Raw genomic sequence first — 144,179 nt, forward strand, 5'->3', positions numbered from 1 at the left:
ACATAACCAGTTAAATAATATGTAAGCTTCCACCTTAACCAGCTAGGACAGAATATATAAAAACACAATACATGCATGTTTATTTCAGCAATTTTCCACTTTTTTTCAATTGTATTTTAAACAGGATTTCGATAAAAATATTTCAAAGATGTTGCTTAAGTTGAAATGCAGTCTTTGAAATGCTGTTGATTAGATACTGAAGGGTATCTAGACCTGAAAAAGCATTAAATTCATGCCCTGTGAGGTCTGAGGAAGAGCAATTCCCAGAGTTTACTTGACCAACAGAAGTGACTTCCCTCTTGTGTCGGGGCTTTGCTGCCATCCGACTCCACAGAAAGGATTTCCCCCATAAAGCCTCTAACAAGCTGCGTTTACCAGAGTAAACACAGAGGTCAAGGTGAGAGGACTTTTCACTTCTAAAAGCAAACAAGGGAGGCACGTGCTGGATAATATTTAAGGGGAAAGTATTTTCTCTGTTTTTGCCGTGCTTGTCTGACATTTCTTTGATGTTTTTTTTTTCCCGTACTTCTGTAAATATCTGTTTCCAGATCTCTGTCCTTATCCCTTTTTAACTCTCTGTTCCTCTTGACTGCACTCTGGGCATGTGTGAAACATTTAACATCACAGAAAAGTCAGAAAAAAAACATGAGTTCCCACTTATTTCCCCCTCCTCTGATAACAGCAGCTGAATCCTGCACTCGATTTACACCCGTCTTTGTGTCTCCAGCAAATATTTTTCTCCATCTCACAGCAAATCTGCCACAGCGAGACACAGAGCAGAAACGCCTCCTCTTTAGAGACGCTGCATTCCACTCTTTTGTCCTTCGAGGCTGCTCCGAGCAGCCGCTTCAAACCCGCCTCCCCCCTTTTTTTTATATCTCACCTTGTTGTTTGGAGACTGACAGCGAGGCCCTCAGTGAGCATCGCACGCATTCCTTCCCCCTCACCCTCCTCTCTTCCCTCTTAATTGCAGCTCTTTTCTAAGGGGACGAGTACATTGTTTAATATCCGCAGTCCCTGGAGACAATGGGCCACTTGACCTTTGAACCCAGTTAGGGCAAAAGCAGGCTTAATCTGATGTTGAGATCCTCCACCACTATTGTCTGTGAAGTAAAGGACTCAATGTGGCTCTAGACTGAAGCGGGGTCAGTTATTGCATCCGCACACCAATTTGTTTGTCACATATTGATCCCATCCATTCTCCCTCCCCATCCGACCTCCAGCACAGAGAAACACAGCCCACCCATGGAAGATGGCACTAGTTCCACATGTCTGCTGACCTTGCTTTCACCCTGCAAACTGTCCAGCAGCAGGTACAGCTCAGCTCTCTGTGCTGGAACTGAAGCTGAATATGCAACAAATGTCCCCCTAAAGGACCGTGTGTACTCTGTATTGTGTCAACCTTGGAGCCTTCTCTTGTGTATAGAATAAAAAATCTGACATATCTAATTATATAATTAGCTGCTTCTCACTCTATTTGAAGTAATTAATGTATAAACTGGACAACCCATCATGGAAGAGTTAAATATTTATCTTTTTATAACAGAGAAGAAGATGTCTAAACTATTTTCTTTAAATTGAAGTTGGGAAACTAGCAAAGGGGTTTCATATTTTTGCTTATAAATTAGGTAAAACAGAGTTATTTGCTGACTATGTGGAAACTTTTCAACCTGGAGAAGTGTACTCAAGCTTTATCAAATAAAATTTAGATGTAAAAAAAGGTTAAAAGGTTGCTGTGAGAGCACTTTATAAAACCTGATAGCACTAAAGCTTACTGGAAAACGTGATCAAACTATTAAACAGGATTACTGATGAAAAGCAGTTTTGGATTTCTCTGGCAAAACACAAACATTTTTAGTCTTTTTATTTTGTCCACTAGATGAAGCCACAATGATGCTAATTTATTTTTATTAGCAAAACACCATAACTGCAAACAATGGACTGTAAATACTGGAAATAGTGGCCACAGCCAAGCTAGAGCATCTTAAAATATAGTTTATTAAGACATTATATATTGTTTGTTTAATGAAAACAAAAACAGCCATTAAAAAAATTATGTTATTACAAAATGTCATATAGTGTAGGCCATATTACTTTTTTTTTAAATACAGCTACCTCTATTGTTACCAGACGTAATCACTTCTTGCCTTCCCTTAACTGTCTTTAACAAAGGATTCAGCTGCTAACTGATTAATTTTAGCAGCAGTTGTACTTTAAGACATTGGTAAGCTAGGCTGCTGTTCAGTCTTTATGCTAAGCTAACCTGCTACTAGATTATTTTATAGACATACATGACAGTTACTTTAATTCAAGCTGAGGTTTTTCCTTTAAGTGTAATCAGATCACACTTTCCTTTACACCTGTTGTACAGTTAGCAGTAGGTGTTTTTAGCATGACAAACCCTGTTTTAATTTAGCTAATCTGCAGTTAGCCCAGTTTGTCCAGTAATTTGAGCTTTTCTGTTTTCCTTTAAAATATATATATTAATTTAATATTGAAAACATTCATGTATTTCCTTTCTTCTTCTTCTTCTTCTTCTTCTTCTTCTTCTTCTTCTTCTTTATTTTTTTTAAGACAATTGCTACATTGATTTAATTAAAATGTTACCAGCGTTTGAGTAGTTAATGCTTCATTTTGAAGATATTGCAAAGTTTGGGGTCAGTAAGAGAATCAACAGCACTCCTGCAGGTGTAGATCAGCTGATATTTGGCTCAATTTGGTTATGCTACTTTTGCATCTTCCAGGTGTCTCAGTGTCCTTCTGTTACAATGTTGTTTAATTTACTGTTTACAGACTCTGGGCCAATAAAGAGCTGGCATTTTTTACAATACAAAAAAAGTCATGTTAAGAGTAATCACTATATGGTACTAGCACTAAAACTGTCAAAAAATAAATAAATACATTCAAAATATCAGCAAGAAAACATTGTAAGTTTTAATGTGCATCTTTATACATTTTATATGTTAATTTGGTTAGACTATTTAATGCTGCAAAAATACATTATTCAGGAATTTCTGCTTCATAGAGTAGCACACTTTTATTATAGAAATGAGAGGTTCCAATAAAACACAGTGTGCCACAACACTGTCTCTATCAGTTGTTGTAATATATTATTTTTGGATGCCTGTAAATATTGCAGAGCATAAAGTATGAAAAGTTAAAATGTGCCGCTAAGATAAACACAACACCAAAAATAATCTTTTTTTCTTTTTTGTCTCAGTGGATAATTATTTCCTGTTTATATATATACATTAAAAACACTGATAGAAATCTGATATTTCACAATCTGTCACATTTCTTTACAAAAACATTACCCATGTGTGTTTATTTGAGCCTGAACCTCCAGATGTGTAACTCGCACCGTCTGGAAGTTGTAACAGAACAAAGCGGCCAAAGTAAATGCAATAATTTACTCACATGACTTAAATTATTATTTCCATACCAAATATTTACACATGGCACCTTTGACCATCAGTGCATTACAGACAAAGTTATTGCATCTATATAATCATCTTAAACATAAAGCGGTGCGAAACCCCACGATGGTTTTGATGAAAAGATGTGAACGTTGGTCGATCGGAAGACGTTCCCTGAGTCATAGGCCATGTCAGGTGCTGAAAATCTGCTATTTTAATCCTGGCAGGGATAAAAATCAAAACTTCCATTATGCGGAACATGTTTACCTGAAGTTAATGATTTGGTTTACAGAAGAAACAGCTGGAAAGAGCGGAATCAGTCAGTTTGTTCAGTCAGCAAAAATTCTATATTAACTAACTGGACATGTTTTATTGTTCTAGTGAAACTGGATGTAAAGTTATTACATATCATATAAACCACTGAGCTAACAGACGAAGAGATCTGGATAGTTTTTTTTTTTTTTACTCCAAGGCCTTCTTTTGAAAATGACCAGAGAAAAATTGTGCCAAAACAATAAAACCACTGACAGCTGATGGGAATAACATAAACCATATACAATGCAGCGATCTGCTGGGAAACCTAAGATTCTGGCTTTCATGTGGATGTTCATTAGACAAGTAAGATAACAGGTAGACTCCTCGATGGCAGTGGGCACAATATGCCCATCTACACCGAAGCAACTACCTAAGAATATGATAAGGAGCTCAGATCATTGACTTAACCTCCAGACTCCCCACTCCCATTCTAATCCAAGCATCCGTGGAAGCCTCACATTTAAAGAACAGAGCTCAAAAGAGCCACTGCCACTGTGTCTGAGCAAAGTGGATGTTATAGATATGAAACAAACTAAGAATGAAGTTACCACACTGATGACATACACCTCTGCTTAATAAACTCAAAGTAGATATTTATTTCATTGTTAATAATCGCTTAAAAGCTGTTTTTTGACTTCTTTAAAATGTTTTAGAACCAGGTCTCTGGTACCAGACATCCTGTCTCCATGCCCTCATGGGTTAGAGCTGTGTCCAAGTTTGGCAGATGGTTTTATTGTTGTGGGTGATTCATTGCTAATATAGTTTCCTTTCGAAATCCTTTAAGTTTTATATAAAGAGTCTAAAAGTTATACAAATTACACATTTAATTTAATCCAATCTTTTGATCTTTTGAAAGGTTCAGTATATTAACTGAAGGTTTATTCTTTGTTGAAGATTCCTGGATTTGTGTATGGAAACCATTCTCACGCTTCTAACTTCCAGAAGGAGCTGAGCTCATCATAAAGTGGAAAGTTTGCATGTCTGAATCATCACCTGTATCAGTCTTGTGACAGGTAATAGACCATCAGCAAATACGCTGATATTTACAGATGGTGGTGGCTTCTGCTTCTTTGCTGTGTTTGACTAACTATGACAACAAATTTGGTTATTAAATGGTTGTGAACAGACAGCCACATAACGTCCACTTTGCGTATACTTAGCTTGTATTACCAGAACCTGTTTTTGTAAAGATAACATAGTAATGCCTTTTCTGAATACATTTACATCCACATTTATTGCAGGGTGGATTTATTTATCTGGACTACCTTTGTGTGGTTGTTTGAATAAATTTTATTTCTTTAGGACACGACCAAGCTGCAGGGTTTAGCATACAGATATGAAATCATCCTTTTCATCAAAATCTTTGCAAGAACATGCTCAACTTTTTGCATTTAGTATTTTATTAATTTGGCGATGAGATGCATATTTATTTGTCCACAAATCTGTGGTAATTGCAGAGTTTCAAGTGACTAGATTGATTTTCTTTAAAAAAACAAAAAAAGGATGAGGAGATGGACAGAAAGAGATGTTTGAGGTATCAAGATGACTGTGTTGGATGCATAATTGAAAGAAAAATGCTTCTCAACTATAGTTGATGTCTCCATCTTGCTAAAGTTCTCTTTATTTCAGATACAGGCTTTCCTCCACGTTGACTGCGATGCAGTTCAATTCCCAGGAGGTCAAGGTAAGCCACGACCCCTGCTGGGCGTACTACCTGCAACCACAAGACTCCACCACCATATCCTCGTACTGCTTGTACACCACATTGTTTCCTGAGTCGATGTAGAGGATGCTGATGGGGCTGAGTTTGGATGGGGCGCAGCAGCTTGGAGGCATGTTGCTAGGGTTCATTGAATTCATCAGAGTCTGGATAATGGCGTGGTTGGTGGGCTCCAGGTGGGAGCGCAGGGGGAAGTCGCACACCCCCTCGCAGTGGTACGCCTCATAGTCCAGCGGGGCGATGATCCAGTCGTCCCAGCCCAGATCTCTGAAGTTCACATGCAGGGGTTTCTTGCTGCACCTGGATTTTGACTTCCTGCCATGTCGCTTCCCATGGCGGGTTTTGGATGCAGCAGTCCTGCGTCTCCTGCTGGCTTTAGTGCCAGGGCCCCTCTCTTTGGGGCTTTTCTCGAGGCCCAGTAAGGCTCTCCCCTCCCTCCTCTCGCTGAAGAGTGTCTGCTTCTTCATTGACCTGGTGAAGACCACTAAGATGGCCTTCTTCTGCTGAGGCCTCCCATGTCGGTGCAGTCCCAGAAGATGCAGATCCAGCTCCCTCTCAGGATTGTCCAGCACGGCCCTGAGCTCCAGGCAGAAGTGCTTCCCCTGGCTCAGGTGTTGTCGCTCCTTGAATATCTCCCACACGTCCAGCACCTCCCACCTCGGCCTGTGGGAACCCTGCAGGTCCAGTGTTTTGGAGTCGAGCAGCTGCTGGTCGTGGCAGGAGAGGAGCTGGATGTCGACAGGCTCTGTTTCCGATATCCTGAAATTCCCAGACGCTTTTGTGTAAATCCTGAGCTCGGCTCCCAGCACCTCCGCTTTTTCTGAGAGGGTTGAGACATCGAACAGATACTGTTGTCTCCTCAGAGGGGAGAGTGGGAGGTCATCTGTGGAAAGCATTAAAACAGCAGGGTCAGATGCCTTCTCACTGAGATGATCTACATACCACAAAGATGTGGAATCTGACAGATAAATATCCCAAATGCAGTCTGCACTGAATTAAACTGGGAGACAGAGTATGAGTCACAGGTGAACCAGCAATACTACGTACAAGCACACACTCACACACGCGGCAGAGCTCCACATACCTTGTCCGCTGTCCACAAAACTTGCAATAGTGTTTGCAGCTTTTGAAGAACGGAAAAAGCTGGCATTGAGACCCAGCTTCTCCGCCGTGGAGAATGTCTTGTAAATAGACAACATGTAGTCATGCGGCTCAATTAAGTCTTTAGGTGCTGCTTTGTTGTATCTGTCCTGTGAGGGTCGAGCGTAAAACTCCTTAAAATATTTAGACGCTTCTTGTGAATTAAAAATCTTCGCCGCTTTGCTGCTTTTCGGCGCAGCTGGAGGGAAAATAACGAGAGTCTGGAAACAGGGCATGCCCCACACGAACACAAGAGCCCCGCAAAGAAAAGAGAAGTGATAGAAATCCATCCTCTGCGCTCGTCCTGAGTCTGAGTCGGAGCCTGAGCTGTGGCCGGGGTGGACCAGAGCTGGACTCTGCATCCGCTCCTCTGTGCAGCAAGTGGCTGCTCCGCAAAGTGCGCACAGCTCAGAGGGACAGGCGGCGCGCAGTTTAAAAAACACAGGAGACGAGGACACGCCTACATTGTTCTAAAGGCTTAAAGGAGAGGGCAAATTAGGCTGTGAAGATAATTGTTCCTCTGACACCCCCCACCCTCCTCACGGAAAGACAGATGTGCGCTCAAAAGACTATGGTGCATGAAACTGCGCTGACTTTTCTCGCTCTCACCAAACCTGCTTAAATGGAATCAGAATTGATTTGATTTTCAGTTTTAAGCCTGAGTTTTGGAAGTTTCTCTGCAGAACGAGTCCTGTAACGTTGCCTCGGTGCATTATTTCTTTAGTGTTTATTGTGGAGTGTAATGCCCTCTAGTGAAGCAAAGAGATACTGCTTTGATACGAAAGACGAAAGGCGCACAGAGGCAACGTCCTTCAGCACCGTGGACAGAGTCTGTGCTCAGCAGATAGAAATAATTATTATAATCCACACATTATTCAGATATCCTCATATTTGAGATTCATGACTAGAATAGACTCTAGAAAGAAAGACATAACTGCGTAACTATACTACACTTTTCTGCATGGTATGAAAAAAAGGCGTCACGATGCTGTTCATTATTTCTTTATTTCATTTTTTAAATTAATTTTGGGACATTAAAATTATTTATTACAGCCCCTTCTAAAATGTTCTTAATGGTGGGAATATTTAAAGTTACATCCTCAGTAAAAACATTTGTAGACACCCGTGGGGCTGAAAACACCTGAATTCGAAGATCAAGAGGCGTGGCCCAACGCTTTTGTCCTTATAATTTGTTTACATTGTATCCATGGCCCAAATCTCAGCTCCATTACCTCACTGCTAAATCTTGGGCTTCACTATGGTTTCATGTTTACTGAAGCAGTTAAAATAATGAATAATCAATAATCCAAAACAATTTCCAAGTGATTTGATTTTGTATTTGTTTTTGGATCTGTTGATTTCCCAAAGGTGCTGCTTGTAACGCTCCACGTAAAGAGTCGTGGCAAAAGCCAATGTTCATGAAAATTTGGACTCCATATACCTTTCTTTCCCCTCCAATCACATTCTCTTTGAGTAGATATAAGCTCCGTTTCAGTATGTTGCCTACAGCGCTGCGGTCTGGGCCTTTAATATTATGTTTTGGTATTTTATTCTTTTAACAGTGAAAAGCCTCTATCCACTTTGCTGCCAGGGCAGACCAACGAGCTTTGTTTTTTAAAGCCCCAAAAACATGAGAAAAAAACAAGTCAAGAGACAGTGACACAGTAAAGATTCACTTAAAGATAAAAAACACAATTTATTGAAAAGAAAGTGTAGTTTCAAACAATCATTAACATGCAGAAAACTGTTGCAAAATTTCTTGTTTTCCTTCAGCTGTTTGCAGTTTCAATTTCACTGCTGCACTTTTTAAAAGTAGAGGTAATCTATTTGGACCTCACACCCATATTAAATCTTACACAAAATACAATGAAAGAACCCAAAAACTAACAGAAATTAACATCTAATGCACAAAAGCATTCAAGAAAAGCTTTACTTTTACCTCATGAAATAGTAAAAATGATTATTTGTTGTTGTATTCTTCATAAATCCCTTTTACCTGAGAAGATTTTTGTTCTAATGGATATTGATCTGAAGGCTATAAGCAATGGAAAAATATACCACTCACAATAAACTTTAAACAAGAGGTTAGTTTTCGTCCTTCATGTTAACGTGACTTTACATTATCCTTCATAAAGCGGGCTGAGCTCTTCTAACCTATGGGGACAGCATCGGAGCAGCAGGCCACGGTGTAGATAACGCTAGCCAGGCACAGAGCGCCAGCAGAAGCAGTGGTGCCAGAGCCGAAGATGCTGTCGTCGGTGACCTGACCAGTGGTCGTGGTAGGTGTCGGCTCTGTAATGTTGCTGCTGGTCGTCGGGATCTGGGTGGTGGGAGTGTTCTTAATGGAGAAGGCTCTGGATGTGGTGCCCCAGTCCTTCAAAGTGAAGACCATTGTCAGGTTCTCACCTGCAGATGAAGAACAGATACTTATACGCCTAATAGGATCAGTTTCTGCTTTCATAAATAATGCTTGATATTTATTTTATGCACATATTGGTTTTGCAATTTTTTTTATCATGCATGAACTGCACCAGCTGTTTTCAATCTGCCAGTTTTCAAACGTTATTTAGGTTCAGGTGAGGATGTGTGAACGCACCGCTGTTAACAATGGACAGGTCGCTGAAGTTGGCCCAGCAGGTTCTGAACAGGATGGTTGTGTTTCCTTCAAGCCCACCAACGCTGTTTCCATCAGAGTCCTTCAGGCTGGCTGTAACCATGAGAGTCGTCACTCCCACGGAGACGCAGTTTCCCTGCAGACATTAACAAAGGTCAGTGTGAATGGACACACACACACACAATGGACGAATATAGAAAACAGACTTAATCCTTGATTATATTCCATTGTGGACACAAACAGCTCGAGACCCAATGGCTAAGAGGGTCATTCCTGTTATACGTATTCAACTTATTCAAAGTCTGCTGGAAATGTGCCACCTGGGGTGCAGGGGTAGCTAGTGCACCGTGACGTAAACTTCCCCCAAACAAGGCAGTGTGGTCATAAAAACATGCAGGCACATCGACGTTCGCATAGACCGTTGTGCTCACTGTCTGGTGAAATTTATAAATAATGCCTGCCATCTAAGAAAGTCCAGATTATCCACTCAGGTAAAATTGTTGATTTTCACGCATAAATGTCCCAAAAATGTTCCTTATTTTTACTCTAATTATTCATTCGAGTCCACTCCACATTTACAGTGAAACTGCCTTCTGTGTGAATGATAGCTAAGTCTAGACAACAAATTTTATATTGGATTGAGGAAAAACAAAAGAATCATGGTAACTTTGAGAAATGTACATTTCTAGAATACCAGATGAGTCATACTCAGTCCTACTAAAACGATCCTAAATATAAAATAATCCAACCCTGATCCAGGCAAGGTGTGAGAAATTTGCAGTGTTTATATGGATTGGGTCACTGAGTTAGTAATGAATGAATTAAATAAAAGGTAGAAGGGGATGAACTGTTTGAAATGAAAGATCATCTAATAATACAAAAATTAGATAAACCAACCTCACATCCTTCCCAAAACATCAGCTTTAACACTGGCTGTGCAGTAAAACATCTCGAGCTGCCTCACCTCTGCATCCACAGCCATCAGACTGGGCTGCTGGTAAAGAGGGCCCACAAACTCCCCGGCTATCGGCTCCTCGATCAGCAGCAGGCGGTCCACGCCGGACACGTAATTCACGGTAGGTTCCTCTCTCGTTACTTCCTCTGTCGCCACCTGAGGTTAAAAGGAGGAAATCACCATGTAAATATGAGACATTTCATCACACACGTAATGTATTTTTATCATCTTAATATCAAAACAGCTGTTATAGTGTCTACAGAGCAGATGTTATTCTGCTTCACCTCATTCCAGCTGGGGTCAGAGGATGGAGGAGGAGGTGGGACCATGCCAATGGAGGAGACGTTAAAACCGATGGACTGACTGAGGTTTCCAGTCACTGCTGCCTGACCCAGTTCATCAGCGATGTTCTTCAGCAGTGTAAAGTCCTCGTCATCTGAGAAGACACAGGCAGCAAACATGATGATTAACTGAACAGATTAGACCCTAATGAGCAATAAAGTGGCACTTTTCCTTCTTCCTAACCATTGGTGCTGTTTGTGGTTTGCTGGACAGGAGGCTTTTTGATCTCCACCTCCACCGTCAGGCCCGTGGATCTCTTCCTGCGACGCGCGCCTCCGTTCTCCCTGATGATCTTGGAGATGCGGATCATGTTGGGAGGAACTTTGAGGAACACGGCGAGGTTCTGGACCAGGCTGTTGCCATAGAACTCCTCGTCGGTCATTGCGGGGAACCCAAAGGCGATGACGAGAACCGGGGCAGTACGGATCTCCACTGGTTGAGAGCCTCTCAGCACGACCTTCAGCATCTTATAGTCCTGGTCAAAGTAGTTGGTGCCCACAGTGGCATTTAGCTCGGGGACGTACTGACCTGGAGTGATTAAACACAGAAAATCTTAGATCATCATCTTCAGATATAATTCATACATGACAAACACAGATCCTTGTAACATTTCCTGTTGATTTGATTAATATTTGTGGTGATTATTTGCACAAGACGAGAAATTAAGAATGCAGATACTTTAAACTAAGACAAAAGGTAAAAAAATATGTATTCATCTAAAGCATAAAAGGGTGGAAAAACACATTTAACAGAACAAACAAAGGGCTACGTGACATTAGCCCGCCATCTTTTATAAAAATGGCTGGCGTCCACTAGATTCTGAAAGACGTCTTAGAGTCGGTTGATGAACCTGATGTACTTTTCTCTCCGCTGGACATTGTTGGGGAAAACATGTTAGAATACTCACGTTACTTCTTTGTTGTAGAGAATCAAGCTATTTAGTTACTTTAGTTACCAAGTCAAACCTTGATCAGGGTTTGGGATCATAGTTTGTTTTTTTGTTGTTGTTGTTGTTTGTTGCATTAATATTTGGGTTCTCAGATGGGTTTCATTGTTTTCATTTTCACTTTTATTTTGGTTCCTGTCTTATAGTTATTTTCTTTATTCTTTTATGAAGCAGGTATTTCCTGGTCGCTTTTTTAACAAATATATTCTCAGTTTTAGTTATTGCTACTTTTTCAAGTCTAGTTTTAGCTTGTGTGCACCTTATATTTACTTCCATCCTCCCTCCCCCGTGTTCCTTGTATGTTGTGAAGTCTCCACATCTGTGTCCTGTGTTTCGCTGTCACACAATTTTCTGTTTTATTTTGGTAATCATTTTTTTCCTGTGTCTTGCATTTTGTGTTTGCCTTTGTTGATACCTTTAGATTCCACTGTTAATTTATGTTTTGGAATTTGTTGGACTTTTACCTTCTGCTTAGTAAAGGTTGCTTTGTGAGTCCAGCATTTGAGTCCTTTTGATCAGCCGTGATGCTAGTCGGCACATGATATCTTTGTGTAAACCATTAGTACCTGCAAGGATCGGTTTCTTCAAGATGTAGTTAGTGTTATCAGCATTCCACTCAGCATTAGTGGGAGCGATCAGTTGATTATTTACATACACATCCAGACGCTGAGGGTTGGAATAAAACACTGACACCACGATGCTCTGCACAAATGTAACAACAAAAAGACACTTAGTTACTGAATGTAGATTGATCTGAAGACTTAGACATCTGGTTTGTATTTGTGGGCATTTTTTTTAATGATTTATCTCAGGAGTGCCTTTTAAAAGTTTTACTCCTTAAAAACAATTAATACATTCAGAACAGCATTTTTGAAAATGTGGCCTGACCTCAGATGGATTAGAGTTGAGCATCATGAGGCGAAGCTTTTGCGGGCTGACGCTCGTGAAGTAGACGTCAAAGGAGTGACCAGTGGCTACGATACTGTGGAAGAGGGAAAGTCTCCTCTGGCAGGTGTAGCCAGAACACCAACCGTGATCCTGAGGACCTGGACACAAACACACAAAACAGAGTTTTAAACTCATTCTGCTGTTTTTAAACAGACCGTCAACACCCAAGATCTTAAGCATACGATGGAAAACGTTTCCTTATCCTACCGTTGATCAGATCCACGTAGCCGTCTCCAACCACAGCGACGGGGGACAGACGTCTGGTCTCCGTGTCAGCGTCGAGACTTTCAATCACCAACATCCTGTAGTTCAGGCCGAAGCACTTGTAGCTCTGCCAGGAACTCATGTAGGTGCATGTTCTCCTGATCACACCTACGCACAGATTTTTAACTAGATATATAACACTTTCCAGTAAAACTCATGACCACCACAGAACACTAAATTTACCCATTAAGCAATAAACCAATGTAAGAAATAAGACATGAAATATCAGACACTAAGGTATCTGGCTGGAAAAATGTATTCATTAACTGATAAGATATCATTTTAAACTGAGTTCAGTAGCTTGAACTTAAAGAAATAGAGCCTGATGATTGTAAATCAACGGAAATAATAAACATTTACCAGACACACTATTGTATCTCTTCCACCAAGCTCTAGTTACCTTTGTTTGGAGCAATCTGGTTCACCGGGATTCGGCTGCCATTGAGGGCTGTCAGCATAACTTTGGGGATGTGATAGTCGCCCAGCCCCCTCCTGGGATCTCCTCCCCACTCATACTCGGATTGCGGCACCACGGCGCCCACTGCCCCTAGGAACGACCCATCCAAGTCATTCAACAAGCTCTTCTTCTTCGCGTCACAGTCCATGTCCACACAGTCAGCAGGGTTTACTTTACTGGGGCACAAAAACATTAGATTTTACTTGATCACATTTTCCATAAAATACATCAACAAATACCCAGCTTCAAAGGTCAAAGCTTTTCATGCATTTTGTTGCGTAAAATCTGCATCATTATGTCAAAGAGTGGAGGTTATTGGTGGTGATGTCCCAGTCATGTGATTGTAGTTTTGTTTAACATTAGCACTTCACTTCTACACTTTCAAAACCATACAAGCGGTGTCAGTTTGTGAAGATTACTTTGTTGAATAAAAGGTTCATTTTTGCCAGCTGACTTACAAAACATGTCATGTCTTCACCATGTGAAAAACACATTTTTACAAGTTATTGCCTTTTATTTATTTAGGTTTCTGTTATAAACAGATTTCTAATCAAAGCCTTAGCACCGGACATCTGTTAGCATGGAGTGACCTACCCCAAATCAGGTCTGTGGATAAACACTTTGGCCTCGTCTGTGCTGTTGATCATCTGAATGCCTGAAATCTGCACAGGGTGCTGCAGGTCTTCATTCAGTGGGTTTGTGATGAACATGACGTTTGCCTCAGAAGAGCAGACATTTCTGAAGTTGACAAATGTTGTGTCTACAAAGAAAGCCAGTGCAATCAGGAGTTAGAAGCATGTTTACTGGGAAAAAGCTCCCAAGCATCATTTCAAAAAGTCAGTTTGATTCCAAATCGCAGAGGCTGAACCAACCTTTGACTGTCATCAGCCCTTTAATAGAGTTGTAGTTCATGTTTACATGATGAGCCTTAGCTGGTGCACTGTTGTGGGCAGACTGGAAATTTGGCCAGCAGATTCCAGATCTGCCACCTGTACACAATGAAAACAGAAACATCAGTTAAAGAGGTTTATTAGCATTTGCATGTATACGTGGTTCAGGTTTTACTTTTTTATTCTTAAATTGACAAAATCTGTATCTAAGAGTTTCAGTTTAACTCTACCTTGGATAGGTCTGGGAGCCCGATGGCCTGAAGTGGTGGCCAAATTAAAGTCGATGTTTGGCAAAGTGTCTGAGCAGTTGAAGCTCGGGCTGCTGCCAACAATTAATGAATTCTGGGGGAACAGGGATTTGAGTTAAATCCTTTGGCAAAGACAAAGCTCCCACAGAAGAACAACAATCAGTTAATCAAAATAAAGCATCTCACCTGAATTAGCACTGTTTTATTGGCAAATTCATGGGAGAGAGAAGGGGGACCATAGATCATAGGCATGATTCCCATGCCGTTGTCCACCAGGGTCACGTTGGAAACCATGACATTCATGATGGTCTGTGACAGGGAGAGGAAGAGGAAAGGGTATCATTGTATCTACTATATCTTTATTTTCAGACAAAGCATGGACCCTTTTAAAGCAAACACATATTAAGTTTGTTACATATTGCTTGAACAAATTCCTCAAACAGGCTTTTGTCAGCTTATACTTCTAATGCTAAAGCTGCTTTCTGGAAAGGCAACTGGAACGTTGTGAAAATTATGGCAAAAAGTTATTTGATGCAGTAAAATATGACCAAATGTACGTGCATGATCCAACATAGCCTGTTTTTCCTGTTTTTCTTCTCATTAAATGCCCAGATTTTTTCTTTCCTTTTGTTACCCTCAGGTTATTTGCCCTGTTTTGGGTGAACCTGGCTGATTATTCAAGTGTAGGAAGCAGAGACTTGGTTTTTAATACCTGGAAGTAGATGCCGTAGTCAAAGCTCCTCCAGACAAAGAAACCCTGGATGTGGGCGCAACCAGGCAAACCGTCATTGTTCAGATAGACCCCGAACAGACCGCCGTGAGCCTCGTTATGAATCCAAGCCTCATTATCATTTATATAACCTGCACAAGAAGAAGTTCTGTAATTTACTGTTCTGGAAGAGGAAGAAATTTGCACCAGCACCGGACATAAAGCCTGTCACTGTTGATTAAAGTCATCTATGTCACCTGGGCATGGTTCGCCATCAATGCGATACGCCACTCTCTCATAACCCGCCACAATGTTGTGCTGCAGCACGATGTTTGTCCCCTCGCTAACCTGAAATATGTTTAAAAAAAAAAAGAAGAGACCAGATGATTATTATAAACAAACATTACTTACGTTTAAGTGGTTGATATATATTCCTATTCCTTGGATATTCCTAGAAAACAAACCTCAATGGCAGCATTCCAGTCAAAGTTGAAAGGCTCCTCTCTGCCTTGGTACGATCCAGGCCACAGTGTCATCATCACCAAGTTCCTCCTCAGTTTCACCTTATTTCCCCAAATTCTGATGCCTGAAAACACAAAAAGAAACACAGAAGAAGAGAAATTGAAATCAAATTTATAACCATTTTGCCTTCATGAGATACAAAAACAGAGCCACGGACAGCACAGTGTTTACCTTCTCCGACAGTGTGGTGGATGATGTTATCATCAACATTAAGGCCGTCTGTTCCAAAAACGCCGACTGCCGGAGAGAAGCCGTCGTGGAAAGCGCAGCCCTGAATGTATGACTCTTTTTCTGTCACCTTTCACCACAGAAAAAAAACCCCCAACAAATTTAACAGACACTTTCTTCTCATTAAACAACAAAAGCAGCAGTTTTGTTTAAATAAACTTCTGCTACAAGATATAAAAAATCATATTTGCAGTTGTTAATCCTCCTCTATGATCAGGCAGTTGCTGGGAAAGATGCTGTGTGTGCGTGCGTGTGGGCTGCACCTCTCCCAGATTGAGGAAGGTCACAGAGTAGCGTGGGTCGCTGTAGTCAGTCCAGCCTTCCTGGCCAGAGTGGTAGAACTCCACGTTCCTGATCTGAGCTTTGCCTTCAGAACAAAATTGCAAATTATGATGACAGAAAGTCTGAGAGTCATCCTCACGACTGATATCCATTCAGTCTATTTATACTGAAACATTTCCCCTCCCTCCCTCTGTCAGTGTCACTACTACACTCCATCACTGACTGCTGTTTCAACCCCTTCTCCACCACAGCATCCACGTCTTCAGGGCGATGTCTTTTTTTTTACCTTTATAGTTGATTCCCTCCCAGGAGTAGGTGCCGACGAGCAGCCTGGCTCCAAACGAGTCTTGCATCATAGTTGGATAATCCTGACCGATGATCTTGATGTTTCTGGTCAGGAGACCAACATCAGCTGCCAGAGTGTAGGAGAAAGTCGTACCTGACACAGAGTCAGTCCCACCTGTGGACAGAAGATGACGCAGACATTTCAGTGTTTGATGGCGTGTTGCTTTGGAAACATCAGTTAATAACTGAGGTGGTTCCTTAATAGTAAGAAGGCAGCCAGCGGATCTATATTACAGGTTTGCTTATAATGTTTTTTTCCCCTCATTAATACACCTTAAAGTTAAATTCTTACAGCTTCAACACATACACATAAAGGCTTTTTATTGAGACTCATATAACCAGACCGAACAAATCCTTTCAGCTGATGTAAAAGAAACACCAGAACAATAACTCCAAGTCCTGAGCTACGACTCACCAATATGAGTGTGGGTCAAAGGCTGGTTCAGGGTCAGGACGAAGCCATCCGCTGACACGGCAGCGATCTGACGTTTTTCCGTCTCCCATGTGGTGTAGCTGCTGGTGGATATTACAACCTCGTCTCCAACCTGAAGCAGGCGTGTCAAAAAGTGAACACTTCCAATGAGAAGTAATTAGAGTAAAGGTACTCGACAATCTGGTAGAAGGAGAATAAATTGATTTTGTTGCTCAAGGAATAAAAATTCAGGACTGTAGTTGGATGTTATACAATCAGCTTTCAACACCCAACACGTGAATGCAGTACGTAGTATAAAAAAATGGAATAACACATTCTAGAGGAAACTATACAGACCTGCCAGTCGACCGACTGCGACAGGGTCAGTGTGTTGGATCCAGCGTTAGCAGTAGCGGCGAGTTTGGTGCGGTAAACATTGCGAGGAAGTCCATAGAGCTCCAGTGTGCCGAACACGCCTGTTGGACAAGAAAATATATTATTTCTGCTGTTTTAGATGATAAATTTCTTATGTTAAATTGAATTATTCATTTAAATAAAATTAGAATAACTGTCACTATTGATTATTATCGAATTTAAAATTCATAGAAAATGAACAAAGACATAAATTTGCATTTTGAATACTGCATATTAAGCCTTTCAGGCACAGTGGTCACTACAGCTATTCAAAGACTGTTTTCTTGTATTTGTGTCAGTGTTGATGGTATACTTGCATATAAACCACTACATTGGACACTGATGTGTCAGTCGATACTCCATTCATAAGTCTAAACGTATGTTGTCCACCTAATTGGCCATGTAAAAAACTCTTTGAAAAGTACATGTTTAAAAAAATGAAGTTCAAACACCTTTTTGTCATGCCTAAAGATAAATAAAAATATTTAAGAAAAAATCCTGATTGAGGTTGTCAAAATTCAGGTATGGAAGGGTTAAGTTAAAAGTTCTGAGATTTTAGGAAACAACAACAACAACAACAAAAAAATGTTCATTTTGTACTTTAGCCTGGTTTTTGAATTATGCATCACAAATAATAAGGATCTGAGCAGGAGTATGGACAGTAAAAAGGGCACATTTGCTTTATGGCTCATGCAAGACAAATCTGAATACTGTTGGGAATGATGGACTGAGAATGTCACACAGATTTAAAGCCATGTGGTAAAAGCAGTGCATCGATTGCTTCCTTAGCTTTTTCAGTTATATATTAGCTTTTAGTTATGTGATGTTTATCATGTAACTGCAAGGTTCGTCTTGTTGCACTTACAGGCTTTTAGAAACGTCACCAGTCTCTTCAGTTGGAGCTATCTTTGCAGTACATACACGGAAACTTTTTTACTACAGTCGAAAAAAAGGTTAGGCAAGTACACGAGTCGGTAGCAGTTTTCTTACCCAAGACTTTGGATCCCTGGTTGGGTCCGTTTGGCAGAGGCCAGTCCGGAGTACGGTGGTTCCCTCTCAGCTTGATGTACAGCTGACCTCTGAACGGCTCGTCGTTCCATCCCGCAATCAGTCGGCCGCCCTGAAAGAGTCACAGATGTTAACATCACCTAACTCATCGTGCTCAGTCAAACAGTACCTGTGACTTCCACATTATCATGTTATGTAGTAGGCAAATACACACTCAGAGCTGCTGTCATAATGAAATATATGCTGGAGATAAATGCTGATAAATTTATGTTAAAGTGATATTCTGGATGAGGATCTTGGAGAGATTACTGATCACACTGACCTGGATGGAGATGTAGACAGCATCTATAGCCACAGTGTTGTACGCGGGTACAGACCGAGCCTGTCTGGTAGATGAGCTGTTCATGGTGTCGGGGATCTCAAGGACTCCGATAACTGTGAGCTTGTTGAGAAGAGGAGTGTCGGTGTCCAAAACGACCCACTGCCCTGTGGTTTAGCAAGGATAAAGAGGCATTTTTAGTCACAATATACTTATAATAGATGTTTTATTTTCAGAAATTAACTTTTTTGACAATTAATTTTTAAACTTGCTCCTAAAAAAACAAAAATCTTTTTGTGTTCAAATGTTGTCAAAAAAAACTCCTAGTTTTAAGCTTCTTACCTGATGGGATGACCACGTCGGCACCCTCTGTTGGCTCGGTGAAGTTGTTTTCTGCTGAGCCTTTCCAGAAAGAAGCATTGGACCATCGGCTACAGAAAAACAGACATTTTGATGATAGACCAAGGCCACACCAGAAAAAGTTAAATGCATAAAACGTCTGATAGAAAGATAATAAACAACTTACATGAAGTTACCAGGTCGGCGGCTAGGTAATGGCGCGAGAGTGGCTGGAGGCGGTGGTGTTGGAGGGATGCAGTTGGGGTAGAAACAGCGGAAGACCGCAAAGTTTGTCTGAACGTCAATCATAGATCGGTCAACGCTGGACCTCCGCCTGCGCTGGCTTGTCTTCCCAGACACTGCAAAGAGAACAGAACAGTGTTACTGAATGCTTTATTCAAGCAAGAGTAGCACGCACCCAATGAAGGTAAGATGTACAAAAACAGCAAAGTTGATAAAAAGAAGGATGATGATAAAGCAGGCCTCCCTGAGTTTAACGCTTATTTATATTTTATCACAGCAAACATACTGCATGCTGCACAACCTATTTAACAAATGCAACAATTTCATTAAAAACGCAATTTTCTCTCTTTAAAAACATTCTGCTCCTATTCTAGCAGCGTAATGAAAAAGCTTTTTAACATATAAGACTGAGCGAGAGTTAGGAAAATCCACTTTGTATAATCTCGTTTTATCTAACGCCTCTGTCAACTTATGGACCGCTTTCTTGTGATTTCATCAACTGGGCACATCAGGAATTTCGGGCACATCTAGAGCTGCGCACCTGAGATTACCACATTAATGACATCTGCTCTCTTTGACATCATGGGTAGAGAATCATCAGAAAGTGAGTGTCTCGAGACACTTTGGGCATTTTTACATTGTAGTATTTACACATTATAGTGACATTATATATAGGAAATGCATAAGATCTTTTCCTTTAATAAAATAATACAGGATAAATCAAATAGTACAATATATCCATATTAAGGTGCGTCTAACCGATGTAGTAGAGGTTGTTGGAGCTTTTATTGAAGTACCAATCTCCGTTCCTGTTGTTGCTGAAGCTCAGTGGCGTCAATGAGCCGTTTCTCGTGTCGATGATCTGGAAACTGTCTGGACTCTGCGTGAAGTTGTGGTTGACGATGACGTACTGATCCCGCTGCATGCAAAGAAACGTGCGACAAACATCAGTGTTTGCGAAGCCCTATATCGAATTTAACATACTTTACTCACGTGTTCTTTGACGTGATTACCTTAAAGCTGTAGAATTTTCCGCTGTAAGTGATGTTGGTCACGTGATCCACATTTTCAAAATACCAGTTGTACGTCTGTCCAGAGGGCAGCAAGGCCATCCATCCAAATGGATGAGTTAGTCTCTTCTTCAAAAAGGGGACCCTGGAGCTCCCTGAGTTTAATTTAAGAGACAGAGCACACATATTTATATGTTTGTTTACATGTTAGGTTTGCATTTATTAATGCACAATAATTATCTAACATTTCCTATAAAGATTAAATATTATTCTCTGCAGTTTGTTCCTGATGGCATTTTCAGTTGTTGTAAAATCTCTACTGCAGTTCCTTCTAAACACCAGTAGATGTCAACACAGGTAAGAAAACAAAAACAAATTACAGCTTCTTCTACAACTATATGAGATCTGAAAGTAGCGAATACAGTTTTTTATACCATGTGAGTTGGTTAGAATGACATTCTTGGCCACCAGAGAGCTCGGGGAGGGGTTGTTAAATGCCAGACGGTGGAAGTTAACAGTTTCGTCGCACACAGCGGCGGGGAAACCCACGCTCCACTCGGCACTCTGGGAGCAGTGAGCAGGATCCAGCAGGTCGCTCATAGGCACAACTACATGATTTATGTTTCCTGAAAATAAGCAGAAAACCGACTGAAGAGCCAAAACATGTGAAGAACATACACATTTACGTTTACTTTAAAACAATCAGAAAGAGTCTTGCTACAAAACATTCTTAATAGAGGAGCAGAAGTGTATTAAGCATTAAGGTGATGTTTAAAATTTCCTTAAACAAGTACACTACTTAGCTTTGGCTGATTATTTAATGCATAATGAAAAAGTAGCAGAATGTTTGAATAAATAGAATTTCTGAAAAGATTAATTCAACATGATTCTTGGAAGGCTTGTATTACTCTTACATAACAAACTGAACCTTTATACACGTATAAGAGAGAAAATGGTGAGAAAATAAAATCACTAAAGATTACCTGTGAGGGAGCCATCAGTGTCCACCAGCTGCACTTCATGCTCCCACCTGAAGCCGGCCTTGTTGGGTGAGTTCATGTACTGGATGCCACTGAACCTGGCAGCCCAGCCACCACAGAGCTCCACACACACCCCGTCGATCGAGGTTACCCCGACGGTTGCGCAGGAGCTGCGGTTGAAGTTGATGAACTTGCTGTTAATGACGCTCATGCCGTCGTCGAAAGGCAGGATGACGCCGCGGTGCGTGCAGAAGTCGCTGCCTAGTCCGAGCTCGTCCACGTGACCCACAAAGGTGCTATTGGACACCGTCGCCCCGCCGTCTTCTCCAAAGCCCTTCACAGCCCATTGAACGATACGCTTGGCTTCGATGCCTGCTTTCTCATTGTTTACCATGAGAAAGTTGTTGAACTGCACGGCGCCTACATTGACCCACTCAGCACCCTTTTCGCAGTTCCAGGTGGTGAGAGAACGGAAGACAGCGGGCTCGGGGATCGAGGACTGGCACCCTCCGTTCTTCATGGGGAAAAAATCTTGGAAGATCCACAGTCCAAACCAGCCCTGAGAGTGCACAGTGTTGTTATAAAACTCACCAAGGGGAACTCTCTTCTGGCAGATGTTTGGGTTGTAGGAAGGGCCATCAGGGCGGTCATGCATGCGGTACCAGAAGCCAAAATGCGTTCCCCCTGCAGCGGCATTGTGGCGAATGATGTTATTGGGATTTGTGACCCAGTAGCCGGCGGGAGTGACGTCATCATTTAGCAGGCTGGTGCTTTGTTTGACAAACACAGCCAAGTTGTACTGCAGGATGTTCTGCGTCTCAATGCCGTCCTCAATGAAGAAAGCCCCACCCATGATGTTGTAGATCACATTGTGCTCCACCAGAAGCCGGTGGGTGTTGTGGATTGTTACGGCCCTGTTGAAGGTCTGATGAATCGCACAGCCCCTCACGTACGACTTGTAATTGATGTCTCCCATCAGATGCCAGTGGATGGGATAACGTCCCAACCTGAAGGCCTGTCCGGCGTGAAAAACCTGCAGAACAACAGCACAAAGACTTCAAACTTTTAACACACTAATAATAATTTTAAAAGATACTATAGTATAGAAATGTTTAGAGAATGAAAATACATTTTACCTCAACATATTCCAATCGGCCAATCGCAAGATTCTCGTTTGGTCTGGGGGCGTGGAACATGATGCAACCTCCAAACTGATCGCTGCCAGCCTCCTCTCCAAACCGTCCTTGGAAACATGTCTGGGTGGTAAACTCACCTGAAGGACACAGAAGTGCAAAAATGTATTAAATACAGTGTTGCTCTTGTCTCAGAATTAGTATGCAGATACAGCAGAGGAGGGTTCAAGCTATATATACAGAAAAATATTTTACTTTAAGGCTGACAATAACAAAAAAAACCCATCTGATGTGTCTGAAGAAAATCCTCATCCACCATTATCACTAAGTACCTGTGTTGAAGCCGCCCGGGCAGGCTTCAACCTTGTCATTCCATTCTTGATTCTGTGAACCTCGCACGACGATGTTCCTGGTGAGGAGCCCCACCTCAGCTCTGCCCTCAAACACCGTACCATCAGGCAGCGTCACGGACACCCCGAGGTGAGTGTAGTTCAGCGGTTCGGTCAGGGTGAGAGTCATTCCATCAGCCGACACAGCGGCAATCCTCCTCACCTCATTCTCTCCTTGACTGTGCCTGGAATATAAATAAATATATTTTTACCCCTTCTGCAGATTTATTAAAACCTTTTTTTTGGAATGCATAAAACAGCATTTCAGTGACGTTTTGTAATCTTTAACCCTCCATTCTTTTGATTGTCAGCAGTTCCTGGCACACATTTCCCCGCTATCCAGGTTAGCAAAACCAGAGAATCGGAGCGGCGGTAGCTACTGCTACTCAGCTAAACCATAAGATTGAGCTTTCAGCAGGGCTAGTTTATTCTGTTCTTTGCTTACTACATAATCTTATTTCACATATTCATTATTACAGTAATAAAGTGAACAACATGTTCTGTTTTTTAAATATAGGGAACTAGAGATGTTAATTCAATTAGCTGCTAACTAGCATCCTGCAACAAAAATGCTAATTGCTGCAATTTATTTAATATACTGTTATGTTGCACATTTTTCTCCACATTCCACATCTTTAGGTAACTAAATAAGCACATTTATTTGAAATATTTGACCAATTTAATAGACAAGTATATTAAAGTCCAGTTTTCTTTCCAACTGGATCTTTTTTTAATTGTAAAAATAATTTTAAGATTATTAACACAAATTTTTAAAAAGTTGAAAATTTGGCTTGAGATAATATCAGCTGCTAATCACTGTAATTTTACATTTTGTTGTCCATTTCTTTTCGCAGTAAATTAAACATTTCAATTAAATGCATGTAGTTCCCATGTTTTGGCTTTATAGCTCAGATGAATAACTTGGATTTATGCTTTTATGAATCAGTCCTCAGCTGTACCTGTGTCCAGTGGTGGCAATAACGATCTCATCTCCTACTTTCCACGTCACCGCCTTCATCAGGTTCAATGTTTTTGAGCCACTGTTTGCTGTTTGGGCCAAGTGGGTCCAGGGGATCGGCACAGGAATACCTGATTTTATAAAAAAGGTCATTTTAAACTTGAGCAACTATTACAAAACTGGTCCACTTTGGGGCTTATTGTTTGATTATTATCCTGGTTCCTTAGAAACAGATGAGGTGACAATAATCACCTTGAGCACCAAGACCTAAAAATGCTGTCAGCTCACTATTACATGATATTATTACATGACATGCAATGCGTGTTTTTGAAATAATTGGGTCAAAGCTATTTGAGGTTTCTGTTGCTGAACGCCTTCTGTTTCTGACTCTACATGATACGATCGTGCACCTCAAGGGTGAAAGAAGTATTTATTTCAATATTTACTTCAGAAAAATGTAGGAAAACAACAATATTAAAATGCAACTTGGTTATTCATTTTAATGAGTGACAAAATCTGTGGAATTACAAACAAAATGTAACATCTGTATTAACTCATAATGAGTGTTTTGTTGCATTTAAACGGAACAATCTTAAAAGAGATCCTAAAAAAATGTAAGAACTACAAATTAGGATGTGGAACTTGATTTATACCTGATCTATACCTTATGTGTGTTTATGAATATAAATTTGTGTGTGCATACCATGGAGGTCCAACACGCCCTCTCTGACAGCCAGTGTTTTGGCTCCATAAACAGGAAGTTCAGGTGAACGCAGTTGACCGTGGAGCGTGATGATGGCTTTGTGTTGGAACGGCGCCCCCTCCTGTCCGATCTGGAGCCGACCGCCGTCGGTGATCAGGATGTTTTCTGCCTGCAGCTCGATGTCGGCTTCATCGAACACTAACGTCCCTCCTGAACGCAAAAAGAACTTGAGTTTCTCTGACAGTTTGAATTTCGTTCAATTTTTTTATTTTAATATTTTATCTTATTCTGCAACAGTTCTCCAAATTTTGCATTTTCACAAACACTGCATAAGAAGTAATTTTTGCACCTTGAATAAGCAGCATTTTGAGCACAGGTGTGTTGGTGTCCAGCAGGATGGTCTGGCCTTTAGTAATAACAGCGAATGTGCCCTCCTCTGGTGGAGACAGACCTCCCCACGTGAACTTGGACGACCACACGTCAATGTAAAAGAAATCTGCGTTGTCCTAAAGAACAACAAAAAACACTGGATGAAAATATGTAATCAGAAACAATAAAATCAGTCAGACAGCACTGTTTCCGTCCTTTGAAGCAGCGTAACTTTACTAAACACAAACAAATCAACCTCACCATCTTGGCGATGCCTTGGTTTCCGATGCTGACTCTGACTTTGGTTTCCTGAGATTGCCCCTGAGCGCTGGTCACGCAGATGATGTGCGTGCTGTTGGCGGACTGCACGTCACACACGGACTCTGCGATCGTCACGTTGATCTCGTTAATGTCAGTGCTGTAATATGGGAGGGGGAGTGAACGCAAGCAAGAGAGACAGACTGAAGAAAACCTATTATGGGTTTGTAACTCTCTTTTTATTCAGTGATCTCCTCAGTAATCTTTCTTTAAGATCAACTCCCAGTTTGCCCAGTTATCCAAATGGGAAACTTCTGGAAGCCAGCCGAGGGGCAGCACCTAGTTTTTGTGAGTTTTACATTGTTTAAAAAGAGCTGATGGCAGATGACTGTGTAAAAAAACAAAATTATGGCCCTTAGTGGTAATGAATATGTGTGCAGACACTAATACAGTTCATTATGTGTCAAACATGCTCAACAAAAAGCAGTATTTGTAATCTATTAGTCAGGATTGTAATCCCCGTGTTCCCAAGCAGAGAAAGTGAAAGCAAAAACAGATATCTTTTGTCGGCTGAGCACTTATTCTTGATCAGTGATCCATGCACTCTCAATTGAGTGAAATGTTTTCTTCCTTTGCTGTACCTGAAACCAGAGCCGGTGATTGTGAGCCGGGTGCCTCCAGCAGTGCCGCCTCTGCGAGGAGAAACCTGAGTGATCACTGGAGTCAGCTGAGATCTATAGGTGAAGCCGTTTGACACGTTGACCGCATCATGTGGGTTAATGACGGCAACAACGCAGCTGACCTCTGACTGAGTGCCTGCAAGGATACAGGACACACACGGAGTCACACACACAGACAGACAAATCACGCAACAACAAAATCTTCTCATCATCCATATCAAGTTATCTTCTTATCAAATGTGACCGTTTTCTGCCCTGTGACAAGGCTGACAGCATTCCTCGTAAGCACAGTCTGTCTCCTTTAGGGCCTTTAGGGAATTCAGTTGGTGTCTTAAACCAGCTACTGACAACTACTGATGTGATAATAAGTATTTTTTTTTTGTCCCTAAAAACACATATGGTACTTTAAAAGGTAAAATAAATTAAATCTTGCTTGTCACGGACATATTTTTTAACTAGTTTGCATTTAGCAGCTATTAATATTATTAAAGCTGTGGATCTGGATTTTAGAAGTGAAGGTGTTGTGAACTTTTTTGTTTGGTAATGTAACAGTGCTGCTCAGACTTTTCACACTGCACAATCTCTAATTTGTAACAATCTTAGTTTAATTTTTTGTGAAGCAGGATACCATCAGCAATCAGTTTTCCTGTAAAAATCATGTTCATTTTCATTTTTGGAGCAACAGACCAGAGTTTAAATTGTGACCAGGGCACGCATCCAGCAAGGATTCACAGGCTAGCCCAGATCAGTCATCGGTTAAGCAGAGTTAAGCGTCACCCCCAATGTGTTCTAGATGAGAAAGGTACATTAAAGCTAATGAATCCCTCTCTATGCAGCTCACAGAGAGGTGGAACATGGGCAAAGCAGCACCATGCGACGTAGAAATGACCTCTTCCCAATGTGCAAACCCACATCTCTGCTACATAATGCCTAACACTAGCCACAGAGTGTGATACACTACTGTGCTGTCGGGGTAATGTGTCTTCTTTCCAACTAATGGAAAGAAATGTTCAAAATACACTGCAGTGCATTACTTAGCAGTAATAATAGCAACGTTTATAACCCTAGAAATCAATCGCTGTGCATGCCATGGCTGCATTTCACAGCATGCACATTTTCAAAACTCACATTTTATTAGTGATATTAGTGATTGAGATTTTTTCATCTGCATGATCATCTGCTTTAGGTAAAACTTACTGTTGTGAGGTGGAGACTGGCAGTACAGATGGGTGGATGTGGATGTTTCTCTGTGAACCTGGCATTTCTCCCCACAGATCTGCACAGTGGAGTTGAGTGGATCAAACCCAGAGCCCTGGATGGATAGCAGCGCACCGCCACCGAAACTACCTGAACGGCAGATTAAAGTGAAACAACTAATTTAGTAGGCTAATAAAAAACTGATTAGAGGATCAAAAGAAATGAAAGAATAAAAGAAAAAGACAAAAGCTGCACAGTTTATTTCACTGTGAAGTATTTTGAGACAAGATTTTTAAATGATCAGTTCTTCTTTTATTTGATTCCTTTTTATAAACAACTTAAAAATAATAAAAATTATCAGAAAAATATAATTATTTCTTCCTTTTTTATGTAATTAACTCTATACTGTCAGACAGATGCGACTCTCACAAAAATTTTGAATGCATCCAACATTGTTATTCCCGACAGCAGGTTTTCTCCCTGGAGACATCATTTGTTCTGTTTTCTTAATTCTGTTTACTTGATTGCTTTATATTCAATACAAAAAAAGTTTAAGAGGAATGTTAGATATTCTTCAAATTAAGTAGCCCCAGTAAATATGGATTTATGCATCTACAGAAAAAAAAAAGATCTGGTTTTATTTTATTATTTAACGATTAGGTCTGTCTGTGTTTTCTTGTTTTTCTTTCCCTCAGTAAGCATGATTTAATAAAATGCAGATAAACAGAGAGTTTTAATATTGCTTACCTTCACTGGGCTGCACACTGCTGAGCGTCAGTTCATACGTGAACACGACTCCTGACTGGGCATAACCTTTGACCTGGTGATGCAGCATGACTGGGTATGTCGCCCCTGGATTGCTTCCTGCGGCGAACTGGACCTGTGTGTCAGAGACCGTGGAAACATTGCAAGGGATGCCATTTATGGTGATGGTGATGAGCTGAGAGTCATTGCCGAAGCCTGAACCTGTCAGGGTGATGACGGACCCGCTCGGTCCTGCAGGAAATAAACAGAGAAGATGAAGAAACTGTATAAATAAAGAATCTGAGATATGACTTGTTGCTTTATACATATATTACGGTACCGAATGACACATAAATCTGTAAATGTCATGAGCTGGAATAATATTTTATCTGTTCAGTAATAATAATGATAAATTAAGGTAAATGAGACTGAACCAATTTCCAAATTTCAGTGACTTTTTTCTGTGTTCTTCTGTTTTGCTTAATTTCACTGAATCATCTTGCAAAAACTGCATTAGCCTCTGCTTGTTATCTTTCTGTCATCATAGTTACCTGTGGTGGGGCTGATGGAGCTGATGACAGGAGTGTGGGCGGTGGAGTAGGTGAAGCTGAGAGGAGGATACTGCACAGAGAAGACCTGCAAAATGACGGTCACCAGCCCCACAGTGTTAGGAGGCGTCAGGCAGATAAGACGACCCGGCGTCACCTCCTGAATCTTGCAGGGTTTCCTACCGACCGTCACGCTTGTGTTCCCTCGAGCGAAGCCATTTCCTGTGAAGATAAGTGGCGTTCCTCCCGCCAGACTGCCCACGTTGGGGTTCAGGGTTGCTTGTGCCTTACTGCTCAGGGTGACCTGACCAGAAGCGAGGCCTTTGCTTCTCACAATCACTTTGACTGAGTGGTCACCTGCAGGCAGAGCGCTGACTCTTGCGCTGATTTTGCCGTCGGTCACAGCGGTTACTTCTAGCTCTGTCAACCCAGCAAAAACTGCCACATCATCCACGCTGCTGCCAAACCCTGAGCCAGAGATGGTCACAGTAGTGACATCATCAATGCTGTCCGGGGAAATGCCGGTAACTGTGGTAGTGACGGACGAGGAGTAGCGGAAGGAGCAGTTTGAGTGGCAGGCGCTTTGGATTTGGCCCATGTAAAAGATGACATCACCGATGTGTGGCTGAGAAGGCGCCGTGTCGCAGATGATCGAAGTGTAATTAAGAGACTGGATGCGACAGAGCTCGCTGGCTACAATTACGAGTCCCTCTGAGAAGCCAGAACCGCGGATGAGGAGCCTAGTGTGGCCAGTGGGGCTTCCAATAGGAGGCGAGACTGAGTCAACCACTGGGAGAACCACAAAGCGACGCTCAAGCTCATTTGGCACAGCGATGACGGCGCTGCCTAGGTTGTTGACTCTGACGGCCACAGGGAGAGCAAGGCCAATGGGAAGTTCACTGCTGGGACTGAGCTGGCAGTTAATCTCAGATTGGGAGCTGTTGATCACCTGACAGGGTTGATCTCCCACCATCACCTGCAGCACACAGAGCACACCACTGTGGGTAACAAGTCTGAACAAGAGTTATATCAAGGCTAATCGAGTCAGTTAATGACAACACATTTATTGGTCAAAGAACTGAGATTTAGGATTAAAATGACTTTTCTAAATGGTATAATGAAATTAGCTATGTGTTAATTGAAGTTTAGGACTAAGCATGTGTGCTTGAATGCTTTCATTATAGTGACACAAGTGTTTTATTAATTTAAGTACATTGCATTAAGGTCTTACAGCCACAAAATCCTTACAACTTCATTTAAACCACTACTGTTTTTAATATACAATTAGCTAATGTTAGTGTTCATTTGTTTAATCTTTAATTACTACTTTCTTCAAAATCTTAGCTAACTACCGAGCTTTCCAGCATGCTTTAATGAAGCAATGTTATTTGTGCAAATGCTTAAGTGTCTTGTGTCTGTATTCTATCTTATGGTGTCGAGAGGGGTTGGGGCGAGAGCTCTGGTTGCAAAATTACTTTTGGATATATAGAAGTCTAATCCCCCCAATACTTCCCTGATGAGTTGCTGATTGAAGTTCAATGTTTTTCGTTTGCATCAGAAACCTGGGCAAACTCATTAACTAATGGCTTTTTCTGCACACGACAATGGTGAAACAACATGCTCTCACTCCCAAAATGTAACATTTTATGCTAAATATCGATGACAAATCATCGATATATTACACTTCCGGGTGCCCAACACGTTCCTATATTACGAGATTGGAAAAATGAGGAAACATGAGAACCGTTGGAATGAATCTACACATGTACATTTGTTTTACTTAAATCGCTTTGGAAAACACTATCTAACGTCATTAAAGTGCTGGTTAAGGTTAGGGTTAGGGCTGGAATACATGGCTGGGACATGTATTACCGCGGGAGCGTCATTCTACTGGATTTCATCCGTAACCCGGCGCGTAGCTTCGCGTTCCTCAGGAACACCTCGGGTCTGTATAAATTGTCTGTATATTATGCTGCGGGGGTGAGAACGGGCTGGGTGAAAACACTCAGTATCCCAAGCAATATGTGAAGTCACAGTGGCCAAGTCCATTGTTTATGTACAGTCTATGTTTTATTGGTACACTTAGCTAACAATGTCAACTGCATGCTTTTCTAAACAGCCTATTAGGTAAGAATTTATTAGCTAGCAATTTATTTCCATTTTTTGACCACTGTTTATCTTTTTAAGTCACATCCATGGCTGTCTATTTCTACTGTTTATCCATTAGTTTTAGTTCTCAACTTTTAGATCTCAACTGTCAAATCAAACTGATTCAGATCAACAAATCATTTAATTTAATTGTAGTTTCTTTTCCTCAGAATGCTTGATCCAGTCTGTCTCTGAATAGCACAAAATATCCCATGGAAATGACTGAATAGAACTGCCACTCTAATGTTCCAGACATTTTATTAAATAAAGGCTGAATGATTTAATCAGGCCATTCAAAAGATTCTGGGAGTGCCACAGCCTGTACTGTTGTTTTTTTATTGACCTATATTATATATCAAACATTTACGTCATACTGAATATTCTCTCCGGCATCCTAAAACGAAGTTATGTAGCAATGTTGTATTTTGATGTATAACATGGGTCTTTAAGAAGGGATATGCAAGACAATCACTGACCAAAGAAGATATTTTACATTTAATTCATTCAATGATGCAGTCTTAAAAAGTTCTGCTAACCTCGTTAGCACAGGCCACGTCACTGAAGCTTTTGCCCTTGATCTGGATCGCTTTGTGGTATGAGCCCTGGTTGGGAGAAATGGAGTAAACCATGGGAGTGGAGCAGGCGGAGGTACTGAGGGAAAGCATATCAGTCTGATTGGACTGTTGGCACTGCGGGGAGGCAATGCACTGTGGCGCTGCTCTGGAGACACGACGTGAACCTGTAGTAAGTAGAGATCATTACCTTTTATTCTACCTTAGAACTGGATAAATCAATCATAACTTCTTATCCACTTATATTAACTTACTTCCAGCCACATGTCTGGCCTCAATGCCCTTCACTCGGACAGAGACCTCGCTGCTCTTTTCCTCCCGACTCTGGACTCTCACGACTCCCTGCAGGAGTCTGAGGTTGGCATTGTCTATGTAGCCACTGCTGTAGTAATAAACCCCGGGCGCGGTGAAACGGTAGCTGAAAAATCCTGAGGGACACGAGACCCAGATTGTAAAGACGTCACATCAAGTCATGATGCTGTGCGCTTATCTAGTTCAGTATGGCTCAAGCATGTTGAAAGGTGTAACACAGCACACTCATTCATGCACAACACGTGTAGCTTATCATGACATCTCTATACATACACTAAATGAAAGGTGTCCAGTCATTCTCATATACAACTCATGAAATCTAGACGTAATGAGGTCATGTTTTACAAGCGGCTACAGTGTGCAGCACAGCAACAATAAACCAGAGTTTAATATCATCAACATGGAGTAAGTACAAATCAGAGTTTATTACTTTTTTATAATGATTTCTGAAAATGAAACTGTTTTATTTGTTTATAATACTGTTTCCTTTTTGGGCGGGAATATTCCATTCAAAGTTTTGAACTTCCTAAATCCAGTAAATAAAACAATTTCAGTTGTCCAGTGTACACAGGGTGAAGCACAGCAATCAATGTGGGATAAAATAAAACTTTAAATGAGAGTCCGGAGGATTATATCTGAATATTTAAAGGGAAACAAAGAAGAACCATAGCAACACAAACTTAATTAACAAAATCACACACTGAAGTTATGGTGGATTGTTTTGGTGATTGGAGATAAAGAAGGGAAAAGCTTTTCATAAATCTGTGCACAGCTGACTCTAGCTCTACCTTGGGCAGTTTTGGTCTCTCCACTGGTGAAAGGTCCTCCTTCATAAGAGGTACCACTTGGGCTGGAAACACTGAAGACCCGGTACCCAACTTCCTGAAAGGCTGGTGCCTCCCAACGCCACATTACCGTGTCGCCAATGAATACGGTGAGTGAGGCTGGACTCCACGCATTTCCCTGCCCATAAACTGGAAAACGCATGGTTACGTTGAATAAGACTTACACAAAGAACCAACAAACACACACACGGATTAAAGTGTCTGATATCTAACACAATCTGAGACATTTCTTTGTGAATCAGTTGCATTTTAGTTGCATAGAGACTACAGGCAACAACTTCCTCGCAGGTGTATGTTTTCTGTAAGTTAATCCTCTTTCTGTTGTACACAACTTCAGCTTCTCAGATTTAGTTTGACAGCTGCACAAAGCACAGAAACATAAAACTACCGCGATCAAATCCCTGGTTGGTAACGATGTGGGTCTTCTCCTCTGATTGCACAACACACTGCAGCTCATTCTCTGAGGCGGCCGTCACTTCACAAGCAGCGTTTCCTGTCACAACGCAAACAGAAAACATAAAGGAGATCAGTGATGCAGCTCTGTTACACCGTTTTTAAATATTTGCAAGCTTTTGCACCATCATTAACTTCCATTCATATAAATTGCTTAAATATATTTGCTAGTAAAACACACGGTTGGCATAATTACGACTGGATCACATGTTGCTTACCAACAGACACAGTGTTGTCAGATACGTTGCTGCTGAACCCAGAGCCAGAAACGGTCAGCTTGGTTCCTCCCATCAAAGAACCGAACAACGGCGAGACGCTGTAGACTTCCAGGATGTACTCAATGGTCGTGTTTACACCATTGCTGTAAAACAAAAAAACAGACCAGCTAAGGTAAAGGCATTAATAATAGACTTATGAGAATTAATCTTAAACTGTGTCATTTGTTTTGGTATCTATGGCATCTTATTAAAACCTAACTTTAGAATAATTTCGACCAAATTTTTAATCACTTTTCGACAAATGATTCTGTACATGCAGTTTGTATGCCCCGGTGACCACTGAAATCAAAGATCATTCAGATAAAGCTTTGAAATAAGATGGCAGCATTTGCTCCAAGAAGTTCTTTGGAATGATTTGGGTCAAAAAATCATTCCAAAGAAAAAATGTACAACAAATGATGTTTTCTACATCATTTGTTGTACATTTTAACTGAAAAAAAAAATACCCTTAAGAATTTCCTTTATTGTCCTCATGAATAATGGTGGGAATACAAATACATGGCACCATTTCATGGAGAGAAGATCTTTTGGGCAGGTAGAGAAAGAAATTACTCATCTTTATTAAATATTCCAAGAAAGTCGAGTCTATTTTTGAGTAGCAAAAGCTTTTCACTGGGAAGATGCACTTAACAGAACTTGATATCTGCTTTTAGATAAATTCATCTATCTGTCTATGATCTATGTACAGTGGTCTCTCGCTATAACGCGGTTCACCTTTTGCGGACTCGCTGTTTTGCGGATTTATTTATTTTTGCGCAATTTTGCATACTTTTTTATATGTTGTATTTTTATTTTTATTTTTTACAGCGCATTGTGTTCTGCGTCCTGATTGGCTGTAGACCATTTTTAGTCAATCTCGTGCCATATCTCCTGTACAGTACAGAATGCGTTAAGCTTCGTAAATAATTGCGTTAAGCAAATTTACATAAATCTTGGATTGCCCGCAGTGTGACTCTGAAGTGCTGTACTGCATGTTTTTAAGTCTTCTCCCCAACAAACACAACACTGAAACGTTTTGCACCGTCAAAGGCAACCGCGGGTGCCTTTGGTTTCATTCTATAACACTGGAGTGTGTAGTGGGGGGTTTTACAGCCTTAAAACATCTACAATAATTGTAAAAAATAAAGTTGGCTACTTCGCAGATTTCACCTATCGCAGGTTTATTTTTTAGAACGTAACTCCCGTGAGTCCCACTGTATATACATAGATAGATATAGATACATCTAGAGAGCGATATTTATTTATTTAATTCGATTTTAATCACATTTTCAAATCAACCCCAAATCCTGTCTCTGTCTGCAATAAACCATGCTCCACTTTTTGTGTATTTATTATCATATTATTTGTTTATTGTTGTCCTACTTATTTTCTACTCCTTTGAAGGGATCAAACTCTAGTGTCAGGAACCTTGGCGCAGTCTATACAGTGTATATTGACTGAAAAAAACAAATATAAAACAATGTTTGTATCTGACCCTCACAGAATGCGCCTGGGCCCATCTGACACGTGAGAAAACAATTCAGCAGTCTTTCATTTTTGCACGCGAAAGATGAACCCGTGATAGTACTTCCAAATCACTCAGTGTATCTTTGACAGACGCTGTACCTCGTCTGGGGGTAGCCATTGTTCCCAACCTGTACGTCCACCTCATGCATGCCAGGTGGCAGCACAGGGAGAAGACAGGTGATGTTTGCTTCCGTCCAAAGCACAGTGACACATTCCCTCCTTCCTACAAGCACGATGCTGTCATTGTCTTGCTGCCCGAGGTTCAAACCTTGGATGGTGAGAACTCGGTGGCCTGCACAAAGAAAGACAAACAAGTATGCCAACTCATTTTTCCAACGTAGCAGCCTCTGTCATTAAAGTGCCAAGATGACTGGCACTTGTCACCTCGTTGGCTCTCATTGTATGTCATGAATGTCACGGGTTGTTCTGCAGATTAATAGAAATTCTTTTAGCGTCATTTCTTCCTAGTTGTTTAGTATAATTAGACGGTAAGCCTCGCTAGCCCCCTGAGCCAAGATTCTCAAGCTTAAGAAAGCTTTAAAAGGCTAAAACTGGGTAAACCTGCAAATCAGCATTACACAACTCAAGACTATAACAATTGAGGTTTCTACACACGCTTTCAGCTGCTGTTGACAGGTCAGAAACATGCCAGCTCTGAGCAACAAAGCCCAGACAGCACACACAGCACACGTCAACATTTTGGCTCTCTCTGCCATTAAAATACATTGTGTTCATATATTCAAGGACACATTTCATGTGATGTAACCTGTCCTGTGTAAAAGTTACTGACAAAAATACATAAGCCTTCAATATTTTCTGGATTCACTGTTTTCATAGCACTAACTGAATAATAGCAAATGCACTGTGCCTATATGTGGTTTACTTTGTGTATGAAGAGGCTTGAAATTCAATGAAGAAACACTGAATCCTTTTCTTTTCAAGCACAAAGGGGAAGCAGACAGTTAGAACTGAAAGTAACCTTTAAAGGACAAAACCCACCTTCATCCTCATTAAACTCATTAATCTTTACTTAAATGAATCATACAATCTCTATAGTTGTGTTAAAGGTTATTTGATGCATAAACACAACAGCTCCATTCAGCATAAAAAAGGAGCTGCTTACCAATCACAGTGGTGGTCAGGGGATTCAGGCCTGTGATCTGTGGGGTGAGGTTATTATCGTAGGTGAAGGAGCTGATGGCCGTCTGACTCATGTTTCCCATCAACACCGTGACCGTCTGTGATCCCACAGCTCCCTGAAATAAGCATTTTAATAAAAGTAAGTACCTTATTCAGAGCTAAAGACGGGAAATAATATAATGTTACATAACATTAAGTTATGTAAGTTTTATTATGACAAGACTATATAACTAACTATGTCATTTCTGGGCATACTCTGTCTGATATGACCAATGGCCTGGTGGTGAACGTAGTATGAACTTATTTCTTTATAACAAATGTTACTCAAATATTCTGTTGTGTTAATGCATTTAACAGTTTTGTCAGTACGCTACATCACAAGAAAGGACTGCAGTAGTTAGTGACGTCTGACTGACTACAAAAATTAACACAATGATACATATGCTATATATATTATAGTAGCCACGCAAAGTGTCATTTGAAATAGTTTTAATAGGAAAATTAGTGAAAAGAACAAGTTAATAGCGACTCCAATGCATTTACTTGACCGTAAAGAAATTTTGTAAGTCACTTAATACGTCAGTGGCTAAAGCCCGAGTTTAAATTTCAGTTCTCATTGCTGGATTAACTTCAACAAAAAAAAAAAAAAAAAATCACTGATATATAAACATTTTTAAAACATCCTAAGAAAGCTTCAAGCTTTTTATATTTGTTTTTATTTTATTATGTCTTGTAATTACTATGCATGATCCAGCAAGTACTCACATTAAATTTAGATTCTTAGTGTACCTAAAAAAGTGTTACAGTCTTTTTTAAATAATGCAATGTAACTACAGATCTGGATGTTGGATTGGATAATTAAATATGAAATTATATGAAATTATTTGACTAATTTCTACCAACTCTGGATATTCCAGTTTGCGTCTTCTTGTTTTCTGCTCATGTACTTTTTACTCCGTTCTCAGCACACTACACGACAGCTATTTTATTTGCATGCTATTGCAGGTAAACACTGTGTATAAAAATGAGTTTGCAGTGTGGGGACTTACTGCTGGTGTTCTGCATTTCAGTTCAGTGTCAGTTGAATCAATCAGTGTGCACTCTGCACTGCCAACAGTAACTGTAGCGTTCTGGCTGAAGCCAAAGCCTCTCACTGTCAGCAGAGTCCCTCCTGAGGAAAAAATAAAACAATAATTGTCTCGCAGAATTAGGTGTTTCATGGCTCACATAGAGGATCGTGGTTGTACCTGCAACGCTTCCAGAGAGCGGGACGAAAGAAGACACGATGAGCTGGTAGGTAAAGAGGAAGTTGCTGTCTGAAAAGCGTGAATCGCCCAGAGAGGGGAAGCTTACTAACACTGGGTAGGTGCCGGCACTGGTGCTGCCAAGTCTGCATACTTGAGTGGTAGCTGAAATATATTTCCCACGTTATAGTTAGTCTCCTGGAGACAAGTATCATCTGAGTTATCTTAACGAGAACCTAGAGTAAAATGTTCACTTCTCAAAAATAACTTTACTCACCTGTGGTTGCTTCAACGTGGCACCTGGCCTTTCCCACCATAATGGAAGCATTTTCACTGCTGAAGCCAGTCCCAGTGACAGTTAAGAGAGTCCCCAGACCATTAGAACCTGAAACATTATATTAAATTATATAAGCTGCCTTCACCATACAGTACGGCATAAAAACACACGGCATAATTTACAAAACTTCCAGGACTTGATCAAATAATATGAGACTGACAACAGGCTTTATACGAATACTGTCAAAAACTGGTGTTGATTGACAAGTTTTGGATAACAAACCCTTCACTAGTGGGTGTTTTGTTCAAAGCTGGAGCTCCTAAACTCCACAACTGTCTCCATTTTCAGATAAGTTCAACTGCATCACAAACAGCATTTAAATCCAGACTCACCAGCTTTTTAAGCTTCACATTAGTTCTGACTCACTGTGTCATTTCTGTGCATCTATTCTATAATTCATTTATTCTTTATTAATCATAACTATCATTTTTATTTTATTACTTTAAAACAAAATTTATTTTTTTTAAAGTTAAATGTGCAAAGAGATCAGAGTCAAAGGAACTAAAGTTACAAAGTACAGCAGGTAACAGTAACTTGGTGATGAACTGAACACCTTGCGAAGGGCTGATTCCTGTCACGACTGGAGTTTTCTTTTCGGACCATATAAAGCCGCAGTCACCAGAACACTTTGATGGGATGCCGTTGATTTGAACCTCCACCTGCAAGCGGTCATAACGAGACAGTTATTAAAGACTGCTGTCAAACATGCTGCCTGCAGTCACGGAATATAACAATACATCAGCTTTATGCAAACAGAAAAAACAAAACTTGCTCTACAGGATGCACGCTAACAAAAACACATTAACAGATTAGCTGTAGCTATAGCAGACGGTTGGACACACATAACTTGAAACTTAAAACCACCTGGCCTGGAGGCTTTTTGATTCGCAGACGTACCTGTGGTTTGTTTTCCCACACTCGGAAAAAGTCTCCTGTCAGGCTTCGAATCCACAGACCTCCCTTTCGTGTTTCCGTGGCCGAAATAATGACATTTTCCCCGACAACTGACGAGTAATCGAACTGTAGCGAGTGAAAATCACAATGTATGATGTATGTTTATACCTTTTATGTACATGTTGTTATGACGGATTCATGTCATTGAAGCTTTTGTTACTAATATGGATATTTCCAGGTATCTAATGTTGTATCACAATAGTAATTTTAAGCAACATTTATAGAAAAGTGCCAAAATCAAAAAGTCACGTCAGTGAATGCACCAGAAAATATAAAATGTAATAATGAAATATACTAAGTTTAAAATTTTAAAACTGTGACATAAATTAATATTTATTAACATTTTATCATTCATTAATTTTTACTTCTATTAGCGCCTCATTTAGCTAATATGGTGTTCATTTCTTTTTATTTAATTTTCTGTAGCATATTCCACAAATTGTATTTATTTATGCATTTTCTGCTTTAAAAAATGCAAATGAGCAGACTGTAATTCAGTGTTTTGGGGTCACAGAGCACATGACTGCTTTGAGTCAGGAGATCATTACAGAAATGAAGCTGTTAGCTAATCTAGCAGAAAAAAGTCACTATACACAAAGTCTACATTCATTTTTAATACTATGTTATTGATGGAGATCTTCATTTATTTCTATTTATTCTCGATTTTGGCAGTTTTGGTCTTTCATGCGGTTTTCTTTATTAGAGAAAAAGTAGCCTTTCCTATCAAACGTATACATTTGATGGGAAATGAAATTTACATTTTAATAGAGAAACGGTAAAAGAGCAAAGACATAAAGGAACACAAACACAACAGGAAGCGGTGCAGTCAGACCTGGATCAGAGGTTGGTCTCCTGGCTTTGTGAGCCACTTAACGCTCCACTGGGGACGTCTGCAGGTTCCAGACTTTTGGACGGTGACCTGGCCCATCCCTGCAATTCCCTCTAGGGCATACTTCAGGTCCTCCTCACTGATGTCCACAGATAAACCTAAAAACAAGGACTTGTTTTGTCATTTTTAATGATAGCCGTGTAAAGATATCCCAAAATGAATGATATTTGTACCACATCTATTAGGTTTCCCCTCATGAAGCTGTAGTACTTCACTATTTTATATATCACAGAAACACTCAAAGCAGAATTCAAAGTGGAAAAGTGGTAAAGTAATAACTGAAGCTATAGCAGATGTATTGATTCTAGAGTGCTATGTTTTTAATCTAACGTTAATCTAAGAATAAACACCATAAGTCATTAGTTTTTCATCTGTGAACCTCAGAGACGCAGGCATAACGTTACAGAGCTAACACTACCTGAAGCTTCAGCTCCCTGTTTCTTTCTCTTTGAGCCTTCAGAAGCTTTGTAAACTTTTAAAAAGAGCTTTTGTGCATTTACTTTGGATTAATGTCAACCTGTCATCCTTCACAATGGCAACAATGGCATACGAGTAGCGTGGAAGTCAGTAATTAGTTATAGGTCACACAGAATTGAACCATTTGGATAATCCTATCTGTGGAACACCGCAGATGCAGGCAAGGCAGCTGTTACAATGCAAATTCTACTAATGTCTGTCAGCGCTACCTTCAGCTCGACCACCGTAAATCATCGCATCAAAAGTGCCGTTCAGAGGAGGGGAGGCTCGGTGAGGGCGGGCGATGGTCACTGTGGTAGCTCCTTCTTTAAACTCAGCCGCGTCCTCACTGTTGTTGGACATCTTCAAAAGACAGTGGAGAGAAAAAATATCAACACATTTCAATTTGTGTTGATATCACAGGATTACAACCTTAATCCTGGTTGTAAAGTGTGTGCCAGGTTTAAGGCCTTTTTTATCAACATAAAATGGATCATTAGTGAACTCACTTTAAGCTCATTGTGGGACAGTGGGACAGTGTTTAAAGGACTCTCTGGATGTTGTGCTCATTATATTGTATGTTTGGTTCAAATGCCAATATGATGTATGCTGTTTTTTAACTTTTCTGCATTTACTTTACTTATGTTAATGAGCAGCGTAAACTAGCTTTATTCTGTAAATACATCCTGTCACAAGAATTTCACTCACTGTTTTCAAAGGAAATAAGATAGTAAGTAGCATCCAGATGCTGCTAATCAAATCCATTGATTAACTGATCATCAACAAGTGTGACCTCCTCTGTATATTTATGACGAAAGAATTTCCCTCAGGATAAATAAAGTTCTTCTTATCTTATCTTATCTCATCTTAAAGGTTTTGTCAGTCTGTGGCATTCAGGTACGTGTTAACACAATTCCAAAATCTTCCCAAATTCAAATTGGATTCGGGAGACAGACACTATCTCTACTTTCAAGATTAGGCTTAAAACTTTCCTTTTTGCTAAAGCATATAGTTAGGACTGGACCAGGTAACCCTGAATCCTCCCTTAGTTATGCTGCAATAGATGTAGGCTGCGGGGATTCCCATGATGCATTGAGTTTTTCCATTCCAGTCACCTTTCTCACTCACTATGTGTTAACAGACCTCTCTGCATTGAATCATATCTGTTATTAACCTCTGTCTCTCTTCCACAGCATGTCTTTATCCTGTTTTCCTTCTCTCACCCCAACCGGTCGCAGCAGATGGCCCCGCCCCTCTTTTCTCTGTATCTATGAAGCGCCTTGAGGCGAGTTTTGTTGTGATTTGGCGCTATATAAATAAAATTGAATTGAATTGAAATTCAAACCACAGTTCGACTGTGCAGTGCTAAGAAAAGTATTAAAAAAAGTAAAACCAAGAAGTACACCTCAGTTGGCATGGTAAATATTAAATGTCATGGCAGTACTATTAAAAAAAGACTGAACAAGTATGGCTTCTTTGGATGGGTACAAACACCCCATACCAATTCTCAAGCACACTGGTGGAGGGGTGATGATTTGGGATCATGTTTTGCAGCCACAGGACTGGGCGCCATGCAGTCTTTGAGGTAATCATGAACTATTCTGTATAACAGTCAAATGTGAACCCTTCATCTTATTGCTACTAAATGTGGTTCTACAAGCTGGATTTTAAATGGGAAAAGAACACCTGTTAAAACAACATGAAGCAGAAAACCCACATAAACTGCGCAAAGATTAATGTCAGCTTTAACTGAAATAGCTGACATTATGCTTTGGTGCTGCTTCTGCTTTAATTTGTTAGCCAAATAATGACTGTAGAGCAGGTGGAGGCATGACACGCATACAGGATCATTAAGGTGCCTCTCTGTACTGTAACTTATATCGCACGCGTGGCTGCAGGTCACTGTACATTTCTACTGCTTTCATTCACATTGCTGAGGCAACACTGATCTCTTAAGCAGGACATCTGGTTTCAAAATACTGTTACTGAGGCAATTTTGAAACTTTATATCTACTCACTCTTCCTTTATCATCTTTTGGTTTGTTTTATTGAGACAATCCGTAGACACCGTAACACAATAGCACAGGAATGCAGGCTTAACTTTTAGCCTCTGTCCTTTCTTTGTGTGGATTTGTTTTCCAAGAAACACAAGCCAACAAGCCTAAACTCATACGGTTACTCCAATAAGATCCCACAGTACTGGCGTGACTGGGAAAGCCCCTTCTTCTCCCGTTTAATTTTAGCAACACAATATATATATATATATTTTTTTTTTTAACAAAAAGTTAGGATTTCAACGGCCAAAAATTGTTCTCATTATTTGCAGACCAAGAAAACAAATTCAGATTCTGCACTTGGATATGTACAGCATTGTAGGACAGGGACAAGACATGATGTATATAACCTGTGCTTTTTGGTTTTCTGTTTGTAGCATAGTTTCTATTAAGCAATCACATCTTAACAGGCATTGTTTGGATGCAGGTAAAAAGTCTAAGCGCAGAGTCAAAAAGACATTTGCCAAAGTGCATCAGATAACTAATACTTGGTGAAAATGTAGTTTAGATTTATCTCCTTTTTTGAACAATAACAAGAAGTCAGAAATCAAAATCTTTGCCTTGATAGCCACAATAAAAGGCCTGAAAATTTCCCAGTTGCATTAAGAATATAGGTTAGCTTGCTAAACCTAAGCTTCTAGTCTTCTAGTCTAGTCTGCTGACTTTTAACAACGAAGCCAACCTGAACTGAACCGACGTTACATTTGTGATTTCCAGAAATCTAATGACTTCTTATTCAATATTTCTATTTTACACATCTAAATTAACACATCTAAATCCTACCTGCAGGAAGCCAACGCCTAGCAGTGGAAAATCAAATGCACAGTCTAGAGGTGTGGCTTTGATCTCATAGCTGATCCGTGAAGCAGATGATGCATGTTTGCTGACGGAGATCAACTTGAAGGACCGACCAGAATCCTCAAAAGGAGCGGGCCTCCTCTTGTTAGGAACAGCTGTGCAATAAAAAATGAGGAAAATTAAGTTTATCAATATTTAATTAGGGAGAAAACAAGTGTTTAAGACTCCCTGTACAGGCATCAAAGTTATACATTTAAAGGTATTCTGCAAAACGGTAGGATAGAAATATGTAACAACATAAAGCAGAATATTAAGATATTTGAACACTGTCTGTACAATTAAACAATAAGTACTATCCAACTCTGTACCATTTTCATCAATTGCAGTGGCCATCTTTCCAATATGAACGACATCTATGTAGAAATCTTCACCAGAAGTATCCTTGTACAGGTAGAACTCCAGCAGACTGTATCTGCTCCCAATGTATTGTGTCTGCAGAGATCTTTGCAGATTCATGCATTTGTAACTCCATCTGTGAAGAAAATATCTTATTTACACGCTGCACCGATATGTAATTAGTATCTTTGCACATTTTGGATAAATCAAAAGCACTTTTAGGACTTAGCACTGACTTGGAGCCCTTGTTGAAGATAGTGTTGATCTTTGTTGTGAGTGTTAGCGTTTTGCCTTTGCTGTCCTGGTAAGTGAACCTCATTCCAACTTCATCTTTCAACATTCCCTTGTATGCAAAGCAAAGCTGGAAGAAAATTAAATGAATATTTGTGAAAAAGGTAGCTACACAATGCCATTAACAATAAATACATAAATGATTGATTTTACCATTGGGTGCTTGTCCAATGAAACCGGTCCATATGTATCTCCAGACTCTGTTGTGTAGCTGTCCTTGAAAAGGATCTCGGCGTTCTTCAGCGACCACCGGCCACAGAATCCAGAGTGATCTACAGGCGTCCCTTCGTTTGCAATATTGAACTGATGAATGGAAAAAAGCAGAAAACTGAGAATCCACAATCAAATTCTCTAAAAATTTAAGAAATCATTTCTCACAGTTTTCTGTTTCAGACTTACAGACATTTCTTTTCTGTTTTAGTATTTTTATTTGTCCCCACAAACCTGCGAATTGTCATTTTCAAAGTCTTTGAAGTATTTCACATCAGTGCCTTCAAAACTCAAGATCTCCCCCGGACACTCTGCTTTCATCAGGTCTTCCAGAGCCGACTGAACCTGTTCACACAAGCTGGGCATTAGTTACCTCAAGACATCACACCTTTAACAAAACTGTAAAAATTCAGTTTTTGCAGGATCTTTGATAGTTATTTTCAGCAACAATCTTCATCCTAATCAGTCTGTGAATAATATGACAAGAAAAAAAAAAAAAGCTAAACTTGAGACGGTCACTGGACTCTTTTTTTTTTTTTTTTTTACAATACAGACCTCAGATTTGGATGCATTGAAGGGGATGGGCTTTGTAGGGATTCCTCCCCAGAGCAGAGTGAAGGTTTTCATGTTGCCCCTCCCCTTGGTAACCTCAGCAACAGTGATGTTGGTGTCCGAACCAAAAACCTCAAAGTGAAGAGGTTCAAAGTCACCTACAAGCCAAGAGAGAAAAATGCACAAATTTAACACCCAACAGAAAGTCAGTTGCAAAGCTCAACACAAGCTTACTCTTTTTAATTATTTTATGCATCCGCCTCACTTTGGTTCTTCATACCTCTGTCAGAATTGAAAGTGACTATAAAGTGAGACCCTTCGCTGCTTTGTTGTTTGGTGACCATGACTGTGTCGGGTTTGATGGACCACAGGCCGTTCAAGGCTGTTTCTACCTCAGCTGCTGAAGCGCTGACTGCGATCGGTGCTAAACGAGGCAAAGATGAAGAAACAACGTGTATTTTGGGGTTCCATCAAATTGGACCAAGATATGCAAGTTTTTTTGTGGCTACCAAATCCAAGTTTACTCAGTGTTTTTCACATTACCAGTCATGGCACGTCCATAGCCGAGGCTGAAGAAGGCGCTACTACAGAGTGCGTCAGAACAGCTGCTGCTCACAGTCACGTTCTGGACTTCCTTGACTCCAGCCACATTGGCGGGCCACATGTCAAAGGTAACCACCTGGTTAACAGTGAAAATGTGCAGAAATGAGGCACAAAGCTATGAAAAACATCATTCCATCCATTTTCTTCAGCTTATCCAATTCAAGATCAGAGGTGTTCCCATGCACTTTGCAACTTTTGCAAAACAGGAGCAAACCTAGCCTAGCTCTGTCCAACAGAGGGGGATATAGTAACACTATTTAATGCTCAAACCTGTAGCATGTTACTGTATCTCATCTTTCTATTTTTTTTATTTCTAAGCTAACTAACCAAACATGCTCCTGTTTATGAAAGAGTATATTTACCCAAACGTCCGAATACATCTTTTGGAGGACTTGCAGATATTTTTGGATGAGTTGTACATTCACAGCATTTCTGCCATTAGAGGTCTTCCAGGCAAATAAAATACCAAAACATATAGTTTGAAGACATTTTGAAGCATTCTGAGTGGTCTTCATCACACCCATGAAAATATATTGGACTCAGCAGAACTTTATTATATTTAGCTGTGTGAATATATTGGTCATTTGATTTATTTCTAATAAAATAGCTGGAAGTAGCTTAGACTAGGCTTCCATTAGACAACTATTGATATAGCTAGAACAACAAATAATGAGCAACCTTCACTGTCACCTGTAACTTTAAAGCATTACAAACAGTGTTGCAACGTCATACCTACAGTACATTACTATATACACTAGTCTGATATCAGGCTTAGGTAAGGGCGTATGACACCTCTGAAAGGTGTAGCTACCACGTGCTGTACCTGCTCCTCATCAAACACGTCGTAATCAGCACCAATGTCCTGGACTTCATTGACAGCATCATCCGTCTGGTCTTCTGTGTAGGAACTCTCCCCTTGGAACAATCCCAAGTTTATGGTAGCTGCACCGCCATATTCCTGTTGAAGAATTTCCATGTAATACCTAAAACAAAACATTTATAGTTATTTTAGGTATGCCTATAAAATCTTTGGCATACTTTGGATGAATGATTTGGGGTAAATAAAGCTGCAGGCTGCCAGGCTTACGGTTTGTCTTTCTCCAAGGCCAGTACTTGTGACTTTTGTGACGCCAGTTGTGTGTAGTCAATGACATAATATGGCTGATATGCAACTTTAACCTGAAGTAAAGGATTTAGGAAATTATTATCACTTAAGAACAGTAAACTGTACTGTGATTTGAAAAAAATAAATCTTGTCACACCTTATTTTCAGGGCGGCTCGAGTTGCTGAGATAGAGATCACATCGATCATCACAGTTCAAGTATATCGTGTAGTTGCCGGTGGCAGGAGGGACAAAGAAGCCTGTAAATCGTGTGGTGAAGTAATCCATTTCTCTGGGGAAGACGTAGGGCATGGAGTCGATCCACTGAGACCAGTAGCCAGTTGTGTTCTTGTTGTAGCTCCAAATATTGCTGAGAGAAGAGGGCCGCGAGTTGTTCCACACCTCCATTTTCAAGCCTCTTCCGCCTTCACATAAAAAGTAAAAATGAGGTATGCAAAAACAGTTAGTCACTTAATCAAGGAAAGAAAATGAAATGCCAAAGAGATGGCATATTAGCATAATAATCTATAATAAAAGCAATCAATAGACTAATATCAGCAACAATGTTAATGTATTTCAGGGCCACACTGCTTTTGTCCCTGAGCTAAATACTAAAATCAGTCAAGATGAACAACAGTAAGATAAAAGGCTTACAAGTGTGAGAAAAGCTACAAACGAAGTAAATAATGAAAAACATGAACTCATTTCAAATACTGAAAAGTCAACAGAGTGTTACAAAATAAAATCCCAGTGGCGACAGATGAAAACCAGACTGGCCTGAATCAGACAAACACGGAAAACGCAAAGCAAATAAAAACAGAAAAGGCAAGCATGCAGCGAGCCGGTACGGCTGCCTTTTGACCCCGTTTTAACACAAAGGACAGGTGAGTTATTTTTTATCATCAGATCTCACCAATCTCTGGTGAAAGGATTTTTTTTTTTTGGACAACAGTATCTCCTCATAGCCCAGATCTGATTAATCTGTCAAGAGCATTTTTTTGAAATACATATTTGGTAAATGCAGAAGCTGGTAATCCATTTAAATAAGTTTTGTGCATCTTGAAGCAAATTTTACAGCAAAGGAACAATAAATAACAAGTCGTTAAAGATTAAGATGGTATATGGGTCATAACAGATCACCCGAATTCCTAACCGACCCCCTCAGACTCAACATGGACTTTGTACAAATAACTTTAATACAATATTTAACCTTCATTCTATGAATATTTAAGTGAAGTACACAGCTGTGGATCAGGATCTGGTCTTCACTGATAGAACTTGGAGACCTTTCATATGCTACAATGTGTTTGTGTCAGCCACCTCTTCGATACGGTGATGTCACCACCAGAGCTTTCAGTTTTGGGACTTTCAAGTTGTATTTATTATTAAATATTTTTATGTTTGGTTATTAGTTGTCTTACTGTGTAGATTTTCATCTTGATGTTATTCCTTGGCCTCAGTTTTGAGTGTTTACTTCCAGCTTCTGTTATTTTAATTTATTCCCTCAGTGTTTCATCCTCCTGTGTCTCTTCTGCTACAGAAAGTTATTTTATGTTTCTGTATTTCCCCATTTAGTTATGGCTTTCACTATTTGTTTACTAGTTACTTGTCATTTATGTCTTATATTTGGTTTCCTCTTGTTTAATCACCTGAATTACTTGGATATGTGTGTTTTCACAGCTCTGTCTTCTTTCCCGAATTAGCCCTTTGTGCAAACATAGCATGGATTTGTTATTCTTCTCTCACTTTTTGTAGTTTCTATTGCTTCCTATCCACCAGTAAAGGGTGTGCTTTATATTTAAGCCTGCCTGTACAGTCAGTTTTTAGGTCTGTTTGTGTATGCTGAAATATGACAAAGATAAAACATCCAGGGAACCAATGTGTATTTAAAGAAAAGTTAAAGGTGATTATGTTCCTGATAGAAACAGTGGTAGAAATTGAAAAACATTAAAAGGCATGTGTGTGTTTTTTTCCATTCACGTCATCGTGACTGAGAACTTTTCTGTGATGCACGATTAAAGTGATTGTTTGTGCTGGAATGATTATCTCATTCCAGCACACAGCACATCAAAGTCATAGTCTTGATAAAAGGTGACAAGAACAAGATGAAATCTCTAAGACAGCAGATTTGTTGACAAATAGATACTTTAAATTCTTCCACTCTTCAAGTTGTCCACAGATTCCCATGTGTTACTTAGATAATTACACGGTATGACAGCGGCAGGATGGATCAAAACAAGTGCCGGTTAAAAGACAAACACATCAGAGGAGACGGCACGTTCTCACCCGGGTAGACTGCTGCGTTCTTGTTCATCTGGCGTTCTGCAGTCTTGCATGTGATTCTGTCATCGTCCACACTCTGGACTTCACAAGGCAGGCCTGTGGAAAAATATCAAACGTCAGCGGCTAAAGGTACATTTTAGCTCACATCAACTTTACACACACATGCAGAAAAAAACAGCAGAGCTGAATAAAGCATGTTTTCATGTGGGGGGTTTATTTACCTAACATGTAGAATTTTGAAACATTTTACAACCACTCGACGGTGGTAGAAAGCACAATTAATACAAAGTATTGTATGTAAGTACATCAATGAGTATCAAGGTACTTCAATGACATTTAAGTCCATGTAACCGCCACCTATAATCCAGCTTTAACTTTAAAAGTCTACCTTTAAAACAAAAACACAATAATATAATCTATTATAAAATTCACGTGTGTTGTAGGTTTTCTTTACTTATTTTTCAGCTGGTTTAATATATTTTTTATTTCTTCCCGTTAGTCATTTTGTAACTTATTTAAAAATAAATATAAATCTAATTTATTACGATGTATGAATATATTTTTCTGCAAATATGTTTTTTTTCCATCACCACTTAGATTTTATTTCTTTGTTTCTTTCTACCATCATACATTTGTACAATTTTCTAACTGGTAATGTTTTGTAGCTGACAATTCAATGGCTATTTCTGCATTTAACATCTTTAAAATCATCTATAACTTCAAATATGCAAATATATAAATACTTAGAGAATAAATTACTGTTTGGTTTCATATTTTCTAACTGTAAAGCTCATAAAAAAAATTATTCGTCTCCACATTACACTCTCCAGTCTGTTACTGATCATTTGTGTGTCACATCACAGCTGACATACATTTCCAATGCATTGCAAACACCTGAATTTAGTGATCTGTATCGTTATCTTTGTGGAGAGGAATGCCTTTAAATGGTGATTCCATATCTGTTGTCTACATATTGGGTCTTACAGTTCAGTTACAGTCTCACATCTATTATTATTGCATATGTACCATAACTGAAAGTCAGCAGCATACTACATGACTCACAAAGCCCTTGGAAAAGCAGCATTTTTGTCATGGTGTGCTGTGCTTCTGTGCTTTGGAAAGTTATTTCCTCTGCTGTCTGACAAGTCAGTGGTTTTGTTTTCAACGCATGCTGACATGCTGCTGTGTTGACAAGGATAATCACCTTTGCGTGCCTTGTAGTTTGAACAACACATAGAAATTTGTTTAGTGGAAACGCGTGTATCATTCATCCATTCATACTGAACACTTTGTGCTGAAAACAAGTTGACACGGCTGTTGCTGGTTAGTGTTTTTATGCGTTTCTGTTCCGATGGTGACGATTACCTCCAACGAGAACGCGTGCTGGTTGATCAGTTTCGTCAAAAAAACGACCCTGAACGGTCAACAGAGTTCCACCCATGATGCTACCCTCTGAAGGAAAGACCCCTGTCACCTCTAAGAAAAAGACAAAAACGAGGAATAAATACTAAATGTAAGAACTGAATCATCGTGAACAACAAATATCTGCTCTCCTAAGTACCTGCAAAGGTCTGAAACATGGACAGCTTGCCCAAAGCTGAAACCCTGTAGAGCTTCTTCACTGCCTGACTCCTACAGATTATAAAGAAAAAAGAATGGCTTCTTCTCAGCACAATTTTCAGTTTATCATCTGCAACAGCTAAAAATGTTCAGAAGCCACAAATTTTACATTAAACAATTGAAGTGTTTTACCTCCCAAAGTCTGCATCAAGAATGTAACTCAGGTTTTGATGACCTGTTGGATACACAATATATTACTAAAGGGTTGTTTGGAAAACTTGAAAGTGACATATATTAAGAAGAGCTGTAATTTCAGTGTGAAGAAAGCCAGCCTACCAACAAACGTCCCCGTCATTTTGCAGCTCATGTATCCCATTTGTGAAGATTGAGAAACCAGTTGGAGGTTATACCTTAAGATATATTGTGCAAAAAATGAAATAACTTTTCTTTTCTTTTATAGTGCTCTGAATATATTCAATGTAGAAAGCACGCAGGTGAACAACTTACCGTTCATCTGAGTTGGGTTTAAGCAGATCACAAGGCATTCCTCCCATGTAGGATCTGCAATAAAAAGAAGATTACAGAGGTGTACAAATAAAGTTTAAGAAAACTGATGGATGAGGCTGGATCTGTTACAGAATATTAACAGATTATCTTCAAATCGTGACCTTTTTTCATTTTATAAAATTGCTTTTTGCTGCTTTGGTAAGATTAATTGGTTTACAGAAATACAATTTCAGTTATTTTAACATTTTCTACCTCAGAAATCTGGCGTTGATTCCATTTGAGCTCAAGTCTGTGTTGCTTCCATATACATCGGTAAAGATACGTCCATACACGGTCACCAATGTGCCTGCCATGTCATTAGAGTGGGTTTAACAAAAGTTCAAAGTGAACTCAGTAAAATAACTGAATGCAGCACACACGTTACCTGGAGGACCACTGACTGGACTCAGAGATTCAATAGTAGGCGTGCGATACCAAACAGTCTGAAAAGAGTTAAAGTAAAGGTGATAAAAAAACCAATGACCACAACAAATCCAAAACACAGATAAATGAAAGTATGTGTTGCACACAGACTTACTGTAAAGATGCAGAGCGAACTATAACGGCACATGCTGTTGTCTGGAACACCATCCACGCTGACATGGATTTCATAATAATCATATGGCATGGGTCTGTGAGAGACAAAGAAATGATTTTAGATGGCAATGACATGCAGGAAGTAGCTTTAAAAAAGAGCCATCATTATAATATTCAGTATATTGAACATCAACAGCCAGTTGATATAGATTCTATACAATTACACATACATACATTATGTATACAGTACAAAGTTTTGGTAAAAATGAGCCAATATGCCAAAATTAACCAGAATTAAACAACAGCTATTATAGCTAAGTTATCTAGAAAGTTAATTAATCTTTTATTCACAAGGACGACTAGGGGCGCTCAGAGGGGAATTTATTTTAGGCAAAGTGTTTTATTTCCTGTCTCCCTTCCCTCACCCCCAACCACTTGCAGCAGATGACTGCGCCTCCCCTGAGCCTGGCTTTGCCGTAGGTTTCTTCCTGTTAAAATGGAGTTTTTTATCCTGCTGTTGCCAAGTATTTGCTCATAGCTTTTCGTCCGATTGTTGGGTTTTTTTCTGTATTATTGTAGGGTCTTTAAGTGACAATATAAAGTGCCTGTGAAATAATTAAGTAACTTGTGAAATAAGTAAATACAGACGTGCTGCTAAAGTATGCCTGGACTGTACCTGGTGTAGCACATAATCTGGTTGCGGTGTGTGGAGTCTCTCTCCACATCACAGGGGACTGACAGGGTGTTTGACACCAGGGTCACACGGTTTCCAAACATGTCGTCTACTGGATTCAGCTGGAACTGCCGCTCCTGTGCAAAACCTGGAAGGGAAAAAAGGGGGCAACAAAATCTCAGAAGGTAATTGTTTTTGAGGCTTAGAGTCACATCTTTCAGCATCATCCCACCAGGCCAGCAGGCACAAGGACTCTCAGGACAGTTACAACTGCATTAACAAATCTTCTTCAGCTGCATCTTTTAGCTACAGAATAGCTTAAAATTGACTTATATCTAAGAATCCATCATAACTTGTTTTACAAAGTAAAATAATGCCCACACTACTTTTTAAATTTACTTCTAAACCTCATTACGGATCTCCTACCATCTCCTTGAATGGTGAGTCGTGTGGCTCCATTGACGCTTCCTATGCGTGGGGACACGGAGGTTATGCGCTGAGCATCTGCAAAATTGAATTAAAACCGCATGAGAAATCTTTTTTCCTCGAGTGTGAACAGCGAGCTAAAACAACTGAGTTTAGAATAGAAGTTGACTTAACTTACCGCAGCAACACCAAAGAGCGAAGAGGAGAGCTGCGGCCTTCCACTTGACCTCCATCCTGAAGAGCTCCCAGGTTACTTTGCTGCCTCACCTGCGCCCCTCTCTCGACCGATTGTGAATCACGTGACACAAAAGTACTATTTATAACAAAAATATCATTGAAATTTATTGACAGCCATAGAATAAATATATGTGGTAAAATGTACAATTATTAAAACAAATATTATTTAAAAAATTGTATTTTCCATTTTCCAGTGTGACATTTAAGTGAACAAAACTCACCTGCTGTGAGAAAATTTTGTTTACCTGTTGATTGGGAAACTGTCAGTTCAGGGACGCGCACTACCTTTTTATAACGTGCTCAGGGTCCCGCCCCTCACCTGAAACTGGGAGGAGACTGGAAGAAGTTTTTGCTGCATTTATCAGATTTTCAAGATGTCTGCATTTAAAAACAAAAGCGAAAGTGAGTCAAAAACCGTGATAAATAATGGCTCCATGAACACGGGACGTAATTAGCGATGAACATGTGGAGGAAGAAGTGGAGCTATAAAAAGCTAAAGTATGCAAAGTTATACACGTTTTGCATTTGTTCAGTCCTTCAGTAAATATGGTCTTTGTGTAGCCTTTGACTTTTTCACACCGTTTCATGACCGTTGGATTAAATTTGCATTAAAGTGCAATCATTCTCCACTTGCACAATGTGCTCTTGAAGTGGTCTTCATGTTATTCTGTTATTGTCATGTTATTCCACGTTTCATTTATAAAACATATCGTACAGTAGTGCTTCGCATTTCAGTCTTTGAGTGTTTGCAAAACTGTCTGTGATCATAACAATGATAAATAAAACTCCTTATGATGCTTGCAACCTTATATTAATTGTAGATTTCCTATTCAACTAATTTGTGCCTTGAACCATAAAAAGAAAACAGATCTAAAACTGGCAAACAGTAAATAATAATAATAATAATAATAATAATAATAATAATAATAATGTCAAACATAGTTCACTGACAGATTACAGACCAGTCTCTTGGTGGCCCGTTTTCCTTTAGACTATGTCTATTTAAAAAATCCAAACAATGCATAGAAAGATTGCTTAAATTCACCAAAGTGGGTGTAATATTCATAAATATGAAATAATTCGAAGGGTGTCCTCATGACTTTACAGATGGAATCACGAATGCCAAACCGCTGTTTACCTTCAGAAGCCTGACATCATAGAAATATTTCAGCATGATAATCATCCAAAGCACATTGTCAAAAATCACACGAGTGTTTCAAGAACAAAAAGACAAAAGTTGTTTTAACTATTTCACCTGACTTGAATCCAACAAAACACCTTCAAGGTATTTAAAAGAAATGTAAAGTAACAAACCCCTTCCAGGAAAGAGATTGTTATCAAAATGTCTTTGAGCAATGACATGACGTTGTTCTTCAACACAGGTACTCTCCATGTACTTATAATAAGCAAACCCCCACCTCACCCACTCTGATCACCTTTCTGTTACGCTTGAGCCTGCTTACAAACCATTCTGGAAGTGCAGCAGACCAGTGAGAAAACAGACCAGGATCTGGCAGCCTCAGGACAGCCTCGGCACTAAAGACTGCTTTAGGAACACCGAATGGGGGGTGTTCAAGACAGCAGCCTCGCAGGGAGACCAGATAAACATAGAGCACGCAGAGGCAGTAAACAGCTACATTGCTAAGAGGATGTCACTGTAGTTAAGGCCTTCACTGCACGTGGCAACCAGAGACCCTGGTGGAGCATGAGACTGCTCTACCTGTGGCCAGGTCTGCGAGAGACACCTCTGCGAGACAGGAAACACCAGATGAACATGGCAGGGAGTACAGGCACTGATGAATTGCAAGGGGTCAATAAAGATGATGCTTCTCTTCCGGACAGGTTCAATAACTTCTTTGCATGCTTCCAGGCATCAAACCGAACATACAGAGGGAAAGTGGGTTCTCCTCCATTATCTACAGGGCCAGCTGTTATTATAAGTGCAGCAGATACCAGAGGACCCTAGCCAGGGTCAACCCACGGAAAGCTGCAGGTCCAGATAACATCCCAGGACATGTGCTCAGGGACTGCACTGGTGAGCTGACACATGTCCTAAATGATATTTTTAACGTCTCCCTCAGTCACGCCACCACACCGAGATGCTTCAAAATATCCACCATAGTGCCAATAGCAGAGAAACCAGTTTTATCTTGTCTAAATGGCTACAGTTCCGTCGCATTGACGCCAACTGTGATGAAGTGTTTTGAACAGCTTATCAAACCACACATCACAGCCACCCTTCCTGCATCAATTGACCTGCTCCAGTTTGCTTATCATCCTAACCACTCCACAGAGGATGCATTAACCACCACCTTGCACTCAGACATCCCCCATCTGGACCTATGCCATACTCCTATATATTGATTTTAGCTCAGTGTTTAACACCACCATTCCACAGAGACTACTAGAGAAACTCCACTTACTGGGGCTGAACACCACACATGTCTTGGGAGAAACATCTCCAAACCCACCATGCTGAGCGCTGGATCTCCTCAAGGATGTGTTCTCAGGCCACTGTTGTTCATGCTGTTAACACATGACTGTGTATCCAGATATGAGGGGAACCTAGTTATTAAGTATGAAGATGATATCACAGTGGTGGGACTGATTTGCAGAAATGATGAATCAATGTACAGGAAAGAAGTTGAACGTCTTGTGGGCTGGTGTAGAGTGAATAATCTGGAAGATACGGATCCAGCACGCTCCTCTCAGTATCAGCGACTGCCCAGTGGAGAGAGTAGAAGACATCAGGTTCTTAGGTGTTCAGATCTCGAAGCACCTGAGCTGGGACAAGAGCATCTCAGTGATCAGAAAATGGGCCCAGCAGGGACTGGGTGAAACAAGCCTCTGTCCCCTCCAGCATCCTCAGGACTTTTTGACAGAGGCATGTTCTGACATACGGTACATGTATATCAGCGTGGTATTCCAACTGCAGTATGTCAGACAAAACAGCACTGCAGAGGATAGTTAGAGCAGCTCAGAAGGCCCTTGGAGTTTCCCTCCCCTCTGTCCAAGAGCTTTTCGAGAGCCACAGCAGGAGCAGTGCACTGAAAATGGTGAATGACTCCTCACACTCCCTCAATTCTTTGAACTGTTGCCATCAGGCAAACGGTTATAGCTGTTGGAGGAAGCCTCCAACAGCTTCCTCCCACAAGCTGTTAGAATGCTGAACTGTTGATTTGGTTATGTACAGTACTATACCCAGAAGTCTTTAGAATTAGTTTTAATTAGTTATCTTTCTTACTCAGTTCTTTATTTATATAGTTATCTTTTTTTTTCTTTTAAAGAGACTATTTTACAGTGATGCATCTGGGATGCATGTGTGTCTGATTGTGCAGAGTGGGGTGTTTCCATGATGTTTGTGTGTGTGTGCGTGTGTTCTAATATTTTTAAGACCCTGAACAAACACCCTTTCATTTTGCCTGCACTACGGCGGTATGAACAGCAAATTGAGAATTTAACATTTAACAAGCTAAATGAGGCCTGTAGAGTCTGAGCTGTAGCTCATATATCAAAGTTTCTCTAAGCATTACTCCTTGGGGAAAATTTGCTGGGATGTCCTCTCATAGTAACGCTATGACGTATTTTCCACTTGTGACTGACTAATCTTTCTCAGCGTAGAATGATGAGCTTCAAAATGTTTAGAAATATCCTTTACAAACTTCCAAGACTGTTGGAACAAGTGCTTCTTCGAGATCATTGCTGATGTCCTTCCACCATGGCACTGCATTAACACACACCTGAAAGCTCCAGAGCAGGGAACGGCCAAAACTTCTACTTTTATAGAGGTGCTCACACTTGCTGATGATCAGCTATTCAAGTGCATTTGATTAGCAGCTGCTTAGCCTCTTAATTCCTATGGAGGCAGTAATGATGTACTTTTTTTCACACTCTTTTTGTATTTTTTGTGTAGCAAGTTATGTTTTGTTATTTATCTGAGATAATATTTATCTAATTTCAAGATGTGTTTAAGACCAGATCATTTTTTATTAACTCCTGATCCATAAAACCTACTGCCAATCAACATTATTATTTCTGGGGTGTATTTTCTCAACAACTGTAAATAAATAACATTTCAAAGTTTATGATGAAATTATAAGTTTTTGTTTTTTCGACATGGGCAACAGATTGAGGACCGGTCGAGGGTGTCCACTGCCTTTTGCACTAAGACTTAATTTGTCTGCACTTTTGGGTTTTGATCAACCAGACAGGTAGCAATTACAACAAGAATGACCAAAATAGGCATGACTTTATTTTTCTTCTCCAAAACTGCAGCATAAACTAAAAATCAATATGAAAACACACAATAAAAAATAAAATTAGCACTAAAATGAACACAATAAACAACAGTTTGGATTTCACTCGTGGATCAACTGTGAGTAAAAACAAACAAACAAACAAACAAAAAAAAAAGGGAAGTGTGTCATTCACAAGGTTGCATGTTGAGCTAAAAAAGCTCTGATTCTCTGGAGGAGTTCTTTCTTCACACTGTCTGGTACAAGTGCTGCAGAGGAAAGAGATGAAGAGAGGTAAGTCAGAACACAAAATAGAAACTTACATACTCACACAACACGATACTTTTATTGTCAGAAGTTGTCATCCTGTCAGCTGTTTCTAATATTTTTTCTATGTATGTTATAGTGTTGGCCTGGTAGATAAAATATGACTTTTAAGAGGCACCAGCTCCCTCTAAAACTTCCTACGAAGCTCAGAAACATTTCCAGAAATCACCATGCCATGCACGAATAATGGTTAATATCCAATATGCACAAATAATGGAAAATGATCCAGAAACACTGCCATCTTCTCTAGGCTAAAGCTCATTTAAAATGACTGAGGCATCTTCAAATGGGCAGTCAATGTCCAAAGACAAACTCTGAAAGACCTTCAGAAAGTCTGAAGAACTACTACTGAAGACCAGTTCAAAACAGTTTAGAGAAAATACAGCGTCTGGCTCTTTGGAAGAAAAATATAAAGGAGTGAGGGGTGGTTCAAGACTGTATATCAGGGAAACCTGAAATTGTAAGAGCTGTAATCAATAAGTAGTGCTGACCTACAACATTAGCAGTTTGTTAGTTAGCATGCACAAAGATGTATTAAAGATTATGTGCAGTGCTAAATAAATAAATTGACATGTACATCTAAACCAACGATGCAAATGAGTATGCTCATCACTTCTAACAGTCTTCCTCCCCCTGCTGTTGCGTTTGAACATCTGTACTGTACCTCTGCCTTTTGGTGTGACCTCTGTGACCAGGTCCTCCACTGTGACATGCTCCAGGCCCTTTTCTCTGATCACATCTGGCTCAAACGGGAGGTAATGACTTTAGTGACTTTTGTTTTTATAGCACCACGACAGCATCACCGGACACAAACATAAGAACAAGTCAAATACCTTTGCAGTGTGCTTTCAGCTGATCCTTCCACCCACACTCCACCAGCTTCGCTCTGAGCAACTCTTTCAACCTGCGGCCACACATTTAATTCACATTATGTGGCTTAATCTGTGCAATTCAAAACCACGCCAAACCATCCAGCATCAAATCACTGCAGCGAAAGACTCGCTTACCGCTCCCGTTCCCCCATCTCTATCAGCTTCTGATTTATTGCAGCCCTCATCTGGGAATCTTTGCTCATGATCCGCCTGAAATTAAACACACACACCGACACAGTCAGCTCGGAAGAAAGAGAGTAATAAAAACATATATTATAATGTCTAATTTAGCTCCCTATCAGGTAGCCGCTACCGTTATCGAGAAGGATCAGCTGGGGAACATAAGGTCCCTTTACGCAACTGAACCGTCTAAAAACGTTCAACGCTTAAAAGTTCCGGCTTTGGAGCGGTTAATCTTTCAACGTCAACCTGAATAACCAATGATAGTCTCATTAGTGTTCAAAATACCTGTTTAATAACAACAAATATAATACAATACATTTAAACTGAAAACACTACATTAAAACAGTTACTTAAGCATTTCAAGAGAAATTAGCTCAGGACTCAACTTCCCCTGCGCCCTGGGAGGTATTGTCCGCCGTAAAATAGCTCCGTGTGAGAAAACAATGACGAAAACACAGGAAATGTGTATCACGCTGGCTACACCTCACCCTCCTCCTCTTGCTGCATACAGGCTGTCATCAACTTGTCAATAAGCCAGTCTCATTGAAAAAGACATGACTGCGTCTAACTACTCATTAAAGGTCAACAGAGACCTGCTGGACCCAAACTTTGAGAGTTACAGGTTATCCTTGGACGCCATACCGACGTACAACATAGAGCTGGATGCTGGTGAGAAAAACTTAATGCAGTGCAGTTAGCAAGTGTGCTAGCCTAGCCCTGATAAAGGTCCAGTATAACTTCTGTCCAGTATAACATTAAATAGGAATAGCAATGTAAGTTATTTGACATTATCTCAGACATTTTATTAGCTGCCACTACGTGACGACGTCAGCTGTTGATGCTACATAATATTTTGGCAGCTGTATCTGTAGCTCAGTGGCTCAGAATGAGATCTTAAGGCCCACCACTGTAACCTAATGAGCTTTCACATGATCACTAAGAAAAATCTGAACAATAGCATTGTTTAAACCACTGAAAATTAACAGATTAACGCTGAAGTGACTAATTACTACAGTTTGAACTGCATACACATACATAACTCATTTATATTGCCAGGACAAGTCAAGTGCACCAATTTTAAATAACTTAAAAACAATCATAGGGAGCTTGCACCTACTTTACGTTATAAGGTTAGTTTTGTAATACGTGTTTTAACTTCAAGATCTTAACTCAAGTTTGAACAATACTAAATTGGTGGGGCTGCTGATCCAGAAATGTACTTTAGTGATTAAAACGATATTTTGCATAATCATATACCAAAGCTTGCTAATTCCTTTTAATCGAAACAGGCCAGCTGAGCTCACCTGAGTTGCATCCAGGTGTTTTCTACTACGTCTCTTATCCAGATTATAAAACAGCTAGTGTGGGCCAAAAATCAAGAATCTATGAAGTGTGTGCCTAACAGGAGAATTCATTATAACATTGGTTTGGATACAGTCTTACTTATATAAAAAGGTGCTTACACTTTGCACAGACATCCACTCACAGTAGATGCAGGTATGCATATTACAAGGTGATTAATGTGCTTTAAAAAAAAACAACAATACTTTATTTAGTGGGAATAATTCAGACAAATAGTAGCTGTAAAAATAGTTAATTGCAGTTTTTTTGTCACCAATAGTTCATCTTAGAGTAAAATGTTGAAATATTAAGATATGTTAAGACATATGTAACACTTTCCACAAAGCAACTGTAGGAAAGGCAGAAGGTTAACCTGCTTTTTAAGTAAAAACATAAATAACAGAAATTTGATTACTGCCATATTTAATCTTTTCTTTTTCATATCTGCCGCAGCCGTGGAGGAGGTCAAGCTGAAGGATACTCAGTACACCCTGGAACACATGCGTGCCTTTGGCATGTATAATTACCTGCATTTAGACCCCTGGTATGAGGACAGTGTTTACTTTGTGGACTGCAAAGGACGGGTCCTTAATCTCACCGTTACGCTGGTGAGTTTGCAAATCCTCTTGTTTTTTGGCCTATTTATGATTGTTGCCCCTCCATTGACGTCTAAGGTGTATTCACAACTGCACTATTTTTACGTGATGCTGCTCATTGTTCCACACATGAACATGGTAAGTGTGCTCAGTTTGCTTGGAGTTTTTCCTACGCAAAAAGAAACCAAACAAACAAAAACACAAGTATGTAATGTCATCGTGGCTCAAGAGTTGGGAGTTCGCCTGTAATCGGAAGGTTGCCGGTTTGAGCCCCGGCTTGGACAGTCTCGGTCGTTTTGTCCTTGGGCAAGACACTTCACCCGTTGCCTACTGGTGGTGGTCAGAGGGCCCGGTGGCGCCAGTGTCCGGCAGCCTCGCCTCTGTCAGTGCGCCCCAGGGTGGCTGTGGCTACAATGTAGCTTGCCATCACCAGTGTGTGTGAATGGGTGGATGACTGGATGTGTAAAAGGTCTAGTAAAGTGCTATACAAATACAGGCACCTTGAAAACAAACAAACATATAAACATTAATGTTTACGCTCTGTTCGCATCATTTGGTTGGTTTGTTTGTGGCGTTCCAAACACGTGTTGCCCTCAGGTTGACAAAACTTTACAACACTCATGGTTGAAAGGGCCTTTCTTCTGTCTCTTCCGTACTTTTTAAATGTACGTTTATTGGTTTTTATAATTACAGATACTGATATATTGGTAAATAGCTAATACATAATATATCAGCCCTGACAGCGTATTAATCAGGGTCTACTTAGGAGTTCCCTAAGCAGAGGAGAAACTGGCAGAAAGAAGAAGCTTTGCCACTTTTTTTTCATCCTGGTGATTAAATAAAGTCTTTGCGCTTTGCATAATAAGGTTAATTTATCTTTTTAGGCGTTAGAGGAATAAAATTTAATGTAACACTTAAGACAAACTGAGTAGTTAAAGCATTACACTGTGTGGTTAATTACAGCTGACTAATGGTAGTTAACTTGCCAGCATAATAACAGTTTGGTTTGGCAGCTGTAGAAAAAACGAGCCACAGGTCAATCATGTGCATACATTAGTGCCATTAGTATGTGCTCCAAATTCAGAATAACAGTGAGGTAATTAAAGCTGCTGGTTACATGTTTCATGGGTAAAGATTCTAGTCAGTATTCTGTTACATCTTATAATAAACCCAGCATTGACAAAGTCATCATAGCTAAAGTGTTTCGGAGCTGGAAAAATGCAAGTTGGGTCTACTCGACCGTCATCAGCAGAGCAACACGCTGATAGCTTTCACAGCCTCATGCTGTGAAGCAGTTTATTTTATTTTTCACATCGTAGAGCATTCACAGACATGATGAGCTCCCATGTATTATAACAGTAAATCGTAGAAGCTGAAGAATTTTATTTATTATAATAATTTAGATCAAGGATTAAATTTACCATCATGACAAATGGATTTAACCTGAAATCTAACTCTCACCATGTGAATTTATGTAATCGAGAGTTTTCCTAAATCACTTCTAAGTTTGGAGTCTTTGCAAATGATTTTAGGCAAATTTAGGTCTTTGTTTTATAGTATTGTTTTATGTTTCCATTATATAATGTTTCATATTATGGACCTGATGTTGTGATGGTGTATTCAGTGAAGGATTTTTATGCGCCTGATGTGCCAGTAGGTGGTGACCAAACACTTGAGCATCAGCAGGTTGTGGGAAGAGAAAGGATGTCTGTGAAACACAAGAGTTTTAAAAGTTATGTTAAATTATATAACATTATTTCTAACCTCTTTTTATTCTTGGTCAAGATGCAAAATAATAAATGTCAGAATAAACGTGGCTCTTAGTATTTAGTGTGAACCACAACTTTCTGTGCAGTCTTTTGTCTGTCGTATGAATCACCCGAGCACATAAAGTTTGGATGAGCCCTTGTAGGTCTCCAGTTAATCACAGGAGCGATTATATAATTGACTCAAGGTTCTGATTGGTATTGTTACCCCGTACCAAGATGTTGAGATGAGGAGCAAAATCGTTCTCATGACCTTTTCCACCGAGCCTTCTTTTATGTCTTAGTCATCATTGACCATAATTAGACATAATTGGTGTCTCACTGGAGTTTTTTTCTTTGATGATCATCACACTGTAATCCTGCGAGACAGTGTTTCTGGTTTTCAGTGGCACCATTAAATGAAATTTATGGAAAAGTGTTGCTCAAATTCTAATTACAGTGATCACATGATAATTATCATCCTTCAGCCTTTTGTGCTCGGTTGCTCGGCACATTGCACATAGACGTTTCACACTCCGTTTCAGGGCATTAACGGCACGGATGCTGGAGAAAGTGATACCAAAGGTGTAGCGATATAATGTGCCGTGCCACGCTCCATGGCAACAACGGGGTAGCTTCTCCACAGTCCTTTTGAAAAACTCTGTCTTCACGCAATTTGTGATGCTCATGTGGTGGCATATCTATCTATTACTAATAAGGCTTTCAGATTGTTGAATCACATGAGTGGCCACATGACAGCTGCTAACTGTATCTGTCCCTGATGGGTACATGTTTTCTCTTACTCATTGTACCATTCTTTAGATTATAAGACTTTAGACAGTAAGAAATTAATGCAAAATCATTTGGACTTTATGTCTTCGACCCAGATGCTTATTGTAAAACTCTTATGGGATGGAAGCAGCAACCTTTTTCATCTTCTGGAGTTGAGCCGCCTATTCAATGTCTTGAGTCTTTGTGATTCATGACTGGACTTCTTATTGTTTGATTGGATGTTAGCTGTAAGAGTGCATGCATCACATATTTCCCAGTATCCTACAATATTTTCTAATGCTAAACTGAAGTGGTGACAAAATCAGTTTTGCCATGTTGTTCTCCATCTAGAGCACTGAAATGAGCTTACTTGAAATCCGGTCTTTATTCCATTCATCCATCCATCCCTCCTCCCCTTAACAGTCAAGCAGTACAGTAATTGGTGTTAACATATTATAAATGTATTTTTTTAGTGTTAACTGGACAGAACATGCACTTTGAGATATTAAAATAGGCATTTTTCTGTTGTTTCTGAAATTTGATGCACTGACTTAATCAAGTAATCAAATACACAATGACTTTGTTTCATTCTCATACACCAGCACACTGAGATTTCCTCTGCAGATAGGAATGAATCTAAATGGCCTAATCTTTTTTTATGAATGCAGTACTGGCTTACGGGTCTGTTGTGTTCTGAATTCAGGACACCGCCCTGGGGAAGCCGAGAGAGGTCTACCGTGTAGACGTCGAGTCCAGCCAGTGTGAGGATCGTCTTTGCGCCTCCCTCAGCCTGACCTCGGCGACCTGGGCAGCTCTGTCGGATGGTAGCGGTCGACTGTACCTCCTCCGCACAGGCAAGAGGGGAGACAGCTCCCATATGAAGTGGGAAGTAAGTATGGACGTGGTGTTTACTGCTGTAAGTGACGCACAGACGTGTTTGAAATATTTTTTGCCGCTGAAGTGAAGGTAAAAAGACACAAACCTGAATTCCCTCTGTGTACTATTGTAATACCGGTGCTGCTTTTTCTTCTGCTTTCTTGGCTTAGCACAATTAATTATTAGCATTTGCAACTGACAGTTGTTAAGTCAGTTAGTCACTAGCTCATTGGCGTGTTCACAGCTGTCATAAATTAGGTCAAAACTGGGCAAAATTGGAGGTGTTTTGAATGTCCAAATGTCTCTGATGATGTAATTTTGAGTCACTAAATATCTTTGTCAGTACTGCACAAGAGAAGCTGGGTTAGTAGTCAGTCAAAAGATAATTAGACATTAATTATTGGGCATAACTTGACCTGTTCATGGGCTCTAATGTACCTGTGGTCCTAGTGAGACACTTCTGCTGGTGACGGTAATAAACTATATATGAGAAATGGACGTAGCTTCTTGGTCTAAAAGGAAAGCCAACTTGGTCAGCAGATGGTGGCCTTTCAAAAAGGATTGCAATTAAATAAAGTATTAGTTGAAATACTGCTTGATTAAATGTGTTATTCTTAGCTTTGTCAGAATAAACTGGAATACAGTATACCCAAGCAACCGAAGGAAAGAAACCCTAATTTGGTAAGCTTAGCCATCCTTCGCAAACTAATCTGACACTGTGTATGTTTGCAACATTATGGTGACTCTTAAATACTGATTTGAGGACTGTGATTAATAGTTTCATGCACTATGAAACTATATGTTTGCAAGAGTGGACTTCAGTGGGAAGCGAAAGGATTTGGGTGAAAATCAGAGCGAGATGGGCAAGTCGGAGAGTATTCAGACATGGTCACACTTTGTAAGGCTCCATCTTTTCACTCGATTTGTTCATAATAGAAATGTCTTTTTTTGTGAGCATGGCAGATGGTGCTCTAAAAATTTCACATTCAGTAAGTAGTAACTCAAAGGCCAAAAAGGACAGCCTTGGGCTCCATGACGAACAGACACCTGGGATAATATTTAAATGAAAAAAAATCCTCCTTTGGCCAGAGTGACATTTGAAAAACCAAGTCAAAACTGTAACAGTACATAACAGCTTTATAATGGTGGATCAGCTACACTGATGTTATTGAACCGCTTTGAAAAATTCTGCATCCATTGTGAACATACTCTGTTATCTCTTTATGGGCTCTACATCCAGGACCACTGAAAAATACAGGTAGATGTACTTTGAGAGCAGATTTTAAAGGGTCAGTACTCTTTAAAGTTAAAATATTTACATTTATCACATTTCATTAAACTGAATATCCAAGTTAAGAAGTTTATTAATAAGATAATAGCCAATAATTGTATTTTTTTGATTATGGAATGTCTAATTATTCCCCAGAGGATATTGTCGGAGCAATTCAAGCGTTCTGTGTTTAAAAAGCTTGGTCGGGCTTTGGAAATTGAAATTGTAGTTGTAAGGAAGCAAGTCTTTGTGCGCTTTATGCTGAATTCAGTGGGGAATGGTTACAAATGAGAGTTCCCTCTCTGAACAGGGACACTTGATGCATTTGTGAAGGCAAAGTTCAAGACTGGAATTTATAATGAAGATTTAAACCCTCGAGTTACCGACGTCCAGAGTTCTATTTTTAAGATTCAGCACTTAGGGACACCAGCCAAAGCACGCTGCATCACTCAGTCTATGTTAGTGTGTGTGTGTTTCATGTGTACAATAATAAAGTGTCTCATAAGCCAGATATTTATGCATTCAATTTGGGCTTCTTGGGATCGCATCATCTTCTTCAACCAGACAGCTGAAGACCCTGATTTAGAAATACTAGCTTGAATTAGCATTTTATTGGAAGAATAAAGAGAAATGTCTCAGTTTTCGAGTGCAGAGTAGACCATTTAAAGCCATTTAGCAACACTTGATGCTCCATTAAAACATCTCACAGCTATATTCATGTGCCTATAGCTACTAATATGTATAACTATTTACGTTTTATCATTTCTTCCATTTTAAAAGATAATGCAAGGATAAATCTCTGCTTGGTCAATTCATTCAAAAGCTATTCTAGTCTTATTTTTAGTAGACAATACAGCTCTGCTTAGACTGTGTCACATTTCCAGCTGCATTTTAACTTGTTTCAAATGATTAACAAGAATTGCGAAGAAGATTTAAATGTACATGGCAAATATTCAGACTGTCTGGGACAGCAATTGATTATATAAAGCAGAGGTAACAGAGGCTTGAGCTGAATAACGAAATAAATCTCAATGAAAGCAGGGTGGCAGATTAAATAGTTTGTTCACTTGTAGCTGCACGACTGATTTCTTTAACTTGCAGTCCAGTGGTTGCTGGCTGTCACTAGATGAAATTGGTTGTAAAGACCTCTACAACTCCAAATGTCATTGGGATTGCTTTGATTGCTAACAGACTGCTTTGATCGCCTGTGGTTCGAAGGTGATTTGATGTTTTGACAAACAACTTGGTATCTTCCATTAAATTATGGGCGACTGTGGCAGTCTACTAGCAATCAGAGCTATCATGAGAAGGTTTTTGGTGCAGCACCCTATAATCTCTTAGCCACCAATTTCACATAATGACTGCCAGCAACCTTCAGCAACCACTCGCCAATCATCTGGGATTGGTGGTCTTGAAGATTGTGTGACTGACTAAAGACTAACCTTGAACAATGATCACAAACTTTAGATCATCTGTGCTGCCGTTCGTATGGTATACTTACAAGGCAGTGTAGGAGCTTCAAATTGATGCCATAGGTGTGTTTACTAAAAATCCACGACAAGTTTGAATTTCAATTACCTAGATCTCAAAGTCAAGGTCAGAGGTCAAGTTTTCTGAATAAATGCAATAACTTGAGCAGGAAGACCCCTAGGATTTTGGTCCCATAGGTGTATCTACTAAAAACCTTGTACGAGCTTGAATTCCTTTAACTTTGACCTCAAGCTCATAGGTCGGAGTTAAAGTTACCTGAAATTCTTGTGAATACGATAACTTGAGAACAACTTGATGTAGGATTTTGAGGCTTTGTGTTGGTAGCACTACAGATCATTTACTTTAAATCACTCGTTTTATCTTAGCATATCTGTACATGAGGATCTTTACATTTGCAAAATTCTGGTGACAGTTTTTTCTCCCATACTGGCAGCAGTACCCTGTTAGATTCCTAAAAATCATCTTGTTACTGTGCCTGCAGCCACTGTTCAATGAAGACCTGGGGGAACCTTTCACCATCCTCCACAGCGTCTCACACGTCCAGGCTGGCGTTCACAGCATGGAGGTTCTGCTGCTCCGTGTCCAGAAAGACCCGGAGGAAACCAAAGGAAGTGGATACTCAGTGTCTCTCGAGTGGATCACAGTCGCCAACACTGCAGGACAAGGTGGGTGGTGCGATGATTGACTGAGTATGATAATCGAGCATGAAGTAAGATAAGACCAGTGTGTCATAAATGATTAGTATATCAGTTTCAAGCCTGTGATTTAATTTTAATTTCCTTGCCTCCTTTTTTTCTGTTAACAGTGTTTCAGTAGAAAACTGAAACCCTTCTTAATTAAACCGTAATAGCGTATTAGTCATGTTCTTCCTTTAATGGACTTTAAATATTATGTCCCAGATGAGATTAGTGCACTCTGAAGCAAACATTGGCAAGAAAGATTTTCATTAAAGTCCTCGGTGCTTGCCGAGAAAGAATACCACCGTGACTGATGAGTCAAATATTGTGTAGAAAAAAAACGACAGCCTTTCGAGAGTCCCTTCTTCATTTTGTTGGATTTAAAGATGCATCCCTTTGATATTTGCTTAATATTTTACTAATGCTAATCAAGGCTATTTGGTCTGGGCTAGGAACATGGCCAAATGGGGACTTGGAGTGGCACCAGCCCCTCAAACATATGACTGGTGGCCACCTTTTGTGAAGTGTCACTTTTCATGTAATAAAACAGTCGTTCCCAAAGTGAAGAGTGTTGCTGTCCACTTAAAACCAGAAAATCCCACGGTGCCCACCCAAGCTTAACTCTTCCCTCTAATCAGTATACAAGAGAAACTGATGGATTTCCGTGAAAATTTAAAAAAAAAACATAAACCCCATACACTGTTGGCTATTAAATTGCTAATGCTACCCAGTCATTTGCAAAGTGTTAAGGCCAATGTGTGACTGACCTGCCACCGGGACACAAACATCAATACAAGAGCATTGAGAGTAATATCACAAACTAACCACCTCCTATTACCACTTTTTAATTCATTTTAGATACATAAATACATTTATATAAATATGTAACTTTACGTACTTGTGTGTAGTTCCCAGGTGAATTTCTTTTGTTACAGCGGTCCACTTGCAGTACCCTCACGGCCCACCAGGTGGCCACGTCCCACACTTTGGGAATCACTGTAATAAAACATGTGTAAGGGCACAAAATCATATCATCAAACTCATGCCCAGGTTTTTCTGAGCCAAACTTTTAACGCTGTCTTTATGATTTATAAATAAGAGATTATAAAACTGTTTATTGATACCTCATTTTTGATGTTTTAGCATTTCCCCTCTCATCTTAAACTAATTTTAGGCTAAAATATAATAGTGCTAAATGCATAGTTTAAAACATTGCTTATTTTGTAGAAATGTAAAAGATTCATGAATTAAAATCAAGAGGTAATACTGATAAAGCCTTCTCACTATGACAGTTACTTTATTAACATATATATGCATATATTAATAAAAATGCCACCAGATGTAAATATTAAAATACTAAAGTGAGTATATGTTTTTCATTTATTACTTATTCATGATTTCTTCACTGAGTGATAATCTGTGCTGCTCACATTCACAAACCCAAGCCTGGAAGCTGCCCAGTAGAATCACTGGAGCAGTAGAAGGGTCTTACTGAAGGGCAGTGTGGCGGATGATGTTAATGTAGAATAGCCAGGAGCTGCTTTTTCACTTTTCACACAGATTTATTTTTCCTGTTGGCTTAGCAAATGGTCTGCCTTCTTGTCACAAGGTCTCCTTTTTATATTCTGCAGATAAACAGCTGCAGGTTCCAGCTTTTTGAATCTGAAGCTCAGTCAGTTGTCCATGAAAGAGAGATTTCAATTTAGTCATTCAAACTGGTAATTTTGAGATGATATAGAATAAACGCTACTTTTGAAATGAACTTTTAACTTAAAAAATATAAGTATAAACTTACAGACTGATCATAAAGCTTACACTTAAAAGTTTCAACACATCCTTGTATCCTCGCACCAAGATGCAGTTACTGAGTAAATGGGGAAAAAAATGCATTATCCTTAAGATGACATCATTATCCATTAAAACAAATCACCAATAGGGAAAGGAACCATGATACAGTTGCTTTGCTTGACTATCAGGTTGCAGGCACATTCTTTATCTTTTGAAAAGCTAATACCTTGCACAAAATACCTACAGAAGTAAACAATCCCCTCTAATATAAGTGGCTTGAGCACGCTCTGTAATGACTGCTGGGAGTTCTGTACATGCAGTGCTTCTTGACATGAGATGTTTTTCTACTCCTCCTGGTCTCCGTCTGAGTTTAGAAAAGATTACTTTACACAGGGATCACTGTGTCCTTTGATTTCCACACGCAGGTCAGGAGAAAAAGTATGAGGTGAAGAAGAGGAGGGTCCTCAGGGGGAAGTCGGTGCCTCACTATGCAGCGTTGGAGCCCAAAGGGAAGGGACTGATGCTGGCATCAGAGAAGCCATTCGTTTTTACACATGTGGATGGTAGACCTGTGGAACAGCCCGAGCCAGAGCCCATGGAGGTGGAGAAGACAGGTGGGTAAAAGGTGCCGCTGGGAAGTCTGCCAGCGAGCAGCTTGAGTAATGTTACTCAGCGCCTGCTGTTATAACATTAAATGCACAAGTAGTAGCCTTTGTTTCAGGCTCTAAGGGTGCTTATTTAACCCCTGTAATGTCCTCGGGATTTCCATACACCTGTTGCCCTACATCCTGGCAAAAATGACCCCAGGACAACACAAGGGTTATTAAAATCAAGTAAAGTAGCTTTGACTGTCATTTCAACAATATCATAGCAATAATCATCTTTGTTGCAAGTATGTGTACACACACAAGGAATTAGGCCCTTTTTTCTCCATTGTTTTCAATGTACTTAACACAACAGACTAATAAATATGGATGGATACCACAAAAACAGTATATACATGGGAACTTCACAGTTGTACATGTATGCACAACAAAGACTATATACAGCAGCTTTAGTTTAGCAGCAGGTATACTGGATGTTTTAGTAAAGGCAATATATGAGTGATATAAGTGTTCATCAGAGCGACGGCCTGTGGAAAAAGAATCCAATCGAGGTTTATTATATAGGTAACATACAGATAATACAGTACATCTTGAAATTAAAAAACATTCCTCCAGGAGCACACGATGCGATATATAAGGCAATATATAATTAAAATATAATACAGAGTACAAATACTTAGTGGAGTCTATGTGTGTGTGTGTGTGTCTGTGCAGTTTTGTTGCCAGTCCCTTTCCTGAGTATTGAGCTGTCTGATGACTTGAGGGAACAAACCGTTACACAGTCTGGCAGTGAGGGCCTGAATATTTTGGTACCTCTTGCCACATAGCAGGAGGGTAAAAGTTTGTGTGAGGGGTACGTGGGGTCATCCACAATGCTGGTGGGTTTTTCAAATGCAGTTTGTGTGGAAAAATAAACGTGTGTGATGAAGGGAAGAGAGCCTCGGATGATCTTCTCAGCTGTTCTCACTGTGCACTGCAGGGTGCTTTGAGATCTGTTACTGTGCAGTTTCCATACTAGTGATGCAGCTGCTCAGGAACCTCTCGACAGGCCTGGGGGCGCAGGAGATGGACTTTGCTCAGCCTTTGCAGGAGAGACGCTCTTGGTCCTTCTTGGCTATTAAGCTGGTGTTTTTGACAGGTGAACACTGTGGAATTTTGTGGCCTTTACAATATTTCCAGCAGAGAGTGGATACCCCTGATCTTCTAAAGTCAACAATCGTCTCTTCTGTTTTGTTCAGCAGTCCGTTCGCTGTCGTACCTCGTCTCTGTACACTGATTCGTCATTATTATCGATAAGACTCACCACGGCCTGAGAGCTGATCAGAATGGACTTACATTTGCAGCCAGCTTAATTGGCCATTCAAAGAAGTGTAATTCAATACTGCAGTAGTTGGCTCCTGCCGTATTGGCTTCATTTCATATTCATCTTTTTTATTCCTCAGAGGTTTCTGCTTTAGACTGCATTCTTATAGCTATGTGTATCTAATAAAGCTAAGTGTAATGCTCCTTTTTAGTTTTTTAGTGTTTGCATTTGAGCTGTCAGAATGAGAAAAATACAAACTTTATCTCATGAAGTTAACTTTCCAAAATAAATCCTAATTAATAAAAACAAGTTCATCTTCTTCAAGGAGTGTTGAGATGCAAGAAACCCAAATCAGCAGTAATAGTACATAACTGTTGAGCTGTTGTTTAATATACAATGCTTTAGAAGTGCATGTAATTTTAACTCTTGGCAAGGAACAGAAGTCCTGTTTCATTTTTTTTCTGTCCTTACCACAGTGCCGCCGCTCATTTCTGACCCTGCTGATCTCTGTCAACAGAATTTGTGCAGAGTGCAGACCTAATATAGGAAAAGTCACGTTGTCCTCATCAGAATCTTTGACTCGGTGCTGCTCAGGCTTGAGACTGTGAGAAAACACTTAAAAATAATGTGACACGGCTTGTCATTTATCCTATTTATAGTGATGTATTTTTATTATGATTATTTTTTGTCTCAAAAATTCTGTCTGAAACTGACCTGAAAGTCAAGCTGTCTGCGAATCTGTTAAAACGGTGACAGAAAGTGAAATAAAAGATCCGAGTGGCATTCCCGCCTTCCACCATGAGACGTGCGACTGCCACCCCTCCCACCTTTTCTGTAATTGGACTGTTTCTGGTTAAGATTCATTACGCGGTTGCTTTTGCTTGTCACGTCGACTTCTTTCGCTCATTACCTTTCCGAGCTGCTGGTTGAATGCGCACACCGACTCGTTCACTTGTCGCCATAGAAACGTCTGAGCGGGCGGCAGAATATTCCCAATCAGACTGAGGTCTCTGTCAGGTCAGGTGATCTATGTCTGTGTACACAGATGTGTTTCCAGGCCATTTATTCCTGTTGCACAGGACCTGTGAGACGCCTTCAGCATATTCTCTCAGTTTCGCTGACGAGCTTTGACTAAAATGTTCAGTTAATTCAGCAGTGAGAGGAATTTTTTTTCTTCCCTTTTTTGGATGACTTGCTGTAGGCCTGCAGCATACTAGTCATGAATTATTTTATTAGATAGTTAAGTAATGGAATGACTTAATTAATAATGCCGAAAATAAACCCTGTCTGCACACTGCTCCACAGTTAGAGACTCTTTAACTCTGACTCAGGGGCTGCATGTTCTCACATTTTAGACAGTGGGAAAAAAGTTATTTGGTATACAGAATCCACTCACTTTTAAATTATTATAAAAATTACCTGTTTGTTATTTCTAATTTAATTTAATTTTTAATCCTGGTTACTAAAGTAACATTGGAGTCGTGATTTTTGCCTCATATCAGTGCTCAATTCAGCTCAAACTGGTTTCTTGACAATGAATTTGATGTACTCGAATAGCGTCCACAGTCACCAGATCTCAATCCAGTACAAGCACCTTTGAGATGTGATGGAACATGAGGATCACATCATGGATGCGCAGCCAGATCTGAAGTAACTTTATGACGCTATCATGTCAGTGTTGCTCCAAATCTCTGAGGAATCTTTCCAGTACCTTGTTGAATCTGTGCCATCACAAATTAAAAGAGTTCAGAAGGGAAAACAGGGTCCAAGCCAAGGTGTACCTAATAAAGTGTCCGTGACTGTGGAATTTCTGCATTTTGCATAATGTGGCTTAAATTCAATCATCACTAAAATATTTTCTTTTTCTATATTTCATGTGAGGGAGCCAATTAAGACAAGTTGAGTGGTCAAAGGTGTCATATTGATATTTAAAGTGTTTTGATTGATTCTCGACGTCGGCTCAGGAACATAAAGGCGTAAATTAAACAAGTAAAGATGAAAAGGCAGCGAAATGTTCTTTTAATGTTATTAGAAAAGCTTGAATGGTCATGAAAAGTAGGAACATTTCCTGTATCGGTTTGAAAGCCCTCTAACATTTGCTGGAATGTCGTGGAAAACTCGGGCTGGTTTCAAGAAGAACAGTAGGCTACGTAAACGTATCTGTGTCTTTAGAAAGACAGAGGACAACGGTCGTACAGGTGAGAAATGGGGAGAGAGACAAAGACAGGTTCAAGGAGAGCAGTGAGATTATTGAATATGTAACGTCTGATGTCACACAGGCTGATATGGAGGTGAGCCTGGACTTTACGATGATGGATAAAGTCAGCCTAACATTTGATCCCTTCAACATGACATCATACAGAGTCAAGAATAGAGAAAACTTTGAAACTAAGTATTTACAGCGGTTTGAAGCTTTTGGTTGACAGGGCTTATTTGTGCACATTATTTGAAATTTTGACCATCTTTTGTATGAGAATCCATCATATATAGACAGAAAATAAGGAAGCTCATAATAGATCCACTTTACAGCAAAAAAACATTGAACTAAACATTCGCATCCATCTTGGCCCTTTTCTTGTTTTTAAACTCTGTTATACTCACAACCTCTAAACAAGCAGACAAACAGCTACCTTCTCCTTCAAAAGATATATTAAAAAACCCCACAACATGACCCAGAGAGGCCAAAGTGCATGTTGATGGTGCCGAAGCAGAGTAATGGCAGCTTTTCAGGCAATCCTTTTATCAGCACTCTTACTTTCTCCTTTCGAAGAAAAGGTAATGGATTAGATGTCAAGAGAGGAGACATGTTCAAAGAGGCTTGTAAGTGACGAGAGAGGGAGCAGAAAAGATAGAAGTGACTTGGTGCTGTGTTAAGGAGACGAGATGTGGGTATAGAAAAAGTATATAGATGACAGAGAATATGTCCAAAACAAGTGGGTGGAAATGATTATTCCGATACAAGGACACCAAAAACCTTGAGTTCAGTCATTTATAGTGATGCATAGGCGTACAAAACTGGATTATTTTAAACTTCAGCTGACTGAGTTCCAACACAGATAAACAAAAAAGATCAACACTGAGCAAAGAAGATTGGGAAAATGAAATGGAAGATTTGGCAACCCTCCTCCTGCCTTGTTAGTTTCTTTGTTGACAACAAAAGGTGATAATGAACAACTCTTAGTTTCTCACATCTACACCAAATATGGAGCAGGTCTGTTGGTTTGATGCTGCATAGTTGGAACAATTTAATTGCTCAGGCTTTGGCAATAATCAGCGTATGTTGTTTATGATGGCTGTTATAGATGAAAAGGTTGGTACAGAGATGTTTGCGCATCAATTACATGATTTCGCTCATGCTAATCTTGCTTTTTTGTTTCATTTAAACATGTTTATTGTTATTTGGTAGTTCTAAGAGTTGCTTACAGGAAAGAATATTTTAATTTAATTGTTATGATAATAAAACACTTACACCTCATGTTTTAGAAACTGCAGCTTGAGAAAAATCATGCGGTTCTAATCGTAATTAAATTAAGGACAAAGTGGGGTTAAAGGGAATAGTCGAAAACCTCACCTTCAAGATCTTCTTCCAGTGCACCTCTGGACTTTTAGATCGCTGCCTGGAAGTCTTGTTCTGTCCCTTTTACATTTATGCCTCTGTGATGCAGACTGGATCTCCTTCAGCTTGTCAAACTAATGATTCTTTAACTTGATTTTCAGTTTTGGAAATTAGGTAAAATGTCTTGGAGGCAAATTTGTTGATATTTTGTGGATCTGATTGAACTCCACCAGCCATTATAGACAGCTCTGCATTGACAGTCTCATTGTGGGGGATAGATTCACAGTGTACATCACTGTAAATGACTCGCATAACCCTGGACTTAGTTCTCAACTTCAGGCTTAAAAAGCAGGCTTCAAATGAAAACTTCTGGTCGTGGGTGTGTACCCAACCCTCATTATTAGAGATGGTCCCCCACTTGAAATTGTGCTCATTTTGAAGCAAAAGCTATTTTTTATCTTCTGTTTAAGTTTATAAAAGTCTAAAGTTAGAACAGCACCAAGAAAAAAATAAATACAAACACTATACAGGCAAAAGTGTGAGGCTTCAAATTTTTTATTATTAACAGTACTAGGGAAAATATAACAGTATGACATCGTTAAAACTAACTCTCTGAAGCATTTGTTTGTGGTAGCTAGATGTCAGGTGCCAAGGAGTCAGTTTACTGGAAAGGAGAGATGAAAAAATTATGTTCTGCTTCATATATTTTCATTCATTTCTTTGTACTTTAATCTTTACTTTTGTGTAAATATCGGATCATTTAATTTTTTCCAGTCAGTCAAACAGATTAATTACATGGTTGAATGAGGTCCGTAATGAATGAAACTCCCAACAATTCATTTGAAACGTGGCGAGAGACACCAAGTACACTATGCTTGTTTGTAAGCTTAACTCAGAATTATTAAGAGTGTTGTATGTTTTTCAAGTGAAGTCTTTAATATTAAATGTAACTAGCAAGTGTAGCTTCAAATTTAGTGGATTAAAAACTGCATTATTTCTCGCCCACAGCGAGGGGAGATAAAATAGATGCAGGAAAGAAAGTGAAGATAAAATAATAAAATAAAATAATTTGGTTGGAAACAAAATGATCTGCATGAAATGATGAGAGAGATAGAAGAGCACAGATAGAGGACTGTTAGGGATTCAGAAGGGCAGAGCATGAGTAAGGAGGAAGTGAGAGCACCTGTGAAGAGGATGAAGAGTGGAAAGGTGATTGGTGCTGATGAGGTTGGGGGATGTCTAATTGAGAGGGCAGTGGAGCTTTTAACCTGATTGTTATACCATGATGCTATGGGGAAGAAGCTATTGTTATAGGGTGAAATGGAGGCAGATGATGGGCTGTGGTGATCCCTGAAGAAGACAAAGAAGTTAGAAAGACAAGAGCGAGTTTATCAACCTTTTTTTGGGTTGCATTCAAAATCATAGCAAGATAGCAAGGGCGAGATTTACTAAAGGGAACCAATAAGTATGTGTGTGCAGTCCCCAAATAGTGCTGATAGGTGTGAATTACAAAACTTGCATGGTTTTCTAAACTCATGCAGTCAGTTCATTTCAATGTGACATGCTCAGTCTGCTAAGAGCTGTGCAAACCACAGAGTAAGACATGATATTCAGCTGCAGGTGATTACTAATAGGACAGGCGTGGCTTGTTTATTTTAATCAGAAAAGCATAAAAATGTCTTTCATACACGTGCATGTTAAATGTAGGCCTGGCAAAGAAAATCATTATAATGGAAACGACCTTCAGTAGCTGACAGGTGCCGATGTAGGACTGTAAACAGTGCAGCAATATGTGTCTGTAGCATTCTTGTTTTGAGACGACCCCTGAAGGGATACAACAAACTGGAAATGCCTTATTTACAAATGTTTTTTTTCTATATTCTGCGAGTTTTCTAAGCTAGATTTCTATAATTTAAAAAATTGATCTACAAATTTGTGTGTGTGTGTGTGTGTGTGTGTGTGTGTGTGTGTGTGTGTGTGTGTGTGTGTGTGTGTGTGTGTGTGTGTGTGTGTGTGTGTGTGTGTGCAATTAGCAGTACTTTGCTGCTTGTCAATTTGAAATGGTATGAAGTGGTATTATTCCTTAACACTGGTTAAGGATGTTCTCTGCATATAAAAGTTATGTAAGTAGTAGGAGGAGAGATCAGAGGGAGACTCTCGACCTTGGAAATAGATTCGTTTAAGGATAGGAGGTTAACCTTAACCTCAACCTCATTTGTCAAACCAGAGACAAAACATACATCAAAGTGAAGGAGTCAGGCTTTTGACAATATTTAGCATTTTTCCCTCTGATTTTATTTGACCTGTCGAGGCCGCCTGTACTTTCAGAAATCAAACGTTTTCCTGAGCACGCTGAAAGTATTTTAAAGCATCAAACCTTCTTATATTTCTGAACCAGGACCACTCAGCTGCTCTTAAATGTCCCACCATCCAGGTTCAGTACTAGAGGGCTTTTACTGTTTTAGCTCCTGTGCTCAGTAACTCTAATGCCCATTACCGTCAGGTCAGCTTTGCCTGTCCCATATTTTAAAAAATATTTTTAAGAACCTGCCTTTATAGACTTATATTTCTTTCCTCGTCTTTTGCAGAGCATGTGGTTTCTGTAAAGACTTTTGAGGTGCTGTTTTAAGAAGCGCTCTAAAAAGACCTGCGATAAACAATGATCAGTTTGACTAGAAGCAGTATTTCCTTTAGTTTTCTCACTTTTATTCATATTTTGCCAAACTAATGTGGTGATAGCCACAAAATTAAATTGGATGTGGGTAATTTCTTAGTTTTCTCAGTAAGTGAAATGAGGCGGGCTGTGTGAGTGATCAGGTTGCTGTACTTTGCTGCTTTTTAAATACCTGGCAGCTGCATTACAGAAAAGTGGAAACCTTTCACCTGAGGTAACAGACAAAACAGGATAAAAGCTGCAGCCTGAAAGAAAATATTGCGTAAATCTCCTGTTGGATCAGCAACAGATGAAAAGGAGTCAAAGGGACTTTATTTTAGAAATAAAGTCTTGAAAACACCATTCAAGGACAAGGCTGCAAACAGATTTATGACGGGATTGTTTGTGCCATTTATGATTATGTTCTCAGAAGCCAAAGTCATTTTATCAAGCATCTGTGAACTTTTAGAGGAGAATCTAAAGAACAACATGATGCCTGCTGCTCATCTATTCTCCAACAAGGCTTTTAACAAACATTGCCTCTTTATGACTTACACTTTATTCAGAGTACATCTGTTCTGAGCATTACTGCCGATGCTGGTTACGCTCCCCGTGACGACTCGTGTTATGTTTCATTATAGCATACCACACAGCACAGGCGTCGTCATAGCTGAAGGAAAGGAAAGATTTGATGTGTGCTGAGTCAGAGGCAGCAGAAAGTTGGCTCGTGGGGAATGGTGAGAACAGGCTGGAGCGGAAACGTGGTCGTCATGGTTGTGAAAAAAGCCTTCAAAGAAAGCAGTTCGGTGCCTCAGCTTCCTCATATTACCATAATGTACATTACGCTCTAATTATAATTGACTCCTTTTACTTGTTGCGTAAATACTCTAATTGAAATTGAAAAATAAATCTGGATCTGTATTAAAATACGCTATTAGTGCTAATGGATAATCATTTGATTTATGTGGCAGGCTCTTTCATTCGAGTAAGAGCAGCGCTTCATTGATAAAAGCTTGTATTAGCATAGCAATACTGAGGCATTGAAGAAATCATGAGTCAGCATCTGGCTTGAAACCATATCAAAGCTGCTAGCTTGGCAAGTGAACGTTGCACTAAATTTAAGTGAATTACTTTATTGCATTTTATTGTCACTGGAAAACAAATGCTTCCAACATAGAAGGAGTAACGCTCGTAGAATCCAGGCTTAAAGAAGTCGGTTCCTTTGGTTACAAGCAGGGAGGAACAGACACGGATGTAAAAGTGAGAATGGGCAAACCAAGAGCTGCATTCTTACAGCTGGAGAACATCTGGAACTCAATAATTCCACTGTGGAATCAGTGTTTCTCTACAGTGCAAAATTTTGGAGGGTATGTAAAGATAAGATACATACCTTTATCAACAGCTGCCTAAGGAAAATTTTAACCTTCTAGGACCTGGGTCCACATATGTGGACATCACATTTTGGGTTGTCTAGACCAAAATACTAAATTTTGCTCTATAAGGGCCTGATATCCACTTGTTCTTATTTTTCTCAGAAAGAAAAATCAGGTAAAAAAACAAAACGTAATTCTTTGTTTTTACATTCATCAGGTTCCAAACAGCCCAAATAGCAAAGAGAAATTAAAAATGCATGCCATGAAAGAGTTTGGGTCTTAGGAGGTTAAAGATCTACTGGCATAACAACATCTTCAGTTAAGACTAGGGGGGAAAAGTGAAGCAACTATCTGTAGAAGAAGAGATAAGAAGATGGAGATGGATAAGAGATACGGTGAGGAAACCAGGCCACTGGACCACCAGATGTGGTTTTGTGGAATCTGCAAGGGAGGAGGAGCAAAAGAAGCAGGCCAAAGATTACACTGCAAAGAGATAAATATGAGGCCTGTTTTACGGATGACAGTCGCAAGAATGTCGCTGTAATTTAGTTCTTCCTCCATCATTTATGATAAATATGGTAAAATTCTTTCCTTCATGTGATCCATTTATATAAAATCACTCTGAGGCTGTTGAGGGTAGCTGTTCTGTTAAAACACTACACATACAGAGGACAGAAAACTATGTTTTCTGTGTTGATTCTCCAAAGCCACATACTGGTTTATACTCTTACTTTGTAATTTTAGGGGCAATAGGGTAATTTGGCAAAATTGAACTGTAACACAGGAGTGTGGACTTCTGTGTAACTGATTCTGTCTTGTTAATTATAACTTGTTATTTAAAGAGGCTCCTTTTGAATTTCTGCTAGATCATGATGTTAAAATAATGCCAAAAACATCTGCTTTTATAAGTAAAGAATCTAATAAGGGATGCATACAGTCATGTGAAAACTCTTAACAGCTCTGTAATAAACTGAGTGTGCCCCACTGTTCAGTAGTTAGGGCTGCTAAAGGGAGTCAGTTAGTGCTTCTACTACCTTAAAGTAATTGTTCCAGTAAGCTTTGTTGATGAGGAATTTTGGTCCACTCTTCTTTACAACATTGCTTCAGTTCATTGAGGTTTTCGGAGTCACGGTTCAGCCACAGCAGTCGCATGGACGCCAGCCAGTTCAGCGGCTTCATTCTTTTGTTTTTTAGCCATCATGGTGTGAATTTGCTGTTGTGCTTGAGCTCATTGTCATGTTGCATGACCCATTTTAGACCAAATTATATCTTTTCTATTTTATTAATCTAAACAATTATAGAATACTTACGTATATCGGTCCATATATACTCTGTCTCCTCCTTAACAGGTGGATCAGTCTAAACAAAAAACAATGATGGACAGCAATTATTAAAATCTATATGTTTTTAAAAAGATTTATTATTTTAAAAAATTGCCCAACTATCAATAGCCCACTAGTTCATTATAAAAAATGATCGTTTAAAACTTTCTGTTGATCCACCAGTTGATTCATTTACATTTTTTGTTTGTGGCCGATGTTTTGTCCCAATATAGCAGAACGTAACATGCAAAACAACTTTTTTGTTGTAGTATAATTTAGTTTTCCTGTTAATAATGCAAAAGTTGAAGGGTTTTTTGTTGTTGTTGCATAAACTAAACGTTGAAATAATTAGAAAATAAATAGATGCTTGTTTGGTTTACTCATCTCACTTGAAATTTGTAGGTTTTAATAATTCAATACATTAAAATTCAGCATACGAATTGCCTTAATAGCTTCGCTGTGAGCTCATTCGTGGTCATCCCCACTTGCGCTATGATGATCCATTTATTTTAATGGTCTCCTATCTGCAGTTGACTGAATATTCAAAAGTAATTTCCTTCAATGTCTGCACTCTATCAGATCTTTTATGTATGACTCAGAGACAGCTGGCTCAGGACGATCATTAACTTCAGCACCACACATTTCTTTCCCCTTTGAATTCAGATCCCATTTACTTTTGGCAGCAGACGACCGAGGACGTCACGCTGTGTGTGCGCATGCCCGAGGGTATCACCAAAGAGGGGGTGCAGTTCAGGCTGACGGCAGACAACATGACCATTGGAGTTCAGGGTTTCCCTCCACTGCTGGAAGGCCAGCTGTTTGCATCTGTAGACCCCGAGGCCAGCGCCTGGATCATCAAAAATGACAAAAGGTTTGCAGTCTGAAATGTGGAGTGTTGATGAAGTTGGATTCTTTTTTTTCTTCATTATATTTTGGAGTTGAAATCGTAGGATAAAAACAGTACCGTAACACGGCGCTATTTCCATCGTTGTTCCTCTGCTCGCCATTTCCCCGCCTCTCTACAACATATTAGTTAACTTCTGTTCACTTCACCATCATTCAATTAAAAACTGCCACAGACTCATGAAGGTGTCACTTGGCAATGAAAAATGTTAGAATACGTACATGCTCTAATAAAAATAAAATGATAAGTAATACAATATATAGTGGCATCAATACTTTTTCCCACCTCTGCAGTAGATTACAGAAATATCTCACATACTATATATAAACCTGCACACAATAAATCTCTGCACAGTCGTCATCTTCATGAATGAAATATTGAATGTGTACAAGATTAATGCAGCACTCTGGGGATTTGAGAAGCCTGAAACATGTTATGAGTTTGGATGTTGAGTCAGAAACTCTAACCATCCGGGGATCGGTGAATTAAGAATTAATGAATTAAGCTTTTAAAAATTGATTGATTTAATTTTTTTTGCTTTAGAAAGAAAGAATTAAATTCCTTAAATTGTTCCTGCCACTTATTTAATATTAAACGTGTTAATGGTGTTTTAAATCAAATGTGTTTATGTGCCAATACAAACATCAGAGAGAGAGAGGCAGCATTTCATTGGTGAATTTTGTCTTGAGAGTCAATATATTTATAAACATTATTAACAGGATTGATTCATTATAGATTTTTATAGTTAGCGCCTCAGCACGTGTATATGCTTTTAAAGCACACTAATACCATATGCTTACCAACTACTTTATTAGGTATACCTGTTCAACTGCTCATTAATGCAAATGTCTTATCAGCCAATCAAATGACAGCACTCATTACATTTAGGCTTGCAGAAATCGTCAAGACGATTTACTGAAGTTGAAACTGAGCATCAGGGTGGGGAAGAAAGGTGAGTTAAGTGACTTTGAGCAGGGCATGGTGCCAGAGGGGCTTGACTGCATATTTCACACACTGCTGAGATGGGTTTTTGCTGCACGACCATTTCCAGGGTTTACAGAGAATAGTGTGCAAAATAAAAAATAGCCAGTGAGCAGCAGTGCTCTGGGAGAAAATGCCTTATTTATGCCAGAGGTCAGAGGGAAATGGCTAATCTGCCTCAAGTTGACAGGAAAGCAACAGTAACTCATATAACTGCTCGTTACAACCAAAGTGTGCAGAGAACATGGAGGAACTGACAGCGCATTGCGCCTTGAAGCAGATGGGCTACAACAGCAGAAGACCACACCAGGTGCCACAACTGTCTCATAAGAACAAAGAACTGAGGCTACATTTCACATTGACTCACCAAAATTTTATAGAAGACAATTTTTTTAATGCTAGGGTCAGGCCCAGCATGCATATTATATATTGTGATTTTAGCTATTGGTGGAGAATATGCTTAATCTACTGAGCAGCATGGTGTAGCACAGCGGTCCCCAACCTTTTTTGCGCCATGGACCGGTTTAATGTGAGACAATATTTTCACAGATTGGCCTTTAAGGTGTCGCGGATAATTACAACAAAATAAAATGATACGACCAAGACAAAAACTGTGGTGTTTTGTAAATATAATAATGAACATGAATTCACTGGGTAATTGTGTAAATTTATTAGCAGCGTCCATTGAGAGTAACATCCTCCTCTCTGCCCCTTAATATTCTCTGGTCGCTATGGTAACGCGTAAATATTTCTTTCAAAATAAGACACACAACTACAACACGGGAAAAGATCCAACGATAAAAACCCTGAAAACCATAAATTTCACACCCAAGCCTCAACTCGGCGCAGCTCTGATGACATCAACATGTTTACGGAAGCGGTTGTGGGATTTATCGGGAAACTAGCGGACGACACAGCAGAAAGAACTATCATCCGAACGTTTCCCAACCAGAAGCCGTGGGTGGATAAAAACATCCGCGACGCTCTGAGATCACGCACCGCTGCCTACAATGAAGGGCTTGTCTCCGGTAATATGGACCTATACAACGCTGCGTCCTACAACGTGCGCAGCGCGGTCCGAAAGGCAAAGCGGAGCTACGGGGAAAAACTAGAGTCACAGCTACGACAGTGCGACTCTAGGAGCCTGTGGAAAGGACTGCGGACTATAACGGAATATAAACGACCAGCTTCTTCAATGATGAATGCAGATGCTTCACTGGCTGATGAGCTGAACACGTTTTATGCTCGCTTCGACGCCGCAGCAATTAAAACAACAAACGGCTGTGCGCGCTCGGAGTGCACCAGTGAAGAAAATGCATTCGTCATCACAGAGCAGGAGGGTGAACACCAGGAAGGCAGCAGGACCAGATGCAATCCCTGGCCGGGTCCTTAGAGCCTGCGCTGATCAACTAGCACCGGTGTTCACGGAGATCTTCAACCTCTCCCTGGCCCAAGCTGTGGTTCCCACGTGCTTCAAACGGTCCATTATTGTCCCTGTTCCAAAGAAACAACAGCCCGCTTGCCACAATGACTACCGTCCAGTAGCACTGACTTCAATTGTGATGAAGTGTTTTGAAAGACTGATGAGAGATCACATCACTTCTTCACTTCCTCCCACCATCGACTCACTTCAGTTTGCTTACCGGACTAATCGTTCCACAGACGATGCCATATCTCACCTGCTCCACACATCCCTGAGTCACCTGGACACTGGCAGAGGGAATTATGTTAGGATGCTGTTCGTGGACTACAGTTCAGCATTCAACACAATAATTCCCTCTAAGCTTTTCACCAAGTTGACGGATCTAGGACTCAGCTCATCACTGTGTCAGTGGATCCTCAACTTCCTCACAGACAGACCCCAATCAGTGAGGGTAGGAAAACAAGTCTCCCCCTCCATCTCACTCAGCACTGGAGTGCCTCAGGGCTGTGTTTTAAGCCCCCTGCTGTACTCACTGTACACTTATGACTGTGTAGCCACATCCGACACCACCTCCATTGTCAAGTTTGCTGACGACACTGCTGTTGTGGGCCTGATCTCCGACAACATCGAGACGGCCTACCTGGAGGAGATTAGGAACCTGGAGACCTGGTGCCAGGAGAATAACCTCCTCCTAAACATCAGCAAGACTAAGGAGCTGATCGTGGACTTCACTACAAAGCAGGCGAGGAATTACAAACCCCTCATCATCAGTGGCACGCCAGTGGAGAGAGTGGACAGTTTCCGATACCTGGGTGTCCACATCACTCAGGATCTGTCATGGTCCTGTCACATCAACACCCTGGTTAAGAAAGCCCGTCAGCGTCTCTTCTTCCTCAGAAGACTTAGAGACTTCCATCTGCCACTGAAGGTGCTCAAGAACTTCTACTCCTGCACCATCGAGAGCGTCCTGACGTCAAACATCTGCACCTGGTTTGGGAACAGCACCAAGCAGGACAGACGAGATCTGCAAAGGGTGGTGCGCTCGGCAGAACGCATCATTCAATCAGAGCTCCCTGACCTGCTGTCCATCTACACCAAGCGGTGCAAGTCCAAAGCTAGGAAGATTATGATGGACCTCTCCCATCCCAACAATGGACTCTTCTCACTGTTGAGGTCTGGGAAGCGCTTCCGCTCCCTTAAGGCCAAAACAGAGAGAATGAAGAGGAGCTTCTTCCCCCAGGCTATTCGGGGCCTGAACCAGGTGTAGGACTGGACTCTCCCAACACATCACTATAAGACTGGACTCTCACACACGTCACCACACGCACCACCACACATTTCCTATAATCCTATAATTCCTATAATTTATAATCCTTATCTTTATAATCTCTTCTGCTATTTGCACATTCTTTACTGTAAATTCCTAAGTTAATTTGTAAATTTTTGTAGTAAATTGTAAATATTGTAAAACTTTTCTTCTGTCATTTAATGGTCGGGCATTGTACAGCTACAAGCATTTCACCCCCATGTTATACTGTGTATGGTTGTGTGTGTGTGACAAATAAAATTTGAATTTGAATTTGAATTTGAACTCTCGCGGTCTGGTACCAAAGCGGTCTGTGGCCTGGGAGTTGGGGACCGCTGGTGTAGTACACAATAAAGAAATTCAGGACTGGAAAAGTTATTTGTCATGATGATGTCTGGAAACATAATATATTTTGTTTATTATGGTTATAAGTCTCAATTCAGTGTATGATGTTTCATTTTTGCGCTGTTTTATATATATTTTAAAGAAGAATAAGATGTTAAATGTTATGAAACCAACTGAAACTTTCAGTGTTACATAAGTTCAGTCTGCTTTGAAGGCTACAAGTGAACAGATGAAACCAAAGAGAAAAACTCCCTTTGTCATAAACTGCTCTGCAGTATCATAGTGTGACACCAGCATAGATGAGTGAAATGTACAGTAATGCAATTTTCTTCTTTCTCACACTTCTGGGGTTGCCATTGGCCCAAAAGCACCACTTTGAGATCCTGGGGTATAACATATATAACAAATGTAACATAAACATGATCTAATCCATGTATTGCATAGAAAATTGTCTTTCAGTTGCTTTTTGGGCTTTATTTTCAGTTTTCTTTATACAACACTGAATCACATTATGTGGGATTTTTTTGACAGTGTTTAGCAGACTCACTGAGTGTTATTATATCTTCGGTGACCCCGCTAGCTGTGCTTTCAGGGTCAGTAGCTCCTGCTTATGTGTTTCAAGGCAAATTGAATTAAATTGAATTGAAATTGCTTCTAGGTAATGAGCCTGGCTTTGAGTTATTCAAGAATATTTATTTATTAATAAATTGGGGCCGCTGGGAAAGAGGCACCTTGAATTGGACAAACTTCTGCATGCAGACCTGTAAGCAGAGCTTTCACAAAAGTGTCGGATAAGGAAAGCAGGACTAAACTCAGGCAGGAAGTAGTGAAACGCTGACACTCACTTAAAATATTCTTGGTCAGTGAAGACCTGGGGCCAAGCCTTCCAATCTCTCTTGCGGCAAAATATTCTTCCACCCGCGTGTTACTGTTTGAGTTATGACTGACAGTAAAAAAAGAAAAGAAAAGAAAAGTGACTCCTATCAGTGCAGGAGTACACGATGTCCACATGTTGTCTAGTTTCCCAATTGTCATCCTCAACAAGCGAGCTGGATCACATTTGTTATCTTGAAGCCACAAAAGGCTTTACGGAGCTTTTCTCAGAAATCAGACTTCCCATCCATCCATCCATCTTCATCCGCTTTATCCGAGGCCGGATCGCGGGGGCAGCAGCTTAAGCAAAGAGGCCCAGACCTCCCTCTCCCCAGCCACCTCCTCCAGCTTATCCGGGCGAACACCAAGGCGTTCCCAGGCCAGCCGAGAGATATAATCTCTCCAGCGTGTCCTGGGTCTGCCCCGGGGCCTCCTCCCGGTGGGACATGCCCGGAACACCTCACCCAGGAGGCGCCCAGGGGGCATCCTTGTCAGATGCCCGAACCACCTCAGCTGGCTCCTTTCGATGTGGAGGAGCAGCGGCTCTACTCTGAGCCCCTCCCGGATGGCCGAACTTCTCACCCTATCTCAAAGGGAGAGGCCAGCCACCCTTCGGAGGAAGCTCATTTCCACCGCTTGTATCTGCGATCTCGTTCTTTCAGTCACTACCCACAGCTTGTGGCCATAGGTGAGGGTAGGGGCGTAGATCGACCGGTAAATTGAGAGCTTCGCTTTTACACTCAGCTCCCTCTTCACCACGACGGAATGGTGCAGCGTCTGCATTACTGCAGCTGCAGCCCCAATCCGTCTGTCGATCTCCGGCTCCCTTCTCCCATCACTCGCGAACAAGACCCCGAGATACTTGAACTCCTCCACTTGGGGCAGGAACTCATCCTTGACCCGGAGTGGGCACTCCACCCTTTTCCGGCTGAGAACCATGGTCTCAGATTTGGAGGTGCTGATCCTCATTCCCGTTCCCGTTTAAATTAAACTAATTCAAACTTGACTAAGGGTATTGTAATATCTTCCGTCCATCATTTGACAAACACAAACTTCATCCACTATGATTCAGTCAGTGCTGAATACTTTTCATATAAATTGGCTCTGCTGATCCAGTACTCAATATGAGTTGAGTCACATCCTCTGGTATAAAACCTTTTATTTTTATTACCATCTTTGCTTCCTGTTCCTTCAATACAAGTCCTCCAGTGCTCCATTCAGTGTGAAACCACGTTACACAGTCTATTTCTGATAATCCTTGATAACTTTAAAGGCTCTTGTATCTGAGAGGCAGGGAGTATGAATGCATTTGTCTGTCTGTCTTTGTTGTGTCCAGAGAAAAAAAACAAAACTAAATCATGGAGGTGAATGTGAGAAGCTATCATTTTATTTTGTATTCTCTAAGCCTGATTATCTCTCAGAGATACATTTTACCATCAGTGTCACTTTCTTTTATTCTGTGTGTGTGAGGTTGGGATGAAGTTCATATCCGGAAGTTCTTCTGAGCTCGGAATATCTTACAGAAATCGCACCTCTGTCGGCAGTGCTGACTGTTGTCCGTAACAGTTTATGGTAGACAACAAAATACACAGTTTATTTGTTTCCTGTTTTAAAAAAATGTGAAATTGTATTTTTGTTTCTTTGCAGACTGAATTTTAATTATTGTATTTAATGCAAATACCTGAAAACACCCCCCCAATTGTTCTTCCATTGTTTCGATTGAACATTTTCTCAGTACTAGTGTGTTATACGCTTCATAGACAGACAGCTGAGCACCATTTTTCTTCCATGTGCCCTGAAGTGAATTAAGAAGCTGCCTTTTTTGTCTCTTTTATATCTTCTCATTGTTGCCCAAATATAGACTGATTTCATAACGTTCAGCAATACAATAGAGTAAGAATGAGACCGGAGTCTGAAGGCCAGAGAGAAGCTGCAGTGTGCGCACACAGATGAACGCTGTAGAAAGTTCACTATTTTTATCAGTAAAATCAGAATAGAGGGAGTGATGTCATTCAGAAAACCGAGGCAGATCTCTTCATGAGGTACATTGTGCTATATTACGCTTGGATTCAGTGAGTGAGCAATGATAAAGTGGACCATGGTTAGCAATATCTTACTGAAACCTAGGTCTCTTATATACAGAAAGCATTTAGTTTGCAGGCTTTTCATGTATTGTTGGTAGAAGGCAAATTGTTGTTGGTCCACACTTTTGAGTTATGCGGACATTCATGGGTTTTCTTGTTTTGATTATCTTTGCATTATAGTTCTGTATTGTTGAGATTCTGGTCTTTTGTTTTCTTTATGTTCTGGTTGTCTGTGCGTTAAATTACTGGGACGTTGTTTATACCCTTTTTGCATCCCCATTCTCTTCCCTCTGCGTCCATGTTTTGCCTTCTGTCTCTGGTTTCTGCCTTGCCTGCCTCACAGCAGAACCTATCAGATTAAAATTAACCTTCACTTGGCTGAGGTGACAGCAGTGGTGACATCAGCTGTGAGCAGAAGGTCTTCTTGCTTTTCAACTAAACAGCTTCAAACTTGTCTTTAGAGATGCTTGTATCCATGTGCAGCCCCCTGCTGGCTGTACCCAGGCAGTGCAAGTCTTTGGGCCGTGCATTGGGATAATTTTGTTAACACAAAGTTTCATGTTGCCTTTGCTGTCCTTGAGCGTGGGGCCATTTGCCAAAAGTAATGTCATGGCTGCTTTGGTGTAGTGTCAGATTGTATGACACCTCCTGACTTTCTATAACGTGGTGCGCACAGCAAGACCATTGTGGAGGCAGTATGCCAGCACAGGGATGCACATAGGTGGTCCACAGGTGCGCATTCGCTGTCAAAATAAAAGACGGGCACCAGATAAGAAGTTGCAAGTTTGCGTACATAAGATTTTCTGGAGGGGGATAGACATTTGTTTAGAACTCTTAAAGATGTCGAAGAAGCTACTTTAAGCAATTACTTTGGCCTGCCTGGCCTGCATTTGTATAGCGCTTTTCTAGTCCATAGGACCCCAAAGCGCTTTACACTACATTCAGTCATCCACCCATTCACACACACATTCACACACTGGCGATAGCAAGCTACATTGTAGCCACAGCTGCCCTGGGGCGCACTTTGGTGTTCCTCCACCTCCAAAGAAATGTCAGAAGGAGTCTGAACCGCAAAAAGAAGTGCCTATTCTCGGAAAAGTGGTTGCAGGAGGTGAGCTGGCTTCAAACAGATGATGACCGCACAGAGATGTGGTGCAGAATATGCCACAAAATCCCACTCTAGCGGACAAAAACAGTGCCTTTTATATGTACGCAAACGCACGTTGCAACTTCTTATCTGCTGCACGCCTCGAATGCGCACCTGCGGACCACTTATGTGCACCCCGGTGCCAGCAGTTCGGCCTCTCTATGACATATCGCCCCGGGATCATCCCCAAATGACGCAGTGAGAGATAACTGCAACAAGAGGAAAACATTTTACTGAAAACCATTAGACTGCAGAAGGAGAATAAATGGTTATAGGCCCAGTCTGGGAAACCGTAATCACAGCTTCCCCACCCGCCACCCCTCTGTAGTCAAATGACTGAAAGTTTATTTAGATAAAACTCTTATTTTGTAAACTCTGCTGTCAGTCGGCCTTTTATATTGCTGCTCACAAAGTGGGCTGTAACAACTGACTGTAACAGATTCAATTTATTTGAATCAGTCAGCTAAACTTATGTGAATGTCATAATATCGCATGCTTACAGCCTAATTGCCAGCTTCTGTTACTTCACTGTCTCTGATATATTTAATTAACATTGCATAATGTTGCTGCTGACTGAAAACGATTTGGTTGACATGCTCATTGAACTGATGATCATCACTGTGTTTTGACACTGTTAAGCTGCATGTTGTGAAATGTGAAACTTTACAATCACTCTGTGCACCATTTATACCAGTGACCGGCGGTAATTTCATTACAAGGAAACACGATTACACACCAACGTAGTTCATTATGCTGCATTTGCTTAAAAGAAAAAAGCACGTAGTACTTTGCAGTGACTGTGGAGCCTCGGTGCTGTGAAAAAGCATTTGCCCCCTTCATTATTATTATTATTATTATTATTATTATTATTATTTCATATTTTTCATACTTTAGAAAAATGTAAATATTAGGCAGAGATAAATGGTAAATGGACTGATTCCTATATAGCACTTTTCTACTCTCCCGGAGTACTCAAAGCGCCCTATACAACATACCACATTCACCCAATCATCGATTAGGGTTTAGGATTAGGGTTAGTATCTTGCCCAAGGATACTTGACATGCAGACTGGAGGAGCCAGGGATAGAACCACAAACCTCCGACCAGTAGATGATCTGCTCTACCTCCTGAGCTACAGCCACCCCAGATAACACAAGTAAATATAAAATGCAGTTTTGAAAAGAGCCATCCGTCTATTATCGCCCGCAGGGTATCACAGGGCTAACACATAGAGACCGACAACCATTCACACCTATGGGCAATTTAGAATGATCAGTTAACCTCAACCCACGCATGTGCATGTCACTGGACTGTGGGAGGAAGCCGGAGTACCCAGAGAGAACCAACGCAAATATGGGGAGAACATGCAAACTCCATACAGAAAGGCTCCGGCCAGGTGGTGAAGTCGAACTCAGGACCTTCTTGCTGTTAGGCAACAGTGCTAATCACCGCTCCACGATGCTGCCCGATTTTTAAATAATAATTTCCTTTATTAAGGTGTTTATTATAGATTTTAAGTGTAAATGGACAAAATTGAAACCGAAATGTTTATTTTATTCTTAGTAATAAATAAGTATGCAGAAACAATTTGTGCTGCATTTGATTTTAATACATTAGCTGCTAGAGTTACAAGCTTTTTGTTTGAATTTGATAGTAAACATTAAAGCTTTGTCAAACATATTGGAGAAGTGGCCCAGCTATTGTTTATTATTGATCCTGATCAATCTGCCACTCATTTTCTCTTTCTTTATTATCTAGTCTTGTCAAAAGTTTGAAATAAATCTCTAAAATATTCAGCTTGAAATCGTGTAAGAAAAGTAGCAAATGAGAGCAGCCGGACAACTCACCCAAAGCTGGAAATTCCCACCACATGAATTAAATTGCATTAATTGAGTTCCTGGATTAATTATTTCAAAAAACTCAAAATACACCTCAAACTAAGGCTTTATGATGTTGCAGTTATTTTGATTTATTGTAAATTTAGTCTTAATTTCAGTCATTCCATTGAAAGGACAGAGACGATCTTTTTACGAGAAGTAATACTGCAGCTTCTTAATGATATTAGGATAGGAGTTGGTAACATTCCAGTTTTTCTCCTTGATGTATTCTGCAGCACAGCCTCAGACACTTCTTGCTTCAGAGAAAGACGATTCATGTCAAAACTGTTTCTGCCCGTCTCAATCTTTCCAAGCCTTTCTATGACCTTTGTCATCATCACTGGAAATTAGCCTATTAAGCTGCTACTGATTGGATGTTTACTCATTGATTGCATCATTTTCATCCAAAGTACTATACATACTCTGCAGGCTCTCAGATAGTTTCTTAAATTGTGGAAGAAGAACTTGCAGCTTAAACCATCTTGTGTAATTTAGAAAATCGCTTAGTGAGCTTTCTGAAGCTGCCTGTTTGCACATTATGTGCTTAAATGTAATGCTATTTCATCGACAGCCCTTTTGCTAATGAGTAATACATGTATGATTTGTAATTTTGTATTCTCCGACTCTGTCCCCAGCCTGGAGGTGACCCTGCAGAAGCGTGGTGAGGGGCCCATGTGGCCGGAGCTGGTGATGGGCGACAAGAGAGGGGAGTATGTGATGAGTGATGAGCAGGCCGCCCTCATTCATGAAAGACTGACTCACCTTACCTCTGAAGACTTGGTGAGGCTCACTCTTCACATTACACTGATTAAATCCAGTGCTAAATATAATGAGAAACATCTTTTATCTGTACAACCAATATTCTAATTTAGAATATTGGGATGGGGCAGGGTTAGGGTTAGGGGGGGGATGGGGCTAGTCATTTAGAATTTCTAAATGACTAGCCCCATCCTGTCCAGTTTCTGTATATTTTTATTATGTATATTTTTTAATGACAGCAAATTAAAATTAAAGACGGGAGTGGTGGTATGAAACACATACATATGAAAATGAATGAATGAACTGAAGAAGCTTCTCTGATGAGAGGTGAAACATCCTCAAAAAATGTAAAGAAGTCCAGTCATTTTTCTTTCCAAGCTCCTTAGAATACAAAGTATGAAAGAAACTTTGTATTTTTATATACTTTTAATTCAAAGTTGACATTGCAGGATTGCATTGAAGTAAAACAAAATCCCTCCATCCCACGAGCAAGAAGAATTAGACTTAAAATATCTGTGACATAGAACTTATTGGATATGATGTTATTAAAGAGCCATAGATTTATTAAGCTGCTGGAAATATTCTTTAGAGATCTTGGTTCATGTTGACATGGGTATACCACAGGCCAACAGGCACCATGATGAAGATTCAGCCAAATACCTTTCAGAAGTTAAAACAGGCGCTGAAAAGCCAGTTGGCAGGAATAAGATCCAAACTATCAGTACATGCACACTATTGGTCATCAGAAACCCAGCTGGAGTAATACTGATGTTAAGACAGGAAAATTCCTCACAATGCCTGGACGTCTCCAGTGTTGAGTGAGTGAGTGTTAGAGATGATTTACCATCCACAGGTGGAGGAGGTGGGTGACATGAAATGGTAAATGGCCTGTATTTATATAGCGCTTTACTAGTCCCTAAGGACCCCAAAGCGCTTTACATATCCAGTCATCCACCCATTCACACACCCATTCACACACTGGTGATGGCAAGCTACATTGTAGCCACAGCCACCCTGGGGCGCACTGACAGAGGCGAGGCTGCCAGACACTGGCGCCACCGGGCCCTCTGACCACCACCAGTAGGCAACGGGTGAAGTGTCTTGCCCAAGGACACAACGACCGAGACTGTCCAAGCTGGGGCTCGAACCGGCAACCTTCCGATTACAAGGCGAACTCCCAACTCTTGAGCCCCGATCGAACATTCTACCAGTGGCTAGAAAAGGCCAGGTTAAAAGACAGCAAAGAGGCTCCAATCATGGCAGCACATTTACCAGATCCATAGAGGCAGAAGTTTACCACAGCTAGCATGATCCAAGATGGAGGCTGTGCAAAATGTAATTATTAATTACATTATTATATTTTAGGCATTAAAAATATAATTTCAACTGAAGAGTTTGCATGTACTATACTGGCAGATTACAGAAATACAAAAATGGTTTTACTGCTATACTATATGATTGAAATATAAAGATATTATAGGTTTTTTTAAACCATCGTAATGGTAAAAGTGGAGTTTCATGACAACTTAAACTTATTCAAGGATAACTGGGAAGTTATCAATGAGATGTGTTTTTTTTAATGTTCCTGATAAGTAAGTTATTCCTCATGTTACAACAATACTCTTGTAAACATCAATTTCCTTTAAAGCTGTCTTTTTCTCTGATTTGTCACACTGCCACATATTATATACTTGTGTTTTATATATATAGTGCATACGTATTAAAATAGATGGGTAGAGAGGGTTTCTTGGTATAGAAGGTGTGGGAAAATCTTTAAGCAGTTTATATTCACCCGACCCTCTGTGTGGTTAAATCACTCAGCAGTATGTGTTTGAAATATTGGCTTTGCTTTCTTTGGAGGTTTTCTCATGACCTCTCTTACATTTCTTCTTTCTTTTAACATCCCCTCCTCCCCTAAGGTCTCCCATCTCTGCTCCCTTCCTCTTCAGCTGCTCTGAGCCCTCTTCCTCTGGACGACTTGTACACATCGTAGCTCTCTAGTTTTCAAGAGTCGCTCACAGTTGCCTGTTCATCAGCATTTTTAGGCAGCTCCTCTCTAATCCTCGCCCTTCGTTAGTATCGTCTGGGTCCACTTGAGACTCTTGGTGCTAGCTCTGCCTTTTACATGTTAATAAATGCAAAGCAAGTGTAACCATGGCCTCTGTCTTGCTTTCTTTTTTTGTCCAGAATGGAAACCCTGACAGGGACAAGCCCCCTTGTAACTCTCAGGAGCTGGAGGACTGCGATGGGTTTCCTGAAGACAGCTTTAGCCTCACACACTTTGATGAGCAGTCACTCAAGCCCACTCAGGTGGTGAGTATCCTTTCTCTTCTTCACCGGTAAACACTTTGAGTCTCCAGCTCTTCAATTCTGAGCCCTCAGATTTAACATTTCCAGACAGCTGTCACCTCTGTCCATCCGTTATTTCCTTCAAGCACACTGTTAGCTACCTGATGCTTTGTGTGAGCATGTTTGTATTCAGCGTCTGCCCCGGTGAATGAGCTGTTGTTGGCATTGCCCTTTAACAAGGCACTTGATCAGAGAGCACCACAAAGGCCCACTGAAGAAGAACAGGCACACCTACTTCATCACTCATCCTCGTGATATGAATAGTAAGAAGGTGAAACGTTGTACCTGATGGCTATTCTTATAAACCTGTGTGTGCACAATATATTCATCAAGGAGCAACATGGCTCCACGTTGGGTGGTCAAGTGGTTAGAGGCACTGTGCATCGCTGACAAATGGATCTGATCTCATGTGCTGCATCAAAGTGCAGATTTGCTTTCTGATGTCTGAGATCTTTGCTTTCATTTTCCTGTCATTTTTTTCTGGTTGTTTCAGGGGATTTTATATTGTTGTTCAGATCACAGCTGAGTCATATATTGACTTTTTCCTTTTGTATGGACAACGATGTGGACTTGTCACCAGAGAGATTGATGGTATCTGTCCACTGAATATAAAACACTTTGGATCACTAGGGCGCCTTTTGTCAAAACCCAGACAGTCTTTAGGGAGAATCAATTTTAGCATTAGCATTTTGAGCAAAAAGCCAGACTGGATGTATAATGTTAGTTACAAGAATTACACTTTCATATAATCACCAAGCTGCAAAATGCAGTCTCGCTGTTGGCTGTACTTAAGCGCACTGAGTTAAAGGCTAAAATCTGTATACTTAGCAGGTGCAGTGTTTACCATGCTCACTGTGGTATGTTGATGTGTTGACTAATTAGCACTTAGTACCAATTTAGGGAGCGAGCATATGGGACCCACATAGGAAAATGCATATTAGTAAGGCGTTTTTTAAGGATAATGGTGTATGCCAGAAAAGTCTTTCTTTTCTTGCTGTCTCATGTTTTTTAACCTTGAGTGAGGCAGCTGCTATGTGTCTTCATATCAGTTCTATTTGGAAAGTTAGAAAGTGTGATTGTGTATATAATAGTTAAACAAAAGAGATGAAATTCTTTTCATTTATCTATAGAAAGCTTGAAGTATGGAGTGCTTTGAGTGCTCAGGCAGAGTAGAAGGTAAGAAAGATCCAGTCCATTTAAAATTTGAAGTGTAAAACAAACCAGAAACCAAATGTTGATCTTAAAATTAAAAGTTGAGCCTCGCTGACCGCAGTCATCATATTTTGAAATGCACAGTTTTTACTTTGAAAGTGAACGGTCACCCTTCACAGTTTGCATCGCATTTTTGAAGTTCACCAGCACTCTGAGAGTAGATGGAGACTAGATGTTTCTAGATGAGTCGATGTCTTTCATGCAAACTATTGTCATCCGTGGGAATCTGCTAGCAACCAAAACAATTGTAAGGAGGTTTTCGGTGCAGGACTACATCCTTTTTAGGACTAATTTCGCCTCGGGACTACCAGCAACCAGTTGCAAATCAGTCACATGGGTCACCGAGTTTTGTGGCTACTTTTTATCCTTTTTAAACATTTGTAACATTTGTTACATTTTAAACAAATGTAACAAATAAGTGACTTTTTATTTCCTCTCACACCAAACAAGCAAAAATAAAAAGTGTTAAATAATGTTTTTACTGCACTCTTCCAACAGAAGGTTTGTAAAGCTGCACACTGAAATATCATCCCTATATTATTTGCATTTTTTTTTGCTTCTTGAATGCATTCAGTTTGCATGACGAGAAATTAGCAACTTTGTCTTTGTTGTCCATTATTCGCCCCAAGGTGAAAAACGGACGTCACAGTTTGCAGTTTCTTTAGAACAACATCTATTTTAGTTGATTCACAGTTGATAAGGAAAGAAAGGATTTAATGGGTTTTGCATTTGTATTTTAAGGACATGCCAAGTATGCTTTCACATTTATAAAAAAAAACCCAACAACATCCTATTGCACACTCCACTCAATGACGTGTTTGTAAAAGCAGCAGTTTCAACCTCACTTCTGAAGGAGCATAACTGGATGTTTGTCTTCCACCAGCCCGGATACTGTATATAGCCAATTGCAAAAGCTCTATTCATGTGTGAATATTAGACCACAGTACATCCGCCACTGATGTTCCCTTTTCACTTTTCTGTGTTTCGTTTGGGCAAAATAATTCCTGTGTTCATAATGAAAAATTCCCCGTCACAAAAACTCTGTAAAATTGAAGCCTTTCATTATTTAATGAAAGCCTAATAACAACTAGTGAGTGTCCAGTACAGTGTTTCTGCTCAGACTGTGATGAAGGGCTAAATAGGAATAAAAGCCCTTTAATGTTTCTCCCTTCATTTACTCTGCAAATAGTACAACCAGGCAACCTGCAGCTCTTAAATAAGTTTGATTGTAGTTGTTTCTGTTCCATCAGTCTTTTGAAGGAAGGCTAAATCTGTGTGTTTGTGTGTGTGTGTGTGTGTACATGGATGCGTGAGCGTGTCTGTGTACAGGATTTCATCCAGGAAGCCTTACTTTTCCATTCTTTGGCTCCGTACCTCATTTTATCCACCTTAATGCTTCAGCCGCCTGCCTGCCCACTAGGATACCTGACCTTTTTCAGAAAGCCTTTTAGCTTAAAATTTGGGCTCCTCCTATTAATTTGCCACCTTTGACTGTGTGTTTGTCTGCGGTTCTGATCCCACCTGAAAAAGATGAAGAATGGTTTTTGTGTGCTTTCCTCAGATGGAGGCTGAGTCACATCTACTTTGGACACCTGTAATGGATTTTGCAGCCGTGCTTATCTCAGCATCATGTAAGCTGTGCAGCAGGATCAGAAAGTATTTTATGATATCATTTGTTACCATAAAATGATAATTGGATTGAAACGTTTTCAGACATTTAAGTTATAAGATATATTTGAATGTTCTGAGAATGGGTGTTTTGCTTTTTCTTGTGAAAAAGTTTTCTGTTTGTTGATGGCAGTCTGTCAGCGCTTCGTCTGTTCAGAGCTCTTCTACGCTCTTTGTTGCTGTTAAATTTGCCAGCAATTTCCTGCTTGGATGAGGTAGAGTTATTACGAACAGTCCGACCTTTGAATGTCATACTGTTATGACTTTATGTCTGGAAGGGAACTCAGTTTAACCCTGTTGGGGTTAGTATAAGATTGCTAAAATGTTCAGAAACGAGCAAATTTCTGCAAATTTCTATATGTTAACATCCTGGCCATGACTGCCTGTGAACCCTTCCTAATGCAGTCAACATCACAGTCACTAAGTGCAAATATGGGCTTTTAAGGAGCGACAGAAGCCAGTTCTCATTAGAAAGCGAGTGCACTGCATTTATGATGAGACAAAACAATGATGACATTGTGAAACAGACTACCGCACTGTTATTTATTATATTTTATCTTGGTTCCTCAGCTATTACATCAAAGGCAACTTAAATTTAATAATTTTAAGCAAATTCTGCCAGAACCGTTATGACTTATAATTTACAAACAATAAATAAATAATTAAAGGAGAGATCTGTCTTATCTAAGACACAATGGGAAATTCACATTGTTCTGACCTTCTAATCCTTTCATTTAGACTGGTACTGGTCGTGCAGTTTAATTTATAATTTGTTAGACTTGTAAAAATTCTTTCTTCCAAACACTATCACATTTTTTATTTGTTACAAATTCAGCAAATATCTTCAGCTGATTCCAAGTATTGAACTTGTATATAGTAGGTGTTCACTGGAATAGTTTACAAAGACACCTTCACAACATCTAATCAAGTTAGGAACACTCTCAGAAAGACAGGTGTGTCATTCTCAAGGTTTACAATCAAGATTGGACGACTGTGTACCTTGTATTTTCGTGTATTTCATTACAGCAACGAGGAAATCACTGTGAAACAGCTACAAAACGTAACTTTTTTTTATTTCAATTGGCCCGAGAGGCAGTGTAGAGGTGCTTAATTTCAGTGTGAAGATACAAATGTGGTGTGAAGCTGGCATCTGTTCAGGTGTTGCATTGTCGACCAGGACAGGTGTGATTCTACAAACTAGTCATCTGACAATTGCAGAGCACAAAGAGCTTCCCTGAACTGCAGTTTGTTTTTGGGGGGGTTTGATCAATGGGTATTACAACACAAACACGCACAATCACTGGGAGAGACATCCCAGCCTCCTCAGGTGGAGGTAGAGTCACACATTTATGATATGCAATTTCCTAAAAAAAGGCTTTGATTTTACACTCTGGTTATAACTGAAGGTCATATTTGACTGCCCTTTGGTGCAGCTGGCTCCCTTGCTGTCAAACAAAACACTTGGATGGTTTTTAAAAGATAAAATTGAGCGTCTCGGGCTGATTAGAGTGTAAGTAAACAACGCTTTGTCCTCTCTCTGTAAAGGCGAGTGAGCAGCAGCCTTCTAAGAGCGTGACGGCAGCAGTGATGAGAGGGAGTTGGCATTTCAGCTGTTATAACAGACATCTGGCCCCTGCATACAGATGCATTTTTTCCCCTTTTCTGCAATACCAAGTTCCCACTTCCTGTCATCATCTATAAACCATTTGATTAAAAATAAAACAGCTTTTACTGACAGGTTTTTTTTGCTTTTTTTTTTGAAAATGTTAGCAGGTATGAGTAATTATTAAGTACTTTTCTGTACAGGCTTCAGTGGCAGTACCTTGCATTGTGCATATATTATGCAACCGCTATATAATATACCTAAAAATGTCTTAACTCACAGACTGGCTTATTTACGCAGCTTTTTAACCATGTCATGGTCTTTCTCTTGAAGTTAAAAGCAGTGATTGAGCACTGAGATACAGATCAAAGGTCTCTGAACTGGATGTTTTCAACCTTAAGAATAACCAAAACTTGGGAGAGCAATTAAATTAAAGCTAAAATTATATATTTTGATTGCCTATGTTTAGGGTTGATGTCATCACGGTGACAATTGAGACCTCAAAGGGTTAAGGAAGCAGCAGTATGTGTGAGGAAAAAGGCTTGGATTGGTTTCTGGATGAAATCTCTGACAGAACCAACCACAGGGTGGGTGGCTGTCGACTATTTGGAGTGAAAAGAGAGCAGAATGAATAGATGAGTATTGTGCAATGACAAACCCACACTGGGCAGGTTGTAGGCGCGAGTGACTGCAGAACAAAAACATGTTGCTCTGCATCCAAAAGATACAGTACCTGCACTACCTCTATGTACAGTTATGGTTCAGGTAAAAAAGAACAAAGAGGAAAAAGTATGAGGTGCTGTAAAGAGAAGACCAAATGTTAATGCCAAATAGTGCTTCCACCAACATGTTCTAATCCTGGTACATAATATAATGTGATGTTTTCAGATGCCACCTGCATCTCCCCAGTATGCATAAGGTTTCCTTTGGGATCAGTGCCTTTGATGCACTGGCATCAGCGGTATTTGCTTATAAGAGATAACATTTTAGTCTTAAGTAGCATGTATATCGAGCAGGAGACCGTGGTTTGCTTTTTTGCTTCTTTTTCATTTGTTTTGTTTCACACTAAATGTAGGCAATAAATACTTGGATCATGATTTGGAGTAAAATCATCTCTCTTGATGGGAAGTTGGGATTGACAGTCAAGAATTGGGAGTGACACAAAAGGAGGCCTGCTGTGTAACTGAGTTATGCTTGCAGATGTGACAAAAATGGCATTTGTTGACATTGCAGGAAGGCGAACTAGCTGATTCTACAGAGGAGGAGCCCGATAGTTGAAGGCTAAGTTCTGCTCTGTTGCCATAATATGGTGCTATGAGATATTTAAGATATGATGGAGCTTGGTCATTAAGGGAGAAGGGTTTTATTTTGTATTCTGGATTTTACAAAAAGTTAGTGAAGAGATGCTTAAATGGAGAAATATGATTTTGTAGTCCCAGTGTTTTGGATCAACTGAAGGCTTTTCACAGAGCTATGGTGACATCATGATGAAATGAAAGGGTAATACCTCAGCCTAGAAATAAAGAATAATTAAACAAGTCATCCGTTTTTTTTTATTAATTTATTTTATTGAAGACACATTTTTCATTGTGTTTTCATTCATAAGATCCTGATTGGTGCATACATGCATGACATCAGCTGAACCCTGCTCACTTCGAACTGATCAGAACAATAAAAATGGAGAGTGTGTCTTTTTGAGGAATTTCCACTGTAGCAATACACAGGCCATTTTTTTTAAAGTTATGTTTAACTTAAAAAATGCCAAGTTCAGTTTATAAGCCTTCATCAGGGAGGTTGTTTCTTTTAGATTACACATGAAAACTAATGCATTTTAAATGTCGTTTGAAAGTAAGTGCCTTGGAATACTTGTATATATTCTATATAAACTTCTCCTTTCCAAAGAGCATCTCAAACAAAAACGATCTGAATGCATAAAGCACTTCTCTTTAGGTCCATTTAAGCAGTATGTATTGTGGCAACTTAACCACCCCCGGTTCTTAATCATATTCAGTGGCCTTAATGCCTTTTTTTAATGCATTTTCTTATGTGCACGTTCTGTGGAGATGCAGGAAAACTGACGTAAGATGAAGGAAGAAAAGATGAGACAGTGAGACATTCACCTTATTCTTTCCTATACTGTTGCTGCATTAGATTGAACCTTTCCTACTGACAGACAAAAGTCCTCTGTTTCTTTAAGAGCTCCGCCTGTTCTTTTACATTTTTTTTTTTATCACTCTCAGTTGTGAATATTGTATCTCCGTGTTGAAGCTAATACAGGAATTAGCAGGAATTCTGGATTCAGAAGGATAATCCACTGCTCCCTTCAGTTAAATCCTTCTTATTCAATAAAGGCTTTGTGAAGAAGCTAAAGTAGAATACAATACAAAATACAATACAATACTAATACAATCACTATTTCTATAATCTTTTTAGTGTCACTCTGTTTACTTTTTGTCTGGGTTTAAATTGCCACAGCTTGTAAGGTGAGACCTGAACCCCCTGCAGAGAAAGGTGTTTGTGAAAATAATGCAATAAAAGGCTTAAGATTGTTTTTCTGTTTTTTGTTTTTTTCCTTTCCTGGAAACAAGCAGCAGAATATTAGTATTCTGAAAATAGTTTTATTTACCTCATCCACACGTAGGTAGTTTTATGTACAATAATCATGCTAAGAACAGGCAAAAACAGGTTCGCCTACAGTGCTTAACAAATATATGAGACCACATGTAATAAAAAACAAGAAAACAGATTTTTAAAAATCTTTTAAAAAAAAATGATGCTATTTATTAGGCAAATAGCAAACTGAGTTCACATTTTTAAACCCAAATTTTATTCGGGTCCCTAGAAATCAGTCAAGCATGTTAAACCACTGGGACTAATTTTTATGTTCTGGGATGCAAGTAAATGTCTGTAATTTGGCATCTGAATGAAAAAATAATGTGCTATTTGAAATTCATGGATAATAACAATAATTATATTTTAGTTACAAAAAAGTAATTTCAATCAAAGAGCTACAGAAACAGAACTTAATTTTTGATAATTACCAGTACTGTTAATTTATGGCAGCTGTTGCATAAACCTTACAGTGTGTGGTTATGTGATTAATTTTTTAAGGACTTACCATTAGCTAACTTCTAACTCTGGTCTAAAAAATGTTTCTTTGATTCATATATTAAAAGCCACAGGTGGTAGTGATCCTACCAGGCATGTAATTTGTATGCAGAAACCCTGGATGTTGGTATGTCAGTATTAGTCAGCAGAGCCAGTATTGAGCCAATGTAGTGCTAATTGTCACTTTTATAGTTTAATACAGCTGAAACTGCGTTTAACGGTGATGTTTTCAAATGTGTAGCATGTATTGGTATGCAGTGGTACTGTTTTATAGCAGAGATTACTCAGTATCTTATCACAGGCTTTCTTTTTTATATGTCTAGGCCTGAATAGGTCATTGTTCCTCTGACTCCCTGTTGAAGTCTTTCATCAGATGTAGTCACGCTGACTGCTTACTTACTACAAGATCCATGGTAGTAACATTAAATGGTTTATAGGGAGAGGGAGAACTAATCAATGAGATCACATGCAGTAACCTTCAAATTAATGAAACCTGCACTCGTCCTCCTCTGGCAGCTCACAAACTTGTGATTTAAGTCAATTTAATTTGGTACACTTATTTGTATTTCCACTGTTTGTTTCGTATTCACTAGTCATGTCACAGGGCAGGCAGTGGCATCGTTATCAGTCACCTCCCCCACATAAACACACACAGAGGCTGTACCAAAGCCTCACACTCCAAGTCAACCACAACTGGCAAGAAAATGAGTTTTAGAGAGGAGAGATGACGGCTTCCTAAATGGCTCTTCATTGTTTGCTACAATCATCCACCAGCTTATGAGCTGGTTTATGCAGCGTTTTGAATGCTTGTCAAAAGTGTATTGAGATGGGGAGGACAACGCCGCCTGACAGCCTCTGAGACAAGTTGGCAGTTTTCATCAAGTGAGGAATCAGTGTGAACAGTCAGATGCCGAAAAGGAGTTATGTCATAACAACAGTCGTTTTCTCTCCAGAACAAATGGAGTTGGAACAGAATAGCAGCAAACCACACAGAGTTAGGACAAGCACATTAATCAGAATTTAGTATGAGGCAAATACAAACAAACCTGCTGAACTCAGGTTAAGATGCAAAATACAGGGAATAGCATTTCATGTTTTGTTTTATCTGCATCGTGCAGTGGAGGAGATCAGAAAGAAATCACCTCGTACAACTAAAAAATCACAGTACTTCACGAGTCCATCACCACCTTTGTCTTTGCTGCTGAACCTCTACAACCTCGGGACATCAACATAAAACCCTCATGTTTGTGTGTCTCCAGGTGAATCTAGGGAGTCACCAGTACCTGTTCACGGTTGACGCGAACCCATCCGAAATGCCGTGCCTCTGCCTCCGACATGACGTGGACGCTCTCGTTTGGCAGCCTCGTCCTGATCAACCCGGTAACATGTGGGAGCACATCGCCACATTCAATGCTTTGGGTAAGAGTTTAAAGTTGCAACACTTACTCTGTGAATTTCCCTCAATTATAGACCCACTAAACCCAAACACATAAGGAACACCTGTACAATTATCCTATGAGGCTACAGTGTAATGCATAAAATGCAGATGAAGGTCAGGGGTTAATGTTCACATCAGACATCTGAATGAAGGTAAATCTCATCTGTTCTCTCATGGTTGTTGGTAGTAGACAGGCTGGTCTGATCCAAAATGCTCATTTGTTGTTTGCCACAACAGTCTGTAGAGCTAACGTGGGATTATATAAGGGGCAGTTCTGCTGAAAGGAATGCTTTGTTGATGAGAAGATGAGAGGAAAGCTCTTCATCTGTGCCGATCTGAAGTCTGGAGACAGATGGGCCAAGCAAGCAGAAGAAGACCTCAATTCTTGTTGGCAAACAATAGAAATTTGTGGCCACAGGAAGCACAGACTCATAGAAACTGTACAAATACTGGAGAGAACGCATCCTGATCTGGTAATTCTGAATTTCTGTCCCAGACTGCAGATGGTAGTCACTTCCCCTCGACAGCATGAATCCTTTCTGAACCAGCCTTCCTTGTCTCAGCAGTCCAGACTGCTGGTGTCAGTAGGTCTGTGATGGCGTGGAAACTTTTCTTGTCACACTGAACACCAGCCACAGCCTATCTGAGTGCTGTCGCTAACCAGCTGCATCCCTTTATGGCCTCAGTCTGGGGGCTTCCAGCATGACTATAAACAATGTCATAAAGCGAATTGGCTAAAAATGAGTTCTGAGATCTGTCATTGATTCCCCAGTCACTGTAAAGGAATCCAATAAGATGTGGTAGGATTTGAGGCTTTTAGCTGCCAGTGTACAAATCTGCAGTCTCAGTCAAAAGTGAAACCTAATTTATGCCCCCCTGGACTCAGGTCTGTTACATTGCCTCTGCTACAAAGTTTCCTGTTAACCTTTTTTTTTATTATTTTAATTTTGGGCAAAGAGAGCAGTTAAAGACATGCAGCAAGGGACAGCAGGTCGGACTCGAACTTCAGCCACTGCTTTTGGGCCGTAAGGCATACGGGCACCTGGTCAATCAGTAAACTGTACTGGTGCCCATCCTTTTTAGCCATTTAAAAGTGTTTGTAGTTTGAGAATTGACTGGATATTCAAAGCTTTTTCCTCTGTTTGACTTTCTGCCTGCCTCATCTGCTCAAAAAAGAAAAATAAGGCTCGGAACATATTGTTAGAGGAGCAAAGATCTGCCTCTGAAATGTGCTGTAGTCACAGTTTGGTCCAGCGGCTTCCCCCAGTGGGCTTCCAGCATTAGTGAAGATGGTTGAAACCCTGAGATCATCTCCAGGATCAAAACTGGTCACAAAGGCAGATTTTTGCAAATATCTATTTTTCATTTTGTAGCAGCATAGTGCTTTTTTTCCAATTATTTTTTTTAAAAGTCAGGTCAAGGCTCCAAAAGCCCAAAGGCGATATAAGGATGGCGGCGCACAACAGTTTTTGTTGCTACATGGATCCTTTTAGTTCAGCTGGGTGTTTTTCCTTTTGTTATATTTCTTTAAGAGTTCAACATGTGTTAATTACATAAATAAAATAGCACTTCATGGATTTCATAAGCAACACACCTTAGTTGTTCACACAAAGCATAAAGGTAAAAAACAATATATACAGTGTTATCTTCATTTTAGATGTCAAAAAGTATTTGCGGCTCCCAGTGTTTTCTTTTGCGTGGAAACCGGGTCCAAATGGCTCTTTGGGTGTTAAAGGTTGCTGACCCCTGCATTAGACTGTTAAAGCCATCCCCTCCTATTCCTCGGTGTCAGCATCTTAAACCAAGTCAGCTCTATAGGAAAAGTATGGGCCCGAAAGCTGGACATCACCAGTTTGAGTCACCACTGAAGTGTTTTTTTTTTTTCTTTTATGAAGGTTTGGTTCATTAAATTTTTTTCAAATCGATAAAGAGATAACAGAAACAAGTTTTAAACTCAGACTTTCTCTTACTAGGAAGTCTAACAACAGTGCCCTGGCTACATTTAAGAAGTGAAACCTTGAACTGTTGTCTTGGAACTATTTTTCTACCTTGATCAGACACTGAAAAAAAACAACAACTGATAAGTTATTCAAAATAAAATTCTTTGCTGGGTCCTAATAAATTGTTTACTATTCAGTTTACACAAAGTGGTGTTGATGACAGGAAGTACAAATTGAACCTGGTTTTACAAATATTAGGTTCAAAGCAGAAAAAAGACAAATTCTTTGAAACTGAAGGCAAACAGGTCCCAGCATTTGTAGTTTTATACTAAATCTTCATACAATAGCGCTGCAGTGAATCTTTAACAGTTGCTGAGTTTCCGGTTTTCAGCACATCTTTCATGATAACACACTACAGCGCCTTTTAAGCCTAACAAATATGGTTATGTTGTCAAACCAACACTGTTTGCAGCCATTTGCCACTCGAGAGGAATAAATGTTGCTTCCCAGGCGCTTCTCGGGCCTGTTAACATTAAAACAACCTCCAGCTGTGTGTGAGAGGCAGAAACTGGGACGATGGCTAGCCAGTAGCTTCGGCTTTATATTTAATAAAGGAAATGATACTACAGTCAGGGCTTAGAGGAAATATTATTGTTTCAAATCCAAACAGAAATATCGTTTTGCAGAAAGAGTTGCTTTTATTCTGTAAAAAATCACCTGTATTAGCAGAGAAGCTACGCCACTATGTCTGTAGTGCAAAGTTTATCCCAAGATGTATGAGTCACAGTAAATGTCAAACTGATGTAAAACTCTATCTTTATGATCTAAAAAAAAAAAAAGACAGCATAAGATGAATAATTAATTTCACGCGCTGATAACTTTACATTTAAGTCCAGTATCACGCTGCTGCTGCTCCTGCTGCTGCTGCTCCTGCTGCTGCTGCTCCTGCTGCTTCACAACTTCAGAGGATAGACAACTAAATGACTGCTTTAAAAGTGTAGTTAATGATAACGGGGACGGCTTTGCATATAAACATTTTAAACTGCTCTGGATAATATACCTGAGTGTGAGGACTGCATCGTAACGTGTCTGTTAGCTCAGACACTCACCGATGTGCTGAGATTGCGCCTGTTTCCAGAGCCGCGTCTCTTTCAGTCTCCTGGTCTGTGTAATTTATCTCCTCACTTGTCTCTTCTCATCTTAAAACAACAGACACCTGAAGCACTTTGACAGCCGTGACTTCTTCATTTCTCTTTTGTTAAGAAGGCGCACTTACCAAACAGCACATTTCTGTTTGGAGTATATCATCCAGTTTTGGACTGCAGATGGATCCCTGGTGATATTTTCGGAAATTACCTCGATGAGTCGGAACAAGGCACAGAGAGAAACAGGACTCAAAATGTGGATGCTTGAGTACCAGAGATCATCCTTGTAACGTACTAGAAACGACTATGCCACACCACCATTAAATGTATTTACGTGAAAGAGTCCTTAAAAAGTTTGTTAATGTCTTAAACACTTCAGTTTGCAGAGGTAGGGGTTTTCCTGCAAAGAAAAGAGATAATTTGACTGTCAAATCCCAAAAATAAGAGAAGAAAAGAACTATGAAGTAAGGTGGCACAGTCTCTTTTACTATAACCATAACTACTATAATTATAGTAGCTATAACTATGTGGTCTTATAGTCTTTATAAATGAAAACCCCACAAGAATTTCCAGCATGCAGTGATGGAGTTTATGGCCCCTCTATTCATGTAAATGAGGCAGTACCACTGCGTTGTTATGGCCTTGCTTTGTAGTGTGGCCCACCTGCACAGGCTGTTTTTCTTTGGGCAGATGGATAATGGTTTTGTCAAATAGCTTGAAAATAACAGACACTCCTGTTGGTTTAAAGCTGGTGTCCCTAAATGCTTATTGGTCAGATAGAAGGTGATTTAAACTTGGGACAGTGGTATATATGTGAGGGCAACGGTGCTGTTTTTGTTTTTATTTTCACAATAATGAAACCACAGCGTGGTTAATGTGTGCTTCCATTCCATGATTGGTGTTTTGAAGCTCTTAAAACCTCTTATATTTAACTTGCATATATCTGTGTGTGTTTGATATGTTTCCTTAGATAATACTTTTCAGAGATTTGAAATCTATAAACTGTCACGGTCCTGGGTCTCCTGACCCAGCGTTTTTAGTTCTTTGTGATTTTTGTATTATTGTACTTGTGTGTGATTTATTCTATGGCTTCTAGTTTTGATCCCTTGCCCTTCATGTCTCTCTGTGTCCCCTCTGTTCTGTGTAATTGTGTCTTTGCATTTTTGAGTTTCTTGTTTTCTGTCACTCTGCATTGTGCATTATGTTCTCATGGTTGGTTTTTTGTTACTCTCTCTAGTCTAGTCTCTTGTGTTCCCAGCTGAGTATTTCCCTGTGTATTTTGGTTCTTAGACCTCTGCCTTATGGTTTATGTCTCTGTATTTCTTAGTTGCTGTCTCCACTGTGTCAAGTTCGCGTCTCTGTGTGATACTTCCTGTTTTACTTTGATGGTCCGTGTCTCATGTGAATGCGTCCTGCTTTGCTTGTCTCGTCAGTCCTGATTTCTCCCAGCTGTGCCCTCCTTCTGTGTCTCATTCCCCTCGTTACTTCCCAGTGTATTTAAACCCTGTGTTTCTCTGAGTCAGTGTCGCGTCGTCCCTCTTGCTGTGTGGATCTCCCTGTGTGTCTCTCTGTGAGTTTTCAAAGTTCCCAGTTTAGATTAGTTTGTATGTTTTTTCCCTGCCAGCAAATAAAGCTGAGTTTTGAGTTCACCTCCCTGAGTCTGTGAGTCCTGCACTTTGGGTCCAACTCCTGCCTGCCGCACAGCGATTCATGACAGTACGACGCGACCAGACATGGACCCAGCAGGCTCCTCCCGGGAAAGCGATTTGGCCCGCATCTTCAGCCTGTGGGAGCGAGTTTCCCATGCCTCGGACATTAAAGCAATGTCCATTGGGATAAACGCCATCGAGGCAATTCTCAAGGGGAATCCCCATCTTCGCGAGCTCTCAGGATTTTCGGGCCTACTGTCCAATCTGCAGAAAGCCAAGGAGACAGTACAAGCTCGCGAGCTCGTCATACCGCAACAGCGACCGCCACAATCGGGAAACGTTTCCACGCTGCTGCCACTGGACTCCTCTCCATCCACCCTCCACTCTGACTGTCACTCACCCGCTGCTTTTCTCGCAGCAATGTGGTCGGAGGATGAGGAGCCGGCCGTGATCTCTCCGTCGTTGCCAGTTTCCTCCATCACCGCACCTCCGGCTTCCCGAAGAAAACGGCATTCACGCCGCCGACACCCACCGCCACAGCCGGACCCCGAGACGTCTGAGTTGCCAGCTGTGGTGAGTGGAAGGGACAATCAAGGGTTTCCTGACTTTGGGACCGTTTATTCCGAGGCTGTGTTTTTTCACTTAGCTGCCCAGCCAGAAGCGCTAGCTCCATCTCCTGTGTCCCCGCTAGCACAGCCATTAACTCCACCACACGCTCCATTTTCACCTCTACCATCGCTTCAGTCATCAGTTCGGTCTGCCACTCAGTCGCCCTTAGTTCCGTCATCCACACTACCACCTGTTTCCCTTCCACCACCACCATCACTACACCCAGCCATTCAGGCTGCTACTCAGTCAGACATTCAACCCATAGCCCTGCCGTTAATATGCTCTATAGCTGAGCCACTAGCCGCCCGACCCGCAGCCACTTCAGCCACTCCTCCACCCGTCACACCTCCACTACAACCATCACTGCAATCCCCAGTGCAGTCTCCAGTGTCCCCAGTGCAGCCTCCTGCAGCCCTGCTTTCCCCAGTGCAGTCTCCAGTGTCCCCAGTGCAGTCTCCAGTGTCCCCAGTGCAGTCTCCAGTGTCCCCAGTGCAGCATCCCTTAGCACAGTCATCCACTCAATCACCAGCTCCACTTTCCCCTCAACTATCACTACCACCTCTAGCTCAGTCTCTTGTGCACTCACCTCTGGTTCATTCTCCTGTGAAGTCATCAACTCCCCTGCCTACTCCGCTCTCACCACCTCCGTTACAACAGACATCAGTTCAGTCCCCTGTGCCAGTGCAGACGCCCTCAGTTCAGTCTCCCGTGCAGTTATCTACTTCACCAACATCAGTAGCTCAGCTCCCACTCTCACCCGTGTCTCCAGTAGCTCAGCTCCCACTCTCACCCGTGTCTCCAGTAGCTCAGCTCCCACTCTCACCCGTGTCTCCAGTAGCTCAGTTAGCTGCCCAGCAGCCTCTCTCTGCTCAGTCTCCTGTGTCGCCAGTTTTGCTCATTCACTCCATGCAGAGAGGTAACTTGATTTCTACTCAGGGTACTTTTCATGGTTTAGCCGCCGTTGGCACAGTTGGCCACTCCAGGGCTTCCCCAGAGGCTAGGTCTCAGTCCCCAGCTGATTCTGGACCCCTGAAGTTTAAGCAGCCCCCTAAGAACTGCACCATGTTCGCATTGCCTGGGCAGAGTCAGTGCTCAGTGCAGCGCCAGTTGTCCTCATGTCCGCCAGAGGACTTCATGCCTGTTGGCTTTGTTTTAGCCTCCGCTGGAGGGTCCGAGGGGCCCGTTCAGCCGCCCGTCTCCGCTGGAGGGTCCGAGGGGCCCGTCCAGCCTCACGTCTCGTCAGCTGGAGGGTCCGAGGGGCCCGTTCAGCCTCACGCCTCGTCAGCTGGAGGGTCCGAGGGGCCCGTTCAGCCTCCTGTCTCCGCTGGAGGGTCCGAGGGGCCCGTCCAGCCTCACGCCTCGTCAGCTGGAGGGTCCGAGGGGCCCGTTCAGCCTCCTGTCTCCGCTGGAGGGTCCGAGGGGCCCGTTCAGCCTCCTGTCTCCGCTGGAGGGTCCGAGGGGCCCGTTCAGCCTCACGCCGCATCAGCTGGAGGGCCCGAGGAGCCTGTCCAGCCGCCACCTGCGACCGCCTCGTCGTCGCCTGGTCCGGCTGCATCTGCCTGTGCTTCTGCTACGCCTGGGCCAGCCTCTGCCTGTGCTTCTGCTACGCCTGGGCCAGCCTCTGCCTGTGCTTCTGCTACGCCTGGGCCAGCCTCTGCCTGTGCTTCTGCTACGCCTGGTCCGGTCTCAGCCTCTGCTTCTGCTACGCCTGGTCCGGTCTCAGCCTCTGCTTCTGCTACGCCTGGTCCGGTCTCAGCCTCTGCTTCTGGCCCAGCTTCGACTTCAGCCTGTGCTCCCCCTGGTCCAGCCTCAGCCTCTGCAGCTCCGCCTGGTCCAGCCTCAGCCTCTGCAGCTCCGCCTGGTCCAGCCTCAGCCTCTGCAACCTCGTCTGGTCCAGCCTCCGAGTCTTCGTCCTCGTCTGGTCCAGCCTCAGCCTGTGCTTCGCCTGGTCCGGCCCCCGCATCGCCACCGTCTGGTCCTGCCTCGTCTGGTCCTGCCTCGACTGGTCCTGTGCCCACCAGGCCATGGCCAGCACGCCTGAGACTGGGGGGCCGCCGCTGCCTTCCGCGCGGTCGGCCCCCTGAACTACTCCGTCGTCTCCTTCGCCGCCGCCGCTGCCTTCCGCGCGGTCGGCCCCCTGAACTGCTCCGTCTCCTTCGCCGCCGCCGCTGCCTTCCGCGCGGTCGGCCTCCTGAACTGCTCCGTTGTCTCCTTCGCCGCCGTCGTTGCCTTGCGCATGGCCGGCCTCCTGAACTGTTTCCACGTCGCCGCCGTTGCCTTCCGCACGGCCGGCCTCCTGAACTGTTTCCGCATCGCCGCCGTTGCCTTCCGCACGGTCGGCCCCCTGAACTGGTTCCACGTCTCCGCCGTTGCCTTCCGCATGGTCGGCCCCCTGAACTGCTCTGTGTTTGGGTTGTTTTCTTGGGCTCCGGTGTTTGCCGTGCTCTTCTTTTGTTTTCTGTTCCGAGCCCTCCGTCCTGGGCCCCCGCCGCCCGCCCTGGGTTGTTTTCTGTTTGGTTTTGTCTTTCTGTGTTTGGGCTGTCTGGAGCCAGCCCTTGAGGGGGGGGTACTGTCACGGTCCTGGGTCTCCTGACCCAGCGTTTTTAGTTCTTTGTGATTTTTGTATTATTGTACTTGTGTGTGATTTATTCTATGGCTTCTAGTTTTGATCCCTTGCCCTTCATGTCTCTCTGTGTCCCCTCTGTTCTGTGTAATTGTGTCTTTGCATGTTTGAGTTTCTTGTTTTCTGTCACTCTGCATTGTGCATTATGTTCTCATGGTTGGTTTTTTGTTACTCTCTCTAGTCTAGTCTCTTGTGTTCCCAGCTGAGTATTTCCCTGTGTATTTTGGTTCTTAGACCTCTGCCTTATGGTTTATGTCTCTGTATTTCTTAGTTGCTGTCTCCACTGTGTCAAGTTCGCGTCTCTGTGTGATACTTCCTGTTTTACTTTGATGGTCCGTGTCTCATGTGAATGCGTCCTGCTTTGCTTGTCTCGTCAGTCCTGATTTCTCCCAGCTGTGCCCTCCTTCTGTGTCTCATTCCCCTCGTTACTTCCCAGTGTATTTAAACCCTGTGTTTCTCTGAGTCAGTGTCGCGTCGTCCCTCTTGCTGTGTGGATCTCCCTGTGTGTCTCTCTGTGAGTTTTCAAAGTTCCCAGTTTAGATTAGTTTGTATGTTTTTTCCCTGCCAGCAAATAAAGCTGAGTTTTGAGTTCACCTCCCTGAGTCTGTGAGTCCTGCACTTTGGGTCCAACTCCTGCCTGCCGCACAGCGATTCATGACATAAACCTGTAGTGTGTTTAGTATTGATTGTGCTGCTTAAGGCTCTGCTACACAACACAACTACACAAGCTAATTTTATTAAGGACAAATGTTGAGCTGCAGGAGAGAAATTGCTGGTTTTGCGTTTTTGAACTGCTGTGGTGTCAGATGGGAAATCTTAGGCATGCAGGAAGTGGCTCATCAGATTGCAAGAGTGAAAGATGTTTTTCAGCAGCAGAGGAACAATAAAGTCTCACTGTCACTAATATCAGGAAGCAGATGTACAAACAATGTGTACATATGTGAAGGCGTACTGGAGCAACCTGGTATTTATAAGCAATTACACGCACTCACCTAAATGAAACTTTACAGCACTGTCTAACATTTCTAGAGTCATGTGGCTGATGTGATGAGACGATAAAATAAACGATGGTGGATGGAAACCTTAGGTGCAATTAGAGGGGCATTTAGTAACTCAGTTATTTACGAATAATCATGAACTCTCATTAACATCCAACTGTTTCTTTCTATGCGGTGGTCTTTTTACTTTATGTAGTTTATATAGGTAAAGTGTTTTCCAATGAAGAATTCAGCATTTTCTGTATTTGATTCTGATTATTAGGATGTCGCTACTATTGATGATTTTACAGGTTTACACGGCTAATGAAAGCCGGTTTGCTGCAGGTGCAGAAACTCACTGACACAGCTGAAATAGCTGTTTGTCTTTGCAGCGCTTCACACTGACAGATGTAATAGCTAGTGCAGCTACACGGACGAATGCAAACTGTGGGAGTGCAAATCAGGCCTGTGCACATCTCCCAGTATGAAAATGACTCGACACTTATAAACATCTTTATAAATCAGATGAGTAAGAATGACTGTTTCGTGCTTTTGGCCCAGCTCTTTGGTCTTCTTGAAGTGACCTTGGCAAATATGCAATTTCCAGTTCAGTGAAAGCAAATGATCAAAGACTTATGTTGTTCAAAGCTTAAGGAGTGAACCGTCCATCCATCCATTTTCTTAACTACTTATGCAGTTCAGGATTTTGGAGCCTGTCCTTGCTGTTGTCCTGGACAGGCTGCCAAAAAAGGAAAAGCTTTGTCAGTGTTTCAGCTTTTAACATGATTTAAAGCATCACTGCCAAACTAACTGACTTATTGATTAATTGTCCAAATTTCAAAGGGGGCATCTTTAAAGGAATTTAATTGTCTCTGATTTTAGATTCAAGAGGCTGAAACTGGAAAATTCTTTGTATTTACAGTAATTTGATAAATTACTTAAATAATGAATGAATCAGTGACTGTTTCTTTTCTTTCTGTTACATCTATTTAGACCTTTTCAGTATCTGTAACTATTAACTGAACATGTCTGCTGTGGTGCGTTCTCTTTCTAGCTAATTGAATTCTCTGGGTCATTGATCACACGTCTGCTTTCTGTATTGAACACCCTTCTAAAAACATGGATCTCTGAGGAATGTTTGGGGGGACTGAAATATTTTAGCTTCACTTGAGTTCTTATTCGTCCTGCAATTAGCTTTTTCCTCAGCTGTGTTTTTGTCATTGCTACTCCGGGGTAGATTTTTAAACCTCTCTTCACCCAATACTGTGATTTGGATCCGCGCCTGGAGCTTTGTGCAGCAAAACTATGCCATAGGAAAAACAAAAACCTTTTTACGCTTGGCTGTTAGATGGAGAGAGTAGGGTTATGGGTAGTGGCAGGTAGATTGATCCTGTAACAAGTTAGTTTCAAGTCCTGGACCAGCAGGTACGGAAAAGAGCTGCATTTCCCTCCTGTTCGTCCTAACAATAATTACATTGAATACAGGAAAAAAACGTACTGTGTAGAAACTCAAAACAATCTCATATGCCATATGTGATCTTTGTTTATCTGTAGTTTGGGGCGTGTGGCTCATAAGGGAAATATTTCCATTTGTGAGATTCAAAGATAAGACAGATTATTCACAACCTTTGTGGTTCTGAATTACTTCAGTTATTTCAAAATGTAAGTGCCTCTTACTGAGAATGTGCATTAAGTCAGAAACACATGACTGTGGAACAGTGTGTGTGTGTGTTATTCTCTATGTTCAAGCCCACGCCAGCAGCAGCTAGGCCAACCACATATCGACACACCGTGCCATAGCACTCTACAGCACTTCACGCCTGTGCTATTTCCAGGCCTGAAAGACCAAAAAAAAAAGATTTCTTTTCCTCTCACTAGCAGCTCCATCTCCTCGCTTCTTCAAATACTAGCTGTTGAGGTAGAGAAATACTCCAACAACCAGAAACAATCATGCCATCACAAAGATATTGTCTTAGAATTTAAGTAGTTGGTTTCCTCCACAGAGAGAAGGAGGATATATCCACTGTGACATCACCCTCTGGCTTGTGGCTTTTTAAGCCTCCACTATTACTTTATTACTTCTGCCATCTTTTCCTCGTGACTATATTTAGTTGAAAGCGTGGAAGTTATCGGCTAAGCCTAGCAAGCTGCGCTTATAAACTGTACCAGCGTACCCATAACTGTACCTTAGTTATCAGCCAAGTCCAGCACAGACACACCTATCTGTTTATACGTGGAAGTCGACACAGGATGTTTACTTAAATAAAATGGAGCATGTTAAACATAAACTAACAAATGATGCCAGGTGAACAGTTCATCTGAGCCAGTTTTTATAACCTGTAAGACCCACGTGAGCTACACCAGCTGGCCACCCTGCCATTTAGGCAGCTGTTGTCTAATGTAGTTCTGTAGATCACAGAAATGACTAACAGATAAATTAAATAATAGAATTTCACTTAATCTGAAGCACGGACTTATTGGATGGATATGGCCGACATGTCCACTTCAGTGACTTGAATTAATTGAGGTGAAGAGATAGCTAGTTCCTGCAACCTGAGACTTTTATCAAATTTAATAAGTAAGTTATTTAAAAAATGCTACTTGCACAGAACAATTTGCTATAAAGATGAATATGAGTTTTCATATTTTTGCTAACTTGTGTTTGGAGCCAGCCTCAAAGAGTCTCAAAGAGCCATTCTGCATTTTGCTACAGCTGCAGAGGTTGCTGTTAGATGCCATCAGATCACTTTAAGCTAATGTCAGCACATCGGTCAACTCCCCTATGGCATCTGTTGTCCCGCACATAGACGCTGCACTATGTGGCCCGCCACACTTTAAAGTGGTGGCTTTTAGTCTTAATGTTTCTGGACTGGTGAGTTTAAATTGTCTTTTAGAGTCCTTCTGTCCTAAAAATGCTGCTCATCCTTGTGGAAACCAAATTAGCTTCCAAGCAGGTATTAGTACTGCTGTCACAGAACACAGGACTATAAATCAAGCTTATCTGGAGTAACACTCTGTGTCCTTATTTCAGTGAGACAGTATAAAGTGAAGGTTAGAAACTGTCCCTGCATGTCTCTGATCTTATATTTATTTATTTTTGCAGGTTATGTCCAGGCATCCAAACGAGATAAGAAGTTTGCCACCTGCGCTCCAAACTTCTCCTACGCTTCACTGTGTGAATGTCTCCGCCGTGCATTCATCTACCGCCAGCCTTCCCCGGTGGAGACCGTCCTCTTCAACAGGAAACAGGGCCGTCAGGTAGGACAGGTTGCCAAGCAACAGGTGGCCAGCCTGGACTCCGACAAACCAATCCTGGGCTTCAGAGCGACCAATGAGAGACTGTACATCCTGACCTCCAGTAATCTCTTCGTTCTAAAGGTCAATAATAATTAGATTTGGGACTCTGTTAGATTTTCATCTCACTACCCCCTGAGAGCTCCATCATTCCACACTAAAGGCTGATTATCTGCTTGAGCTGAAAAATGATCCTTTGTGCTTTTTGTGCGGGATGAACCCCTCCTCGTGTTTCCCTTTTCAGATGTCTTCTGTGTGTTACAAAAATCTACATGATCAAGAAGTGAAAAATCATGTTCTTACAGAAAAAAGTGGAAAATAAATGTTTCTTGAATTGATTTTTTCCCTCTGTGACTGGATTACTGACATGAATGTAAATGAGGCAGATATCACAGGGAGAAACATATTTGGACTATTTGGCTTCCATAACTCGACTTCTTTCAAACCACTCTGCGAATAAATCCAAAACATACATGTAGGTATGTTCTTTAGGACATTTATGCAATTGATCTATTTGCAGTAAAATTCTTTATTAGCATAATGACATATGAATATGAATGAATAAACATGTAACCTAACATTTAATCTAAGTAAGTATTAAAGGCACTCATGCATTCTGCGAATTGTTTAGTGTTAGCAAATAGTTTTAGTAAATTATTATTAGTGTAGAGACGCAGAGAAACAAGGCACCATGAGTGCCATAATGTGTCAGACATCTACCTAAACATCAGCTAAACATCAGCTAAACATCAGCTAAACAGTGCAGCGATACTGGATCAGTTCAGTCTCATGTGTTAAACTTCAGTGTTTTATTGTATCGATGCTCTGCTTCAGTTCTTCGGGTCTCCTTTCTCCACACATGTCGAGCTCATGCAGCGTTACAGCTTTAGGTGCGGTCTGTCACTTTGTTTGTAGTTCATTAACTGACTAACAACAATTCTAAAAAAAACCCCAAAAAACAAGGATGTTGGTACACACTGGCATGTTTAAGTCTTTGCTCGTTACATGTTGTGCTAACTTAAGTCGGACAACATACTCCTACACGGCTCAGTTTGTCACATAATCAGAGGAATGACCTTTCTGTTACTTAAAATTTGAATTCTCATTTCCAGTAAAACTGATGGAACGTTATACTTCATCTAATTTCAGAAAACTTTCTAGTTCCTGTCCTGTCTCTGTCCTGAAGGATTTTACAAAGTGTATTTTGCACATTCTTTCTTTAGACCATGGCGAATATAGATGTGTTTCCTCCTGTCAGTCTGATATATGAGCTGATTCAAAAAAGATATACTCCCCTGTGAGAAAACTTCGATTTAAATCTATCAAATCAAATACAAATTTTGAAGCTCGCTTTATCCAATAAAGATATTTCATTTATTATGTTATGTTGTGTAACATTTAAGGTAATAATGTAATACAAAATTTCACTAAGACATAAACCATTAATCTTAACAGAGAGCAGCACAACCAAAATCATTGTTACCGTTTGCAATGGACTTGTGATTTTGCTGCCTTTGAAATCGTTGCTTCGAAGGCCTTGGCTAGGTCAGTTGCACTAAATACGGGAATAAGATGGAGTCGTTCTGCTGTCTGTTGAATCGGGTTATGCTGGCAATTACATCTGTGATAACGCAGCGAGCACTGTTAACTGTGATAACTTGGAAAAAATTGCAAATCCGTTGCCATCTGCATGCACAGAAATTCATATTAAATACTTACAATCAGACTCATAGGTTTGAAACACAAATTCCTCCACAAATAGATGTGTATTTGCTGCAGATCAAGGCTAAGATTGCAAAATGACATGGAGACCTTTATGTAGGAATATCGCCTTCACAGATGAGTTGTTCCCATTGGTGCAGGCAGACCTTGCAACTATTTGTAAGTCTTCACCAGTCTGTCTGAGACTTATTGCAGTCAGTCCGAGTCAGACCGCAATTTTTTTGGAGACAAGTTGCCTCCCACTAGGCAACCTGTGCAACTGGTTTGCAATCAAAATTGGTTTCCAAGAGGTTGATGATTGAACACCCTCCACCTTTGTATGCTATAACTATTTGTAATAGAGCCTGACAGCAAAAAACCTCAAGAGGGTGCTATCCTACTTTTACTCTAGTGTGATTGAGCCATTAGTTATCCTGAGCTTTACCAGTTGCATCTACCCTCAAAAAATCAGGTCATATATTTGAAGACTTTAATTGAATGACTTCTGTAGATTTAAACATATATTTCTGCATTTCTACTGAGTTTTTTTAATCGATGAAATACATTCTTTTAACAGGATGGTGTAAATTTCTCATAATGAATAAGTGGTTCATTGGAGGCTGCTTGGTTGTAGTATTGTCAGATGGTCAGTGAGGATGTGAACGGTGAGGAAATCCCTCTCTTTGGCTCGTTTGCAATCAGAAAAATGAAAGAGGCTGTTATTCATTTCCATAAATTTCCATAAACATGTTTCACACATCACACTGGCTTCTGTTGCATCAGCCTCAATCTTGAACAGAGTGGTTATTCTTGAAGCCTAAAATCTCAAGAGGCCTAAAAAATGCAATCATGTCGTATTTGAAAGGGACTTTTTTTTCTCATCGTTTTTAAGGTGGGCAACATTTAAATGGAAATGCTGTTCTTCTCATACAAGCTGCGACTATATTTTGTGTCTGACATATTTTTCCTCTGATCTATTAAACTGTAGAAATCTGAGCTGGATAATGGAGTTCACACTTTAAACTTTTGTGTGTTTTCTCCAGCATCAAACACAAGAAAAGCTGCCGTTTGCATTAGCTGTAAATTTTTCACATCTTTATGGCAAAGCTAGAGTCTTGCCTTGCTGCTTGTTCAGCAGCAACCTTTCCTTCCTCCTCTTTAAGAAACCTTGAAGAAGGCCACTCATACAATCGACCAAGAAATAAGCAGAGGTTGAAGAGAAACACTAATGGACTTTTCTGTAAAAAGAATGGGATGGTCTGCTTGCTGTTTTTGTGATTGTAACACAAGAAAAAGCAGAGAGAGAGAGAAAAAGCTGCACAAGCAGTAGAATGAGGGACTGGCTCTGAAAAAGCAAAAAGCTTAAACACAACATTACCTTTAGCCTCTGTGAGAAATGGATCTATATCAGTGTCTCTTCATATTCAACTGAAGGTAACAATAATCAGCCAGAATCAGCCTGCCAATATTCACAAAGTATAGAAGAATAGCTCTAACCAATCACAGTATTACCTATATTGATGCCTTGAGATTGCCAATGTTGCATGAAGTGGAACGACTGATGGACGCCGCATGTCTTAATGAAACTACAGAATCAAAGCAGTTTGCCTGAGCAATTTAGCTTGTTTCTCACAATGGGCAGTTTTGTAAAGACTATCCACAATTTGTGCCCTCGGTTCCCTTGAGTTCTGACGCTTTTTGAGCCATTTGCCTTGACTCTACAAAGACTCACAATAGGCTGTGGGTAATCAACTTTTTCTAGTTTCTATATAATTGTTTTGCTCTGGAAAATCCAGTTTCACTCTGTTTTTATTTAATTATTTGTGTGCAATTGCATTAGGACGCACCGCTTGTTTTTATTAGCTGTACCAGCATCCCAAGATTACTTGAAGGCAGCCTGTCAAAGCTGCTAATGTCTCTGAGGATGGGCTGTGTGTTTACTCAGACACAAAGAAAGAAAAAAAAACATGTTGTCAAGCCATCGAGCCGCAGAGAATTAGAGAATGAGAAACTGTAACTGCTCAAAGTCTGCATTTCCCAAACCTTAATATTGCCGTCTTCAGGTAAACACCAACTGAGTTTATAAACTGAGATTTGAGGGAGTTTTATTAAAAGAGCATTTCTGTGACTAACAGCAATAAATTTGGTAAAAATCTAATCAGTTCCTCTGAATAAGTTTCACTCGCTGCAGGGTCAGTCTGGCTCTAAATTAAAATCAAGTTTCCTGAGACGGCGACATGCATCTGACTCATATTTCGCCACCAGAGCACACTCATTCATATATAGAGACGGATACAATCATAATGAAATAGGAAAGACAATAAGGGTGGTGCAGTGGTTCAGGCTACAGTTTCAGTTTAAATAACTTTTTATAACGCTCGGTTAAAATAATTTGCTTTATGAAATTGCTCTTCAAGGTCAACTGATTAAAATGTAACTCACTGCAGAAGAAAAGCACAAGAAGTAGATACAGGGTCATTGTGAGGATTAGATGAATCTGTGCTTTGCAGTACACTCTGCAGTGCAGAAATATGTCGGCACATTAACAGACTGCAGCATAAGAGCTGTATTTTTTTTTATTGTGGATGACCAAGATGTACAGTATAGCACATCCTAGCAAAAATGCAGGAACAGAGGTACTAAACAATACACAGCATCACATTGGCGTGACAGAAAACGTATTAATGCAGTGATCAGCCAAATAATATGGTGTGCTGTGTGTTTAATTAGCCAATACCTGTGTCTTAGTCTTAGTGCTCCCTCTCTCGTCTAAATATGATGAAAAACTCATTCAAACATGACATTAGACTCCAGAAAACCAAGACGGCTTTGGCCAACGGCATCACAGTGGCTGTGTCCATGCGTTATGGTCTGTCGTCACGAAACTGTATATAAAAGATGGACATAACCCACTGGTCATGACGCCTCAAACTGAGGCTCCCATGTTAAAATCAGGGACTTTGATGTGTTCTTCCTTTTGATGGCTTTTAGAGCACATGTTAGTACTAGTTGACCAATATGTGTGACAGTACAGTTTATGAATGTCCCTTGCAAACCAACCCTGCTAGCTTTAGCTGGCAATTTGATGTACCAGCTCTTCACCCATATAAGGTATGTTCTGGCTCCAAGAAATGAAAATGGTGGTCACGTCCATGTTTTATACTCTCCATTCCAAGAAGCTACATCCATCTTTATTGTACAGACTGGTAATCACCCAGCAGCTTAGCCCCTTATCCTTTTTAGGGTTTTGTGCCCTTGTATGATGATCAGCTTCTTGCAGAACAAAGGCAAAACATTTCCCGGGCAGGCTGAACTGTTCCCTTGTTTGTATACTTATAGGGGACTCCTTAATAACTCTTTGTCTGGGCCCTCCCATAGGACCAGTTTGCCATGGGAGTCCCTACTGGGGGGCAAAAGCCCCCTGGGATCCCTGGGATACACAAACTATTCCACCATGGTAAGGTAGCGATTTGCAGCGCTGGGGGGATACACAACATGCAATACATAAAATACATTTAGTGATAATAAAGCGTGTTAGAGATTTACTCTAATCCCTGTAGATTAAAGTAAGTTAAAAAGATCAAGTTTCAGTTAAATACAGGCTTATCTCTGTCAAATAGAGCGCTGGTGTATATGGTAACAGCATTAATTTGTCAGTTTTACTGTGAGGAGATCTGAGAGGTTTTGAAAAAACAAAAACAATTGGTTTGTGATTAAAGCTCAGCTCCTCGTGATGGAAACGCACTTCTCTGCAGGTGTAATTGGCACCTTTTTAAATGATTAAACAATTAAAACAAACAAACCCACAAACTTTCCCAGCAGGAGATTTGTGTAGGTAAATTAGTCCTGAGTTGATTGCACATTCTTTGGTAATGAATGGAGCTCCACCCGGATGGCATCAATCCACGGATGAAAATAATTAGGGAGTCGCTGATGTCATACCTGCATGATCGTTTGTCCACGGACGGTGGATGCTACATCACCACAGAAAGTGCCATCAACTTGAAATGAGGCAGATTACTCAGTTTTTAATTAATGGATCTCAAATTTGATTGAAAGATTTTTTACAAACCAGTTTTTCTAAGTGAAATTATTGATTTAATCACAGAAAATTATAGGCTGTAGACTCTGTCAAAGACCCAATCAGTTTCATTGTAATCATTTTGCAGACTAACATTTAAGAAGTAGTTCAGTGGTTTGTTCAGTGTCTTGAGGTGGCTTGTGAACATCTTGCTGTCCCCAGAGAAAAGCTGCAGGAGGCGGCCAAGGAGACGACAGTCTGGGCATCTCTACTTGGACTTCTGCCCCGATGACCAGGAGAGCATGGATGCTCATTACACACAACAATGCAGTCTTCAAAAAAAGTGAATGAGAAGGTCAATAGCACTGAAATGCAGAGGTCAGCAAGCTTAATTTAGCATAACTGGAAGCAACGCCTTAAAACTTTTGTTGTGTTTTTTAAGCCAAGCTAACACCGTTAGCTCTCTGTTTTTAGTATTTTATATTTTACAAATATATTTAGGGAGCCACAAGGCTTCTTGTAACAGCATAGCCTCTGTGGTCAACAGTCAGAGTTTTAGATCAGTAATATCTTCCCCACTCGCTGTCTGAGGAGGGTGCACAGTATCCTGCGGGACCAACATCACCCTGCGCGCCACCTTTTCCATCTGCTGCCCTCAGGGAGAAGGTACAGGTCTATACAGGCCAGAACATCCAGACTGGCCAACAGCCTGTATCCACAGGCTGTGAGGCTCCTGAACTCTCTGCCCCCCTCTCACGGACAATAACCATATCCAACTTCTTAATAGCAATGAACTGGTCTGCATTGGTGCATCATATCTTTATTCTCTTCCCCCTCCTGCCCCCCCCCCCCCCCCTCTTTCTTAAATAGATAACTATCATATCCGATATCATATCTCACAGTACAATAATATTGAATGGGTTGCATTGTTGTATTTTGTCATGTTTCTCAGGTCTTTGTCTGAATTTCTACGAACATTATTGCTAAGGATTGTCTTATTGCATTGGAGTCACACTGGGTTAAATATGTACACTTGGGTTTTAAGGGGTATTTATTATTTTCTTCTTTTTTTGGGGTTGTATGGAAGCCCCAAACGCAATTTCATTGTTCTTGACAATGACAATAAATAAATAAATACTAAAATACTAAATACTAGAGGATCCTAGATAGAAATGTAATAATCATGTACGCTGAATGAACTTGTGTTTTGTGTTGAGGAAAAAAAGGCTTTATTTTTTTTACCTTTAGCCAGTTTCTCACACGTATACTGGAATGGACAGGAAAAACTGAGTATTTTTAGTTTGTCATTGCAAATCATTTCTGAGTGCATTTTGAGTTGAAATGCGTGTTCACAGTAGAATTTTGTACCTGGAGCTATTTCCACTGCTGGTTGAAATAGACTGTAAAGACAGCAATTGTCAGGGCTCTGTGTGCGTGCAGGTGGAAATGTGGATCCAAATGCAGGACTCCGAGACGAAATGTAACTGAAAACCACAGCTTTTATTGTTGGCATGAAACAAAAACAGAAACCAAGTAGGTACGACGCGACACCGAGCACGGGAAAACACAGGGCTTATATACACAGGGTGGTAATGAGGGAATGGGCAACAGGAGGGAGACACAGCTGGGAGAGAACAGGGCTAACGAGACAGGGGGAGCAAAGCTGCACACACACTAACATAAGACAGAGACTTTCACAATAAAACAGGAAACATGAATCACTACTCAAAGACACGGACTCAACACAGAGGGGCAGACAGAAAATAATACATGAAACTCAAACAATACATGAGACAACAAATCCTGACCACGAATAAACAGAAAGATAGAATTCTAATAATAATCGACAAAGCACAAGAGGAACAAAAACGATCATTCAAAAAATAAACCCAAACATAATAAACTCAAAATGCTGGGTCGAACCGACCCAGAACCGTGACAGCAATAACATACCAACTTATCAGGATCAAATGTTACTTATTTACAAGTCCAGTATTTACAGAGCAGCATTAACAGTCATTTCTATCTATCTCTCTGGCCATCTAAGGACATTTCAGTATTCACTCTCCACCAGCAATTGATGTGTTTATGAGCAAGCTGTAAATGAATGACAGCTGACTGATTGTTTGGAGCTCTGTAAAGCTTCACTCTCCTGTGACCTGACCTCATGTTTGGGGCGCAGTTTCAATCTCTCCAAGCTGTGTGAGATTAGCTGGACCTGCTACATGCAAAAACTCTGCTTCATCTTTGAACAGGAAGATTTTACTTCATTATGTAGTTGTTACGCACTTCTTTTTTTAACAGTGTGTTTGCATATATGGAGACAATTGGTTTATTTTACAGAATAACACAATAAAGCCAACACTGCTCAACAAAGTAGAAATATAAGATGGAGAAAAACCTATATGAGGATAAAGGGTCTCAGGAGCTGCACAGTAAAGTGATGATTTTCTGCCTCGTTGACACTGCACAAAATAATCAATCTGGAAATTCACCAAATACCATCTTGATAATCTGTCGGTGAAGCCGGTAGATATCCAGGCTAAGACTTCCTGTTTTCTGTTCCCGTCAGTGTTTGCGAACGTAGATAAATTTACAAACAGGAAATAAAAAGGGAAATTGTCATCAGACGAGAACTGAAGGCTTTGAGATTGAATTTCTTCAAATACTCTCCTCCTTTTGCTTTTCAAGGGAATTTTTTAAATCTACAATACAAAGCCTGCTCAAATGCGATTGAGCAATGTTACACAGACTACAAACAGAAAACAGAAAGCTTCTGATAGCTAAGATCTTGCTTGCAGAGTTGCGTACTCATATGCAGACGCATGTTTAAAGGGATTGCATAGTAATTTGATTGTTCCACAGTGCTGACTAAAGCATCTTTAAAGACAACATATCAAAAATAACAGAAAAAAAGATGCAAGGACAGCTTTATGTCTTCTTTACTCTTCAGTCCCAAAATCCTTAGACATGGCAAGTGTGCTAAAATAGTACGTCTAGCTGATTGCTGTCTGCATCTGCACTAATTTAAGTCACTGAACTGTGTTTGTGCTGTTTTCGTGTAATTGTCAGACATATGCTATGGCTTGCTGTGTGCTATAGATCATGCACGAGGTTTGTGCTTCAGTTTTTGTGAGTAGAATTTTGGTATTTTATTAATCTGTTACTAATTAGCAGGTATGTGTATTTCTGAGCCTGCATAACATTCGTGTTCAAATGTAGTATCTTCTAGTTCAAACTAAGCCAAAAAAAAAAAGCAAGAAACAAAAAAATAATCAAAACAATAAAACAATAACAACATGGTGGCAGCCAAAAAACTGACACTGAGGCATCAAAATGCAGATTCCCGAAACCAGTGGGTGATGTTGTGATGGCTACATCCATCATTTAAATACATGTCTTTATGTTTTTCAGGCTTCCAGATGGTGTTTGTTTCCATGACTGGAAGCTCACACTTATTGTAATAAAGAAATATGTCTTTTTTGTGACTCGCTGATGTGTACACAGTATATTAGTATTCTTCTTCTCGTAGTTGCTCCCTTTAGGGATTTTCACATTGGATCAACTGTTGCTATCATCTGTTTTCACACCAACCCTCTGCAGGTCTTATTTCACATTATTGAATAAAAATCCATGAAGCTCCTCTGTGATTTTCCTCTTTTTCTTCCGCCTTGCAGCTCCATATTCAACATCATCTCTCACCTGTCTCCACCCTGCCCACACTTTCTTCCTCACCTCCCTTATTTACTGTCTGTTGCTTTGGATGGTTGACCAGTAAGCAATACTTGGTGGCAAATTCATTAAAGGTTTCGGTCCTTTCACTGTCTAGGTTTTACAACACATGGTTTCAACACCGAAGCTGTTTAATACAAAATATTTTTGTCCTTTCAGAAAACAAGCGATTTCTCTTTGAACAGGCGTTCTGTGAAGTTCGTTTTCTTCTACATGTATTTATTCATAAAAGCTGAAGGCTGCACGCTTGCAGCAAGAGAGCTGCAATTACACCACCCCTCGTCTTTGTTGCTGTCTCAGTCCGGGGTGTTATAATGTACCTTACAGTCCCATTATCACAGAACAACCTCGTTTTATTGGGCTGAAACACATTCATTTCAGAGTTAATGAGCCATAAAGTTTCTTATCACTGCATTTACCTGCATATGTTCACTTCACTGCCCATTTTTCCTTATTTTCATTTTCTCTAACTGTATCATGTATTTCAGTGCATTTTTTTTGTATCATTCTATCTAATAACTTTACTCTTGTCTGTTTTGACTCTTGATTAAGCTAAATCCAGCCTATACACTGCTATTTAGCTTCCAGAGGGACACTAATGTGATTCATCTAATTCCCGGCCTGCATCCCGCTGCCTGCCTGATAATTATATCCTGTCAAACAAGGAGCGTGATTTTAAGTGGTAATCTACAGTTTTTGATTGTGTCCTTGTTGCTAATGGGTAATTGCTGTGGAGATTTGCCTCTGCGGTTCTCAGAAATCACCTGTCAGTTGGTGGCAAACTAATGTCTTTTTGACTGATTACAGGATGAAGTTTCAAATAAATTTACTCCCACTTCTTGAGATAAAGTTTACATCTCAAAAATGACTGCACACAGTTACTAGCTGAATGCACAGGATAACGTGAAAAATGTTTATTGTAAGAATACTCACACTGGAGGAAACATTGGCTTCTGTCTCTTTTGTTTTAATGTAAAGGGTAAAAACTGCTCGTTTTTTCTTTTCCACTTAAAGTAAATTGCTAAATGGCTTTTCTTCTAACCCTACGCAGTATACCGATCAATTCCACAGTCACACAAAACATGTCAGATCATTACAGGTGATGTAAAAGCTACTTGGTAAACACACTGATATTGATTGCAGATGCACAGATTGTGGCTTTTACTTTGAGCCAGGTTACAGGAAAAAACAGAAAACCTGTTTCGTGCAGGTCAGTCCTTACAGTCGGCTCAGATTTCTGAATCCAGTGGATGTATGTACACAAGAACTTATTTATGTCCTGGTCTGATTCCTTAAAAGGTCAGAAAATCCAAATTCTAAGATTTTTTGCAGTCTTGCTTCTAACCACATTTCTTTTGGGAACCAGTAATGTTCAATGTTTCCCCCATGAACTTTTCTTTTTTTAAAGTATGAGATAGTGGGATAATGAGACTTAATGGTTAATCTTCTGTCCTTTCCTCTTGCATGATTTTCATAGTTACCCAAGATGCCAGTTTGTCTGCAAGCACTTTCTAATTTGCTGTGGAGTGGTAATGAAACTGTTAAAAGTGCAAAGGCAAGAAACAGTAAACAGAGACGATTTTCTTTTAAAATATGGAAACATATTCGCTGCAGCAGTTTGAGTCAAGTTTTAAAAGTTGGATGTTTTTGTGAGCATTGTCACTTGGAAACAGCCACGAACCTGCAGCAGCCACCGGCCAAGCCCGGAGGCGGGGATCACCAACTGATCACTAGGTCTGTGTGACTGAAAGCTAAACCAGCTAAACAGAAATGCCAGATTTAGCACTGCTAATGTTTGCTTTGAAGTTAGCAGGACTTTCTTATTAAACTCAACCTGCAATGCTTTAAGCAAGACACACAAATTTGGTTGACTGACAGGTAAAATGAAATGATCACCTTCTTGCAGTGAAGTTTTCTGCTGGGAAACATCCTATCACGCATGTCGCTGTTTCTTTGACACGTAACACCCTCCTAAGGTAACAGTCTCCATTGCAGTTGGACAGTTGGCCCTGTCACACCTCAATAACTGCTCAGCAACATCTCAAGAAATATGACAAAAAGCCAAAGGTGTCGACCTGTCATCCAAACTCCCCAGAGCCTGATTGGTGTACCTCCATTGTGATGGGGTGATGACAGCTTCTATTGTATATCTAGTAAAACATATGAGAGCTAAGGCTGTCTAAAGTATAAAAGTACATAGACCTATTAGTGGTAAATACTGAGGTTCATTTTTTGTGAGTTTGGTGAACTAATCCTTAAAATGAGTCATCCTGGGGAAAAGCACAGTATTTCTTTGATGTAAGCCACTTAAAGGACACTAAGTGAACAGAAGCACACACGGGGCCAGCTAGCAGAAACAGCCATTGTACCTTCATGGTTGTAGACGGGCCTTCATCAGAGAACTGGCCAAAGGTTAATGTCTTCTTTCTGAGGTGTTTTATAGCCATTCTCACCTCCGAGTCTGGAGCTGATGGCAGATCTGGATCATCTGATCACAGGAGGCTAGGCTCACAGCAAAACATTATTTACACTCCAATGAAACTGTATGGAGCCTTTTTGAAATTCACCTCATGCAGCTTATTCCTGGCAATGGCGTTAAATTAGCACGTACGTGAAATGTCTCCCAGACTGCGGAGATGCTTGACATGATGACAGACCCTAAATTTACTGGAGAGAAGTGCTGTGTTTATCTTCTCGTGTATGCTCTCGAGGTATGTCTCATGTCCAAATGCTGCCAAAGAGAATGTAATTTAGTGTCGTAATGATGTCTGTTGTATGATGAGTTGGGTAAGAGCTGTGGTTGACACATTAATATACTGAGCAGCTCATTTATTTCTACTATTGCTTGAGCTGTGTGTGAAGGTCAGAACACTATGTGAAATAAATCATGTACACTATTCACAAGCACCGTTAATGCAGCAGGAATATATGTAGTGTCTTTTTATGAATACACTTGGGCACATCACAAAAAGCTGTCATCTCAACACTGACTTTCAGAAGTTGTTGTAGGTAACATGGAAGAAATCACATCCAGAAACTGTATATGTATCAGTATATTTACGAAACAGTGTTATTACAGCCCACTGGCCAAAAACTAGATATTCTACATTTGCAATCACTGGAAAATAACTGTCTGTACATTTTTTCTGTGCATTAAAACTCACCAAATGAGATGGATTGATCAGAACTCGATTCATCTAGTTCAATAACTTCTGGAAAGCCTTGACAATTTAAACTGTAGAGCCTGAAAAATGATGCAAATGCAAAGTACTGAAAACTGCAGTCAGTGCCCATGGACTACCATGTTAAATGAACTTACAGTAGAAATAAAAAATGAGCAGTCTGCTCTATATTTAAATAAGGAGAGACCATTTAGAAGAAATGAATGTGATTTATTGAGATACAGAATTTGATTGATGTTATTTTGCGATTCGGCTCCAATAAAAGAGTCCCAGCAGTGATTGGAATTAGGGCATGACCGTCTGAGTCAAGATGTTAGTGATGGAGCTCTGAATGACCAGAGCGAAGCAGGCTACAGGAAGGAAAGTCTGAAAGGTAGTTCAATAAGGGGAGATCACTTGGAACAATTTAATATGATTTATTAGGATAAAGAAATTAATGTATTTGGCGATTAGGCTCCGATGACTCATCATGGCAGAGCGGAATCCCAGTTGGGATTGGATTTAGGACAGGATCCTCGGGAGTCTAGATGCTGGTGGTGAAGATAAAGACTGAGGCTTGGATGGAGCTCTAACCGAGGTGCCTGAGAGGTGAAGACAGGGAGGAGATGGGTTGCGTGAATGAGAGTCTGAAAGGCAAAATGATGGGGAACACGTATTTAAAATACACAAAGAGCAAGCTGATTGGCCCAAAGAAGTCGGGCAAGAAAATGATTGGACTAGAATAATGATGACAGTATTGAGACAGATAGCGTGGCAAAGCGATAGTGATGTAGAGAATAGGAAAGCGGACAGAAGAGCACTGAGATTTAAAGGACACAGAAGAGAGGCTGACAGGTTGCAGTCATAGTCTTTTGACTGAAACATCATTTAGTTTTAGCCACAATTTAGGTATCAAATTTCTCTGAAATATAAAGTGTTAAAGTTTATCGTATTTTTACCGGTGAGAGTTTACACAGCATCTTGTTTTCCTTGACATAAAATGAGAAATGTGCCCATATATCTACTCTTCTCTCCCAGGGTGCTGATATTTTGTCATGTTTTCATGGGAAACTGGGAACATGGGAGCAAGTTATAACATTTCGAGAGAAAAAAAAACAAAACCTCACTGTAGGAGTTTACTTCTGTACTGACCACCTCTAAACTTGTCCCGCCTTTTTGCACAGCCTAATTAGTTCTGATTGGATCTCATCTATCCAGAATATTTTATCTGATTTGTATGTGTTGATGAAAGCATCAGTACATGTCATCATAGTTTCATCATAGTTTTTGTCTTTGTACTTTAGTGTTTTTTAGTTTTTATTTAGCTATTGTCTTGTTTTCATCAGAAAAAAAAGGTCAGTGATGAAAATCGATTGGTAGACAGAAGCCAGGACAAAAAAATATTAGACTAGAGTAACGTCAGTAATTTCAATATTAAGTTTGACAACCTTTCACAACCAGTAGTTTGAGTTGCTGACTGAGATCTCTTGACTGTGTTTGTGATGTCGGTACTTTGAAAAATTATAATGTGGAGTAATGTACCATACGGACAGTCCAGGAACTATTTGCTTCATTTTGGTGAGTAAAACTTGAGTTTGAACTTGTCACTGGTTAGCAGGTTGTAATGTGGGTTGTGCTCAGTGGTTGAGAGGAGGGGTAGAAACACTCAGAAAAACGAATGACTACGCTGGTACTGGGAATCCCACAATGCTTGTCCTTTAATGCACACTCTCTTCATCAACCTTACAAGGCCCAGTAGAGCGGCTGGATTTTATCATACATGAAGCACAGTGTTCCTACAACCCGTAACATTGCAAATTGTTAGAAAGGTAAAAGATATAAGGTCTGTCTTTGTCTATATACTCACATGGAAGCTCGTTGCTCTCTTACTCCAAAGAGGGCAGTGGCGCATACTGACATCACTAACCCTTACCTTACATTGTCTTAAAGAGACACCACACCATTGTGACTGTTACAAGGTGTGTCTTTGTGCTGCAGACGCACAATGAATGAATTCATCTTGCTAACAAAAAATGCTAGCTTTAGCTGTTAACATAGCACTCCAGCTTCTTGTCAAATATGGACAAGAAGAAATAACTTTTGGCTCCAAAAACCCAACATAGAGGTGATTAACATGTTACGTTTAAAGCTTTAAAGTGGAAAAAAGTCTAAGGTTGCACTGTTGCTTTATTGAAGTTCATTCATGTGTGCAGGGAGGCAACAGGACATTGTCAGGTAGGAATCTTTTGCTTGCTTTCTACAGGTTTGACTTGGAAGAATACAAGCATGCTGAATGGGCACAAAACTGGAAAGCATGTGGAACGTCTGTGTACCTCTTGTAAGTGGTGTATGTGCAGCTTAGCAGCTTTCACTGAAATGACTGTGATTTTTGGTATCAGTTTTTTCTTAATATATTCATGGGTCACGGTATCACGGGTACACATCTAGCAGATAATAGCACTCATTAAAAGTTGTTTTTTGGGGGCACTTTCTAAATGTAAGCTCAATATTGACCCTAATTTCAGATCATTAGCTGCTACATAAACCACTCTGTTCATTAGCTAGAAATGAGGCTGATGCTATTAGAGACCAACACAGTAAAATTGTGGGGTGAAAAATAGGAGCTAAATTAGTCTGAAAGGTAAGGGGATTATTTTCTGCTACCTTCACAGTGGACATTTACTAGCTTGCTGGTAACATCTGAATATTTATTAATAATTTACTTTTTTTTTAACAGAATCACTGGACACTGATGTATTTTTTGGTCATTAATGGCCAGTGCCTGTGAAATAAATGTACAAATGCTGATCAGTCACAAAGCAAACAAACTTACTCAGAGCTAAAGAGAAGTCTTTAACTAAAATTAACCAGTATATGCAATAACCAGTAAAATTTCCAGTAACCAGCTACACTAATGTAGATGTTTGAATTAATTTCTCATAATTTCATTTGAAATTAGAATTTTTTTTGTTCTGCTTTTATAGAATTATCTAAATGTACATTATATATATTATATATTGCTATATATGATACAGAAACATACAACCCATTGTGTGACCCCCCCAAAATTAAATCTTTCTCTGTTCACCTTCTGTTTGGGATTTTCTCAGAAACCTGCAAAGATTTGGGGAAAATAAAGCTAGAATGCCTCTTCGACACATGGAAAATACACTACTTTATTTCCAGAAATAACTTTATTTTGACACAAGGAAATAAAAATTACAAATGAACTATTTCTAGAGAGCCATCAAACATATTCACAGGACCACAATAATTTTAGAAGCAAGATCAAAGCAGCAGCTTCCAAATAGTACATCACAAAGTAATATTAATAAACTTTGAATGTGCAATAGTGAACGCAAGAGTATCATAAAGATATACAAACGAGTTGCCATAAATAACAAGCACTTTAAAAACACATGGGACATAAACACACACAAATGCATTAATCCACTGTAACATGATGCATATGCAGTATTAAAACTATCTTCCACATTCAGCAGTGATGAAACCCACTCTTCCTCTGCTGTGTCTAACCAATTATATTTCCCTGTGTGGCAGACAGTGCTCAGACTGAAAACAGTAGACAGTCACTGATCTGGCAGAAAATGCCACACAACATCAGCACATCTTCAGTATTCATCTTACGTCCATCCAGCAGTGTTCACCAGCTCACTGACCGCTCTCACAACTAGAAGCGGGATGAGCAAAGCGACGGTTTGTTAAATCCACAGTTCACAGGATACATAACACAGAACAAAACACTGAATTCACTTTGCTTCAGCCTCAAATCACCATGCTGCAGCTAAACTATATCACCACATCGTATATGTTACACCAAATCTCTGTGGCACTGTACATATACAGTATCTGACACTGAGGTTTACAACCACCACTGCTGCTGCTCGAAGAAAAATTCAAAGCAGTTTTTAATGCATGGAAAAAGTAAAATAAAATAATCATTTAGGAAAGGACCGTAAGGCATATAAAAAGGGTATGTCAAGAGTGTGTTACATTTTAAGGGAATCTATCTTTGAAGTTTCCATCTCTTCGACAGAACCTCCTGTTTGGCCATAGAAAATGAACATTTCTACATTTTAATTGTGGTGTTCCTCAAGGCTGTATCGTGGGTCCACTTTTATTTTCAGTATATTTATCACCATTATAACTGTCACCAATGTTATGCAGTTATATGTTTGCTGGCTTTTGTAATATCAAATATTCAGCCTGTCGGTGGTTCACAACTTTGTCCCAGGTAAGCTTGACTCACTGATCAAAATACTCTCCATTCGTAGACGTGCTTTGATTTTGCCTGGTTAGTTTTTTAGGCTTGCAGATATACATTATATGAACAAAAGTACTGGACCACTTACACATTACACCTACACCAACAGCTAGGCCATGGAAACCAATCTCATGATCCCATTTATAAACTATGAACCTTGGCACTCAGAAAGCCTGCTCTGTAACTGGTCTGACACTTCACGGCCAGGCTTCTGTGCTTTCTGTTACATATTGACATGCTGCAATGGTGGCACGCTGTAGAACAACCTTATTTCACACGTGTTTGTAAAGGCACACTGCATGGCTAGGAGCTTGATCTCGACACTTGTGGCAATGAGACTGAAAACACCTGAATTCAAAGATCAAGAGGTGTGTACCCCATTTCTTTTGTCCATATAATGTAATTACAATCAGAACTGTAAAGTTACCTGCAATGCTTTCTTTCCCACACCCATCTGAAATCTTGCACAGCAATGCCAGACTACCATCAAAAAGCAAAAATATATCAAAGAACAATAAAAACAGAAAGCAAACACAAATGCTGACCATCAGTAGAATCAAACATGGGGTTTAATTAAAAAAAATCTTAAGACTTTAGAGCTATAGATAAGGTAGCCAAAAAGTTCTTAAAATACGCTCTATAAAAACGTCTCGCCTCTAAGTAAAGTCTTCAGTTAGAACTTATAAACTCTTTATGATGTATGCCTTTTTAGAAACAGGATAACACATAAATGGCATCATGGCACTTTTTGAATTCAAGTTACAAAGTGCTTTTTATAGTTCTGCAGCCCCTGTCTGTCGGTGAATGCTTGTCCTTGGAGAAAATAAAACTCACAGCAAATTCCCTTCCTGCAGAGCACTTACAGCCAAATCTGTCTTGGTTTTACATTGTGCTCAAGGCTGCACACTGTACGTGTCCTTCACAGCAAAAATAGGGCCTATTTTGCCAGTGAAGGTTCATGTGTGACTCACCCTTTAATGGACCACCTGCCTTGAAAACGTCAGGGAGGCAGGCATGCAGTTATTAAAGCTGTATAGGGTGAGGATTTTTGGGGTGTGTTTGCAAGTATGATAATTCACCTTATTTCTGAGAAGAACTCTGAAAGTGTGAGTGAAGCTGATAATAATAACTCATCCTAAATTTTATTTTCAGTAGCACAATGAGTTAAAAAAAAAAAAAAAGTGGGGGGAATCTAATGATAAAGACTAAATTCCACTCGAAGAGTTCTGATCTGCCTTCGGTATTCTTTGGTACAACGTACCGATCGCCGGCTTTGTGGGTGAAAATAAATGCGTCAAGGCCAGTTTATTGACAGCACCTCTTCAAAGGATGTCTGAGCATTCAAGTTCAGTTTATTTCCTCTTGACGTGCCTTGTTGCGTCATTCAGGCTTAAAGATCAGAATTGAGTCGGTGCTAATCGGAGTTATAACGCAACACCGTGTATTTGAAGTGGGAACAGTGTTGTCGTTCGCATTCATGGGTTGTTGGCTCATATACCTGATATTATATGGAAAAGATAAGATAACAGCTGAGTGATGAGAGTGCTTATCTGTCAGCGTTGGTGGCTTTACAATGTCCGGGATCACGCCTCATAAAGAGTGTGTTTGGCTTTGCGCTCCAAAGCCTGCTGTTACGCATCACTGGCTGCAATCTGTGTTTACATCTCTAGCTTCAGCAGCCTCGCTTTGAAAGGTAAGCAAGCACTGAGAAAACAATACTTCCACTTGACAGACTCCATTAAGCAACATTTTCAAAGTCTTTAATTTTCAATTATCCCCCCCCCCCCCAAAAAAAAAGAAAATCTCTCTGGCCTCAAAGAAAACCTCAATTGTCACTGAAGTTCACCTTTCCGTAGACACTGGGGTCTGGGAACATCATTTTCTGATCAGACAGCAGTTCGTCAGTGACAGTGAGCTCCTCCAGCTCGGTCGTGAAGTGATCAGTGCTTTCCACCATTGATGTATCCTTGACAGCGCTGTAGGTGAGGGCCACGCTGTAGGTGGCGGGTTTATCCGAGCCTTTCCTCCCACAGCGGCAGATCTTGCGGAAAGCGGCACGAAACTTCTGAGACATGGCATTGTAGATGACTGGGTTGATGGCGCTGTTGAGGTAGATGCAGATTTTGCAGAAAAGCACGAACCAGCTGTCCAAATAGGCCTTGTCCAGGAAGGAGTTGACCACCACCAGAGTGCGGTACGGCATCCAGAGCAGGGCGAAGAGGATTACCACCACTGCCAGCATCTTGGTCACCTGCAGTGGGAAGGAAGGAGAAATATGAGAACTGCTCCTGCATATGGGGAAGCTGGTTTTATTTATTAATGCAGGCTTGTGACCACACAGTATTTCTTGTGTTTTATGATGGTCAGTGTCCCCTCGACCGAGGGATATGACGGACTACTCATTGGTAACCAACCCGTCTTGCTCGTTGTCTTTAACATCGAGGATGATGTAAAAGGAAAGAAAACTTCTAAGCACTCAAGAACTCCCACTCCAAACTTCTGCTTCAGATAGAAGAGGTTGCGATAATAAATGTAGCTTTGATTTTAATTAAAAATCTTTCCACGAGCCTTTTGGCTGTCACACTCTGGGAGCTACTTTCAGCCTACGCTTTGTTGATTTCAGGCATGAAGCCAGCAGCAGGAGTAGAATATTTCTAGCAGCAGCCTCCTGGTAACATAACCTTCAACCACCACAACACAACATTCATATACACGCACGGTTTAACTACATTTCTAACATGTGCTGAGAAATACTTGTAAGTGAGCAACGCCAAGGGAGCGTCTCCTTTCCTAAATCATCAGTGGACCAGAACTGCATTAGCACAATGATTATGAGTATGACTTGTTCACTGTAATTGTATTATTTTATTTTGCAACAACTAAAATAATATTTAGGCTTTTTTGATCTCAACTCCTCTCCATTCCTTTTTATTGAATAAGCGCCCTCTGCTGCACCTCTGGCTGAACTGTAGTCAGATTCTGTAGAAAGGAATTTGTGGGAAGTGGAATGGCTCCCTTCATGATTTCCAGAAAAGAAAATGAACACAAAATTCCGAAGCAGACTATATATTATTGGCTTTTTCATTTCCCTGCCCCATCATCAAAAACGAGCTAGCCTTTCTCAGCTAGGGCGATGCGATGGAGCATCAGTTTTCATCCGTTATGACACCCAACACAAGAAAAAATGATGATAATCACCCTGTTCATATATAACATGATCTAAAATGCATCACTTTCTAGCTGGCTCTTAGTCCTAAGTCATTCCAGGCTGAAGTTACACAGGTAAACCCTGCCATATGTCAGTCAACAGTATCCTTCAGTTCAGTAGGTTGTCACTTCAATCGCTTGCTTCTAAGTTGACCAATATGACCAGTATTTGTTGCTATTGGCTGTTCCCTCTGTTGTCAATACATTTGCTGATTTTAATTGACTTTGCAGGGTTTCTGGTTGTTGAATCATTGCCAATCCCTTCCTTCGTGGTAACCCCATTACAGACATGTTGTCCAGAATTAGGCTAAAATTGTGTAGACTGACCCCAGCGTTCAATACCTCTTTAATATACACATTATAATAAATATAAAAAACAAGTTTTAAATCACACTGGAATTACAGTATATGAATAACAGCTTCAATATAACAGATTCAGACAACCAACCAGTCCCTTTAGATTGTGGGGTGGAGCTGGCTTATGAAAGCTGGCAGTACAGGATAAGATTTATGTAACAAGCCAAAGGTTCATGTTGTGCATGTGCACTTGGTTCATTTCAGCTCACTGTGGGAGTCTGTACTGCTGTTTTGCTGCCCATTGTTTCATAATTTGTGTGCGTGCGTGCGTGCGTGCGTGCGTGCGTGCGTGCGTGCGTGCGTGTGTGTGTGTGTGTGTGTGTGTCAGTGAAACTGTCAAACAGGGAGAAGACGAGAGACGACACGGGTGAATTGAAGGTAACATCACTTGGTGAGAACTCAGTGAGTCACTGTAAGTGAAATAAAAGCTTTGTCGCAAGTGTTAATTAGTTTAAATGCTTTCCTCCATTCTTTGTGGATTGTATTTATTCCGTTGTTTTTTTTCTTGTGACTTGTGGAACAAGCACCCACTCTGTGTTCCTAACCTACTGATTTTTAAATGAAGGGCTGGGTTTTCCTCTCACACTTAACACACACTTCTATGAGGTGCTTTTCTATTCTCTCCAGAGCACGTCTGAGTGAGTCTTGCAGCAGCAGAGACAAGAGGCTAAGGTGGGAGGTGTGGTTCAATTTGCATATTCATTTCCTGTGCATACTAAATGATATTGCAGAGGTACTTCTAACACATGGAGGGGCTATCTTTATGGTGTGGAAAACATTCAAAATTTGTAATTGTGATGAGGTCATTGTTTTTATCTTTTGCTATTTTTCATAAGAATGTTAATTTGTTTCATTTCATTTCTTTGCAATCGTAGAATAAGAAGTCCATCTTTGGGTTTTTGATTGCACTCAGAAGAAACCTTCAGTTTTCACATGTTGTAGAGCTTATACCAAATTAACTAACAAAACAATCACTATAATTATACTTATTTTTAATGAAGAAATGTTAAAAACTCCTTTGTATACTGAAAATGACAACTATTTCCACTCCTAATTACTTTAAAATATTCACTTTGTCTTTTAATAACTGGTATTAAAATGTCTGTAGAATGTGACTAGGTTTATTCATTCATTTATATTTGAATAATTTTACGAACCCGTGCAAAAAAATTGCAACATCTCGCTGAATGAGCAGAGTAAAAACATCCTGGTTCTCATCCTCCCCACGCTCACACACCACCCACCTGTCTGCGGGAGGTCGCGGTGGAGCTGGAGTGTCGAGAGTTTTTACAACTGGTGCTCTTGTTGATGGCGTGGTTGTTGTGTCCGTTCTTCTTCTTGTCTTTAGGGTCGGAGGGCAGCGGGTTGAGGAAGAGGATCCTGGCGATGAGGCCGTACAGAACCGCGGAGAGCAGCAGCGGCAGCACGAAAAAGACGCCGAAATCAAAAAAGTAAATGGGTAAATAAAACTTCCTGGCAACTCTGTAGGCGCAGGTGACGATGGTGATGTTTTTGTACACCGTTTCCTGGATGTTTGACAGATAAAACCACATCAAGCAGTAAATGGAAGTGAAAGCCCAGACGAACAAAATGATCTTTTTTGCTCTGGACAGCGTGCACAGAAACTGGGCTTTAATCGGGTGGCAGATGGCGATGTATCTCTCGATAGTGAAAGCTGTTATGGAGCAAGAGGAGGCGTTGATCCCGAGGTACTGAAAGTAGGTGATGCAGAGGCACCCATAGCGGCCAAACACCCAAGATACGAAGATACTTTCCGGAATAGCTGGCAAACCAGCCGTTGTGAGCACCATCAGGTCAGCCACAGCCAAACTCACCAGGTAGCAGTTGGTGGGAGTCCTCATATGTTTAGTAGTGAGCACCACCAGGATCACCATAACATTGCCAACAATTCCTAGAGCACAAATCATGAAGAGCAGACAACTGCTAATCACTTTGTACTGAATGCTGTGGTCCACCCATGTCGGTAAAGTATTGTTCTCCAATGGAGCTGATGTGAAGTTTTCCATCTCGTTTAAAAGGTTCAAATAAATGAGGAATTTGTTTGTTTGTTTTTAAAAAAAGAGGCTTTGCAGTGTTCTCGCGCACCAGCCCGGTTTTACGCGCGATAGAAGTTAGAAGTCCAAAAACTTTACAGGTCTGGAAAGTCAATATGAAACGCACACACACAAAGTAAAGGACAGACGAGAGCTTGCGGTGCACGTTGAAAAACGACGAAGTGACAAAGAGCTGCTCGGACTCTGCTTTAATTCCGTCGCAGTGCTGTGCGTAAAAGGCGACGCGCTACCTTATTCTCGTCGGAACAACTGTGCCTGGCGGACAGATGGAGGTTTGCTTTTTGAGCCTTCCTTTTGGCACGAGCAGTCATACGCATGCGAGGGGATTAGCCCATGATTACATTTTCCAAACCAGACCTCCCCCATCAACAAAACCAGCTGGCCAAGCGGCAAAATGTTAGAATGTTTTCCTGTTTATCTGATATTTGATTATTACCACTGCATGAATCAGTGTTAGTGCTGCCGCTCATAATGATGAATAAAACATTTACAAATTTGTCACAGTTCGTTGATTTGCTGTCTTGCGCAACAGCCTGTCACTTAAACTTCATGAACGGCGCTCTTTTTTCTTTTCTTTTTCTTTTTTTTTTTACGATAGCGCTAATCAGCATGTACACTCTTCCAGGTGAACATGAAGGCGGAGGTTGGAAAAGTGCATGCTGTTTTGAAGTATGGCCGAACATATTCAGAAAACATTTCCTGTGATGCATGTGCAAAAAGAAGGCGTCAATATGAACAAATTTTTGAGCCTCAATCCTCGATTTCTTTATTACTTAAAGACTGCTGTATACCAAATGCTCTAAAATCACTCATAGAAATGAGCTCAGGGATTACTGAAAATGAGTCCTGCGTTTGAGTCCCCATGAAAGCCACTTTAACTTCCATCTAAAAATGTTTTGGTTTGACTACAAATCACTGGTCAGCTCTATTTTTATCTTGTCTTTTAATTAATTTTAATCCTTAAAAAAAACTTCAGTTGTTTTATCAGCAATATCACAGCTGCAGCCTGAAAACACTGTGCGTGAAGTCTTTGTGATATATAAATATGGGTGTGACCAGGTGTACAGCTACTGAAAAATAAATGTCAAGTCAGCTGAGAAGAAAAATATATAAATTATATTGTTTTGTTGTCTGTTTATAATGGACATATGTTTGTGCAGTGGTCAGCACAGTTGTCCTGGTATTGAATCCCTGGGCCTCTCCATGTGAAGTTTGCATATTCTCCCTGTTTGAGCATGGGTTCTCTTAGGGATCTCTTCCTCCCTCAGTCCAAAGGCATCCATGCTGGGTTAATTGGTGACTCTAAATCGGCTGTAGGCGTGAATGGTTTTCTGTCTCTCAGCCCTACAACAGATTGGTGACCTGTTCAGGGTGTAGCTTGCTTTTCGTCCTATCGGATAGGCTCCAGAGGAGCTCTGAAGTGAAGTAGTTGAAGATGAATGGATGGATCAATGAATGAATTTTAATGGAAAGATTTAAGAGATTAAAGATTTAAGAGACGGACACTTCTGTTAAAGTACACCCTGCTTTTTTTGTACCCTTCTGCAGACATGTTTCTTTTAACCTCCCCCACACACACTGGTGCTCCGCCAGGGATCCAGTGGATTTTGCTCTGGGAGGGTCACACTACAACTTTTATTTTCCCCTTTTTATTTTCATTCGACAGCCTCTTTGCTTTGGATTATCCTACTCTGTGTCTTCTGCATGTATTCCAGCATGAATACATCACTTTACCGTTCCTACCTCTGTGCTTTATTGTAGCTTCAGTGCAGCTCAAACCTTTTGCTATCAGATTCACAAAGGTTTAATTCGTTTAATTAAACCTTTAATTTTCTCATTCAGAAAAAATTCTTGTGAAGCTTCACTCCTTCTGCGCTTGTTCTTTCTCAGATATAGTCCTTGCTGTCTTATTCTTATGAATGCTTTCCACCATATAGCTCTCCCTCTTGAGCTGATTGTACGTCAGATGACTTATGAACTGTGCTGTATTATAGAAACGTTCATGGATCTCGTAGGCAATTCAAGTTGATCACTCTTGTCTGATTTTCTTTATTTTAGTCATATTTTACAGTCTAATATGCATCAAATGTTTCTGGTTCTGCTTGCACTCAGTGACAAATCTTGTATTTTTTGTCACTGTTATTTTAAAACTACAAACCCAATTAAAGAGGAGCTCAATCTTCCCTGCACTCATCTTTATAATTCTAGTTGCTTTTGAAGAAGCCTTTTAATGGTAATTTAGAGTCAGTGCTTGAAATCCATGCATATATATACTCCATCCTATAAAGATAGATAATCAGCTTGTGTCCAAATACTTTTTGCTACTATACCAAAAGCTACGTCTAGTTATTCTAAAACATATATATCTTTCTGCATATTCCCACAGTGGATTAAACATCTGCTACTGAAATCTGAGCCCATACATCATAGTTTAAGAGTTTAATACTAATATTTTTGGTCAATGAACGTATCATGTAGTGCAGTGATTTATCAGCACCACGTTCCACCCTGCAGATTTAATCAGCTCACTTCGTGCTGATGCGGTAAATTTCATTATAGAAAACGATTACAGTTGGAAGAAGATGTGAAAAGCACAAAAAGACAGATCAGCAGTGACCTGTATTAACTGCCATGCTGTCCAACAATCTGTGGCTGCCTGTTCTCAGCACAATACTGTGGAGGTGGCAAACTCTCCTCCACACCAACTGTGCATATTCTCCAGGAACTGAGCGGAAAATGGTGACGATCACGCCAACACTCACACTTTTCACACGATTGTGCTTCGAGGCCTGAAGCTGCCAGCCGTCCATCCCGAGCAACAGGTGGAAATTACATAATGATGACGCCCCCTTTTCTCCCATGATTCCCGTCATCTTTAGCTCAGCTTTTTTTCATCCTTCTCCTTCTTGGTTTTGGATGATATTAGTAGAAACTAACCTGCTGTCAGTGACTCAGTTTCCAAGACTGTAAATTAGTTTCTTTATCTTTTTTCCTAAATTAAGAGTTAACTGTCTTTACTTTAGAGTGGAAGCTATAAGTCTACGTTGAAAGGATATTAAAATAGATTTAAAATGATTTATCTGCTAATTAATAAATACTAAAATGAGAATTTTTGAGCCTTTAATCAGTTACAAGAAAAACCTCCGCCTTATCATTGCAGCAACCTCTCCTGTCTCCAAATTACTTTATATATTCAGACATAAATTAACTTGATTGTCTGAGAGATATCATTGCTTTGTATTCAGTTCCTGTTTAAACATCTTCACTTGATTACATTATTCAAATCACAGGAGCTCGTGCCACAGAGAAAAGTAATATGTAGAAATGAAAGGAAAGAGTTTTACTGCCCCCTAAAGGACATAGCTGGGCAGTACCAAATGTGTGACAAGAGCAAACAGTTCATCACAACTGACACAAAATCATTCCTTCCGTTTGTACATTTAAAGTTGCACCATTTATTTTAGCTGTAGTACTGAATTTAGCTCAAGGAGCATATAGATCCCTACACAATTATCAAGGGATGTTATATTGTGACACAAAGACCAAACAATAGTAGAGAAAGAACCCATGTGCACACACACAGGAAGACTTTCTAATGAAGAGAGACTTCCAGGAGAATCAGGCTCAGGATGGGGCAGCTGCTCGGTTTGGGGTGTGAGAGGAAAGAGAAGAGAAAAACACAAAAGCACAAACAAACAGGACAAAACATAAACTACAAACCTGCAATACTGGCATACAAGCACATTGGTATTACAAAGAGGCAGCCTGAATCTGAAGCAGCCCACCTTACTTTCAAATTAATGCACAGATTAGCATCGTCTTACTGCTCTGAACTTGAACTTACTCCCACTAGAAGTTTGCTTAACAGATGCTTCGGTTTAAAACACAGAGGAGATCTCGCAGTAGGAGTGGCTACTGTAAATGATCTGAAAACCCATTTTCAGACTCAATTCTAATGGCTTTTTTCTTGTTACTGTTTAATTGTTTTTTCCCATTTATTTTATGATTTATTTCATGTTTTCAAAAGTTTTATTTTATTATTTTAGTTGTATAGTACTTTGTTCCACACCTCACGTGTTTAAATGTCCTTGTAAATAAATTTGTTTGACTAACTTAAGGATAGTTCACTCAGATTATCATAAGTCTAAAAGCTGAGAAGGTTTCTGTCTCCTGAATCCATTGACAGTGGAGGAGAGGGTCCTGACAGCCTCTGCCTCTCATTCTACTTTTGGAAGCTCTGCTGGAATCATACACTCTCAGAAATAGAGGTACGAGAGAAGAACATTTTTGTACCTATAGGTACATTTTTTAAAAATGTTCCCTTAAAAGTACAATACTGGTCTTTAAAAGTCCAGAAATGCCCCTTTAAAGGTACAATTTGAAATAAAGTACAAATCTGTACCATTTTGACCTGTACTGCAGTGAAGGTGACAGAATGTGGTAATGGGTCAGCATGGGAAAATCTGGATGGGCCTGGTTAATTGTAAAATTCATATGAGATGTGAGTGTGCTCATAAAAGCTACGTTATAATCAAATCTGTTGGTCCTCTCCTCTGTACATAAATTATCCTATGATGCAAAGAATATCTGTAACCTACCTTTGTGTAAGTTATGTTAAATTATATTTTAAAAACACACACAATGACATGCAGGCACAACCAAATGATGTTAAAAAAAAACTGGTCCATTTCCATTTTATTAAGTTTCAGTTATAATTTTTAATGTTTTAAATCTTGGTTGTAGCCTTCAAAAACGTGAAATCATATTACTGTTATGTTTGGCCATTTACTTTTTCGCTTTTACTACATCCTAGAATTGTTCATTAATTGGGAGGTTTTTATGGAATTTGCAACATCAAGTTAAACCGAGGTTCTTTGGAAGTTAAAATGTCAAGCAGATTTTTATGTTACGGTGACTACATTTTGTAAGTTACAAATATAGTTCGCCAAGACAGCATAACGGTTTCCAAACGCATTAATACCACAATGTCCATGTATCAAGTTCGCAACGCGCATTAATCCCAAAGGCTGAAAAGCCAGCAGCGATGAGTGCTCCGCCTCCGCGCTGACTAGCGTTGAGGCAGAAAATGACTCTCAGGGGGTTATCGATGGAGGAGCTCCTTAAAAAGTTGATGGAAGAAGGCATTGATGTCAGACGACGAGGCGCAAAGGTTTAGAGGTAAGTCGGGTGTGATTTTGTGTTTTTATAAAAATTACAACGTGTAATTTTACAGTAGAGTTAGCAAAAGTCCGAAGAGCTAGCTTTAACATGGGTGAATGCTAGCAGTTAGCTAAGTTTTAAACAAAGAAAGGTACAAATGTGGACTATTTAGACTGTTGGTGGAATGTTCAACGTCTGTCTGCCCGCCGTATTCCAGTGTTTTATCAATAAATAGTCACTAACCGTGTACAACAATGTAAAAAAATCAATAATTTCTCAAAACATGCTAGTATGTAAATATAGGTATTAACAAAATCGTTCTCTAAGCAAAATTCATCCCATCTAACGTGTTTCCCGCTCAAAGGGATTTTAAACAATGGAAGGTACACATTTGTACCATTCCACCTACTTAGTGGGATTTGGGATTTTCGAATATGAGAACTGTAAGCTCTGCGCAGGGACACTGTCTGCAACCCAAGAATTGTTAAGATGATTGGGGAAACAGCTAATGATTTTTTTTGTCTCTAAATCTGATTATTATTATTTTCTGTACTAACTGATTAATCAAGCTGTTTATTAGCTTTAGAATTTTTGTTCAAGGGTTAAAGCACTTTACATTTATCTCCAGTCTGTGTCTTTAAACATGTCAAAAGTTTAAATCCTCAATGTAAAATGTCATTCTTTTGTCTATTCTGCTCTTTTCATTTCCAGTTGTGTGATGAGGTTGATTTAATGCATCCCTGCCAAGACAACATCTGTCGCCGCTTTAGCAAAAACTTCACTGCTGTTCTTCAAATGACCAAGGATTTGCCACTGAAGAAGGTCTACATGGAGGCAAGAGAGAATGCACTGGCTGAAGACATTACAGGTGCTAATTTGACCTCATACAAATAGTAAATTTTGTGACAATTCATTTGCTCTCTCTTCCAAAGATAATTGATGTACCATAGTGTCATGTGAAGAGCATGTTAATGGGAATTTGCATGCTATCAAAATCTAATGAAGTGCATTTGCATCTGTATGACCTAGGAATTGACTTCAAGGGGGCACTTCTCTTGCCATCCATCTTCAAGGAGAAGATAGAAGATTTCATCATCCTTGGAGAGGTAAATGCATGATGCAATGCATAGCCTTTGGCCACAAGTTTCATTCTTGGTGTTTTGTTGGCATGGAGCTGAATTCAGCTGCGGTTCAGCATCACAGCTAAGCTAATGTAGGGGAAACACTGCTGTTAATCCACAGTGCTGCTGTGCTCTTGGGTTTTGTCTGGTGTTTATATAGATAGATAGACCTTTATTGTCCCCTTAGGGAAATTCTTCTTCACAGGTACTGTCACTGTCAGGGGTGATTGCTTTTGCCCTTGAATATTATGTCAAACTTTAGCAGCTTATCAAACACTACCACAACAGTCATTGGTCAAGAAGCTTTTTGTTTGGAGTATGGGCCATGTTTACAGGTTATCAGAATAGACAGTTTTGTTTTCTAGCAAATAAAGAAGGTAATTTGAGGAATCTGTTGAAAATCCACTTGGCACATATTGCTTAAACATACTGTATACTAATGTTTTTCTTCCTCTTCTGCAGAATACTCCCACGAGTCCATACCCAACCATTCGAATGAAGGATAAGAGTTGGACAACTGCCCTCTTAAGACAGTGTCGCCGTGTTGTGACAGTTGAAGGAGTGGATGTTTGCTCGTGCCGCTCGCTGGATGAGGCCTACATCTCAGCATTCTCCACCTTCTTCGTGTTCAACATGACCTACCCTGCATACTTCAAGAAAACACTTGTCTTTCTTCAGAACTGCATTGTCAACATAGGAGACCAGGGAGACAAACCCCTGCCAGTAAGTGTCGCCAGGGTACTTAACCAACTCTATTAAATACGCCCCCACCCAAGTGTCACTACCTTATTGACTACCCAATGCTGATTTTGATGTATGGTCCTCTTCGCCCTTTGTGGTGTATGAGATATGAAAGCAAGCATCAATATTTCAAAAATCTAGCGAGTAAATGCAAAAACTTTGTAAACATCACTGCAACTCTTAGCAATCGTCATCAAATGAAACAGTGCTGGGAGTTTTCTTCAGATAAGTTGCTTGTTGACTTTGAACATTCACTCAGCACAAGTGTCAGTGTGCCATTTTCATCTCTGCCAGGTGACTTACAGAATGCTCTGGAAATGAACAAAAGTTTTACAGATGTGCATTTTCAGGATAAAGTGCTTCAGCGTGTGTCTGCTATATCTGTCAGCAGTGTCAAATATGAACTTGAGGATGTTTTTGTAGTTGGCCATGTACACACTGAAGCCATACCTATATTCCTTAAAATCAAGTATATTTTGAATGTTGATACTTGTTGGGTATTGTGTGGGAAACTGTTACTTCCTTGCACTTGTGAATGTCATTTCCATGCTTACCAAGTGGCAGTTGACAATGACTGGATCCTGTTCAATCCAGGAAATGAATTAGACTTTCAAGCTCTAGACACCTATTAAGTTGATGATAGGCTGTTTGTGTCCTTGAGGTATTCTGTGTGACGTGATTGCAAGAACATTTTTATGTATGTATGTATGTGTGCGTGCGTGCGTATGTATGTGCGTGCTTGTTGAAGTAGAGCAAAACATTTGTGTGGACAGTTTTTTAAATACATGCCATCTCTGTGATCCGTCAAAACATTGTGTTCAGGTGTTTAATGTCTTTATGTGATTGTTTACTTTTTTTCTTCTTTTTTTTTT

General features: G+C 40.3%; 5 protein-coding genes across 6 annotated transcripts; 1 reads left to right on the forward strand and 4 right to left on the reverse strand.

Moving 5' to 3' along the window:
* Positions 1 to 2,947: 2,947 nt before the first annotated feature.
* Positions 2,948 to 6,986, reverse strand: gdf6b (growth differentiation factor 6b). Its single transcript, XM_026156365.1, has 2 exons — positions 6,536 to 6,986; positions 2,948 to 6,334 (listed from the first exon to the last, which is right to left on the reverse strand). The coding sequence occupies exons 1-2, from the start codon at positions 6,951 to 6,953 to the stop codon at positions 5,442 to 5,444; spliced, it is 1,311 nt and encodes a 436-aa protein (XP_026012150.1). The 5' UTR covers positions 6,954 to 6,986; the 3' UTR covers positions 2,948 to 5,441.
* A 1,323-nt stretch (positions 6,987 to 8,309) lies between these two features.
* Positions 8,310 to 52,933, reverse strand: pkhd1l1.1 (PKHD1 like 1, tandem duplicate 1). The gene is made up of 78 exons (XM_026156364.1): positions 52,885 to 52,933; positions 51,694 to 51,826; positions 51,390 to 51,524; positions 51,212 to 51,289; positions 50,789 to 50,933; positions 50,114 to 50,207; positions 49,961 to 50,018; positions 49,789 to 49,882; positions 49,537 to 49,590; positions 49,366 to 49,439; positions 49,222 to 49,264; positions 49,031 to 49,101; positions 48,835 to 48,945; positions 47,473 to 47,565; positions 45,346 to 45,611; positions 45,171 to 45,262; positions 44,907 to 45,066; positions 44,024 to 44,159; positions 43,761 to 43,904; positions 43,484 to 43,638; positions 43,163 to 43,273; positions 42,872 to 43,021; positions 42,664 to 42,788; positions 42,400 to 42,563; positions 42,017 to 42,186; positions 39,410 to 39,542; positions 38,667 to 38,821; positions 37,778 to 37,900; positions 37,434 to 37,539; positions 36,821 to 36,928; positions 36,547 to 36,708; positions 36,349 to 36,470; positions 35,283 to 35,415; positions 34,259 to 34,451; positions 32,594 to 32,736; positions 32,311 to 32,415; positions 31,866 to 32,051; positions 31,020 to 31,193; positions 30,730 to 30,932; positions 28,049 to 29,021; positions 27,501 to 27,749; positions 26,754 to 26,903; positions 25,518 to 25,692; positions 24,880 to 25,036; positions 24,599 to 24,755; positions 24,250 to 24,459; positions 23,548 to 23,677; positions 22,532 to 22,773; positions 22,203 to 22,339; positions 21,070 to 22,099; positions 20,521 to 20,712; positions 20,090 to 20,241; positions 19,836 to 19,995; positions 19,021 to 19,192; positions 18,837 to 18,925; positions 18,498 to 18,661; positions 18,158 to 18,287; positions 17,111 to 17,229; positions 16,757 to 16,886; positions 16,283 to 16,456; positions 15,978 to 16,081; positions 15,658 to 15,784; positions 15,429 to 15,550; positions 15,222 to 15,312; positions 14,968 to 15,116; positions 14,442 to 14,564; positions 14,238 to 14,349; positions 13,990 to 14,106; positions 13,712 to 13,877; positions 13,061 to 13,293; positions 12,604 to 12,768; positions 12,337 to 12,494; positions 12,015 to 12,150; positions 10,686 to 11,030; positions 10,445 to 10,596; positions 10,170 to 10,316; positions 9,188 to 9,341; positions 8,310 to 8,997 (listed from the first exon to the last, which is right to left on the reverse strand). The coding sequence occupies exons 3-78, from the start codon at positions 51,442 to 51,444 to the stop codon at positions 8,741 to 8,743; spliced, it is 12,639 nt and encodes a 4,212-aa protein (XP_026012149.1). The 5' UTR covers positions 51,445 to 51,524; positions 51,694 to 51,826; positions 52,885 to 52,933; the 3' UTR covers positions 8,310 to 8,740.
* Positions 52,934 to 55,666: 2,733 nt separating this feature from the next.
* Positions 55,667 to 57,615, reverse strand: LOC113014458 (transcription and mRNA export factor ENY2-2). 2 transcript variants are annotated; one of them, XM_026156006.1, is made up of 5 exons: positions 57,554 to 57,615; positions 57,018 to 57,092; positions 56,844 to 56,914; positions 56,675 to 56,749; positions 55,667 to 55,952 (listed from the first exon to the last, which is right to left on the reverse strand). In XM_026156006.1, exons 2-5 carry the CDS (start codon positions 57,083 to 57,085, stop codon positions 55,876 to 55,878), a joined length of 291 nt encoding a protein of 96 aa, XP_026011791.1. In that variant the 5' UTR covers positions 57,086 to 57,092; positions 57,554 to 57,615; the 3' UTR covers positions 55,667 to 55,875. The 2 variants fall into 2 exon arrangements, with proteins under 2 accessions (XP_026011791.1, XP_026011790.1); XM_026156005.1 differs by lacking the exon at positions 57,554 to 57,615 and adding an exon at positions 57,196 to 57,281.
* nudcd1 (NudC domain containing 1) lies at positions 57,616 to 114,085 on the forward strand. The gene is made up of 10 exons (XM_026156004.1): positions 57,616 to 57,734; positions 58,860 to 59,014; positions 62,222 to 62,407; positions 65,637 to 65,820; positions 68,046 to 68,234; positions 79,096 to 79,303; positions 90,008 to 90,152; positions 92,319 to 92,444; positions 101,331 to 101,490; positions 113,556 to 114,085. Exons 1-10 carry the CDS (start codon positions 57,620 to 57,622, stop codon positions 113,843 to 113,845), a joined length of 1,758 nt encoding a protein of 585 aa, XP_026011789.1. The 5' UTR covers positions 57,616 to 57,619; the 3' UTR covers positions 113,846 to 114,085.
* Positions 114,086 to 129,492: 15,407 nt separating this feature from the next.
* On the reverse strand, positions 129,493 to 140,273 carry trhrb (thyrotropin-releasing hormone receptor b). The gene is made up of 2 exons (XM_026156941.1): positions 135,455 to 140,273; positions 129,493 to 132,897 (listed from the first exon to the last, which is right to left on the reverse strand). Exons 1-2 carry the CDS (start codon positions 136,235 to 136,237, stop codon positions 132,472 to 132,474), a joined length of 1,209 nt encoding a protein of 402 aa, XP_026012726.1. The 5' UTR covers positions 136,238 to 140,273; the 3' UTR covers positions 129,493 to 132,471.
* Between the last annotated feature and the right edge of the window lie 3,906 nt (positions 140,274 to 144,179).

The sequence above is a fragment of the Astatotilapia calliptera genome, chromosome 22 (assembly GCF_900246225.1).
Source record: "Astatotilapia calliptera chromosome 22, fAstCal1.2, whole genome shotgun sequence".
NCBI lineage: Eukaryota > Metazoa > Chordata > Actinopteri > Cichliformes > Cichlidae > Astatotilapia > Astatotilapia calliptera.

Coding starts and splice junctions, on each gene's coding strand:
- gdf6b (XM_026156365.1), bottom strand. CDS start 6,953: ATGCAGAGTCCAGCTCTGGTCCACCCCGGCCACAGCTCAGGCTCCGAC. Junction 6,335..6,535: donor TTTTGTGGACAGCGGACAAG/GTATGTGGAGCT, acceptor TGCTTTCCACAG/ATGACCTCCCACTCTCCCCT.
- pkhd1l1.1 (XM_026156364.1), bottom strand. CDS start 51,444: ATGGAGGTCAAGTGGAAGGCCGCAGCTCTCCTCTTCGCTCTTTGGTGT. Junction 43,639..43,760: donor CACTTTCAATTCTGACAGAG/GTATGAAGAACC, acceptor CTTGGCTTGTAG/GTGACTTTGAACCTCTTCAC. Junction 24,756..24,879: donor ACCAAGGCATCGCCAAGATG/GTGAGGTTGATT, acceptor GTTGTTCTTTAG/GACAACGCAGATTTCTTTTA.
- LOC113014458 (XM_026156006.1), bottom strand. CDS start 57,085: ATGAGCAAAGATTCCCAGATGAGGGCTGCAATAAATCAGAAGCTGATA. Junction 56,915..57,017: donor GAGATGGGGGAACGGGAGCG/GTAAGCGAGTCT, acceptor GTGTGGCCGCAG/GTTGAAAGAGTTGCTCAGAG. Junction 56,750..56,843: donor GCTGAAAGCACACTGCAAAG/GTATTTGACTTG, acceptor CGTTTGAGCCAG/ATGTGATCAGAGAAAAGGGC.
- nudcd1 (XM_026156004.1), top strand. CDS start 57,620: ATGACTGCGTCTAACTACTCATTAAAGGTCAACAGAGACCTGCTGGAC. Junction 59,015..62,221: donor TTAATCTCACCGTTACGCTG/GTGAGTTTGCAA, acceptor TTCTGAATTCAG/GACACCGCCCTGGGGAAGCC. Junction 68,235..79,095: donor CATGGAGGTGGAGAAGACAG/GTGGGTAAAAGG, acceptor CTTTGAATTCAG/ATCCCATTTACTTTTGGCAG.
- trhrb (XM_026156941.1), bottom strand. CDS start 136,237: ATGGAAAACTTCACATCAGCTCCATTGGAGAACAATACTTTACCGACA. Junction 132,898..135,454: donor CCGCGACCTCCCGCAGACAG/GTGGGTGGTGTG, acceptor TTCCCACTGCAG/GTGACCAAGATGCTGGCAGT.